The 122,348-nt window shown below is 42.8% G+C and overlaps 2 protein-coding genes across 2 annotated transcripts; both read right to left on the bottom strand.

Annotated features, from left to right (window-relative positions):
- Positions 1–40,670: 40,670 nt before the first annotated feature.
- Positions 40,671–61,872, bottom strand: ptp4a2b (protein tyrosine phosphatase 4A2b). Its single transcript, XM_080484641.1, has 7 exons — positions 61,742–61,872; positions 45,194–45,490; positions 44,728–44,836; positions 44,544–44,636; positions 44,318–44,448; positions 42,520–42,594; positions 40,671–42,015 (listed from the first exon to the last, which is right to left on the bottom strand). Exons 2-7 carry the CDS (start codon positions 45,196–45,198, stop codon positions 41,904–41,906), a joined length of 525 nt encoding a protein of 174 aa, XP_080340767.1. The 5' UTR covers positions 45,199–45,490; positions 61,742–61,872; the 3' UTR covers positions 40,671–41,903.
- A 3,179-nt stretch (positions 61,873–65,051) lies between these two features.
- On the bottom strand, positions 65,052–104,835 carry col8a2 (collagen, type VIII, alpha 2). The gene is made up of 3 exons (XM_080484893.1): positions 104,043–104,835; positions 71,015–71,206; positions 65,052–68,348 (listed from the first exon to the last, which is right to left on the bottom strand). The coding sequence occupies exons 2-3, from the start codon at positions 71,175–71,177 to the stop codon at positions 66,445–66,447; spliced, it is 2,067 nt and encodes a 688-aa protein (XP_080341019.1). The 5' UTR covers positions 71,178–71,206; positions 104,043–104,835; the 3' UTR covers positions 65,052–66,444.
- Positions 104,836–122,348: the final 17,513 nt, after the last annotated feature.

The following is a 122,348-nucleotide window of genomic DNA, read 5'->3' as shown; positions in this document are numbered from 1 at the left end:
AACAGTTTTTAACCAACCTAGGTTAATTGGAATCAAAGAATTTAAGTGTCTTAGTTGATATATATATATATATATATATATATATATAAAAATTGGGGGTTTGTCTTTCAAGAATAGGAATTTCATCCAACTTCAGTCTTCACTCCACACACAAGAAGCCTCAAACAAAAATAAGCATCGGGCTTGACAACTGCTTGTTTATCCTGTCAGCGCGGAGAGATTTTAAGATGACCCTTGGGGCGGCGGCATTATACCAAATGACTCCCTCTGCACACTAAAGGTATGCTGCACACCCATAAACCCACTCTCTATTCCCTCTGTCACCAAGAGATGAGAAATTGGCCCCAAATTCACACTCATTCCAAAAAGCGTGGTAACAATCGCACATTGTCAGTCCTGTCAGGTGGTTTGGCAACATCAGTCCCAACATCTCACAAGCTACAAATGCAAGACATGGACAAACAGTGAGCTTAAAATGGGCTCTTCCATTAACTGATCATCTAAAAACAAACAAACACAACATTGAACTGGATGATGGCATTAAATAATGTAAAATAAAATATTAGATAATGAGCAGTGATAAGAGATGATATATTGTTAAGTTGTGTAAACCATCAACGACAGTTGTACACATGTTTTGCGAGTGATGATAGTCATATCATTGGTGTGCCGTTTCAATATTTGTTTTTTCCATTTCAATCAGCCTTCAGTTTGCGCTCTCTTCTTCAGCTAAGTGATTCCCAACTCACACGGACGGGCGCCGAACATTCATTTGAGGTCGCGAAGCCTCGGGATGGGTCCGATCCGATCCAGTATCGGTATCGAGTTCCGATACCAACGTAAATCACGGATCTGAAATTTCCGATCCATCTTGCGGAGATTTCCGATCCGCGTCTGTGCTTTACTGTTGCTGAAATCCCTCCACAAGTGTTTCCCTGCCGGCTGCTCTGCTCGCTGGCTGCAAACTGTGGACTGGATTTCCTGAACGGAGGCGGGACTCAATGAGACGTGGCCTAATGAGTCAGGAAATCCATTCCACAGTTTGCAGCCAGCGAGCAGGCTCGCATAGTCGCACTGTGGCTATCCAACTTTTCATGACAACATGTCCGCTGTTTGGACGTATTTTCCGCTCAAAACGCCGCAAAGCACCACAGCAAAGTACAACATTTGCAACGCCGTTGTACAGCGAGGCGGCCTCCCCGCAGCCAGGCGTCACCATCTTAAAACGCCAGCTCGACGAGGAGAACGGCACTGACCGCGGCATCAAAACAATGAACAGCAGCTCCTCCACTGTAGCAGGCGATTCACACCTCCGTGAAGCTGCGTCCTACTCCACGCTAAACTCCCTGAAAATAGTCCCAATCATTTCTGCTGCATTGCTAAAGAAGTTCTCCAGGGATTAATAAAGTGATTCTGAGGTTTTAAAGATATAACAAGTTTATTATGAGATGATGACGTCACGCAGACCCCCACATTGCCCAAAGCGAACAAGAATAGTTTGTACTGCTTCCTTTTCTGACCTTATACTAACCTCAAGTTGCCTTTTGAGAGAATACATGCATACATTTGTACATTTCATACTTGCCTGTAGAGAGGAGTTTATTACAGTCTCATTTAAATCAACAATAATGATAATAAACAAACAGAGCTCTGGTTTCGGAATAGTATCGGTATCGGCAGATATCCAAATTCGGCATCAGATCGGAAGTGAAAAAACGCGGATCGGTGCATCGAAGCCCTCTGGACTTTAAGGGGTATATCGTTTTTTTTCCGTGACTGAAAAATTGGAGAGTCTCTCTCTAATTCATTTATGTCACAAAACTACTACATTTAAGTGTTTACATTGACAGTGTAAGCAGCAGGAGAAAAAATGGGGCAGCATCAGGCTCTGAATGCATCTTTTAGGTTGAAAAACTGGTGAATTAAGTTTGACACTGTGCAGCACCAGTCCACCAAATACCCTGAGGAGGTGCGTAAACCTAAAGAATTTATTCTCAAAGAAAATTAACTAATTGTTACTGAATATAACAAAGAAACTATGTTTTGTTGAGTTATTTTGCTCAGATAATCATCATTATCACATTTGAAAGAAAATCAGCCCCGCCACTCCAGCCTCGCCCAGCCAAACCAAATACCTAAATATTTATGCATAGTGGCTGTGTAGTGTGTAGGATGTGAAACCGTCTCATCTCAAACCACACTTGATGGATGGGCTCTATACTTTCATCTACATGACTGAGTTGATGGCGATATCAAAGTAAGAGTCGCGCTTCACCCTGTCCTTGATCTCTCTTGCCTCGTAGATTGAGTCATTTCTTATGACACATAGGGGACTATAAAGTGTTGGGACAAGGCGTCTGTCTCAATAATTAATGGATTGTGTCCATTTAATGCAAGAGTGATAGGATGTTGAAATCTTTTTCATCATTTTTGTTTGCTCTTTCCATCTTCCTCTCATTGAGCTTTTCTTCAAAATCAGAAATCAAATGTTGTTAGCAGACATGAAAGCAGAAAGGAGCTCTGCATTCAACCCAAAGCAACTAATGTCTGAAGGTAGTAGTGAATACTTAGCGTCTTGATAGTTTTTTAAGGGGTGAATCAAATCAAACTGAAGTAAGAGAGAATTTGAGAGGGTAACAGGAAAAAAAAAAAAAAAAAAAGGAAGAAAAATGCCAGGAGAAGCAGTCAGTGGCCTGCTGGGATCAAAAAAAATCAGTGCTGCTAATGAGGAGAGTGGAAACACGGCCAGGACGGGATCGGGAACATGAATCTGGAAGGAGCTGAGGGCTGTAAACCGAGTACGAGTCGGCACTGGTTGCAAAGTTGCCGACCGAGTGTTCATACAACACCACTGCGGTGAAGCTGATGTATGTAAGGGCTGCGATGAAGCCAGCCATAAAATTGATCTGAACGCGGAGGTCTTAGGAGCGTCTTACACACACCCCAACTGCTCCAGCACAAAATGCAGTAGAGGAGAAGGTTGGAGGGTTGTGGGGGGGGGGGGGGGGGGGGGGGGGGGGGGGGGGGGGCAAGAGAATGCCTTGGAAAATGAAAAGAGGACCTGAGGATATTAGTAAAGCAATGAGAGCTGGCCTTCCACGCTCGGGAAAGCAATATCCAACTGACACAGAGCAGAATGTAAATCCACAGCCAGGGTAATAACTAGGCAGCTCCAGCCTGACTGCTGTTTAGCTTACATGCACAGTCCTATTTATTCAAGCGTCTATTGTGTGACTGATCGGTCCGTATTTTACTGCTGTCTGCATTGCTGCTGAATGTCGCCAGACACATCTTAGAGCTAATGAAAGTGCAATAAACCCAATGACTGTCCATGCGTGTATTACTGGTGTAGGTTTCACAAATGGGAACAGGGAATGAGGGGTAGCCTTTCTCTTGACGCGCATATATGGATATATTTCTTTTCTGATGGTGGCTTATAATGCAGATAGACAGTTTTAGTCGATACACATCATTTGCAAGATGTCGGACTAATATGAAGGAAAGCATTTACACATCTCTCTCAATCAATTCCTCTTTGTTTTCTGAAAGCCATCACTCGAAATATCCCTGCCTGCCCTTGAAGGCGGGCTGCATTTAGCCAATCAATATTTCCAATTGACTCTAATTGCACACAAAAACATATTGGCCACTACAGTCAATTTATGGAGTTCAGCGAGGAAGAATATATGCATAGGTCCTGCATATGTACACACATATCTGTTCATGTGTTTCCGGACTTTCATCCCATCAAATTACTCAATAATAGGTGAATTTGTGTGCATATACATGTGGTATTTCATGTGAGTGCCTGCTTCTCCTTCAGCTGATAAGGACTCTCCCTTTCGTCAGAGGCAGGATCCATCCGCGCTTATCATCCAGAATCACATGGCAAATTTCGCAAGAATACATTATTAATTTCTTGTCAAAAATGGCAGCCGCCACCTCTGACAAGTGCTCCTTCTATGCCACTATTTTTTTTTTTTCTGTTTCATTTTCATTTTTCATTTCCTGTAGTGCGCCTGAGATACAAATAACCTGCTCCGTGTTCCCGACCCTCTACCCCTCCTGTCTGCAGGGCCCCCGCTGACAGGACAGACACACGCAGACACACGCACACGCACGCACACCATGGATTCACAGTCACACACACACGTAACGTAAACCGTGTCATAGCCGTCACACGAGAACACAAGCAGAAATAAACCCTGAGCCACTGCAGCCACGATGCTATCTGACAGCACCCTTCAGAAACCGAGATGTGTTGGTCATCCAGGCTGCATATACAGACACATATAGATATAAAAGAAAGAAAAGAACAACACCTCTCTACCTTCTCCTCCCTCTCTCCATTATTCCTTGCTTACAATCCTGAGCGCCCCTTGTTCACCTTCGGCTGTTTATCTGAGATGCTGTTTTCAGGTCTTGATTCCCTTTTCTGTCCGGCTGCACTCGCACGGCTTTGTGTGATTTCTGATGATAAAGAGACGACAAAAGGTGCCCAAAACACAGCCCAGTGCCACAGAAATTCGGCGATCGCAGCACCACTGAGAAAATGCGTTTTTCCTAGATACACTCCAGTCTCATTCTTTCCGAGGGCTTATTGTCTGCAGTTTTAGAAGCATGTTGGTTTTTGATAATATCCATCAGATATGAAACGGCTCACCAATCTTTTGTAGTCACTTTTAGAAAAACACCTTTTTTTCCCCCAGTGCATTCCAACAATACCAACCTCTTCTCAGCTGTTCTGGCAACACCAAGTCACCCGTGCAGTTTTGTTTTCTAGGTTGGATCACATTTTATGTTTTGGGAACCCAGGAAGTTACCAACTATAAGCATTCAGTAGCATTTCATCTGCCGCCTGATCTGTCCATAAGTCAAAGTGTGCCGACACCCAAAGTATCCCCCAGTGGTGTACGAGCACCTTGAACGGCACACACTCACAGCGGTGTGCGAATGCGACAGATCATGTAAAGCTGTTTGAGGCTGCTCAAGCGGTAAAATGCACAGTATAGGTAAAGTCCATTCATATTCTCCAGACATATACCCACCTCAGACTGAACGCGTGACCCACGACGTACACAGGTCAGCTGTTAGTTGTAGCTCCGGTCGCATCGTGTCAGAGGTCACTCGGCTCAACGTCGAGTCTTTCGTTTTGCACTGCATTGTTCCGTGTTGGTATTTCAAACTTTGAACGTTGTAAAATCCGATGACAGACAGAACAAGTGACATCAGCCAAGAACAAGAGTCCCGCCGTGACCGATGTGTCTCCTTCGGCTCAAGTCACAAATCAAAAGATAAATAGGTGCAACTTTGATGTTTAGAGTGTAAAACTAAAGAAAAAAGACATGTTCAGATTGTTGATCGCAAAACCAGGACCTTTAAAAACTTTACTTGAACTCCATGATTTGATTTGAATAGAAATTCACAAGATTCATTCTGTGATTTCATTTGGGGAAAAAAAAGACACCTCTACTTTTCTTTCAATACAACAAATACATTTAAAAGCTCAGGAAAGGGATCAAATATCCTTTACACCTTATATGAGCCACATGGTGGAGCAGTGGTTAGCGCTCTCGCCTCATAGCGAGAAGGTTCTGGGTTAAAATAAGGCCCAGGACCTTTCTGTGTGGAGTTTGCATGTTCTCCCCGTCCGGGTACTCATGATCCTTTGATGTCGGCTCTTCCGATCATTGTGAAGCAGAAGCTTTGGATTGTTCGTCTACTAATAGGGAATGTGAGCTGGGTTAGACCGTCATGACACAGATTGTTTTTAACCGACTGATGATGTGTTGTTGCAATTGTAATCCTGCTATTGCTATAATCCTGAAATAGTAATACAAAGTATTAAATGGCCTAAATTCATTAGGAAACCGCTGATATTCATCCAGATAATACAAGAGCAACATAAAAACAAAAATATAATCAGTGATTGCCTTTAATTGAAACTGAGGAAAGGATCAAATGTAATATTCCATGAAGATGGAATTGCATTATAAAGGTTGTCAAAATGTAAACAAACAATTATAAGACTAATGCAGCTTCAATGGCTGCAGTGAACAATGCAACGCTGCATTAACAGGCACAAGTCAAAAGTAAACCCCAAATAAAACTTTTCCCCATCTATAAATAACATTCTGTTGTCTAGATAACAGCAGATTATGATACCGAGAGCATCCATTTCCAACTTGTGTCACGTGATGAAAACTTGTGTACACACGACTGTTTTAATTAGTTGATAATTAGGCATCACAGCGTCGTCATCATCACTCGTTTAAGCATCTTCACCCATCACTTCACCAACTATTGCATGTTCTTTCCCTCTCAGCTATCCCTAGCCCAACTTCTGAACATGACTGATGTCAACAAATTGCTTAATCCAGCTTGTGGCTCATTAGTATTGTCGATGTGTGACAGGTGAGGTGAGAAACTCGGGGCATCAGCAGTGGAGCACAGAGCTGCAGACCTCTTTTTTTTTTTTTTTTTTTAATGTATCTGGGAAAGTTGTTGGACCACTGATATGAATCAATCAAATTACTACCAATAATCAAGCAGTTAAAGACCCCCCCCCCCCCACAGTGAAATCTCTTTTTAATGCATTTATATTAATTCATTATTTCTTTCTCATTCAATTATTCTGTCACTAGCCCCAGTGGCACTGTTGCGCAAATTAAATGCAGTTTGCAAAAAGGCGCGCGCACACAGACACACAAACACACACACACACACACACACACACACACACACACACACACACACACACACACACACACACACACACACACACACACACACACACACACACACACACACACACACACACACACACACACACACACACACACACACACACACACACACACACACACACACACACCAGCAGCAGCATTGACAACAGAGACGGATCTTCATTAAAATAATAACACACTGTTTATGCGCAAACTCACCAACGTGCACACATGCTCTGTTTGGCAGTGGCTGTATTTGGCAACAATGCGATCATTTGCAAGTGTAATGCAGAACTGAGTAGTGGTTTGGTTCTGGGGGAGTCAGGGAGATGGTGTGTTCTTGGCAGTTGAAGGGAAAAAAAAAAAAAGAATGAACAAATGATGTGTTAAAAACAAAGGGGGGAGAGTAAACGACTGGATGGATAATTCAGCTTTTCTTCTTGGAGCGACGCCATAGGAATAGCTGCTCAAACAGAGCGTAGAGACCACCCTTCCTCGGGGACAGGTCCATGATTGTTTGCGGACAATTAGGCAAATCGAGAGCTAAAAATATGTGTGTTTAGGAACAAACAAAAAGTGCAAGAAGAATAATGGAGTTGTTAGAGCACAAGTTCCCATTAATGATCCTAAGAGTAATAAATGGACCCAAAGACAAATGTTGTAAAGATAAAAGGGTCAGCTCACAACCCTGACGCCCACATCTTTCTCTGCAGCATTTATTTAATGATGAGGTTAGCATTATTTAAAACAAAGTTCAAATGAGGTTCTCTGTTTGGCCTGGAGGCCTCTTCTCTGAATCCCCTCATCCTTCATTGGCTAAAGGACCGCAGAGTGAGCCCCAGACAATTCCCATGACTCAGACATCGCTATAAAAGGTCTTCAACTCTTAAGATGAAGGTGAACACAACATTCAGAGCACTTTAACATTACAATGTGTTGAAAGCTATCCAGGTGCAGACTCACTCAAAGACTCTGATCAAACTTTAACAACTTTGAATATCAGACCCCATCATTATTGAAAAAGCCCCCCCTGAATGCCAAACCATGAAGTCACGATTATATTGAGAAACTATAATGTAAATGCAAAACTATACAGAGAAACTGAATGCAAAAGCCCACAACATGAATGCTAAGACTTGCCACTGAAGTCTACAGCACAAATAAAAGGCTACAATGTCAAGATGAGCATGTCTAAACCTACAACAATAATGCCAGGACGGAAAAAGAAAAAGCCTCAGATGAATAAGCTACCACAGGAATGCAAAAGCCCACAACTCAACAACAAAAGCCACAAGACAAATGCAAAAAAAAACAAAAAAAACAAGCATGCATGCATAAAATAAAAGCAGAACCACAAAACCCCCAACAGAGGCAAAAGTCTCACGCAATTCCAAAAGCCACAACATGAATGCAAGAGCCTACAGCAACAATGGAAAAACCATCAACAGGTCTCTTCAAATGGTGACCTGAAAGTAACGCTTGAGCAAATCTCAAGTGACTGAGACTCAGATCAGGTGAGGAAAACAGTGAAAGCAGTTCTTAGATTATGTGCACTTTCTGTACAAACGTGCATGATGAAAACATATATTAATAACTTGTATACCTACAGGAGCAGCTAACAGTGGCAGTGCAGTACCACAAGTGGAAATAGCACTTCTTTCTTCTCTGAAGTCGACATCAAAACTCTCCATTTGGCTTGTATTGACTGAGAAGTATTTACCATTCTACTGTTGACTTAAAAAAAAACAAAAAAACAATGTGTTTCATCTGCAATGATTCCAATGCCAGAGACCCCAAATATTGTCATACACAGTAAATACGTAATGTGTTGGAATGGCCATATTTGTTTCTTTACATGTGATTTCAAATTTGCAACAATACAATGTTTTTGGTCGGGTTATTTTTGCCTGATGTTGTTATACGTTACTAAATACGGTTGCACCAACACTCGATCTACAAAAACCTCCAAAACTGAGCAGCTAATGAGCCAGGCGGCTCGCGGTTCCCAGCACGGAAGTGCCATGTCAGCTCTGTGGAGACTTTCTCACAACAACGGTGATAAAAGTGTTTATTGTCATGCAAACAGCTGGAAATATTTTTCCCTGTTCAATGAAATTGTTCCTTTGCTGGTTGCCGTGCTTAACAATGTACATATGAAAGGCAAACACATAGTTGGATGGTTCTATTCTGGAGAAGTCTAGTGGTGAGTCTAGTGTCAGTCATGAAAATATATTTAGTAAATCTGCAGTATCTACTAGAAATGTAACTTTTTAAAGTGATGTAAATGTCGTACTCTGGACAGAAAATGTCCATTTCTGCTTGGCCACAGTTAAGATGACTTTTTAATAGAAAGCTATGCACTAAAACACGAACAAAAACCTACACTATAAAGCTTAAAGGATGAAAGCTGAACTCACACTGCCACGCCTTCCCGGTGAACGAACAAGTACATTATATTTATAGCTGTTGTGCAACTATATTTCAGTCACAACAAAAATCGGAAATAAAGTTTCATCTACTCTGAACGAAGCAACCTAATCCCTTGGTACAGAGGCGGAATTTGCAGCAAAGCTTATGACAAGCCTTAAGAGCAGTGAGCATATTAATTATGTAGGGTCACCCGGTTTGCATAGGTGAATTCCTCAATGGGAAATCTCTGATGTCAGGTGCAGCACCCCTGGGAGCCCCACCAGGAATCTGTTAGTGCCACTAATTATGCAACGGGTAGGACGGTCCATTAGCATATATTGCCATGGCTATATTTAAATGTTTCTTTTCTTTCCCAAATGAAATGGATTTAGAGCAGATGTGTATTTTTCAGACGGCACCCTGTAGCTTCAGTGTTTCTCCCTCGTCAGCCTGCAAGTCATGTTGGGCTGTCGAGAAGTTTTATTTTCGACTGGCGTTCGTTTGAAGCACCAGAGACGACGCCTGAATATGGTCCCTGTGATCATGGAAATCAAACAAACGACACGCTCAAGGCTGGAGGACAATCAGTCAGTATTTCTAAAAAGCAATGCTGATGGCCACTCTGCTACCTTTAGCGACACCGGTTGTCGGGTAAAAACTGCTTTAATATCCAGGCTGGAGCTGTGAAGCAGGGAAAGGTAGCTGGGTCAGTCGGAAGTCAACTCAATTACCTCGGCGAGTGAGAAACATTTGCAGGTACTGGTTCACAGCGTCTTGTTGTAATGCAACACACCCAGTTCACCTTTCGTGTTCCCCACTGCCTTGCTCGTGGAGACGATCCACTCTGCAGGAGTTTCATCCACACAGTGCATGAATATTCTCTTTTGTCCAGGTTGGAGGAAACTCAAGGGAAATTGAATCGGGTCAAATGGCCCCTTATCCAAGTGGCTTCATCAGTTCAGGCTGTTCACTTGACTCAGCTGGCTTGTCTAATGAAATGATGGTTATATGAGCTCAGGTATTTAAACTCTGAGTGTGTCGCCAAAGGTTTCATGTTGACGGACTTCACAGTTCAGGGTGTGGTTCGTGAGTTCCCGAATGAATTTAATGTGGTCAATTTCTTATTCATCTCAAACCAACAATTCTTCCTGATTGAGAGGTTGGAGAAAGGAGTCTTAGGCCCTGTTTACATAACGTTTTCGACTGACGGGGCTGGTCAGGTTTGTTTTTTTGCCAAGGCCATGTCATTTCAGTTTGGTAAGCGTAGTTCACTTCACTATAGCAGATGAAGTTTTCTCCTCTGTTGTCTTGTTGGGCAAATAAAATGTCATACATTGCATTGGGATAGCGCAGGGCAGCCATTTCTATAACAGTAATCACCAAACTCAATAAAATACAAGAAATCACTATTCAAGTTTTCCTATGGCATTCTGTTTGAATAGCACAGTGGTCGGTATAGCTTCAGCTTTACAAAGTCTCTAACTGAGAGCAAAGAAATTATCTAAGAACATAACATGAAAACCATTTCGTAAGGAAACGCAGCAGGCGTACCCATTTGCCCCCAATTATTTTTATACAGGTCCATGTTGAGTACAATGATAAAAAATGAAGGTGCAGCTCCATTCAGAGGCCAAAATGTTGTGATCACCAACTCACTCTATCTCTGAAGGTTTGTGTGCATGAGGGCTATTCTCGGGGCTGACCTCGGTATTATCCGGTGCATGAGCCTGGGGTAAGGTGGGGTAATGTTATAAAAATGTCATGTAATATTAATGGACGCAGGCTGCTGGATTTGTTATGACTGAGGTGGCTGCAGATGCTAAGACACAAGACTGCAACAGTGAATGAAGTAAATCTTTTAACCACACGCATGCCCACTAATACACAAATGTGCCCATGCACAGACGCATACACACACTTAAAAACATGCAACAATACATGCCATACGCAAGTACACACAGGCACATATTTACACCCACATAACTAAACACGCAAATACAAACCCCAATACACAAATGAGAACGCATCCATTGACACGTAGACACATACCCACACGCATTAAATGCCTCCACACAAGCATACGCCGACACACAAACACGTGTACCAACACAGACCTATGACATTCACACCTCCCGATGCCTCAGCAGAACACCAAACATTATCAAGGACAACTCGCACCCTCGTTTCCATCCGTGTGACCTGTTGCCCTCCGGCAGGCGCCGCAGGTGCGTCAAAACAAAAACAAGCAGACTCAGAAAGCGTTTCTTTGCCATAACCACCCTAAATTCACACATTCACTGATTCACACGGAATCACAGCATCTCAGCCACATACTGGAAAGCAACTGTGAAGCCTATTGCATATTGCGCTGTTTTTTCTTATATGGCATTATTTTCGCACGTTACTTTTTTTTGTTCTTGTGAGAGGAGCAGCTCTCCAATTTCACTTGATATTATAAAATGATAAAGGCCATTCTATGCATAAATACACGCACCTGTACAAAAGTAAATCCATAAAGACACATATACGGACATATACACACACAAACACAGCAGAGACCAGCTCACAATTTGGACACACTAACTAACCCATGACAAATGTGGTCCTGACGAGGTCCTCAGTTCGGGTGAAGACATTTCTATAGGCGCACTCAATCTGGTGGCATTTTGACAAACAGCCTGCCAGAAGTGGTGCGTCCACCGAGGGAGGAGGGACATGAGCCAGCGGAAAGTGCTCAGAGGCACCGCTCTCCTCCGGGGATGAAATCTGCTCAGCGTCCTGGAAGGCTGCACAACTTCAAGGACAAGCCTTCGTCTGGGCACAATGAGCCGCTCCTGTCAAACCCAAATTTCCACACTTTTGTGGACAAATCCATGACCCAAAATTAGAAAGGGTATGATAAGCAGTTATCAGAAAATAGACTTGAATTAGCGCTTTTCATATTGGAACTGTGATTTCCTTTTTTTCCTATTTTTACACGAGCTGCTAATTGAGAGTGTGGGAAGACAGCTGCAGTGTTTTTCAGGGTCTCGTCCGACTCTGACGAAGTGAAGGATGAAACTGCTGGTTTTAATTTCCCATTCATGTTTAAAAGAAATAAGGGCAGAGACTTGGATAAACACTTTTGTTGTTGGTTTGGAGTTCGTCTGGCTCAGAGGCAGCAGGGTTAATTAAATAGAGATAGCAAAATATGGCAGCCCGCTGAACGCCATCTTTACTATTATGACAAATGACATCATTGAACTTGTGAATGTGTGGTTGTAGACAGGCTCAAGACTCACAGCACAATAACAATGGATTATCATGAGACAGCAAAGTCACTTTCATGCAATGGATTTCAATGTTATTAGGTATTCTGCAAAACTCAAACAGTGGATTGATCTTAATACCAAAATACGTCCTGGTGAAACAGGAAAAAAGTGCTTTTGACTGCTTAAAGGAAAGATTTATACACTTAATCTCCTCCCCTCCAGGCCACTCTGCTCCTCCTCGGTCCTCATTGGTGAAGATCATCCGTGCCGAGTACAGATATTTGGGCTTGTTTGTTGTGGTTGAACTGTATCACTCACTGAGGCTCTGCTGAGCTGCATTGCATGAATTAATGATGACTGGAAGAGGGGATGGATGGAGGAAGAGAGAGGGAGGGCAGCGAGGGCAGAGGGCTGCAGAGCGGCGAACAGAGATGGACGGGAAAAAGAGGAATGGAGAGTCGGAGATTAGTCAGCGACATTAGAAGGAGCTTATTTTGAGGCGAGGAAAAACGACACAAGAGAAAATGAGACAGAGAGAAAGAAATGCAGGAGGGAGGAAAGCGACACCTCTCTGTAGATTAGACGTATGGTCTTATCTGCTCTTGTTTGGTGGCGGAATAATCATCGAGCTCATTTGATTACAAGTGTCTCATTGAAAAACATGGGTTTTCATGAGTTTGCAGCCGAATGCTGCAATCATCGCAAGAACGACGGCGCTGGTAATGAGGGACGGCTCGACGTGTGGATGATTTCACCTTGTCCGACGTCTGTTCAAGGAAACAAAACCCAGCGGTCTGATTTTGCCGTTCAGTCGAAGGACACAGTGGTAGTCATTTCTGTTCGCCAGCTTCCAGGGATGAGCCACCATTTCAGGCTCATCAAAATCAATGTCAATCATCTTCTGTGTGATCTTCGTTGGTGCAATTAAAATACCTTTCTGCAAAATAATTGTGTGTCGTCGTCTCATTTGAAAACATTTTGTGAAGATGGAGACAACGCGTGCATATATATATATATATATATATATATATATATATATATAAATATATTTCAAGACCAAGTGTATTCTGTCTTCCAGTCTTCCTGCTTAAGTCTACTTAGGCTCGTTAAGAGCTGGAGCTCGCATTATGGAGCTTGGTGTATCGTGAAAAGCTTGGTGAACTGGTTGTATTTATCCTGAACAATGGATTTCCTTCTGTACGAGGGCTGATTTAGGATGATTATTAGACATTACACAGATGTTCCAAGGGCGTCTTGTGGTCATGAGGTTCCCGTCTTGTTTCATACCGTGAACATATTGCGATGAGAGCACATTCTTACAAGCAGACAAAGGTTCTCAGATTTTTCATAATAGCACCAAACAACATTATGGAACGTCTTTAAAAAGAATAAATAGATAAAAACTTCAAATCATCTTCTCGCTAGCAAGCTTCGCTAAAAGGTGCTTTGTGATCTAACCTTCTTCATCATTTGTGCAACATCTGGAAGATGTGAAAGTTTCCCTCTTTCATTTTTTTTTTTTAAAGTGAATGATCCACCCACCGTCAGCAAGCTTTTCTTTCAGTTCAATCAATACAGCCTCCTCTTCATAATTTCAAGCGATTTTCCCTCATAATACTTTTACGTTTTTGTTTTTTTCAAACAATACAGTTTTCTCCTCTGAAAATATCTTCTCCTTTGCTTTATGGATCCAAAAGGAATAAATCCTGTGCTGCAAGTTAAACGTCACTGATATTGCATTGTTGCTGACCAGGCGGACAAGAGGGGGGGGGGGGGGGGGGGTACTTTCGCATCTGTGAAAACCATTTATGTGATTTCAATATTCCATTTCAGAGTAAAACTGTTGGAAATCTTGAGTGACATGACATTTCCGGCATAAATGTTTGCAACTGTGGTTATAACTGCGCTAATGAGGAAGCACTTGTGGGAAAGGTCACTGCCTTTACTGCAGAGGTCTGGGTTTGAGGATCACACCTAATACTAATTCAAGTCCATGGATTTTATACCCCGTCATTTTATGTTTCAATCTAATCTGAAGGGGTTTTTTTTTCTTTCTTTCTTCCTGCCACTGATTTCATCTTACTCAGAGAAAATCATATGAAGACTGAAAGGGAGCAGCGGTACTTTCATTCAGGCAGTATCAGTATCTGTATCAGCCATGGATCTTCTCCACTATATAGCAGCACGATTCAAACTGTTTCTGTGTGGACTCTTAAAGGACGTTAAATTGCCTGTCTCTCTATGTTCATCTTGTAAACAAAACTATTGAAAGCTGTTTGCTGGTGGTCGTTGGGATCGGCTCCAGTGACCCCGAATTAGTTGAAGCAATGTCGAAGATGGATGAAAATGAGTTTTAATGCAAAACAAAATAGTTGTAATTCATATGTCACAAAACATTTTAACTACGAGGAGATGGGAATGTCGTTGCTATCTATTCATAATGATGCCAGTTATCAATATTTAATTCAATTGAAACTTCTGATTTATCAACTACTCACTTTTTCAGCTATTTGAAGAACATGAAAAGAGTCGTACAGCCACTATGTTTCATTGAAAGAGAACTTGAGGGTTTCATCTCTCAATGCTGCAGGGATTTCGATCTGGAAACATTACCATTACAAGCTCGCTTCACCGCTGCCCAATTCTTACAGTTTCTCCGCATGTCAGCAAAATTTATGTTTTCATTTGTTCTCTCTTGGAATAGCTCCAGTGGGAAAACACTCACTGTACATCCTCATCTACCTCCGTCCCGTGGACCGTTGCACTGATGCAGCCCCCAAACTAATCAACAAATCATCAGAGTCCGCGGCAGGCTCCGGCTGTCCTCTTCCACAGGTCACACACACGTTTGTGTGCATTACTGCGGAGATTACCAGAAGGCCTGGCCCTTCCCACCAATCATTGCAGCAGGGATCCATTACCGCAAAACCTGCTGGGAGGAACGTTGTGCGAAAGACGCACTACTCATCTGCCAGCGTGTTTCACTCTCCCCCTCAAGAGATGTCTCATAAGATGAAAATGAAATATGGGAGTAATCAATATAAAAGTGTTTTTTGTTTTTTTTTATCCCCTGGTCTCATGAAGAGTAATTACCATAGGCACATCTAGAAAAGAGTGTGATGTTTATTACTGGGTAACCATGCTGTAGTTGTTAATGTCTCTATTCACTGTCAAACTTGCCTATAAAATTGTCGGGGGGGGGGGGGGGGTTATATCTCAGGAGTGAGAAAAATTAAATTGCATGTTTAATCGCTCCCGACACTTTGCAGAGAATAAATGTGTTTAGAAACTTTAAAATGTGCCGTCACCACACATGCTGCATCAACTTATTACATCAAAATATTGAAATTTACATGAAGACTTTGCCATTTCTTTAACACTCTTTTTAAGCGCAGTACGCCATGCGTAGGGGCTTCACGAGATCCAAATCAACATCAGTAATTTTCAGAGGCTGAGAGACAAGAACCACAACTGTTAAATCACAGGCATGAGCCACAAGGTAATGTGATAACTAGTGACTTTATTTAGGCCATTTTTCGGTGCCATCAGTCACAACATTCTCAAGTGTGTTAAATGATGTTTGGTTTTCAAGGAACTCTGAATAAAAGGCCTGAATATATGTTGCTTCAGGTCTGCAGACTCGTCAGAAACAGATCCAAATTTATTAAGAAGTAAAGTTGGTGTTTAACAACCAATAACATCATTTCTCAATAATGTAATAAAATAGTTAAAGATATTTTTCCAACAATGATTGAGAGAGTGTTGCAGACCCTGTAGTCTCAATGAATGAATGTTTTCAAACTGCACAGAAATGCACTATTGGCAAGTTATTATGTTCTGGGCGTTATTACAATGAAAAAGGACACAAGTATTACATTATAGGTTGTTACCAAACATAGAACCTGTGAGATCATCTGTTGATATTGATCTGATTAATTGTAAATATATCATGATTGGACTTCACTTTGACCAAATGATGGGAAATCTGAACCGTTTTTTTTTTTTCCTTCTTCTTTCGTACAAGTTCGGCTGAGGAAGTTGTCAAATACTCTTTAAGGCCACTGCACCATAATCCAATTCCAAAATACCACTCAAGATGTACAGAGAACACAATAATAAAAGTCTGGGTTTGTGAACTTGTGAAATGCCATGACTTTCTTGTGCGGTGCCTCAGCGTTACTCACGGTCAGTGCATTTCTGTCAATGCGCCGCCTGCAGCCTCATCCAGGGGAACATTGTCTTGTGAATCTCTAACAATTTGTGGAGCGTCTTTCATCTGCCCGTCCTGCCGTCTACAGAGGCAATCCTTTTAAGAGCTTGTACCAGAATCACACGCGGCCATCGAAGCCGCGATGATTAAACGCCGTGCAGCCGGTGTTTGGGCAGTAATGTGTGTATCCATGTTCCCCGTGTATCCCTCATCCTGAACATTAAATGCTTCCTCCTTCCATCCATCTTTTTTTTTTTTTTCACCTTTCACGTGAGAAGGGAATACCATGAGCTACGTCAGGTCCACAGAGAAATGAGTACAATTTGCAGAGTAATGAAGAGAAAGACAATAAGCGGGCGAAGGCGGCTGAATAAGTCGGGCAATGGTGAAAAACTCCCCAGGCTTCTGGCAACATTAGGAGCTCTCAACGTAATCAGAAGTGACAGAACAACACTCGACTTATGGATATTTGGTCATGGCCGCAGATGTAGTACGCAAATACTTGCAGGCATGCGCGCGCGCACACACACACGCACACACACACACACACACACACAGACACATCCAAAAGCTGTTGATTTTACCATAAATACTATTTCTAGCACTTTGTATATCCAACAGCAGCCACCTCAGAATCAACTGAATTTGGTTAGGGGGGGGGGGTGTTTTTGAGACATTTTGATACATATTTTTATGTAGTGTCAGCAGTATTCCATCTCCCTCTAATCAGAATATGTCAAAATGGAACTCTCCTCAATGTTCAGCGGTGTCAAGGGAACCTCGAGTTGTATTCTTCCTGCTAGAAAATAGCAACATACACACCCAAGAAATAAATAAATAAATAAATCTTGTGACATTTTCCCCTGCAAGCCATCAAGCCTTTGTGGCCCTAAAAATATCAGCTCGCTACGGAGTATTCACAGGCACATTTCCACCCGTCTCCAGCACCGGGAAAAGAAACCTGAAAACAAATTCCAATATGGTTGCTGGTGCCAGCGTCAAATCAGAACTGGGCCATATGTCTTCATTACGGAATCCCAGGGGGGGGGTAAAAAAGGAAAAGAAGCAAAATATAAGCGTTTGAATAATAAAAATTCTTCTTTTTGCGGTTTGCACTGGAACACCTCATCATAAAAAACACCTAAGTCTTCATGAGATCGCTCATTTCAACTCTAATTCTCTGCTCCTCCCTGGAGTGTCGGGGGCACAGTAATGTAGATATAAAATCCTGGAGATGCCAAGGGTGTTGTTTTGACAGTGTGAGGAAACGGGTGAGAACTGGGGGGGGGGGGGGGGGGGGGGGTGCATCTGACACGGGATGATAAATGCATGGCAGAGGTGGAAATGACTTCCACCTGATTTGATATGGAACACTCTGCCTGTCCCTCTTAATCTCACAGACCTGGTAACATATTCATTGGTACTGTCAGACACACGGTGTTACAGGCTAAAGGTGGGGAGTGTTGCCACATGCTCATCTGGAAAAAAAAAAAAAAAAAAAACAACAGGTGGAACTTTAGGCATGTCATTGCAACAGGAACAAGACTATGTTGAACCATACATGAGCTTTTACAGCATGCAGGTGATGCTCATTTTGTTTTAATTCAAGCAATGATGCCGTTTTTGTATTTCTTGACTCCAGTTAGCAATGTGACTAAACCAGAGTTGAAAATGAACACCCATGACAATAGCAGAGGTGGCAGGCGGGGAAAGGCCAGTACAATTTGATAATAGCACAGATACATATAAAATGCAGCTTTGACCAAGAAAATGTTTCCTCACTGCAGCCATTATACAAAGACAATTCAAATATTTCGGTAGATTTTTGATCATTACTTTAACAGTCCGAAAAGATTTTCCCATCTACATTTGCTTCATGTTTGTATTCAAATGCAGTTTTATCGATTTTCAACACAAATTTTACCGTGCCTTTCTTAAATATTTGATCTACTCATTTTCTGAATACTGGATTCAGCTTTTTGTTATTCAAATTGGTTGTTCATTCTCAACATACCTTTTTAATTCTTGTTTTGTATTCACTGTTCTCTTATCCTTACTTGCTTTGTCTTTTCAAGTCAACAGTTGTCTCTGAGGCGCTTTGAGATTATTTGCATGACCATAAAGAACCGCTAACTGAGATTTATTACATAACCGTCATCATAGAGCACTTCAGAGATGCTAAAATCGGAAAACCCTGGTTTATGTTCTTTAATCTATTATCAGTTTCCTCTTGGAGTGCATGTGTACAGATGTTTCTTTTGTAACATGATGACGCCGACAGTCAGGCTTTCATGTAAAACAACAAAACACAGATGAACAGGTATACATGAAGAATTTATCAAAATACTGGCAACTGATGAAACGCATCACATCAAACTTTTTACACGATCACCTCAGTAATTTAATAACTCAAAAAATTGAATTACGATCAGACGTCTAGTGTTCATTCACTCACTGTTTTACACTTTTTTATATCAACGCGAAGAATATTTTATGGAGTGACAAAAGCCCATTCCACTCACTCCTCATCCTGCCACCTGCATGAATGCAAACACCAACTGCACTAAACTAGAGAGCGACCAGACTCAATGCATCAGTAATGATCCACTTACTTTACATGAGTTTAGGACCATTACTTTTAAGTGGAGTTCAATACGTTCAGTGTGATGATGCGATTGCAAATGTCAGAGTTCACCAAACGTGTAGCGTTGGATTAAGGAGTGCACAAATGGATTTGGAGCGTTTTCTGTAAGAGATACTGTGTGCACTGTTTGGTATGTGGCAAGCAGACTGGGGGTTTGAAAACAAAACTAAAGGCTCAATTTTAACGGTCTAAAAGACACAGCGTTAAGGCCAATGCACGAGCGCATTCAAACAGACCGACTGTTTAAGGTCCAATGATGTGGAAGAGAAGGTTTTCAGGTATTTTCTGGACATAAAACTGCCGGGTGCTGTATAAATACTGTGGGAGTATCAAAACACTCAGCCCTTAGAGAAATGCATACAGCCAATTTTTGGTAACTGTGCGACGTAGAGCGGCTATTTGGACTTCTGTGATGTCGCAGAGATGTACCCGTACGCAACCCACCATGTAACCTTTGATAAAAATGGAAACGGTCGTGAAGCCAGCAAAAGAACAAGAGCAAAAGTAACCTGCTCTTGGTCCAAGCGTGCAGCGCTCACAAAGCAGGCGGCTGCACACAGGAAAAAAGAAAGCCTCTTTGATAGCAATGTGCCTGTAAGCTACAGACACAAAACAGTGTGTTCTTAGCAGAGCTCTAGAGACGAGCTTAAGAAAGGAGATGTAAAACTATATTGGGATCGTTTTCTGCTACTTGAAACCACAGAAATATCGTCTGATGTGTATCAAGACTGAAAACAAAAAAAACAACAGAAAAGTGGGGAATGTGGGAACTTTACAGCCAATCAAACTATCTGGTTATAAAAAGCCGGGCGTAAAGAGAGACTGTCAGCCAGAGAGTCCCTATTTTTTATTTTTTTTTATCTATATCTGCGACTCTGCATAGATTACTTACATGGACACACACAAACACAAATCCTCTGCATCGTGCGGGCTGGGAAAGCTCCTGCTGCCAGTGAGTGAGAGAGAGAGAGAGAGAGAAGCTGCAGAGGCCCCAGCTGACCTGGGCACCGCTGTGCTATGAATATTTTATCACATCAGACCTGCAATTGTTACTATATCCACTCTCCCCTCCCCACAGTCTTTCCCCACCCTTCGCTTGCTCGTCATCGTCACACTGCAAAGAGACCCAGCTATCGGCATTGTTACTGTTGACAATACTTTAGAAGAAACAAGGGCTGGTACGTGTAATTTCCAGAAGTGGATCAAACTCCATAAGCCCTTTTACCGTGTCTAATCCAAAACTCAAATATATTGAGGCCCGAGGTTGGCAATCCGGCTCCTGGAGGGACGCGGTCCTGCAGATTTTCGGAATGTAATAAACGGATCATAATGACGCTCTGCAGAACGCCTGATAACGAACCTCTCATTGCAGGTTGGGGGTGTCGACACAGGAACACGATGGAAGTATTCAAGACCGTCTGTGACCCACCAGGACCCATTACTGCTGCTCTCATGTTACAGTATTTGGTTTAGACAATAATCTGACATGCCGCCATTCAGGCTACACAAATTATTATGAATTAAAAGTGTGGCAGTATTTGCCAACTTGATTCCATTTCAGGAAAACCTTTTCTTGACAGACGAATAAAGCATATCTGTTGGAAATATTTACTCATGAATGGTCCGACGATATTATATATATATATTTAGCACTGTATAATATGAAAGAGATTATGATTTCATATTTATTAATACAGAACCATACTCAGTTAATGAGCAAGTGCAGATGTACATCACACTACAAGGCAAATAGTTTTAATTCAAATGGACTCAAGGTGAATGGACATAACTCCTGTTAAACTCTGAAGGTATATAATGCATGTAAAAGAGAAGGGGACCTTAGTGTATTGTCTATGGTATAAAGTATAAAGTTGTGGAATTTATCCAATCTGAACCCATTAGTATTTGGAGTCCTTCTGAGTCGGATTAGGATGAGCTCTGCCACTTTCACCACCAGTTATCGGTCCTTCCTGTTCTCCTCTGCACAGAGCAGTAGGTTGGACGGCTTCCTACGGCTGACTGTTAAAGAGCAAATCAGGAGGTGATGAATGAGACGAGCTTGTTTCGGCTTCCTCTACGAAACGCCTTCACCTCATGTCAGATTTTTGTAGTTCAGGTGAGGTCAGCTGAGATGTGGACACAAAGGAATACCAAGCTCTCCGCCCTCTCATGATGCATGCAGACGGAAGAGTTAAAGAAAGAAACAAAAGGTGAATGGGAGAAAAAGAAAGGATTGGTCTGAGGAGGAAAAAAAAATCACATGGATTTCCAAAGCCTCCGCTTGTTTCCTGGGTCTCCGGGGCTGGATGGAAAGAGGAGAAAGAGAAACTGAGAACGGTGGGGGGAAAGAGAAAATGACAAGCAGAATAAAGAGCCACCCTGAGCCCACGCATAAACAGCATAAACACTCTGGCAACATCAACACAACCCGGGAGCTGCTTTTCGAATTCAAACGCTTCACTTCTTAACCTGCAGTCGTTCCCCAATCTGCCGTCAGCCGGCGCCGTGGCAGTCCAGAGAGAAGGTGTGTCGTTCAATTATCCCTCCCTTTACAGGACGAGTGCAGCGACCTTGGCCACCCCGGCTTAACTTTAAATGAATAACAGAGGGGACTTTTATGTGAAATGTGAAACAGTACGGCACATGACAGGCAATTACTCTTGGTGATGTCAGTCTGTCGAGAGGTCACTCCTGCCGCCATTGTTGTTATGCGCTGCTCCTCCTGTTCACCGGACTTTTGATGGACATTTCTTTAGACTTTAGGCCAAGTGTCCCTGGCAGTTTGTGGCTCTGGCTGGACAGAAACTCAATATGGGCCAAAGCTGGTATGAATGAACTAGGTTGGAAGAGATTGGGAGGAGGAGGAAGAGGAAGAGGAAGGGAGTGACACACCAAGAGAGAGATTTTATAGAATTAGTCTTGAAGACTGAGAATAATCTTTTTTTTTGGGGGGGGGGGCTTGTAGCAAAAAACAAAACCACGATTTATTCATGCACAGTGTCTTTTAATTTCTATCTGTATGCATAACATATTTTTCTAGCATTGGCCACATCCAAGTTCTCAGAGAACTTGAGTGATAGTGGAAGATGGAAGATAGTGGAAGGATCATTTTATTTGGGAGAGAAAATACAAAAAAAAAAAAATAGAAACAAGCCAAAATATAATAAAATAAGTGCACAGCATCCTTTTTGAAATTTAGTCAACGTAACCTCAACTCACTTCTCTATTGGCCATCAGATTGGTGTTCATCACTTCTATAAAGAGCTGAGAGAATATCTAAAAAAAAAAAAAGAATAGGAAAAGAAAAAAGGGAGGGGCCGTTTTCCCCTGGGCCCCAATTAAAACTTCCTTTGGCAAAGTGCCAGCTTTTTTTATCCTTCGCCGTCCCAATGATTTTTTTTTTTTTGTTGCCCGCCACCACATCGCTTAACAAAGTGCAGGAAAGAAGCTGTGAAAGCAGGCTTTTAGACACCAAGAGCCAACTGAGTGGAGAAGGAGGCGACGAGATAGGCAAGAAGACGGAAAGAGCAAGAAAGCTATTAGTCACGCATTAGTCAGAAATTATGGAATTATTCCAAATGTTAAAACTCCATATCTGGTATTCAGAGACATTATTATACAGTTTCCTTGAACCTTGGGGACTGAGTGGACTGCTTATGTAGAACAAGAATGACAACTTTTGAATTGGGAGGGGGTTTTAATGCCAAGAAATTAAGAGGTCTTTTAAGTTGAACTTCAATTAAGTATTCGGAGTATACGCTTAAAGTGAGATGCAAAATGGTAAATGTGCACACCGTTGCGATGAAGTTCTGTGTGGGCGACAGAGGGACGCAGCAGCAGAAAAAAAGAAAATCAAGGAGTCAGGGGAAAGCCTTTTCACAGCGTGAAATTTCCCTTTTATATTTAAAAATAGAGCAACAATTAAAAGAAAACATTTGTGATATAGTATTCATTGTAAAGAATGGATACCACTTAAAGCTTAAGCACATACTTCACATAACTTCCCAGATATTCAAATGGAAGGCATCTTACCAGGACCAGAAATGTTACATCAACTGTTAACAAATCTTTTAATGTGAATAACATCAGGAAGTCCGGCGTTCAACTTTCACGACAAGGTTTAGGTGGAAATGGATATTTTCTGTTGTGTTTTGGGTTGTCCGCCCAGAGCCAATTAACCACATTTTCAAAACCAAGGTGGAACTTTTCGAAAACGCTTTGACTCTGTAGAAACGGACGGGAGAAAGCAAGTTTTCAAAAATGCTCCGGCTCTGCGGAAAGCACAACTTTTCCCGAAACTCAGCTACTGTGCATGGTTCTCCTGCACGTTCACATGTAGATCAACAATTGAGAACATTTGCTTCCAGAGAATCGTGACTCCCGTTTCAGTGTAATTGAAAAACGCAAATAAAAAAATGATCCGTTTTCACTCAAAACGTCATTGTGTAAACCGGGGCTTTGGACATACTACTTTACTCTGCCACACTTTGATACCCCCCTTTCTCTTGCCGACTGATGTTGTGCAGGTGTCTGCACGCTGGCCTGCATTTGGACGCACACACTGAAGCTGGAACATCTTCCACAGTCACACATTAAGCGCAGTCGCAGGCAAAAAAACAAAAACAAGATGTCTCTGGTGCTTTGATGAAGCGCAGTGCACTGTGCGCTGATTAGTTATGCTTGTGGGGTGTAGATGGAGAGATGTTTCTGCTTTTGGCGACCCCACCACCACCACCACCACCACTATCTCCGTAAGCCAACAGCTCAGCTTGTTGTTTCTCAGAACACAAAGTTTCCATCTGGACTGCGCCATTGGATTCAATTAACTGAGCACAAAGCACAAAACCCTCGGCATTCAGTAACAGAAAATTAAATCTGAATATATAAAAAACAAAAAGGAAGGAGGGTGGAGGGAGGGGGTTGCTCTGATAGTGGAATTGGCCCTTGAGGTATTTTGATTAAAAATATTGATTGATTGCTTCCTATTTCTCTTTTTAGTTTTGTGTGCAGCCGTCTAAAGACCTGAACGAATGCAGAGCCGTCCGCAGTCACGTCTTCATCCAGGTAATGTTTTGTCCCTGTGAACTTGCCGGAATTGGCCATAACTTTAATCAAAGGATTTACAAATGGGGTTGGAAAGGTTAAACATGTTGTTACAAGCCTTGTTTATGGCTATGGTTATTAACTTCGTGCCAATGTGCATCTATTGTGAAATAATTAAATCCTTCCAATTTTTAGGCAGTAGCGTCTCAAGCAGGATTCAATACTGGAGATTTAATGCTGTTTGTTCTTTTTCATTTAAACATTTCCTCCCTCGTGCAAATGTCTGTTTGCGTTGAATACTTTTTTTGCACTTGATGCAAAAAAAAAACTTAACGTCCAGTAATTTATAGTTACAAGATGATCCATCTACCTTGTTTGCTGCTTCATCAAATTGTGTTCAAACCTTGGACAGGCCATCAAATCCATCATGCAGCAAACCCAGAAGGAGACAGACACAAACTGACACGTACAGGCCTTTAGAGAGTCACTAATTGACCAGGGTTGCATGTGGGGGGGGGGGGGGACTGGACGACCAGTACAATGTATCCTCGCTATACTTTGTCTGGGCTCCCAGATTAACATTGCTAATGTCACCAAACTTGACCACTGCACATCTTAGTTTGTCGACGTGTTGTTTTGTCTTGCATTTCCCCTGCATTAATCACAGTAAAACGTAAACATTTCAATAACGTTTGTAAGAAGAATATATGAAATTAAAAGGGCGCCAGCATTGAGAAATGCCACAGAGTGACGCCAAGGCGAAAGCAGTGCTCATATCCAGAGTGATTCAGCCGTCAGGCCGTTGCATCATCCTTTGTGCCACAAACGAGGAGACGTCCCGAACAAACCCATCAATCAACACAGAGAAAAGGTCAAGCACAATGTAGATGAGCTTCCACAAGTAATATTCTACGATTAATGTTCACGTACGTGAAAAATCAATCACCAGTTACATTTCTTTCTTTCTTTTTTTTTCACGCCCTTAATGGACACATGGATTTCAAAATAACCCAGGGTTACTGAACTTTCCTCCAGCCGTATAGCAGCTTCCAAATGCTCCTGAGTAGCGGCGGACGGCGTGTAAACACTATCAGTGAGAGACTGACATCGTAACGACGTCCATCCACAACTATTTCATTGCAGCACAGATAAAGACAGCCACTGCTGCTACACATAAATGAAATCAGGGACCATATCTCACGCTGGGACATGAGGCGTTATGAAATATAGAGGCAACCATGCAAACTGGTTAGTTGCGTTGGCACCGAGGGTTTGTGGAGATGTGTGGGAGGGCGTGTGATGCAGGGGTAGTGACAGCGGGGATCAGATAGCAGTGAAGGCATCCCAGACTGGATTTAGAGTCTGTCTGATATCGGGGTGAAAAGGGTAGATTGTCTCAGATATTTATTGACTGCAGTGCTTGGGCAAGCTGTGGCAGTGCTGCGAGGAGCAAAGGGAACTTTCGTGTTGCGTTTCTTCATCTCCAACACACATCTCACACAATTCGATGAAATGAAGATAGCGGCCGTGTAAAGCCCAGGCTGCAACACGGCGCTCTCCATGTATTGAATTTTCCAGGCAAAAACATGTAATCATATTTGAAGCTTGAATTGACCAGCCTCTTTTAAAGTCTGTCCCTTCCAGCTGCTGATTTGCAACCTGTCAGTACGTAATTACTGTTGTCAGAGCCACACTCGATCATGTCAACAGCAGTGCCACCCATTTGTGAAGGTTGACCAAAGGGCGTTTAAGGACGTAAGGACCCTGAATCCTGCCACTTCAGATTAATCCACGCTACTTCGGTTTGGCTCATGAAGGAACAAGTGCACAGACAGTGTGGCGCGAGGAGATGGCCAGGTAAGTAAAACGGAGAACGTGATCATCAAAGGGTTAGTCAAAGTTTGGAAAACAACGTCCGTTTATATGGAAACTGAAAAAATGATGAAAACAATGTAGTTGTTGTTATTGTTCATCTGATCATGAATGTGCAGAAGAAATATTTACTACGGCCGTTTTCACTGAGACGGAGTGAGTCGAAGTTGCGAAGATTGTGTAAACAGACACCCACAACCCAACTATAGTTTTCCATTTTCGGTAGAAAAGGTTGTTGTTCAAGCAAGGCCTCAATCTGTGCTTGCCAAGGGTTATAGAGCAATTCATCACCATGAATTTATGTCCGTAACAAGCCTTTGTCTGGACTGAGACTGAGGCGAAAGGCCTCGCATGGACAAGCAGCCTAGAGGGAGAGTGATTAGCAACAAGAGGCCAAGCCCTTGGCAGACCTCTCTCAAGACGCTCTTTCCCATCTTGCTCGGTCCTTTTGCTGAAGAGCCTCAGGTGTTCACTTCCAATGTCGAAATCGTCATGAACGCTGAACACCATGGAACGGTGCAGCTTCGTTTAGAAAACACATTGCATCACATTCGCCCATACATATATGTATGCATACAAACAGCCCTGCAGGCATGCATTTCCTGATTTGCCTTCCCTCCTCGGTTTATTTCCACATCCTGCTGTTTGTTAGCAGGGAAAATTGCCTCCAAGTCGAAAGCGTGGCCTGTTCATATTACCATCAAGGTGGTGCTCTGCAAACACATTTGAGGAAGCACACGCAGTGCAGTGCTCCACTGCATTTGCATGAGGACAAGTTCATCCGTTTCGCAACCTCTCGTCACCCCCTGATTTCCTCCCCGGCCGCTCCTATTACCTCCACCAACAGGAAACCCGTTACACGTCTTGACAGTGGTGGGTGTTTTCCGATGTGCCGTGCAGTAAATCGCCAGAATACTAAACAGGTTTATGCAATGCTCCTATATGGGCTCGGCTGCAGAAATAGGGTTGAATTATACATGCATTTGGAGATCACTGCGAGTCTGCGCGGGGAGAGGAAGAGGCGGGAAGGAAAACAAAGCCGCAAAAGGTTGGAGATCCACTGTGTGGAATCAGCTGTCGGTTACGATAGCCTCCTATTCATCTGCTCTTCTCGCCGTCTTGGGTACTTTTTGTCAACTGCACTTGTTGAATTTGGATCTATTATTGTTTGCCTCCCCTCCTCCACCACCACCGCCACCGCCGCCACCACCGCCGCCGCCACCGCCTCCCGCACTCACTCAGTCCCTCTGATTGCAATCGAAACTCCAGCCTTCCAGCAATAACTATGCAAGCCCTGCTCCATGCTGTGCATCCACTATCAGCAATCAGCCAATGCCCGTCTCTTACCTTTTTCTTTTTTTTGTTTTTTTTAAAAAGACAACCACATCCAAAAACCTTGAACTCTCACTCGTGAAGTTACAGGTGGTCTCCACTCATCAACATTTAATTTTGCTCAGCGCTTTTTCCGCAAACAATGTGGATTTCGCATCTTGCCACACCATCTCGCATGATTACAGAAGTGCAGCATCGTGTTCCTTGATGAGATCAGAAGGTTCCTGTCTGAACCTCTTAAAGAAGAGTAATGCACCCGGAGAGATTCTGCTGGTTTGCCGAGATTAAAGCCTCAGACTGACGCATGTCGTCTGTCACTTGATGAAAACATCAGTGCCTGTAGCCTGCTTTTATCTTAAGAACAGGAAGACGTCACTAATGACAGCTACGCACCAGAACAAGCTGTAGAGCTCTCACAAATACTTCAATCCCTTCCTCACTTGCAAACACACACACACACACACACACACACACACACACACACACACACACACACACACACACACACACACACGCAGGTACTCAACATGTGCCTCGAACTGTAGATGCTAAAGTCAAACCTGTATTTCAACTACTATGTTTCAAAGTAGCGCTGACAAGTGCAGCTTGTTTATTTGTAAAAAAATTAAAAAATTAAAAAATAAACTCATCGACTGTATGGCAAGTACACCGCATGAGTGGTTTCAAAGTAAATAGATACTTTTATATTATCAAGGATGAATAATACTGCTGGTGACTGGCTATCTGATGTTAACCAGGAGAGAAAAAACACAATTCAGTGAGATATAAATCAGATATTCATGTGTGGGAGACGTAATTCGCGATTTTCTGAATTGACTACAAAAGAGTAATTCAAGAATATTTTGTCTGATAATATTTGAGTAATTATCCACATCTAACCTTGTATCAAATGGTAAGCATTCCTACTCTCTAAAGCATCATGACGTTTCTTCACAGGGACGTTTTAAGTCATGTGTAAACGACAACATCGAAGTGAAAACAGAAAACTTTTGGTTACATTTTGGTTTACGTGGCAATGGTGGTTGGAGCCACTAAGAACGCAACTTTCTAAAATGCTGCGCCGTGGCATGCCCCCACCGCCTTGGCAAATAGTTATTCTGCGCATGCACGTGTAATGACAAATAATGTTTGCCTCTGGAGTGGCATGACTCTCAATCCGAGAGTCGCCATCGTCCGTGTACTCGCCATTGTTTGCGTTTATAATGTATTTTTCTCTTCATTCCACAAGTAAGCTGTGGCACCGGCGCCTGGCATGGTAACTACATTGTTTTCAGCGTTTCTGCCGTTTCTATGTAAACATTTTCAGAACATTGCCGTGTAAATGTAAAACTTTTCCAAAACAAAATCGCAAAGACAAAGCATTTTCACTTGGGATGCTGTCAACAGAAATCTGTGCCACTGCACCCGGAATAGTTCAATGCACAATCACCTCATCTAACTGTCGGACAAAAAGCAAGTAATAGTATTCGCAAATGCTCAAGAGCACTCCTTTAAAACGAAACAGCTTACACTACAACTCTGTAATGACAGTATTGCATTGGATTGACCCGATAAGTTCTTATGAACTTCTATCTGACAATCTGTGGCGACAACCTTTCATCCGTGGAAAGGTTTCCCTGTTACATCTGAGTAGCCTCCTCTGCAGCATGTGTGAGCAGCATGCAGAGGCCTGGCGTGAATCCCACTTTGATCTGCCCACAATGGTGGAGTAGCTTAGGGATAATGGCGAGTTCACCTCTCCAAACCCCCTCTCATCTACGCCCTGGAACATCACGGGCTGTAGTCAATGAGCAAAGCATTGTGCTCAGAGTCAATAGTGGAAAAGGGCAGCACGGAGAAGAAAGCCTTATTGAGTCAATGACTTGACCATTACTGTGGGATTAGCATTACTTGAATTGCACGGTTCAATGTCGAGTTGAAACGAGGACCGTCGCGGAGAAAACAAGGTTGTAAGTCAGCGGGGGGAGCATTTGTTGTACGATGCAAAAGAATTGCTAATGCCTTTGTTTTGATTAGCAGCTTGACCCCAGAGATGGACTTGGCTCGTGTGTTGTCAGCGAGAGACTAGAGGGGAGTGTTGGCATTCAGTCCAGATTCTTTGGCAGCCGTTTCACTCAGCGGGGATCAGCTGCCTGCCAGAATAGATTACACTGGGGACGCTGACGCCGTCTCTGGAGAGTGTTTTGACAGCTGACCCTAAAAAAAGGTGATCTCTCATGGAAAGCCTGGCGTACCAGGAAGGAGCGTGGTTAAGTCTAAGCATTTTTAACCACGTTAAGCGTGACTCATGAATCAAACCACTATGCATGGAGTTTTAATATTAAACAGGCACGATGGGAGTTAAGATATGGTCAATATATTGAGTTACCTTAATATAATTCAAAGCTTTCTAATGTCAATGTCATATTGGTGGCTTTTCTCTCAGCAGTCACGTCTTTTCAAACTCCAGTAACAACAAACTGAATATTTGAAGCTATCCTTGTTTGCTTCACCTTTTTTAGCACTTGTAAGAGAAGCATCAGGGCCTCTCTACCACCTGAGATTGTTAGAATTTGGCTTTCACATAATGTTTTAGCCAGATGCATGTTCTGTAATCCAACATTCAAAAGCGGGAGATGTCAAATTCAAAGCAGTTTCCCAGATCTGCTTGAGAATTTGTCATCAGAGCAGGCAAGTCCCTGGGCCCCAATGCCCCTCGGAGGAGTCCCAGACCACAGTCTTGGTGCAAATGCTCGAGCAAAAGAGGTTTCACCTTGTCATATATTTTAGGATATCCTACGAGCCGAGCATGCAACCAATGATAAAAATCTACTATTGAGGAGATCAGTTGTAAAAAATACTTTTTGGTTCATTATGTAGGCACAATATATTATTTGGCTTGAATCCTGACTGATCAAAACATAATGCGACGACAAGAGAACTGCACATTGAATTACTGACCTCATTAAAAATTTAATTCTAAATATCCTTCAACGAGTCCATGGACGTTTGAGAGCATTCTTATCCACATTACCGTTGTCTCGGGAGTACCGTTAGCTGCTACTTGGCCGCTCCGTCGCTCGGCATGGGCTACAGAGCAGAGGTGCAACAGCCAAACACAGAGAGAGAGACGTAACAAAGAATGAAAAACAAAGAGCTGGACACACCTGTCTACTTGAAGGCGTGATCCAAACTGCTAATGAATAGACAGCTCAAACGCAGCCAATTAGTTGCAGTGCTTGTTAAAACAGCCACTTAACACATGCTGTGTCAGGATAGATTGGCCTTTCATGGCTGCTGTGGGGCTATTGACATGGTTGCTTGACAAGTGCATTAAAAAAAAGAGAAACTGCCCGGGGCGGAAGAAAGCCCCCGTCTTCCACTGTGGTATTCTCATTTCTGGGGGCAAATAACGAGGGTCAGATGGCAACACAGCAAGAAAAACAAACAAGGACAAAATAATCCATCTGCCGCTCACTCTGCTTTGAATTCTTGTCTGATTCGAGTTTTAAGAGAGAAAGATGGGCCAGAGATGGGGAAGGAGGAGAGAGGACAGAGATCGGTGGAGTTCGAGTGAAGCTGTGAAGCACCGCAGAGCTGCAAATCCGCGGGAAGGTGTGTGTGTGTGTGTGTGTGTGTGTGTGTGTGTGTGTGTGTGGGGGGGGGGGGGGGGGGGGGGGGTTGGATGGTAAAGCAGCAGCTGAAGTGGAAGATAAAAGCTGGGCTGAAAAAGAAACAAAAAAAGGTAGAGAAAAAGAAAAGAGGCGAGCCAGAGGGTGCGATTACTGAAGTCAAACTAAGATGCAAGCAACAGAGTGATGTTGGGCAGATTTGGCACGGTGAAGGCAGTGCTGTGCCGAGGTGCCTTTTGGGAAGATGACACATATCTTATCCCCTCGAGAGTGAAGGAGAAGGGTCAGACGAACCCCGTTGATTGACTGGCGGTGCCACCGCCTGTCATTCACCTGCTCACACTCATCAACACTGGCCAAGCTCCCAGCGACAAAGCCAAGGGCGGGGGCGCTCGCACTGCACAATAAACTTCACCCACATAAAGCCCTTCAATGCCCAACAACTGCGCCGCGTAAAAGGAGCTTTTTAAAATATGCAACTCCCCGTCCCCGGCGCTCCATTCTACCAGTAAACATGGATGTTATTCTGGCAAGGCGTGAGCGCTCCGTCAACCGCTTCTGATATAAACAAGCAAGATTAAAGTCGCTGGCATCGCAGCAAAGGTCTAAGAAAGAAATATGCATCGTGGGATAAAAAAAAAAAAAAAACACCCCAAAAAACTATTCGACACGCCAAGCCAAGTTGCTGTCACTATCACCTTTTCACAAGTTAGGTGGGGTCGAGTCACAATGAAGTTGGACAGGCTCCATTTTCTGTCTTTGTCTCGAATGTGTGGTTATTAATTACAGCGTGGCCTCTGCTGCTGAATCCAAACATCCTGAGTACAGTGGCAGAATGACTCACCAGACTGGCGCTGTCCGAGGTGCTGCCAGAAAGAATACATCACTCTTCTCAACACTGCAGCCCAGCACTGGCATGCGAGGTGGATCAGTGCTGCACTCTGGTGGATGTGGCAGGGACTCCTGAGAGGTTCCTATAGGTCTCCAGCACCATCTGGTGGGGAAAAGAGAGAATGCATGTTCATTTTTTTCTTTTTAAAGGGCTTGTGTTTAGCTCAGTGGTTAACACGGGGCCCCAGAGGCTTTGTGTTCTTTAATCCAATACGGTTCAACTTTATTTATACCGTGCCGAATACAACACAGTCATCTCAAGGCACTTTTACAGAGAAAACCAAACAATTCCACATGAGCAAGCATGAGCGACTGGAAAGGAAAAATTCTTGATTTTAATCGAAAGAAACTTTTGCAAAACCAGGCTCAGAGGTGGCAACTTTCTGTTTTTTCCAGTTGGGGTACAGGGACAGACTGGGAGACAGGCAAATGTTAGTGACATGTCGTCGTGACACACGGTGAGTGACAGAGGTGCAAAACAAAGTGCAAAATCTGCCATGACCCAGAATCAAACCAGGGTTGCTGCGGCCACAATGCAGAGAGGGCTAACCACTATAGCATCACCGCATGCTGCACTGCTGTGTTTGCCTGAGCATTTTGAACATTTCAAACAAAGCCATAGGATGTTTTTAAATCCTTCCTTGCATGTTGGTGAGAAATAATTTGCAGATTGCAGATTTTACTAGAGACAATTTGTGGAGGTCAAGAGGGGGGAAAGTTGAGAACCACTGCTTCAACTCAGCTCTACTTTATTTCTTCTAGCCTAGAGGCTAGAGAAGTGGACTTGTGATCAGGAGTTTGCAGGTTCGATTCCCAGAGTCTCAAAGTGTGATTAGTTTAGTAACAATCACAAGTGTCGTATCATGTTAAAAACTCAAAAGAATACAAAATATAAAATATAAAAACATAAAATCATGAGCAAAATGTCCAACTGGGTCAAAAGTTAAGGAGTAAAAATGGGTTTTCTGAGTAGTTTTATAAAGGAAAAATGTGCAGAAGTAAGTGAATGGACTTCTCTTCTCTTATCTTGTGCTTTAACTGTGTGAGCAGTCCCAAAGCGTACTGCTCACACAGACACTTCGGCACGAAGAGATCGGAGTGGAACCTGCCAACGTCCGATTGGGAGACAACCGCTCTACCAATGAAGCCATGCCGCCAACAACTGAGAGCGGGCTCCGTCCACTCTGAACTTCATGTTGGTTGGCCTTGGTTCCTCCAGGATGACTTCATCAGCATGAGGCACCGAGCAGGAGTGTATGAACAGAGCGGCTTAGAGAGGTCAGACCAAGAAAGAGAGTCTTAAAATCTACTCCAAAGTTCACAGGCAGCCATTGGAGCAAAGCCAGCGTAGGCCTGGTGTACTCCAGTTAAGAGACCAGCAGCTGCAGCCTGACCCAGACGGGAAGATTGTCTGACTTTCAAAACAAAATGCATTACAGTAATCCAGCCGAGACGCGATGAAGGCATGGATTACCGATTCGGAGAGCAAGAAAGGGATTCACCTTTACAAGCTGCCCGAGCTTAAAAAAGCTTGAGTTGAGCACTGATTTGGTGATCCAATTTAATATCACCACCCTTTAAAACCCGGGTTACAATACGTCGACTAGTTCACACACTGTGCCGAGGAGCCGGTGTCAATGGGTGGTTGGAGAAAAAATGTCAAGACTTATTTTTTTCCCCTTTTTGTTATATTTGAACATTTAAAAAGCCATCCAGGCTTTAATGTCACTGAGACAGAACAGAAGACGTGTGACGAAGAGGGCGTCTTTCTTTATCAGCGGTATAAAATAAAATCTCACAGTCAGCAGCAGAGCAGTGAAAAGATGTATCATGCCTTCTAAAAATGGAATAAGGAGGGTGTTAATAATGGCAGGAACAGACGTCACTATACTGAGGGAGACTCTTGGAAAAAGTGACCCCGACCACATTGTCGACGAGCGAAAATGTCATGAGCTCCAACTTGTCAAGTGGAGTCTGGCAAAGGGCAGAGCTGGAGGGTCCGAGGCGGCAGGCGAGATGAGAGCGCCAGTGGAGCAACCCTTCGAAATGAAAAACTGCAGGAAGTCATCGTTCAGTTCAGCTTCCAAACAGTAAGACTGTGGATTATTTAGGACGGCATTACAGGTTAGAACAATAACATACACGAGTTATGACCGTTTGTCTGTTTATCGTCTTTAATGGTTCGTTTTCGTTTGGCTCAGTCAGCAGTTCTTCTGGTTAAACGTCCAGGAATCCTTTAGGATTGGAAGAGACACATGGAGCTAAACAACAAACATGTTTTAACACCCACACAAGATACAAAACATGTCTATTCTACTTATTCTAAATCTAAGCTGACAGTGTTGGAAGTGCGGGAATCTTTCGAAAACAAATAAATCGTTTTGGATGGAGCATCACTTCAAGTAAGAAAAATGTATTTAAATAAAAAATAAGGGATAACAACAAATCTGTTTGATCTTTATGTATTTCATGAAGAAATCAAATGAATCGTCAAGCTGCGGACTGAACTTTTACTAAATGAGCTTGATTTCGCTAGTTTTTGATGTAAAAGTTACACAGTTAATAAAATAAATGTTATGCAAGTGGTTTGAATTTGTTAAGAAAAAATGTCCAATCCAAACAAAATGGCGTCATATAAAGACGCGGGATTACATTTGCACTATGCAAATGCAGAGGTGATCAGAACAGAAAAGTTGTCATGACCCAGTTTATAATCCGATTCGAGCCAGCGTAAACATCGATTGGTTTCTACTGTCGGAGCTCGGTGGATTTCTAATACCAACCATGTTACACTCCGCAGTGTTTCACACACACACATAATATTGGACAATAAAAGCATACCTGCCAGTAATAAAATTGCCCATTCTGGATGAAATGAAGCTGATAATGTACTAAAATAGTAAACAATCTTTTACAACCATGATTGAGAGTGTGGATTAGTATGTATGCTCAATGAATCTGTTAATTCACCATAAACTATGCCTGCAAACTGCAGAAATCCTGCAACAAAAGAAAAAAGACAAAGTTTTTTAAAAGAATATGAGCCCTGGTGATGTATTATAACAGATTTTTGAAAGCTACTTCAATCATGTCAATGTGAAATGTTGTGATAATGGATTATGGACCTTATCACATGAAAAAAGGTGAAAATTAATACGTTCCAGGTTGTTAAAGAAAGACTCCGCTGACACTGGAGTTCAAGGTTTGCAATCGTGACGTGTTCAACCAATTCAATGAGAAGCTGACGGGTTCCATCACATCCATCATTATTACTGGCGGGTTGCCAGGTGAAGCTGGATGCGACAACCTGCCAACTTTTACAGTGCAAAGCATCATGGGATTGATACAGCGGCGTAAATATTATCCATGCACATAAACCTGCACATCAATCTGATCGCTGCATTCAGAGCCCACGTCAACAGGAAAGGGTTCAATCAGGCAGTAGTGAAAGAAAGATTATGTGGAAAAACATTACACCTCAGACTTCAGAGTCAAGTTTAACTTCACCCCCCTTCAGCCACCCCCCCCCCCCGACTGTAGCGCTTCCATCCTCACGCTCACTATTCATCATCTTCACATTCATCATTCCCAGAAGACGACACTCTCAATATGACAAATATCCTTCCTGCAAATCCCTCCTCCTCATTGCCGGGTGAAATTTGATCATTTCTCGGAGCGTGGACGGCCTTAAAAGATGCTAAATTCCACTTTGGAAATGAAATGGTTTTGCTCTGAAGCAGCGCAGAACGATATGCACCAGCGTACCCTGTGGGGAGCCGCGGCGCGGAAACACGCCGTCTGCATTCGGAGACAATTGATCAAAACAGACTAATTAATGTATGTGTTTTACATATATTCATTCCCGTATCAAATATTAATGAAAATAAACGTATTTGTTTTTCAAATGAGTGCGGCGCTATCAAATATTTCAGACACACCTCATTAAAGATACAGAGCCGAGAGCGAACATGCATTTTTAAACGGGCCACGATTCACAATGGGATCCCGCCAGGCTGGCTGCTCAGTGCCGCGGCCTCCATCAACTATTTAAACACCACGTCAAAGACTTCTTGTGTGATCGGCTTTACCTCGTGGCTATTTTTATTAAAGAGAAACTATAAACTGCACATGATCATACTTTGCTATCGGACAAAATGGTGCATGTCTTCTCATGACAAGTGATCATAGTCACTGGAATGGCGAGAGGGAAAGTGAAATACACATGGCCAACGCAGCTACATGTAATATTCCTAAACGATGCATTTGAAAATATAATTAAAAGCTTTCTTTTGAAAATGCTGTGTGAGATCCAAATGACTTTTAATTGGTGGAAGTGGTAAAAAACTATTTCGGTCATTGATGCTGATATAGTAAATCAGAAACAGAAGTCAGTAGTGTTGACATTCGCAGTTTGCTTTGCTTTGAGCACAACCGCCCATCTCTGGAAATTACGTTTTTCAAGGAAAACTCAACGAAAAAACTTCAATTCAAATTGTTGGAAAGCCCTGCAATGCGATTCAGCTTGTCTTTAAATTTCATTGAAAGAAATTGACACCAAGGCAAGGCAAGGCAAGGCGAGGCAAATTTATTTATAGAGCACCATAGTAATTCACAGTGCTGTACAAAGAGGAGGAGCGTGTTCTCTCGGTCTGCAGGGAATGCTGTGTTTTCATATTGTGTTGGTGCTTTTTATTGAGGGGATATTCAACACAGAATGATCCAATACATAGACATACAGCAGTTATCCTCTAGATTGTGTATGTGGACTCTGTGGATTCAGGACGTGGTGAGTGGAACATGCATTACTGTATCGTATTATTTTGTTCGTTTATCGTCTCTCACTTAACACCGCTTCTTCCTCTCCATGTTTTCTCCAGGTTGAAGGAGGTCTGCGTCGCAGAGTGTGTGACGTCATGCGACGTCGCGCAGGGAAATGAACCGTTAAGAAGAATCGAACACATTTAAGGTGTACGATTCAGATGGAATTGAACAATAGAAACCGGTTCTAGGTCAGAACTGGTTTTTGATTCCCATCCATAATTAAAAGTCATGTAAGACAGACATTAAAAAAAAAAAGAGAGAATTTCACTTACATTTCCAAGCACGGGAACGGACTCTTTGTAGGTCCTCATCCACACGTCTCAAGGTGTTTTATTCCTCCCTTGTTGGCTGCTGGAGTCTTGGTACAGCGTTTTTAATTTGTGCCGCTTTCCTTGTTTTGTCCATAAACTCTTTGACAGCAAATTTATGAGCATTATAAGAGAGTAGTGTACGAAAGAAAGAAAGAAAGATTGAAAGAAAGAACGACAGCGCTGCACACAATCAGAGGGACATTTTCCACTACAAGACACACGTGCAAAGTCAAGATAAAACTACGTTTATGGTGCGTTCAAGGTCGTAGGGATTCTGAAACTTTTTTGGGGGGGGGCGCTCTGAAGCTTTCACTAAATTGTACCTAAATCAACATTTTATTTTCTTTGTATTCTATTTACACACCAGAGTCATTTTCCAAATGACTTTCATCTCTTTGATTAAAAAAAGGTTTTTAATTGTAGGTACTGAAATTAAAGGGGGGGGGGGGGTCGCATCCATGATTATAAAATGACTAGAATTTCTAAAAGGAGGAGAAAAAATAAACAATGAGGGGAAAAAAACAAGCAAAACTGCTTAAAATAGAGATAAATTTGTTAAAAAATGTCCTTCCTTCCTGTGAACCATCAGACTCCATAACACCTCCCCAAAAAAGTGTTTGCTGTGTTTTAGTTCAGTTCATCACTTCTGTGCTTATATTAGTCACTGTTAAGTGTTAAACACATGAATACTTCAAATCACCTATTTAACTTTTAATCCTGTCTTATTCGATAGTTAACTTTCTTTCTTTTCCTTCTGTGTGGAGCAATGGTTAAAGGAATTTCCTTTGGGATTAATAAAGTATTTATTTTCTCTTCTAGAATGACATTATTGTTTGAAAAATGATGTGAAGGAAGGATGAAACCACTATAATCAGGAACAAAAACAGCTGAAAATGTAATGAAATGTTTGCCATCCGAAATTGTAATTGGAGTTTCATAAGGGCAACATAAGGTACAGGTTTTGTTTCAAAACTATATGAAACTTTAGAACCTGTGTTAAGCTCATCGTAAAGGTCAAACATGTTAAGCTGTTCCAGGTAAATTTGATTTAGTGGAAAATCTCAAAATTGGCTCTTTTTGGTCATAAAGGTTGCAGACAAAGCTCTCGACACAACTTGATGTGCTTTTAAATACTGAAGTTTTTTGAATGAATCAAACTATATAGGATAAACTTTATTTCTTTATATATATATATATTTTTTTTTTTTACACAATACTGACCCTGTGTTGATGCACACATGACAGAATCTACATTAAATGTCAAACGTCCTACTTTGACAGCAATAACCCACATTTTTCCCCCTCTGAAGTGGGACTTCTACCGCTGTGTTACACGCATCATAACAAATAATCCCTGAGATTGTTGCGTGTATTTTACCTGTAAACATTCCAGTTATCGCAGGATTTGTAATTGAGAATTATGGTATTGTAGAAAAATCAACAATCCTTGAAAGTTGTGGTCAGCGTGGACGCTTAAAGCTTTTTTGGATATAAATAAAACAAATAAAATCATTACACTGCATGTAAATCACAATCCACTGTAAGTTCATGTCCACGAGGGAAACACTGTGGCAGAGATTAATAAAAACTACCAAATGCTATAAAATCATAAATAAAATGCTGATTATGCTTCTAAACTTGAGCCCCTGAAGCGAACTGGGAACTAAAGATGGTCTTTTGTAAAATCCAGTCTGCCAACATGGCTTCCCTATCACAAATACAATTCATATATTTCTTATTTTTACTTGAAATAATGGTTATTATGGCTGTTTGTTTTCTTGCAATCCCATCTTTGTTAAGATGTCTTCAATATTGAGTTTCCTTTTGTCTTACTCAGCTCCATCTAAACTGTATGACACACAGCAGCCTGCAAAAGTTACACTCACGTTTCATGTTAAATTGCCCACAGACATTTAATCTATTATATTTGATGTACCTTACATGAAGCCAGAAAAGGCAATCACCGGCTTTCAAACTGCGATGAAATAAAGTGCCTCCATCCACACGCATTAACAAAAAAAAATGGACTCAACGTGCTTTTGATTTATGCACCATATCAAAATGTCCTTAGAGAACAATGTCATTGCTTCCTATTTGTATTATTAACAGCAATGTTGCATGCAAGTTATAGTTGTGTGTTGATGTCTTTCGGTACAGCTGGTCATAATTATAAAAAAAAAGTGAAAGTCGAGGGATTTTGCAGCTTCCGTGAGGTTAACCGAGATGATCTGTGACTCATCGGATGTTCTGCACAAGCCTCCAACTGGAACTCTGAATATAAAGTTGGATGCAAATCAGAGGTTTTGTTCTGTCGCGGGTCTCCGAGTGAGCGGCCTTCGTATTATTCAAAGCGGGAAGCGTTGAACTGGTAACCTGAGCTAATTTGTTTGCGGTTCTGCTGCATTGTTGCTCTGACGGGCTTGTTTATCAGAAAGAGTCACACCAGGTTGATCAAATTATTTCTTTTTCTTTTGCTTAAATTCAATTTTGTTATCTTTTGAGAGTGAAACATGTACTTCTGTTTCTACAGGAGCAAACTGTTCCTGATGTGTTTCCAGTCGCTGGTGGTTTATTGCGGGATTCAAACAGCAGAGGGAGCCCTTTCAATGGGTTCAAGGTGCTGGCAGGAGTCGTGATCACCAGTTTGAGGCTGTGACTCATTTCTCAGTAGCATGGTGTCCTGTGCCTTCCACGTGGAGCTGAGTCACGCTCCACGGGGGAGAGAGGACATGCAGTGCAAGCCTTTGACTGACATGTCTCACAAGTACAGGCCGTCTGGGAAACACCAAGCTTCTTTTTTTTTTTTTCCCCCAAAATCACCCAGAGCAAGGTGACACCACTTAAGATTAGTAAGAGGTACTGGATGAAAATGACATTTGAAGGATGTTCAAGATGAAGGAAAAGACCTTCATTCATGCACAGGTGCATTTCATCTGGTCATGTTTAATCGTGGAACAATGAGAGCTAAAAGAAATTTTAGTGACACAGAGGAGCTGAGGTGGTCTGGGTAATGGATGAGGAGATGCCCTGGGACCTCTGGAGAGATTACAGCTTTCCATGGGTCTGGGAGCAGTTTGGGAAGATGATGCGGGGTAAACGATATCACCTTTTTTTTTTTTTTTTTTTGCTTTCAATAATGCTTTTCAAATTCAATGATTATTTATGGCATTCATTTCCAATAAAATAGGAAAACATTAAGCACTTTCAAATTATAGCGTTGATTTAAAAGACTTCTTGGCAATTAAATGTATCTGTTTAAAATAATCATTTTAATCTGGGAGAAATTAATCTCGCCATTGTATTAATATAGATACAAGAACCTGTCTCTATCAATCACCATGTAAAGTATCCTAAAGGAACAAATTATACAAACTTCTGTTAAACCGGACGTCCTCACAGTGTTTTCATCTTATCCTTATGCCATATAACCCACATAAGATGAGGGCCATGGTGTTTCAGCCCTGAAGGCTGATTAAGCAGGAGAGGAGGAAAGAAATAAAGAGAAAAGGCACACGGATGCTTTTTATTTCCATTTATTTATCTTTAAAGAACCAATACGAATTGGGGATGTTTTCAAAATGGGTACAATGATAAAAAACTGACCATTTTCATTCTTCTCCACCTTGTCTTTCAGGTTGGATCGCAGGCTCGGTTGCACGAGTTTAAATATAACGGGAGGTCCTACCGTTGTATGCCCGTTACACAGTGAATGAAAGCAGGAGAAGTACCTGTTGTAAGCAGTTTTTTTTCTCTTCCTGTATGACTGCTTCAAAGACTGAAGCGCGTGTGTGTGTGTGTGTGTGTGTGTGTGTGTGTGTGTGTGTGTGTGTGTGTGTGTGTGTGTGTGTGTGTGTGATGCTCTGCAGGATTTGATGGGCTTATCTGAGGTGGATTGATTATTGCACTGCAACAAGATAAAGAGACAAAAAAAAAAAAAAAAGAGAAGACATGGCTCTCAAAAGGATAATGACAAAATATTGGGGAAAAAAAAAAAAAAAAAAGTGTCCTTGCCCCTGCAAAACTCTGCCACACATATCTTGTGAATAAATATTGCAGACATACTCAAAGTCAGTGACCCCCTAAAATTGAAAGTGACTCCAAGCAAATGAAGAGTAAAAAGAGAAAAAAAAAAAGAAAAGAATTACTGCATTTTTCAGGTGAACCTTTGAGTTTTGTGCAAAAAGAAAAAAAAAAAAGTAAAATAAAGTCACAATGTGTTCAAAGTTTAAAAATGTTTTTCTTTCTTTAAAAAAAAAAAAAAGAGGGTACAGAATCTTGGCCTAATCATCATAGTAGAAATTTAAATAGTATAATGCATCTGTTTATCATCATGTTTGTGTAAAAAATAATTCACAATTTTTTAATGAAAATTGTTATCCCATGATTACAACTGAGAAGAAAAAAAAAAAAAGAAAAGAAAAGAAAGAAAAACAAACAGGATGGACTCAAGTTGGTAAATTGTGGCCCGTGGTTGAAGAGTGTAACCGGGAGGCGGGCCCGTCTGTGTGCTTTAGACTTCCATTCATTGGTTCGGCTGGCGGATCCCCACATCTGGATTCATTCATTTGATCACTCGCTTGCTCTCTGATCAATTAACCATGACTCAGTGTTAATAAATCATCACAATAATTACTGATAGCACTCTCTTCCATTTTTTTTTTTTTTTTTCCTTTTTTGGTTGTTGTTTTCCAAAAAAAAACCTCCCCATGCCGGGAGATTCCCCACTTAGATGCGCACGAGAAAGATGCACTGACGAGGGGCCCTACTGCACGCAGCAGTTGTGGCCGTTGGTATCCTTGAACCGCAGACGCATTTTGGATCTGTACTTCTCGAGGTAAAGTAGCTGTTTGGAGTTGAAGGCTCCACGCCTATTCCTGGGGGGCAGAGAGAAGGGGGGGAGGGGGGATGGGGGGGGGGGACCAGGAAAGAAAGTTAAACTAATGCTGAAGAGCAAAGTAGCGGCGTTGTACACGGTTACATTACACCAGATTGTCTTGTTTATATAAGCGCAGTGATCAGGTGTTGAAGTGAATCTTCTAATCTCATCACAAGTGTTTCCATGATTTGTTTTCTAACTTAACACTGTTTTATCTACAATAGATTTTTTTTTTACCTGTTCATACTGAAATATGTTAAAATACAAGCTTGCCTGTGTGTATGACTTTGATTGTCTAAGCCTGTTTACGACTTTATTTTACAAATAGAAGGAAAACGTTCATTTTAAGGCAGTAGAGTTACCTGTGTTTTACCAGCTTTGAGTCGCTTCTGAAGGTTTTAACAGGAATGAACCACATAAACTCCGCTAACGCCTCTGGTAACGACGCGTTTATGACGTCATCATAAATTGGAGCAATAAAGAACTGTAGAAGAGTACTTACTGCCTTATGAACTGAACAGCGTCCTCATACTTCATCCCACACTCAATGAGGGCTAAGGCCACCAAGACTGGAGCGCTGGGAGGAGGAGGAGGAGGAGGAGGAGGAGGAGGAGGAGGAGGAGGAGGAGAGAAAAATAAATGTAAATAAATAAAAAGTTTCACATGGTTCCATAGTGATATGGTGGTGGAGGAGGGAGGAGGGAGAGAAAGAGAAAGAGAAAGAGAAAGAGAAAAAGAGAGAGAGCGAGAGCGACAGAGCGAGAGAGTGAGCGAGAGAGCGAGAGAGCGAGAGAGCGAGAGAGCGAGAGAGCGAGAGAGCGAGAGAGCGAGAGAGCGAGAGAGAGAGGGGTGTCTTTCAACCTTGGAAATCAACGGGGGGGGGGGGGTGTCACAAGTTCACCGTTGCCCTGCTGGGGCACAGCGCTCACACCCGAGGCCTCGACGCATATAAACACACACAACTGCGATGGGTTACGGTCAGGCAGCCTTCTCTTTTCTCAGCCGGGGGGATAAGGTGAGAAAAGATAAACACCAACACTTTGGGGATCACTCGGCAGGACGGGCCTCAGTGCTGACGGAGCACTTCCTTCTGCCGCCGAAACAAGCGTCCGAGATTCCTGTTAAAGACGGGACGAGCAACCAAGGCGAGGCACAGATCTGCTGCCGTCTAATCCCACAGCAATGCAAAATGCCAGAAGCCGTTGGAAAGTGATTGGACAACTGCTCTTGTGGTCAGGGAAGACATTTTCACTCTTTTGCCCACTTCAAGCGCTTTCGCCTTCTTGTTTTTTTTAACACCTGCTATTCAGCATAACTGGTTGGTAATTCTGCGTCACGCCGCTCGCTGGGTATGACTGCGCAAATTTAACCAACAGACACATCGTATGCAAATGACAGGACTCTGTACACCCAAACTTAGCCAGTTGTAATGAGTGACGAGTTATTGAACCAGGCGATTGTCCCTTTACAGAGCTTGAAACCGAGGCAGGGAGAGAGGTCAACCATTTGGGTTATTGAATGAGTCACTAGTGTGTGCTGAAGATGAAAAGCAGAAGCCCTGGGATCAATCAAAGCACCGCTGGCGTGACGTACTTCTGTTGACCAACCGTTTGCATTTCACTTGTTCCCTCTGGGAACTGGATAATAGAGGCATTTAAAGTCACTTCCACTAACCATTCAATCAGATTTTCTGTGTTTACTCCTTCAATGTATTTCCTCTTAATGGCCGATTTATCCAATGACCCAGATCTCCACGGAGAAAAAATGTGATTCTCATAGTTTGTGTGAACATGGCTAAGCTGTGAAGCTTTACTACTAAGGGTTGGGCGTGATTACATGACACCTTTTAGTGCATTTCTATTTAACCGGACATCGGACCCGATGCGCCACCGATTCCAGCAGTACTCCAAACTAATCAAGCGAGTGCACAGCAGCGAGGTTCGGCGATGGATAAATACATCTAAACTAATGCAGCTTGCAATTGATCAATGCTGGTGTGGGGCCTGCACGCCTGCCGTCTCAGACTGTCTGGACCCGCAGCGATCCGGGGGGAGATCAAATGAACCCTGATCCGAGCAGCAAAACATCACACTAACCAGATAATGCCGACAGGAAGGGGAAACAGGAAGAAAGACCTGATTAAATGGGCTGCGTTACACAAGAGAGAAGCTGGACCAAAACGTGAATGAGCAATCTGTGAATGAAGGATACGCCGATTATGTTTGGCTATCAGGAGCTTATAGAGAGATCAGGAAGAAGAGGTTTAGATCAAAGAGAGTCCAATAGTGGCTCCTGCGTACCGGCCGAGACCTGCCACACAGTGCACAGCGATGCAGCAGCCGGGTTCCTCTCTGAACTTGTTGCTGACCAGCTTGAGCCAGTTGTCCACGATCTGGGTGGGGGGAGGGGCTCCGTCATCGAAGGGCCAGTCCTTCAGCGGAGAACAGTGGAGTTAGAACGTTAACAGGTGAACCGAGGAGCACACCGTTTAAATTCCTGCAACAAATGTGCATCGTCACTTCTCACCAGGACTTGTATCCCCTCTTTTTCTACCGGAGCCTTATCATAGGTGGCATCGCACACTCTCACCAGAGTGTTCACCTTGAACTTTTTCAGCTCCTGGAAGACATGAGGCAGATAAGAGTTCAGGATTCAAGCATGATCGCCAGTGAAACAAAAAATATGAAGAAAAAGGTCAACAAGAGCGTACCTCGGTGAACTTGTTTAGCGTGGCATTGGTGGGGTTGTGGGTGATGAGGAACCTCATGCACTCGTAGGTGATCTCGACTGCAGCAGGGCGGTTCATGTTGGCGAGACGGCTTTAAAAAACAAACAATTACAATACAAAACGCTTACAAAACAAAAAGCGACTTTTGGCTCAGAAGTCAGCAAAGACTGCGAGGAGACTATTCAGGTGAGGGGAGAATAAATAAGAGTGACGACATGTGAAGACGGATGGGTCGGTATGACGACAGACGGTCACTATGGGATGATATGCACAGAGACGGGGAACAAAAAGGATTGACTAGTCCTTCGAGATGTAAAAAAAAAATAAAAAATCAAAAGAAAAAATCAATGAATACAAAAAAAAAAGAAAAAATTAAAGGGATTAAAAAAGAAAAAAAAAAAAAAAAAAAAGATGAGGAGACTATCCAGGAGTCATCCAATCAGTTTACCCCATTCAGGAGAGCTGTTTGTGATTGGCTGCTTGAGGAGAAAGCGGATAGCGACGATTATTCGTATCGTTTGGGGCGGGGCGGGGCGGGCGGGCTAAGGACTACGCAATATCCCAGCAGGCCTTCTCGAAAAGTCAGCAGTTCCTCAAAGTGTGCTGGCTGTCAGGGGGGCTTCTGGGTAGCGTAGTCCCTCAGGGGGCGGCCGATTCACTTCTCCACGGAGGTGAGGTGCTGTGCCTGGCAGAACTCCACGTTCACACACGCCATATAGGTACGGCTCAAGTCAACACAGAAACCCTGCAGAGAGAAAAGAAGCAAGCGGTTCGTATGAGGCAACAGAGAGACGGATCAAAACCTACAGGCAATTAATATCACTAACAAAATTATGAACGAGCGTGTAAAATATTACAACATAGAGACGCTTCTCGTGGATTTTACCAGCACGCTCTGAGCAGACCTGTCATAAATTTGCACAGCTGCCCCTCTTCACAGCCATATTTCATCTGTTTACTACGAGTCATGACGTACATTCGAGGTTGATTTGTCTGGTTTGCTTCCTGGACGGACATAAATTATCACAGAATAAATGCTGCAAAGCTGTAAGTACGCAGTTTATCGAGACATGTGAACAGAACAATATAACATGAGGTGTCACAGATTGCAGAAATCAATGCTGACCTTTAGAACAAAAAACAAAACATTTCTATAACCATTCAGGCAAAGAAACCAATATTAATTGTTTCCACATTACCAGTTTTGGATTACATCATGGACAATCCACAACCTGTCACCACAGTGGAAAATAATAACACACACACGTTTCATAAGTGTGTCTCCCAGAACAGGTAATGTCTGGTTTGTAACTGGCCAGGGAGCAGCCTGTCCGAATGGTGCCAAGTCCTTGACAGTCTAAACCCAGCCGCCACAAACTGGCTGGAACCGTCTCAGAGCAACAACACGGGAGGGATGTGGGAGGGAGGGAAGGGGGGGTGGAGGAAAAAGGGTAGATGAGAGCTGACTATCACTAGGCTGACTACGTACACAAGGCAGTGGGCGGTGAATGGAGGGAAAAGGGCTCGGACTTTAGCACCGTGTCACAGGCAGCAGTCACAAGGTGAGGATTACAGAGTGGGCCAGGCTTCAAACAGCTCGAGCATTTCAGTCCCACGCTCCCTCTTTTCACCTACTTGAGAACGACACTCTCTGTACTTGCCATTTTTCATTCCAGGTTATTCAACTTAAATTTACGGGCCGTCCTCAAATTGTCTCAACGAGACTAGAAACGCATCTAATGTCAGAAACCCGAAGCCAGATCTTTCCTTTTTTTTTTGCACTCTCACTCTCTAGCGGCAACTTAAACCAAGACGATGCATCAACACATTATACATTGTTAACTTCTCTCCTATTTTTTTTTAAAGCTGGCAACAGCTACAAGGGCACTCAAAATGGCATTGACTTTATTTTTGGCCTCGTGTGAAGGCAGAAATTGTCTGTAATGTCATGAAAAGCAGCGGGATGGTGAAGTGACTTCATAAAGTCTGTGTTCATGTGCAGCCAGTGGAAGAGCAATAGCAAGACAACAAAAGGCAGGATTGATAAAGGGACCATCTGAGCAAGGTGGGAGATCCTGAGCAAAACGTCCCGTTTCTATGAAGTTGAGCGCAATCGGAATTATACTACTGTGCACTGTGAGAAGCTCTGTCAGATAACAAACCAAAATTGTTACTTGATAGAATTGCACAAAGAAACAAAGAATGAAATCAAATCTTTTCAGTCACATGATGGTAAACCAAGCATTTTGTGATTCCCACAGATTGAGAGTTAAATTGTGGTTCAGCATGAGACTGGTGTACAGAAAGAGACGGAAGCAGTTCAGGGAAGAAGAGCCTGACCCTGGCTGCTTTTTTTTTTTTTTTTAAATCGACATATTCCCGTCAATGCAGGCTAGAAGTGATACTATAAATCCATCAATGTCACTTTGTTACAGTTTGAAAGATCATAGTTGGACAGCCGTTCTAGTATTATACACATTATTACAAAAAGACATTCAGAGTATTAAAACAAGATCCATTCAAAGACTAATCACAATATTCAAAATATATTGGATTTTAAATGCTTTAGTAAGAAGCTCTGTGCACCACACACACACTCACATAGTACTCTGGAGGTTATCGTTTGGCGTCTCGGCTAATCTTATTCCAGCTGACTTCCTGGAGCTTTTACCTTCAACAAAAGTTAAGTAGGAGCATGTCTTGTGGACTGATTGTCATGATTAGCCTCTTATCCTGCCCTGATCTGGTCTGAAAAGATAACACAGCTCATCAACATCAAACACGGCCGAGCGTAACTAGCTAGCATTGGTAGCAGCCGTCATTCATTGCAGGTTAACGTCCAAATGCTTTGGTTCAATGAGACGGTATATTTCTTCAGTGGGGTGGTTACCCACTGTGGAAAGAGACACTAGCTTGTACATAAATGAAAGAGGCGGACGTTGAACCGTTATGCCAATGGGATGAAAACCCCCATACGGACAAGTTTAACCAGCATCAATCAAGATCACCCCTAGAGTATCACATCCAACTCTAATTGACTGTATGATATTGATCCGGCTCCATCCAGTCATCCTAAATGTAATATAATGCTCACGCTATCATTGCCAGTGGTAACACAGCGGAAACATAGCCCCTGCTGATCCGTGGGGAGGGGATTCTTTTGGTATTTCTTGCTATTCAACCAGAAATCAAAAGAATAAACAGACTAATAGTAGATGCTCTGCCCAACAACACCACTTGCTTACATATGCGCCAATAAATAAGCACATAAATCTGTGGACGAGTGAAATGTTGTTCTTCACAAAGAAGCCGTGGTAACATCAGGCCAGCGCAGCTTTCTACCAGCCTGTCTTCACAACACTGAATGGGAATGCATGCAAATCTTTCTTGAAATTTGCAAACTAGTTCTGCAGCTACACACAGCACAGATGCAGGAAGAAGGGCACAAACACACATGGAGACACAAACCAAATCTGTTTGTAGAAGCAGAAATATGCTTAACCACACAGGAAACACACGGAAGTGCCTTTAGAAGCTTTGAAAACAACCGACTCAAACATAATACTTCACACTAACCTAACTGTACACGGGCCAAATCAAACATGCTAAGCTGCAATGGACTACTACTTTTAATATAAATAAAGCTGCCGATTAATCACCCCAGTGGCATTTTAAAATAACCTCAAACTCACTTCAACACAAGTCTTTGAACCAACATTTAAAGAGCCAGTTCCAAACATCTGGTGTGTTTTTCCCCCTCCAAAATTGACAGTCAAAGCTGTTTTCATGCTAATTCTTTCCACCAAGCAGTCATCATATTTAATCTACTTGACTCTGGAGCACCACAGCTTCTTAGCTGTCTTTACCAAGTCTCATTTGAAAGTTTTAGTTGCCCGTTTACATAAATTTACATTAGGGAATTAAAGTTTTTTTCACATTCACTTTCATTTTATTAGGGCCCAACAGAGCTAATATAGATGAAAATTCAATGGGGGAAAAAAAGTAAGTAAATTCCTGTATCTTCTTGAATTTAGTGTAAGCAATGATGCAAGTTAAGTTCATGAGATCATGCACACCAGCTTAGGGGTGACAAAAAGACCTGCATTGCAGGCAGCATTAATTGCATGTATGTCTATGTAAAAACATATATTCTAAATTGGGACAAAGGTCAGCGAGTAATAGCAGAGGCCCACGCAGTGGCCCAGAGAAAACTCCCTTGGTGCTCTGTTCTACATCACGTGCTGGGCCGTTGGAGTGGAGCTGCAATGGGATAAAGAGAGGCACAGAGAGAAAGTGATAGAAACTGATATTAAGACTGTCCCAAATCAGCTGACCCCACCGAGAAAGCTCTCACTGCGAGTATGTGGCATGAAGGAACAGGGAGTAGCGCCTTGTGCTGATAAGGGTTGCGATATCAGAACAGAAGAGTGCATACAGACCTAAACAGGTGGCAAAAGAATGGGAACTGGAGCAAGGGTATCGGGAAAGTGACGACATATCATTTTAGGATGAACTCTCTGACTGGCAAAGTATAATGTGTTGTCTAATAGACTGAACGAAAAGTGATTTAAAGAAAGAGATAAGCTTTCACAAAGCTCAGAGCATCCACGAAAGACAGAACACTGTGGGTGGAAGTTGTAAAGTCATCACAGCGTAAATGCTCGAAGGGAGAGTAAACTGCTACAGTGAGGGAGCTAATTGAAAGCCTTTCATTGTGTTAAGGCTTTTTAGTGCTGTGGGACTACATAAGATCAAAGTTGAAGCAGTGGGCAGCTCCAGTTGACACCTGAGAGCAGTCAGGTGGGCCATCGGCATGACTTTCTCGCCACTACTACTATATACAGTATGCACACTATGTACACCATTTACATTGCATAGATAGCCACAGGCTGACCGGCAAAACATTTGCCACAAGAGCGAGGGGTGGGGGTTCTAAAATTAGAAAGGAAAAAAAAAAAAAAACATACACAACAGTGAGCTGAAGTGTGCAGACCCAAAATTCACTGAGTGGAAAGGCTCGGTGGACATCAGACTTTCACACTAAACGTGGAATGTCTGAGTGCGACGTCGCCTCCCTTTGCAAAAGATGTTAGTTTTGCATTCATCGTCGTCTGGTGGTTTGAGGTTGCATGTCCTGCGCTGATGTTTTGTCTGGAGTCAGACTGGGCATGACCAGACTGTACTGCCTTGAAGCAGCTGGAGTGCTAATTCGCTGTGTGGCTTCCAATTGGAGTGGCAGGGGGAGAGCCTGCCATCCATGGTAACACAGACACTAGGCAGAGGGAGAAAGGAGGGCAGACCAGAGGAAGCCCTGTTCTGTTTGAAAGCAGACAGTGCAACGGTGGCTCAGGAAAGACAACGCTCTTTCACACCTTTTACTTGAGGTGAAAGCTTTCATAAACGTATAAATACAAGGTGACAGCAAAGTACTGCAGTCTCCTTAGATTATGTATGACGTGAAACTCATTGATGACAATCCATGGGAAATGAATGACGGCTGCGAACAAACCTACAGACATGGTGAATCAGTGGGAATAGTGCCGGAACCAAGTGTTGCAGAGGCGTGTCTTCATGACTCTGGCCTCTGTGGGTGCCAAATAAAAGATAACTGACAAAATGTCAAGGAGGATAGGGACAAAAGAATAGATTAGAAAGAAGAAAGCTGGTCAGATGTCACGAGGATCAAAAATGCCAAGGAGGACGAAACAATGGATTAGCTAAAATAAACAAGGGAGAACAACAAGAGGAAAAACTGGGAAAAAGTCGAGAACTCAGACTAATGCTGAGACAAAAACAAGATCACACCTGCACAATGAACCAGCTGGTTGCTTTCTTGTGACGTCAAACAATCGTCCGATAAACCCGGTGGAAGGATCTCAGCTCTACCTAACTGCGCTCACACCAACACTAAGAACAAGGGAAGTAGCCACTAACCATTAATGTCAACGTGGTGCTGGTAAAAGAAAAGGCGGTTGTCAGGGAGACCTCAAAGACTGCAAGGTGTCTTCACACTTCAATGAACATTTAGATTGGGTCAGAGTGAACGTTTAGAGACTTTGGTGTAAGTGTGAAAACTGATGTCAAACTGGGCTATGAGAGCCACGTTATATGGTTTCGATCAGCATATTGCAAGTCTGCCAGGATCATGCCGATATCCCACGAGGTTACCCTTTACCCCCACCAAGGAAAAACTCTCTCGACAACACAACTATGGTGGCATCAAGAGTCTTTAACAAAAGCTGCATGTACTCCAACTGTGGCCTCACCACCATGGGATCCAACTGCAAGTGCTCAAAAAACCACCGATTGCAACAATAACATCTGAAGAGCATCAAACAGCTGTTGTGCTTCTTAAAAAAAAAAAAAAAGTCCTCAGATCAGAATGTCTATATAGGACATAGCTCAAATAAAGCTCCCAACAATAATCACAGGAAGTGAGAAATTAGGGAGGCGAGTTGGCAGCCATCACAATGCTAAAATTTAACACACAGAAGCAACACAAGATGAAAATATACATGTATATACTGATATATACACAATATGGCTGAAATTCATATCTCTGTATTTTCTCAAAACGGCGGCATATGATATAAAATCAATATTTTTTGCTCAACAGTTTCCCCAAAAAGAATTCTAGTTTGAAGTCACTGAAGAACAACACAGGCACATTTACGAAGCACCAACTGCAAAAAATAAACGTGAATTCTCCAGAAAAATGGTGGGAAAAAAGTGTCATTCGTTAAAAAAAAAAAAAAAAAAAAAAAGCCAGCGGTGTCAAACTCATTTTAGTTCAGGGAGAAGCTAGATGGTGTCACACTAGTGACAGCACAATGATAAACAAACATCCACAAATCCAAATGTTGGAGTGCAGATAAAAAGAATGCATGCATGAAAATGTAATATCTTTGAAATAATTTCAATATCATGCCAATTTTAAAGTGTGTATCCTGGTGCAAAATATAGTGAAATGTCTCATTTAATGTGGTTACAACTAAAAATGCAACAATGACTTATCTATCTGGATTTGCACAGTCATCTCACAGGCTGGACTAGAGCCTCTGGCAGGCTGGCTTTGGCCCATGAACCATAGGTTTGGCACAGCTCTAAGCTCATTTGGCATGAAACATTCACCTTATTTTAAGGTCTGGGGACTTCACAAAGTTAGATTAATCTTTATGGCAGTGTGTCATAAAAAAAAAAAATCAATGAGATTACACATTATTGCGTGCGAATTGACTCCTATTATTAATACATATATAATTAAAGCACGCCCTGTGTTTAATATTCACCTGGGTTTTTCTGAGGCAGAGTTGTGCACAATGACAGAAAACATGAATGGCATGCTCCTGCCTATAGGAGGCGCACAGCTCCTAAGGAGGGCAGAATTTGTTTATAGTGCTCAAACTTTTGGTCATAACGCATGTTTTGCGTTCTCTGGTCAAAGTCATGAGTGAAATCACCAATTCTTCCTCTTGAACTTTTGCATCATCCTTATCCGTCGATATGCCGTGTGTCTGTAAACTCAAGACATTAGCGGCTGCGAGTGCAGGTAGGGGCGGGGCTGCAAGGAGGAGTGTGAGGCATGCAGACAAGAGTCGCTACATTTCCCCATTTCTTAAATTATATTGTAGTTTTCAATGTCAAATTTGGGGAATTTGAAAATATCGCCATGCTCTAGCATATACTTATGTCTCTGGACCGAAGAATAATGGGTAGATTAGTGTTTAAATGGCAAAATCTTCATGAATATTTGTTGACCCATCAATTCACAAGTCAAACTACATGCGTTTGTTAAAAATAGTCATGTTCCTGGCAGCTTAATGAAAAATTAGATTAGTCTAAAAATAGAGAAATGCTCGGAAATCTGTACACATTTAACATTGTGTATTAACGCTTAACAAACTCAAACTTTAGAAATACTTTTCTCTGTGTTTACAAGCAAAGGGGTGAACATTTAAATTGTTCAGCTCGATTAACTGCATAGATCTCAAGTAAAAACCACCCCTCATGTATTTGTTCCTAATTTCGCAACGTTTAAGAGAGAAGCTTTCATAAAGGAGAGGTCACATTATATTGAGTAAAGGGCACCCTGGACTCTGAGGACACAGTCCAACACTGAAGGGAGCGTCAATGAGGGGGGTGTCATGACAGGTCACCACACCATTTCAACAAACATAAAAGAAAGGACTGTGTGTGACTCTCCCTTTTCATCAATCATACTTGCAGGGAGAGGAAAACGGGGGAAAGCAAGCACCCTCACACACTGACAAACCAATCAAGTTCAACTCCTTTTTTGTTTTGAGTCTCACCAGTTGATCAAGTGTAACAGGCAAGACACAAATCCCCAGGCATGCCCGGACAAGACGGCTTTGAGCGATTGAAGCTTGTAGGCAAAACTCAACTCCAGCAGAGTTGCCAAACTTTTGTGGTGCCCCTCATGAGCTGTTGGGAATTAGAAAGCAGGAGGCTCAGCTGAGTGACATTTCCCGTCAGTAAACCTTGCGTGGCTTCCATGTTTTGTTGACTGGATACTGTCAGTGCTCATGCGACTGGTTTTTCAAGAATTCAAAACTTTTCCAAGAACACGATCTTCACTTCACCTGCGATTGGGGGTTGGGACCGTGGAGTGGCACAGCTCAATTGTGAGTGTGATACACCTGACAATCAACCATTAGGACCATCTTCACATAGTCTCAATCATATACAGTATTTCTGCCATATCTATCTTTTATTGCACGAAACCTCACCAAACAAGCAAAGTGCAGACGTTATAAAAAAAAAAAAAAAAAAAGGCTGAGCGAACGGTAATCTGATTGAGTGTTTTTTTTACGAGAAGACAGATTTAATACACGTTTTGTGTGCACGAGACTACCTGCACTTTGGACCTCATCAGATAATCGGAGCCTTGCAATTGTGACATGAGTCAGAGCTGGTCATGTCTGGGTTTACCTGTGTCATTGTTGAACCATGCACAGACTGTGTGACTGACGGTTGTGGTTGTCTTGATTTGACACATAATGAAGGTGACTTTTGAGAAGGATTATTTCCAGTTCTACAGCCCGACCCCCTCAAAAAAAGAAAAGAAAAAAGGTGACAACTAAGAAAACCATGGGGCAGATCATATCCTTCACCTGTGCCCCTTCAAAATGTAACAAACTACAGTTGAGCGAGAGTACCACAAGTACATGGCATTATCTTAACACAGAGATCTTGCATTGTAAATGTTTATTGGCTTTGAAAAGCCCGTTTCTTTAAGACTTGCTTGACTGCAAAGACCCAACGCATCTCTGTTATAGGCTGTATGTGGGTGGACAGTGTGTGATCAGGCCTAGAAATAGGTAGGGGGTAAATATAACACTGTTCCCTCAAAAAATACCTTCTGCACTGCCCACAAGTTGGATTCCTCCACTCACACCGACATCTCAACTAACTATGCTCACAATGATTAATCCACTTCTTAGCATTCTGATTCTTAGTCAAAAGACAAACGTAAAATGACTGCCAATAGCTTCAATGTTTATGTAAGGCTTGTGAAAAGACACCATGTATGACATATTGTAAGGTTAAGACAAGAATAACTTGACTCCCTTGTAACGTTGGAGTTTTCAGGCAGACAAGCTTAAAATATTAATATGCTTTGAAGTTTAGTGGTGGTTTAACTGGCGGACGCTTTCCACCAGAATGACTCATGTCTGAACCATAAAAAGTAACTTTCATTCAGAAGTTTGGTACGGTAGACTGCAGTGTTTTCTTTAGAAACCATTCAGTATAAATACAGTAGTGCAAATGCTGCTTGGCTTTTTCCAGATCAGCGAGGAGCATTGCGACCAAAACATGCTTAACAAACAGTAGAACGCTGCTCAATGTTTCCAAAACGTTTTTGTCCCAGTTTCTACATTAAAGTAAGTTATCTACATAATATACAAACAGTGACAGCAGACGCACGATGAAAGAGGATACTGCACACTCCTGAAACTGATAAGCAGCACTTCTCATTTTAGAGTACCTCGGAATGGGTGTGACTTCAAACAGGGCCACATTATATGTCTTGTGCATTTAGCTGCTTATTCCAAACCGTTATGAGCTACTGACTGAATCTAAGACTAAACAAAAACATAATCACTTTGCAGGAAAAAAGCCCAGGTGTTTAGACCAACTGCAAAAACAAAAAGGCACGTTTGTTTCTGACTGCCCAGCTGGATGTTGTTGACATCATGATAAACGGACATCCTCTTTCTATCTCCTGTCGAGCGCAACAGGTTGCATCTTTGTCTGCTCCCACAGGGCAGGGGTTGAGCTTTCTGTGGAGGACTTGTTGTTCTGGCTCTACGTGTCAGTATAAACTGGACAAGAGAAGGGAGGTGAGAGAACATGAAACCCCCCCCTCCCTTCTTTTTCCATGAACAGAAAATCCCCCCCTCCCTTCAAGCATACACGCACGCACAGTGAAGCCCACTTATCACACTGTTTCGTAGCCTCTGAGTGAGCACAGATAAACAGTGTGACGATCAAAGGCTTGTGATAATGCTTAGGGGGAGTAGGCGAGGGGATGGACAAGTACTGATCCTTCTCTGGAAAGGACTACAAGAGACCAGTACCTTAGAAACAGAAGTAAAAAGGGGAAAAACACACAAACAAAGGCCTTTTCTTTCTTTGGTGTCGCTGCCATAGCTGCACTTTCAATCACACATTGCGGAAAATTAAACAGGAGCTTCTGAACATCAGAAAAAAGGAAAGTCTTACTTTGAGTTACAATGATGCAGGGAAATACAAATTTGTTGTCGACATTGGACCAACAACAAGTAATTCTGCCAAAAAGTACTTCAACAAAAGGTTTGATAACATGGACAAGTGTTTTGCGAGGCCAAGTAGCCTGCTGAGCCAAAGCTTATGGGAATTTTCTAATGACTTTTTTTTTTTTTTTTTTTTAAGGCATTTCAATCATTACAGTCAACCAGCTCAGTTAGACATAGATATCGTTGGCATTTACAGATCTGAGTTAATTAAATCTCTGATGAAAGCACCTCAAACATGAAACCGACGAAAACACGAGTCACCGGACGAATAGGTGATCAACAGATTGCTCCATAGGAAGTTTAACCTGTGTAGGAAAACTCATTAAAGCCCTGGGACGTCAGTCCGAACCGCTTTCATGACGTGAACCTTTAGTAATTATAGATTTGGGTTTGTTTTGAACAGTGTACAAAACACAGCCGTTCTGCTCAGCGATCCATCTCTCTTCTTCCAGGCGTGACTGGAGCTACCTAATTGTGGCTACAGCTGAAAAACTAGTACAACAAGTTGGAGAGAAATGAAGTGAGCAAACATTTTATTTTCAAATTCACACGGTTAGCTCTTAAACATTAACAGTCTCTCCCTTGTGATGAGGGATGTTTCATGTGACTGAGGTGCAGGCTTGATATAAGTATAGACTGCTCTTCCAGCTATAAATGTACTCTATAAACGGCTTACGTGCTGGATATTAGTCGATGATAGCTGGACAGGAGGATAAAGTGATGCTTTAAGCGTACTCCACCAGATTAATGTGTGTCCAAATGAAGAAGAAAAAAAACAAAAACAGTTTGAAAAGAGTAAAAACATTTCTCAGAGTAAGAAAGAGTGATTTTAGCTCTCTGTGCAGGTCAGTCAAGCACAGCTCTTGTAAAAGAAACACTGCACTCCTAAAGGAGCCCTGCTAATCCTTAAAAAACTCAACTATGACAACATTGCAGTGGACAGCCTTTGTTTGGGAACCTGTTTGAACTTTTCAATGGTTCACTAAATGATTACTGAAGGCTCATCGACTGAGAACAACTCAGTCTTAGATAAGACACATGACGTGCGGCGCGAAACAGTGTTAAAAGGTTCTTAGTTAAATTGAATAAGCAGGGGCTTGTTTCTGCATTGAGGATTGAAACAAAGCAGGAATTATTCTTTTAGGAAGAAACAAGTTTGTTGAGGGAATGCCTTAGTCGTGGTTGATCACATCGGAGATGAGCACAGGAACTAAACATTTGTTTGGTTGAAAAATATTCACACTCCACCTTCAATACTTCAATATATTTGTGTACTGCAAATTGTCAAATGTACTCCCACTTTTCACTCAAATACAGACTTTGGTGAGACACCGACAGGTTACTGAAATAAGTGAAAAATTATTGTTTTCATAATAATGGGTGGGATTGTTAAAGGCACATCCTTGAGTGTAAAGTCATATACATAACTGTTAGTACTGGCATACAATCGCCATTGATACACCTACTTAATCTTTAGTCATAATAGTGATGTATAGTAGTTTTGAAACGGGAAACTGCAATATTTTTTAGCATAAGAAATTCAAGATAATGGACAAAGCCCCGCCCCACTTAGTTACTGTTGTTACTTAGACAAGCCGTTGCAGGCTTCAGCTGACTGCATGCTACGATTGGTTTTTCTGAATGTCAACACTGTTAGCCAGTTCTACTGGTATCAGCACAGCTAACTAATCGAGTAAGCCACCGAGATTACTTGTAACTGGGTAGCAGGTAACATAGCCACCGCGGGCTAGCATCTGCCACTCGCTGGAGGTTGCAGAGCCGGGTCTCAGTGAGCTTTGCCTCCAAAGCTAACAAAGTGCTGCACTTAATACAGATACCATTATCACTAATGGACGCCGAGGAGTAAGAAACATTAAGCACAATGAGCAAGAGAACGGGGCAGGCGGAGCAGAGGGCAGAGAAGCCATCACCGAGGGCAATGCTAAGCTAGCAAACCAATTCAAACAGTGAAAAAGAGGCTTTATCCTTTCAGGATTCCTGGAATTGCTGTTGCATGTGCCCCAGGTACATCGTTTAACCATTTTTGCATATTAAATTACTTGAATAGCTCACAAAACAACAGTGTCGACAACTGTAATGGTTCTCTATGGAGAGAACGTCTGAGTAGGCATTTCCGGGCAGTTGGTAGTTGAATGCCATTTGCTTGTTTGCGTTCAGGGGCAGAACTTAGCCGATGGTCCTTTTAGAAAACAACTAAGAGAACCTGGCTTATTTCTATATGAAACTTAAAATTTTAGATTCAGATAACATAAATAGGAAGTCTTGATGTAGCTATATGTATTTATGTAACTTGATCGCCCTTGAATTTGGCAACTTTATGGATGGAGAATGAAAATCATGAACTGCTTTGATCATTTCACTCTGAGATTCTCAATTACCTAAAATGTTAAGTACAGTAACAGTATGAGTGCTGGTGTACAGGGTCTCCCCAGACAAGACAGTAAAGTTTCCAGCTTTGATGGGGAATATGGGTCACAGGACTATATCCAGCTATCTGAGCTCCTTTGATAAGTCATAATCTCATGTCACAATCCTAAATCGGCTCCAGGACAACATCTCCCAGGACACCCGAGATGAGCCGCACCTTGACAAAGTTTGCCAAACCATCAGTTCCACATGAATAGCCAAGCAAAAATGGGCTGAAAAATGACTAAACAAACTGCTTCATAATGTTAAACGGATGAACCGAGGTGTTCCTTTCACATTCCAGCTTATAATTCGATTCAACTTTGGCAAATAACTGACAGCTGCTGCACGCAGAAGTTAACTAGATTGTTGTTTAAAGGGACAGCGGGTTATTGTTTAAAAGTTTGTACTGTCCACTCTTATATTATGCTTCATGAAAAACTCGTGCAAAGTTTAAGAATTGTGCAAAATGAGTCGCGTTGCAGTTCAACCGGCCGATTTTTTGAGCCAGAGAAGAGTTCAGCTCCACATTTTTGCTCCGAGGTGCAGAGTCCCACTGCAACATCAATTCTTCTGACATTTGAAAACCAACTTCGCCTTCAGACGGCAGCATCAGGGGATGCCTGTTGCCATACCAACGATTATCTGTGTGGTGGCAACAAGTGCTCCTGCAGGGAATATTGGTTGTCCCTCGTGAAGCGTTGAGAGAAGAGCAATTGTGTTCTTTTTTCTTTTTCTTAAACATTCACAAAGCCAAACTTAAGTGGTAGAACATTAAGTGGGCAAAAGTTCAGTATAGGTGGTTGCACATTCACCTCAACTGAGAAACTTTAACTTATGAACCAACACAAATGGTGTCATCTGATCTTAGATTAGCTCCAGGTTGCAAATCCATCTTCTTAAGGATTACAACTGCAATGAGTACATTAGTTGAAGGAGGTGTTGTGAGTGGTAGTCACACTTTTCAAGAGTTCAATAAGCTCCTTAATGAAATGGAAGGTTTATTAAAAAAAAAAAAAAAAAAAATGTAATCAAAGTTCCAGGGCAAACAGGAGGAGTGTTTGCGAGCCGTAACCAGGTCTTTTCTGCACCACAACAGCATTAAATCTTTCCTGAATCAGAAAAGATGGGCAGTCATAATCTACAAACAGCAGATTCTGCAAACAATAAAGCGTATTTTTTCCCCCAGTTTCCCCACTGATTGGTGGCTTAAGCTAGACAGAGTAAAAACACCAATGATAGAAGATGCTAATCCTACCTGTTGCTATAGTTTCACTCGGCAGCCTTGCAGCGGCATCAACAAGTGTCAATCTGTCAGACACTGCCAGCGCAACAGAGCCTGTGTCGTTCCTTTATCCCAACACTGTGGTAACAGTAAACGAACACTGCGCCGAGCGGGGCGTGATTCATTAACCAACACACTGCATAACAAACACACACACAAAAGGTGGTCATGGCTACTAATGCATAATTACATATGGTTTTCTCACTTTAATGTGTTTGAAGGTGTACAAGAAAAGCTGTTGTCAATCTAATCCCAATTTCTATTTCAGCCTGATTTCTACTCAGCACAATTTCTAAAGTAAAAAAAAGAAAAAAAAAAGAAAAACAGAGCTTGTGATCCATTCTCACCACAGCCAGACTACCCAGGGGGAAGAAGTAGATTTTAAATTGACCAAATCCGTTAAGCCAGTCAGTGTGGAATGAGCCTCTTCAACCCAACCTTTCAACACTCGCAGCTACCCCGTGGCTAGGTGGGCTGGATGCCAGCAGGCTACAACATAGGTGTTCTTCTCCCCCAGTAACCCTCCTCGGCAGGCTGGCGTTGGGTTACCGTACACTGGGCTCACCTTTCACAGTTACGGTAACCAAGGCTGAGAACTTCCCCGCTTGTCACGGAATGTATTTTTCAATGTGGCCTGCTCACAGGGGAACCACTCAACTATTGGTGTAAAATATAATACAAGTCAAAATCAACCAGCAGAACATGCTCACAACATCACCCGACTTTATTTAAGCAGAACTTGTCATGCATGTTGTGATTCAGGTCGGGGAAAAGAGAGCAACATTGTAAACTATGCAGTTTACAAATGAACACTTCTCATTGGGAGTGGAGCGACAGGTAGTCCTTGAATGGCATGTAACCACAGGATGTGCTGTTCTGAGGGGGGAATACTATTTGTAGACCAACCAGTGCATCATGTGTTCATTAAAAAAAAAAAGCAGGCCAGGAATAGGAGACATCGCCTTTCTCCACAAAATATGAACAGAGCATAAAGATTTCAAAGAAATTAACGGGACACACCAGTATTATTTGTTAATAAAGACTCTGAATGGCCAAGGCCTTTGGTGTGTTTTGATAACTACAATAGCAAAACTCATCCTCTGCACTCTCGGGTGGGAATTTAGGTCACCTTGCAAGTGACTCATGAGCAGGAATGTATAATTAGCTTACCTGTTACACCAGTTTACCCATTGACTCATCCACCCCGTGCTGATGAGAGCTTAAACCTGGCCATTTGTATCAGCCGCCCACAGTGAGAGGAGCGTGGAATCACTGGAAGGTCATAAATTGAAAACTGAGAGGCATGGGAATGGGCCTCGGCCTTTTAGTGTCACAGCTGCTCCAGTCAACTTCCTCCCCGAGTGCATTTCCTCATTTCACTTCAGCACACATGGCTAAATGCTCGGGTGCTTTCCGTTTTAGGAAACCAGAGGAGGCTAAATTACAGAGCCGTCTAACCCCAGTGTTAGTTACATCTCGGCAAAGGGAGATCTGAGGCAAGTCAACTCGTGTAGGCAACCGTAGAGACAGCACATTGAGATTACTTAAATTTGAGCAGATTACAAAAAAAACAAACAAAAATTTAAAAAAAAGACACCGATCAGACCGGAAACGTACAGAAAATAAAGTGTAAACTGAGCATATGGCTTCACAGAAACTGGTCAGCCATGCTGTTTGCTCAAGATTTTAACCACAAAGGGCGGAAGGAGCTGAAGCTAGCATCCAGTCACCACCAGCCAAGCTTTTCACAACTACTGACGTCTGGCAAGACCAAAAGAAACAACAACACCCGAAATCACAACAACATGTTGTTCAGTTTGGAGATCCGGGGACACAACAAGACTCAAACCGAACCGGACCAGCGGTTCGGATGTGAACCACATTATTGGTAAAACCTTACAAACCGAGAGCTAACGTTACCTGCACCGACACATCAGTGGGTTTATAGTAAAACGCCAAGTTTGGAACGCAAACGCCACAGCAATCAAATCGAGATCCATTTATTATAAGGATGGATAAACTGAATAAATCCACTCGCATTACCCACGTCAGTCAGAGATTTATTGATTTTCTGTGATGAAATAATGAAAGCGGCGACAGCCAGCTAGCGCTGCTATGCTACCTAGCAGGCTAGCTTAGCTCCGCACTTCGCTTCTCGCGGAGATACGTCAACACTGAACTAACTTCGAGGTGACTCCCTCCGACTGGCGAAATTACAAAAAAAAAACCAAAACAACAACACACCCACAAATAATTAAAAACTGCCGATAAAGGACAGCACTGCTTCCGGCAGTATCGAAGCTCGTTTTCACCCGAAGGTTTGGAAGCTAACGTGAACGTGGCTCCGTCTACTCTTGGTGCAACTTCGCCTTCCAGCTTCGTCTACTTCGGCCGCTCGAACCCAACTTTACACGGGGCTCAATCACACCGCAGACGTGTTTTCAGAACAGGCCTCTTCAGCTCGGTTTCGGTCGAGTAAAGTACTCACGAAGAGCAGGCTGAACATTGAAATCCCGTGACTACGCCGGAGAAAGTGGAGGGAGAGCAGGAGCCGCTGTCGGTCGTCTTTTTGTTCCTCTTCAATGTGGCAGCCTGGATTCTGGTCTGAGGCTGAGAACCGGAGGGGAGGAGCCACGCGTTCAGGGACCCTCGGAAATTTGACTTTTCAAAATCGGTGGAAGACAATATAGTTACTTTTCTGCTGTTTATGAATGTTATTTACACATTTTAATGTTTGACATATATCTAAACTATTTTAAAAAAGTATCAAACAAGAGCTGCGGAGTATCTTTTTTTGTGTAAAATCTGTTTAGCTGATAAAACCCTATCAAAATTTCAAGTTAACCTATTCAGTTAGTTTGACTTCGATTGTTTTTTCCAATACTTCAACGTGTTTAATATGAAATTATAAAATGAACCTTCGAAAGCACACGTATGCGCAATATCATGTGGATACCTTGAGTTTGAGATTTCCGGGGTGCGTGGAATGCTGCACGGTGTGTGGCGTCAGTCGGACGTAAGAAGAATCCTGGAGCACGACGGCCGCGCGCCATCGTGACGTCAGTTCCAGAAAACAATATCCATGTGCCTAATATAAAATCGTATGGCAAGTTATCAATTCAGTGAACTCCCAAGACTCAATATTAACCAATCCAGGCACATCTATATTGACGTGGCCACACAGTAATACTACAGGCCAATCTTCATGCATGTTTACATTGAGTTTATGCCCCTTTTTTTATTCCACTTCTGTGGTGTTTACTGTGATATAGTCATGTTTTTTAATGTCTTGTAGTGTCGCATCAGAATATGGATATAAATCTTGTTTACATCCCCATCAGTGGTCAGATTTCAGAAGCAACAGCCTGTTTAAACAGATCAGGCGATTGTCTTCAAGGGTCAGAAGCCTGGAATACAGTTTTGTTTAAACTGTATAGCTCCCCCTAGTGTTCAATGATTTTGCCTGCACCAGAGCTTTACACCAAAAGTGTATCCATACTTCCTTGTCCAATTTAGGATTGCAGGGTGGTGGAGCAGATCCACCGGTTGCCATTTCATCCCAGGGCACGCGCAGAGAGACAGATTTAGCCTCAAATGCATGTTTGTTTTTTTACTTTGATATGAATCTGGAAAATTGACTTGGTACAATGCAAAAGTACAAACCAAAACACTGAGTGGCCGACAGCAATTGTGCCTTGCATAAATAAAAACTCCTACCAGAGCTACTCAGGGTCTGGTCGGACAGGTGCATGCATTCCTAATGAGGCAATTTATTTAATAAGGAGCACGGCAGACAGAGAGCAGAAACTAGCCTGACGCCGAAATACAAGAACGTTTTTTATTGATGTGGTATCAATACAATCAAGTACTGTAGATTTTGTATAAGCAGACAAACATTTTCAATCAAAAGGAGTGCATTTTATACCCACATTCTATTGCATAGAGTGCAGGAAATAGCCATTTATGACAACAAAAAAAAAAAATCTATATGTTGATACGTTGTACAATACACAAATACAAAATACAAGTCCACAAAAAAAAATAAAAAATCCTTCAAAAACAACTCTAGAATGCTAACTACATGTTGTAAATGCTCTTAACTCATCAATGCTGTTAAATACAATTTATATGTTCTAGGCTTCGGTGGTCAGTTTTGGCATCCCTATTAAATTAGCATAAATGTATAAATACATCTTCATTAATTTCATGTGCAAATGGGAAAGGCCGTTTGTATTTATTGAATCTAAAACAAACAAATATCCCTTAATGACCGAAGCAAGGATTTTGTGAATCTGTCTTTTTTTTCTTTTCTTTTTTCTCCTTTTTTTTTTTTTGGTTGTTTATCTAGTTTTTATAAAGAAAAACAGAACACGTTTTATAGCCATTTGTGATGGAGGAGGTACGTGGATCTTATTGGCACCTGATTCATGATTTGCACATGGGGGGGGGGGGGGGGGGGGGGGGCAAACGCAGCAAGCAAGTGACATTGTCTAAGAAAACAAAAAGAGTGTAATAGGCACGTGTAACTCTCATCACCACTTCATATGTTCAAAAAATAGAAGGTGACAGAAAAACAATAAAGTAACATACAGTACATAACGAGCCTTGGACTGCCTTTTACACTCACATAAATTTTTTTTTTTTTTTTAAAAAACAGCGACGCAGTTGCGGTTGTGTTCATGTTATGAGACAGGAAGGTTGAGAGTAAGTGCATTACATGGGTGTGAAATACAGATTAGGCCTCATCCTCGCGCTAATCTTCCAGAGTAACCTGGTGAATTACTGTTCATGGGTCGTGATATAGCGTTGTAGATGGTCCGTGAAAGTACTAGTAAATCAATGAAACAGTATACATTCATTCTAATCGCAAAGCTCAATATTTGGCACAATCTTTCAGTATAGTGTCGTGTTGTGATTCAGTGTAATATAGATTTGCGTGGCAGAAGTAGGGAAGTCTGAGCTGAGAGACAAAAAGGCACAGAGACAGTAAAATAAGCACCAAGTGTTCATTGCTAACACTTTTACCCAGACCTCAATTCGCTTTGTGAAGATTTTCCACACTCTGTTGTCAATCTTACGATTCTGCACATCTCTGAATTATTGCACGCTAATCTCATTTTATTTGACCAATACGCCGACTGTTCAGTGTCAACCAGTAATGCTGTCATTCAGTGCCCCCGTTTGATTTCAGCTGTCGTTACTTCCATGTCACATTCATCCTCTATTATTGCATTGCTTTTTCCCTTACTTCAAAGGCATCATTGGAGTGCTGTAAAGTGACCTCTGTCAAGGTTGATTTGTATTCAAACACGTGAATTCTAGAAATTTCTCATCGATCAATAACCCTTCCTACATTTTTTAACTCTATTCGAGTTTATTATTATCTTTCCTGAAGTGCTTGTGACCGGAATGCCAATGGGGCCAATGTGACAGGGCAACACACTCATACCCACACACTCACACACACACACACGTACATGTTGACACAGTGGTACGCCTTCGAGAACATACAAGCGGAGGAGTGTATCTTTAATGTTTCACCCAGCAGAAATGAGTAAATACACAGCGCTCACTTCTGACCTGCCACCTCTCCCAGAAATCTGGCAGGGGCTTGTTAAATGTTACACAACCTGTGTTTCACAACCGGCGGGCCTAAAAGTCAGTCCCTTTACATAGAGGAAATGCAAATCAATTCTCATTTCCAGCAGTATACTTAGAAAACATTCATTTCTGAAACACCCTGTTGTTGAAGCTAAACAGTAACTCAGCGTTTTTCTTTTTTTTTTTCTTTTTGTTTTCCACACACACGGTGGTTGGGAAATGAATAGGAAGTCATTTCACTCAAAACTAAAGCGGATTCAAAATTGCTTATGTTTACCTAGCAACAATCAGAAGTCACACACAAACTAGCACTGAAGGAAGACGTGGGTGTGTTTGATTTGTCCCACTTTGAGATAGAATTAGACTTTGTGATCATGGCCTGTGCATATTACTTTCCTCTGATGTGATCATTGATTCTTAACAGGTAGTATGCCATTAGAAATAATGTGATAAGACATTGGGGGAAAGGATGCCTGTGATCGATACAAGGAAACGGGCCATTGATCCAACTATACATGTGTCCTATCTGTCCATTTGCAGCTGCTTTCTGTATATTTTCAATGGCATGTAAACATTGACTGCATGCATACACATTTTTTTAATTCATATTGTCCTGAATCGTTTAAAAAATTGTCTTGTACATGCATGATACTGTAGATTTTATTGAAAAGGGTAAGTTCATTGTGAAACCTCTAATACTGTAAGGTCATACATATTTTTGGTCAATATATTTCGGAAAAAAAGACTCCACATTTTAAATGGTTGGCTACTAAACACAGAAAAAAAAAGAAAAAAGCACCCAAAGGAGGCTTAGGCCAACTATAAGTCAAAATATATATCTTATTCTAAGAACAACTATTTAATCCTGTTAATAGTTTTTAACATAACAACTGTCTGAAGTACCAAAAGGGTCAAGCAAAGAGAAAAATGAAAAGTGATAATATAACGGCTTTGTTTTGCCATTGTATGTCAGAATACTGTAAATGCTCATTGACGCGTTGGTTTCTTGGTTTTCATGTCAGCATGACGGTTCAAGGTATTAAACAATGAGTGTGTGACTGCAGCTGGGTAACCAATCCCCCCGCGGTTGGGGTTTTGGTGATGGCGTTCTTACATCAGAGCGTGTGGACAGGATGTGCAGTCACATGGGAGGGTCTGTTCCGAGCACATCACAAGGAAAAAGGCACTTTGTAGTCTGACTCCAATAAGCAACAGCAACAATGATGACACGGACCAAATAATAACAATAAAATTATGACAAAATAATAATTAAAATAATATACGCTTTAAAAAAAAAGAAAAAAAAAGACACCAACATAAAATACAACCCAAAACACACATTTGAAGGACATTGAAATAAAGAACACAGTATCAAAATCCTTCCCCTGCCTTTTAAATCTTTTCCTATATTTCATTCACAAAGTTAGTTTTTTTCACTGATGTTGTTGAGGGGGAGACGAATAAAGATGGAGGAAAAAGTGTTGACATCTTTATGGACTTGGTGTTTTGATCATGGCTACAGGTAATTTAGCGTTCGGGCTACTCTGAGGTGCTGAGACAGGAAGGTGTTTCTTTTGAGAAAGGACAGGGTTATGTGGGACAGAGCAGGAACCCTGAAAATGAGGAGTGGATGTACTCGGTGGAGTAGAGGCCGTTTGCCTGATCCGAGGGCATCTGGACGTATACCTGGTCACCCTCCTTCAGCTCCAGGACAGCACTGCCCGACGCCTGGTCCATGTAGCCTTTCTTGTATTCATCATAGGTGTAAGTAGCCGGTACATTGTTCTTGTACAATGCCACCCACAAGCTTGTTCCCTTTACGTGCATGTGGTACGCAAAGTAGTAGACACCAGATATTGGAGCAGTAAACAAGCCAGTGGAAGAGCTGTAGGCGTTTTGCCCGTTGTACAGGGTCCTGTCGAATTTAATTGGCATGCCAGAGGGAGGAAAAGGTTTGGTGAGAATGGCGGTGAAGGCTGGTGCAACAGAGGCGGAGAGCGGAACCTGACTGTATGCAGGCCCCTTTCTGTCGCCCGGTACTTCATCCCCTTCCAACTCTGAATCTGTCGGCCCTGCAACAACGGTCTGGCCATTTCCTGAGGGACCAGGAAGTCCTGGAGGCCCGGGAGGCCCAGGGACACCATTGAGCCCAGCAGGACCTGGCTTCCCTGGAGGACCCTGAGGACCTATAAGTCCCTTCTCGCCAAACTTACCTAGCCCTGGAGTCCCTGGAAGTCCAGCTTCACCCTTTTGGCCGGGAGCACCTTGTGGGCCCATCGGTCCCATAGGCCCCTGAAGACCAGGAATGCCTGACTGGCCCCTGGGGCCTGGTGTCCCCATAAAGCCAGACTCTCCTTTAGGCCCTGGGGCACCTGTCATCCCTAGATTTCCTGGTAAACCAATATACCCTGCCTCACCTTTGGGTCCAGGTTTTCCAATAGCACCAGCAGGCCCAGGGAGGCCTTTGTCTCCTGGAATACCCACTTTCCCAGGTGGTCCATGAAAGCCTTGGTCCCCTCTGAGACCAGGCAGTCCTGGAGGGCCTTGAGGCCCCAAGTCACCTTTTACTCCTGGAACTCCATATTTTCCTGGGAGTCCCATTGGGCCTTGAAGCCCCGGTGGTCCTGGCTGTCCATCAAGACCTTGCTCTCCAATTTGGCCCATCATTCCTTGATCTCCTTTATCCCCTGGGAGACCAGGAAATCCACCATGACCCTTTTCTCCTTTTGGGCCACTTAGACCTGGTTTTCCATAGCCAGGAGTTCCTGGTATTCCAGGGATACCTCTCAGTCCTTGCTCCCCTTTTGGACCCAGTGGTCCCGGTGCTCCTGGAACTCCATCTAACCCAGGTTTTCCTAATCCAACTGGCCCTGGTAGACCTTGTAGACCTGGAGCACCACCTTCTCCCGACTGTCCTCTATCCCCTGGCAGTCCTTTGTCACCTTTTGTGCCAGGAAGTCCAGGCAAACCTTTCAATCCTGGTTTACCAATACCTGGAAGACCAGGTGGTCCAGGACTACCTTTCAGTCCAGGAGAACCTCTTAAGCCTGTAGGCCCTGGCTTTCCATTTCCATTTTCCCCCTGTAACCCACGCTCGCCCGGTGGACCCAAGCTACCCTTTATTCCTGGTTCACCACGAGAACCTGGTGGACCTCGGACACCTGGAAGTCCAGGTTTACCATTCAGAGATAAACCAGCTGGACCGGGGAGGCCGGGTTGCCCAGGAGGGCCACGTGGACCAGGTTCACCACGGGGGCCAACTTCGCCATTGAGTCCTGACATACCTTTTGGCCCTGGCTTCCCTGGAAGGCCTGGAAGTCCAGGTTTACCAATTCCTGGAAAGCCTGAGGGCCCTTGAGGGCCTGGCTGGCCATTGAGACCTGGTTTCCCCAGTCCAGGTTTTCCTTGAAGACCTGGTGGCCCAGGGGAGCCTCTCGGTCCAGGTTTTCCTTGGGGACCTGGAATCCCCTTCACTTCCATCATCGGCGGCATATCTACAAAAGAAAACCATGGTTACACTGTTAATATAAAAACATCGAAAACAAACTATGGAGTTTGAATCTGCGTTGCAGTCATTTGCTCCATGACCAGTTCAGATATGTTTGTGTTCTTGTGTAGACCTGACGGCTTCAGAGAAATTGTCCGCCACCGATTGTGACTCGAAGTTAAGTCGACAAAATATCTGACAAAATTATTTCTGGTTGAATGAACCTGAAATCTCTCAGAATTGAGAAGAAAATGCACAAATTGAGGAGTGATTTTCCAGCAATAACTGATCACCTCACTGACACATCACTTCACAATAAGAGGATTTAAGGGATCCGATTCTGAAGTTAAAGTCTAAATAAACTTTCAAAATTCAGACTGTGTTTCAGAAACATGATTTCAGAAAATCACCAGTTATAAATCTAAATGAAGCAATAAGAGCCATTAGAACGCTGGTGAGATGCTTTTGATACAAGTACAACGATAGAGACACCTTCGGTTCGGCTCCACTCCTTTTCTCTGTGTGATGAGAGACGGGAGATTATTTAAACGCAGTATAGCCACTCTTATATTCTTATTTCAAGCGAGCTGGACTGAATTAAACTTTCTGTTCCCTACCCGACTGACCTGGAAGTGTCATTAGACTTGATGTTTGTTTGTGTAACACGAAGGAAACTTGCCTGAAAAAATTTGCCACGTCTCAATGTTCTTTCCAAGAACAGTATAATGTCACACACACGAGGCCAGAAGAGTGGAAAGACAAATCCGGCCTGAAAGAATTTGTTTCCAGTTTGAGATGGCTTGTTGTTCCTCTGTCTCATCGTAACCACATACTACTTGGATATCACTTTCAGGAGAACATCTGGTTTTCTTTTTATTGCATCGCAAACATGACAAATGTCACTATATGAAAGTGTGCTGCGTCCCCAACAAATTGAAATGTCCCGGCCATTCAGTTGGCGAGACTTTAGAATGTTTCACCTTCAGTTTTGAGGAAATCTATTGACTCATTTGGTTTTGTCAGTAATTTCATCTGGACAGAGTGTAAGGCGAGGTCACGGATGCGCTGCTTCTCAAAAGTGACATTACACACACACACAACCGCACAGTGTTAATCTCAATATGGGTTCACACTGCCCCCTAATGGCAGCGAGTGAGACATGCAGCCTTTAAAGCCTCTGATTTTATGAGAAAAGTAACTGAGACTTAATGTAATTGCATCTAGATTTAAATGTGAGTGTGTCTCTCTGGGTCTATGCCATTTTAAATATTTTGGTGGTTTTGTTTGTTGTTTTGGTAATTAAAGGAATTATCTCAACATTTAGCAATGTACGGGTGAACGTCAGTAAACAGCAGCCGAAGAGCGCAACGAGCAGGACACAAGTCGTGAGTTTGCAAAAAACTAAAACAAGAACCCCCCAAATAGGTTATGAATACAATAAGCTATATATAAACTTTACATTTGAATAGCGCCAGACAAAGTAAAAGTCTTTCAAGAATAAAAATATTTGAAGACGTTTATGTTCCAAATAAACACAATGAAATAAAATAACAAGATATATAACAAAGAAAAGAATAAAGGCAGATTAAAAGATATTATGTAGTAAGTATTATAGATACAATTTACACAGTGTTGTTGTCAGGGTGTAATACTAAAGAGTCCTCTAACCTGGTGTGTTGTTGGAATAAAGTATTGTAGATTGAATGATTTTAATGCATTGTGGGCATAAAAGACATAATTGAAAATAGATATGCAAAGTATAATGTGCACAGTGTCCAACATCAAAGATTTTGTCAGAGGATAGACTAAAAAGATTTTACATTACTATCAGTGCGCCTTACATTTTAACAACCCTCCCAAATTTTAGAAATCCTGCACAAGCTGTACCTATTTCAATTAAATAATTAATGAGAGAAAATAAAGAAATTAAGACAGTGATGCAGTGTGTACATGTAGAAATTAAGAAATTAAGACAGTGATGCAGTGTGTACATGTGATCACTAGGTGGCAGTAAAATCATTGCAAGCAATGTAAATCTCATGATCACCCGCTTCCAAATGTGAAAGAACTTGTGTCATATGTTTTGTGATCCCATTCACCCGAAAGCACAACCTCAGATTAGTTTTTCTCCGGAAGATCTTTGATGTTTCTGTACTAGGCGTAAAAATGGGTGAAAACCTCAACACTATATTAACACTCCGTCTTCCTGAGGGCTTCAGTGGAAATTGTAGAAATTCACTGTGAATAAAGCACCTCTTACATAATCCAGAAATTGCAGCTCGTCACATTTACGAGAATGATTGTGCTCCTTGTTTGCCAAGTCCGCCTTTAATTTGATCTATTTCTATTTCCTTCACACACTCTCCCAAGGACTATGTGGGGTAAAGGCATCCAGATGGCGAGAGGAGTAACTACCTCTGCAGAGTTTAGCAAACAGTGAGAGCAATCATGCTTTCACTATGCCCCTACCGACAACCTGCAAAAGGCTGCCGCGAAGCCCTCGGACGAATAAAGTCCTGTAGAATCTGTTTAAAGTGAGTATTTATGCTTCAAGCCATCTGAAACCCAGTGTGAATAAACCTCTTCACCTGTAGAGTGGCTGAGCGTCTCACACAGGGCAGGAATAAAACATTAAAGTGACACACTTGCGTTCCGCCTTCGGGGAATACTCACCGACATAATGTCCCTTGCCCTCTCGAAAGGGGGGCCCAATGGGGCCTTTCATCATGGGCTGCATGTACTTCATTTGTGGCATGGGGGGATAGCCACCAGCCAGCGCACGCCCCCCGAGCATCAGTAGCACACAGACAGGAGTCAACAGCATGGTCACCAGCATCCCAGGATTCAGAAGTCAAACGCAAACAACTGAAGGGAGCAAAAAAAAAAAAAGAGAGACGAAAACAGCATAAAATTCACTGATCGTTACTCCTGTAACCAGACTGGTGTAAGGTTAAAAGTTCACCAATATCTTACACTGTGTAATATCACATACAAAAATACAGAAAAGTCAGTCATGCACTGGTGTTAAATTCCTTCTGTTTTGCTGATCTGACCCCACATTCTGCCAACATCGTCTAGTTTATAAAACAGGAGGTCAAACTCATTTTAGTTCAGGGGCCACAAAAAGCCACGTTGGGTCTCAAGTGGGCTGCAATGATAATACACAAAACCTGTGGTGAACAACCTGAAAATCTCTAAATAACAACAGATCTTGATGTTCTATCAAAACTAATGTTGGCGGCACCCGTCGCTTCCCACATGGCACCAGCCTTCAAAATAAAGACATGTTTTCACAAACTCTCACAGTACGGATTGGGTGCTGACACAATGTCGCTTGCAAAGACAGATGGCTTTTACTTCAGCATCTCAGAGCAGATATCGGATTAGTTCAGGAACTCAGTGCCAGGTTATGTCTGCTACTCTTACTGAATGACCTAATTAAACTGAAACTGAACTATCCTTAACATTTTCAGCAGGATTAGCTTGATTTATGTGTACAACCTTGTGCAAACAACATTTCAAAGCACAATATAATAAGTTGGAGTGTTCAAAAAACCTGATGCATGCTTTTAAAGTTGGTCTATTTTTTTACTCCTTTCATCGAGTGAAACCTTATTTCCCTCTGACACTCATGTATGCTCTGAGCTGCTGCCCAGGTAAAGTCTGTGGTCAGCTCCTGGCTGGGGCCGAGTATGGCCCAGATGTTCCCCCGAGGAAGTGTGACAGGCACTCCTGTTGACTTTAATTTACTCTGGGGTAGAAACGACAGAATCTGTGTGAAGAGGAACCCACCGGAGGACAGTTTGTGTGTTTGTGTATCCTGCAGGCGCGCGGCCGGAGGTGTGCATGACTGACTTCAGCTCGTGAGGCAATGTGTGAAAATAGCACATATTTCCACTCCAAGAGAGTGGTTTTCATCAGCTTGGTGTTTTTGGACGTGATGACTGATGGCTTTTGGGAGTTTTTCTTTTTGGTGTTGATGTGGGATGCAAAACAAATGTAATTTCAGGCACTGACCGCTCACTGTTAAATGCCAGCCACGTCATGCGTTTATTAAATGTGGAAAATCTGTGTGGACGAGAGATAACGTTACACGGCCATGAAAAAGTATATCCCCCAAGTTTCTTCCCATTAAGTGCATGACATCCAGTGGTGCTAAAGCAATGCACGACAGAGTAGTTAATGATAACTAGAATGGCCGACAAACCGGCTGCGAAACAAGCAAACCAGTTGAGAAATACAGTATTCCACTATTCTAGAAGGTTTAATCTCTGACAATTACCACATTAAAGCTGCATTGAACCAACTGTGCGTAACATTTAGTCATATCAAGCACTCAGTCTGGGTACAGGGAAAAGCAATTTATGTCCAATCTAATAAAATCATCATTTTCATTTCACTCTGATTGGTCTCACTGTCTGGAAGGCTCAGTGTTGTTATTCCAGAAGATTATTCTGAGGTGCAGCAGCTACGCCAACACGAGCTGACATTGTCTAATTTGAAAATTGCATTACATTACACAATGCAGTTAATTGGCAGCAGGGTCGGGAGTAATCTGGGAGTTTACAGCAGACTTTAAATCACTAGTATTTAAGAAAAAAAAAAAAAAGAAAAGAAAAGAGGTGTGCTCATTGCCTCCATATGTGTGGAGTTTTGGCCTGTTTTTACTGCTCCACTGTTGCCATTGTCTGTGAATGTTGAGTAACCACATGGCTAGATAGTCAAATTCTTGTCTTAAAGTCGTTTACCAAAGTGTTTGCGAGTTAGATTATGTGATTAGCAGCGTCTGTGGCTTTTGCTTGTTAATGTTGCTGCTTGCTGTTGAAGTCTTTGCAAGAAGGCATGAAAGGTCTCATCTGAGATTAGAGCATCAACGCGCCACGTCTGAAAAAAGAAGAAGTAAAAAAGCAAGGAGGGAGACGTTAAGGGACGTAAACGGGGGGAAGGGAGGACAATGTAGTTTGGCCGACTTTCTGGCTGGCTGGCAGGGAATTTTGTCTGGTGTGTGTGTGTGTGTGTGTGTGTGTGTGTGGTAATGGTGGTGGTGGTGGTGGTGGTGGTGGTGGGGTGTTACTGTGGTTTTGGTGGAATTTAACAGTTCTGGGTGCCCACCACTCAGAGCAACACGGACAGGGATCAGTCACGGACGGCTGGTTTGCAGACCTCCGCCGACTGTTTATTGAATGTTTTCGTTGAAAAGTTCTCCAGACAAGGTAGAATTAAAAAAAAAAGAACAGAAAAGAAAAGAAAAGAAAAGAAAAGAAAAAAACAACTTCACAATCCCCTCTGGAAGGCCACCACGAGCCACTGCTGGCCCGGGAGCCATGCATGCTCTCGCACAGGAGAACACCCACGTAACAAAACACTCACTCCTGGTATGCACGAGAACACAGTATACCTCTTGGTAAGTGGCTGGCCGGGGTGTTTTGAAAATAGTCACACTCGTTAACTCTCGCCCACTTTCACATAAAATCAGTCATAACAGAAGCCCGAGTTTGTAAAGAGGAGACGGGGTAATGGTGAATATAAGTCTCTCAAAGTCATTAAACACAAGCAGCATGCAAGTAAAGACAACCTTCATCTGTCAAGACGAATGATTCTTTGTATAAAACAGATTTAACTGAAAGAAAATCACTTCACGCACCAGATCCATAACCAAGACGGAACAAAAAAGCGGCATTAATGAAGAAAAGACGAGCGGTCTGACCATTGTGTGAAGAGGTACTGACAACCCAGTTATACTGTGCATCTGATAGTCATCTTTGGTGTTCTCTCATCCAGACGGCTGCTTCATCATTAAGCTCTATCGATCACACCAACAGCCACAAACCTGAAAAATATGCTGCTTGGAGCTGTTTTTGCATTCTTTTTTTCCTTTCTTTACGGCAGTGTTGTATCTACTTACACAAGTTTTTACGTGGTCTTTTTGCATAGTGAAAAGATGTCCCAGTTGGCAGATCAGATTATTATTTCCCTTTTAATAATCCATCCATCCATCCTCTATGTTACTTTGCCTGATGTAGGGCCACATGGTGCCAGGAAGGCCATACGTAACCCATGCCCTGTTCCAGCCCCCACTGACCCTTGTCTGGCTGAAGTAGGCGTAGATGCATCATTTAGAATCATGTTGAGGGGTTTCCAACATAATATCCATTCATCCTGTTTACCACTGTATCCATATCAGTATGGCAGAGCACTGGAGCTGATAAAAGCTGACAGGTCATCAGTCCATCACTGGATAAACCACTCACACTGCTACTCCTCCTACCACTTCACCAGATACACACGTTTTGAAATCTGGGAGAAAACCTTTGCGCCCACAGTGAAAACATGGAAACTCACCACACAAAGCCTCAAATTGATCCTGTGAAGCGAGAATCTTTAGTAACTCGAGTTCTAGTCGAAGCCGACTCCCCTTCTAGACACGGTCTTCCTCATGCTCCCGAAGCAAACAATAAATTCAATAATAATAGTATGTTCATTAAATATGAACATGGTGTTATATGACTAAGTTTGTTGATTGGCTCAGCAAGTTTGTTGTTCGGGTGAGGGTTGTAGTCTAAAAGCCCAAATGTGCCTTTCGCCTGTCCTCTGTGATCATTACATAAATAATTTGATACATTTCTAGAGAGCTAATGGATGCATGGCATACGGAATAATACAACTGATGACCTGTGGGGGCAGTGTCGTGCAGGATCGCGCATGTGCAACCAGTGAAACAAACTAAGAAGACAATAGACCTGGGAGGACAAGAGAAATGAGAATCCCTTGCCCGTAGATGCAAGCATATTTTTGACATTACCTCACAGTTTATAAGGATGAACATATAAGGAAAGAAGTATCCCCCACGCCAAATATCAATTTAAATGCAAAATTTGTACTCTGCTGGATGTATTGCTCAACAACCACGCAAGGTATGCCTGCAAGTATGAAGGTCGCCTCCCCAAACAATGTTTGAAATGCACATACCAATCTATGTGTGTAAAGGAAGCATATTTGGGCCTGAACCTGGGTCTACTCTCTAACACTAGCTTCCTTGTGTTCCTTGCTTTCTTAGCACACGATATCTTAGGTGGTTATAGTGGGTGAAGTAGCATTATCACAGGCTTACATAAATAGAACCTCAATTTGTCGAAATGGGCAGTTTTACAATTGAACTTTTTCACACTTTGTCACATTGTAAACCACATTTGTGTTTTATCGGGATTTTATGTGATAGACCAACACAAAGTATAAGTAAATGATACGTGGTTTGCAAGTGTTTTTACAAATAAAAAACTGAAGAGTGGCGTGGAGCTGCAGAGCAGCTTCATAAAATATCTGTATTTGCCCTGTGATGGACTGGTGACCTATCCTCTGCTTTCACTCCTAACTCGCTGGTGTTGGCTCGAGGGCGCTGCTACCCTGAGCTGGACAAAGTGGCACCCAAGTTGGACGGATGGTGTTGTGCTGGCGCAAAAGTTGGCAAGTCAGCCCACATCCTTACTTACACTTAATCTCACACGTCTGTCTCTGAACCACCTGGCTATGGGAAACTTGCAATCCTTGCCTTTCTTGAACATGTCTTGGAACTGAAAAGCTAACCCGTGAACGCTGCGGGTCGCCAAAGCAGACTTAGCGGCCTCCAAAACCCAAATTCAGCTGCATCTCAAGTAGCCTCTCTGAGACAAGCAAAAGAGACATAGACAACCCTGCCGAGCTCCAGCCAAGCGCATACTTCCCTGCTTTTCTACCCTTGAATGAAATCAGCAGCGCTGGGGAGGTGAGGTTGGAGGTGCTCTCCCTTCTTTTTTCCCAAAAGCTGCACACGTGCGAATCCAGACTGCCAGACGTTTCCTAAACCACGTGCCACAGAGAGATTATAGGTAGACCGAGTGTGAGGATTCGGTGTCATGGAGGGAAGAGGAGGCGATTGTTTTTGTGGTGAACATTCGAGCCGCTCCCTGAGTGGAGGAATCATCACCTTAACATTGTGTACTCTGTTATGCCAGCTTTTTACAAAAACATCCAATAGTTCAGCAACAACTGAGGTGCACGCGGGTTGAATAGCTGGGTTTAGACCGCAGGCCTCACAGACTACTGCTCTTAAAACCCGACCAAATGTTTCAGCTGATTCAACCAGTTTTGACAAACCTTTGCCACAACCAAGACCATAACCACTCCTCGCTCCACCTACGCACCACCATGGCTGCTCAGCTGTTCCAACCACAATCACTTCTCTCTTTACCAAATTCTTCATTTTTTTCTAATTTAATGAGCAAATGTGGGAAACTGAACCACTGCAGAGGAACCGAAATACTCGTTTACTCTTCACTGTATAGATTTGTGGTTGATTATTCAACATGTAGTCTAGACATACGAATATTAACAAATTATACAGATTTCTAGTAAGAACACATGCACCTGTAAATATCATAAGAGCTTTTTTTTAGAAGACATAAACAGACACAAAGGGCTTGTATGGCAGTGCCATTAACCACTGATCTGTAAATACACTTTGTTATATACATATACAAAGAGAAAGTGAGCTAAGCAGTAACACAATCCTGCTCTTCATGAGTCTGAGGGTGGTTGTGTCTGCGTGTGAGGAAATTGAGCTTGCAGAATGAGGTAATCCCTTCATCGTCCCAGGCAGCCCTTCTAGGTGTCAGCTCACAGTGTAAGATTTGACTGGTCACAGGTTGTGGTATCTTTGAACACGGACTTTTACTCAACAGTATGCAAATAAGACCTGGGGAAAGTAAGGATTTTCACAAAACACATAGATGTGTGTATGTGTGGAAGTAGTACTGCTATTTCAGTTCGCAATGGCTGGAAAGTGTGTTGAGGGTTGTGCTCTGTTTGTGATCTCAGATTTGTGTTTCCAGTGAATCACAAATGAATTATAGAAGAGTGCACTTTAAAGGTCTTTTGGAAGAGGCAAACCCAAAAATCAGTTATTTCAGGTGAACTGGAGACAGGATTGAAGAAAAACCTGACGTCAGTTCAGGCGAAAGAAAAATCATAATGTATGTGGAAGACGGAGGAATGGAGGAGAACCTCTTCAATTCAAGGAAACGGTACCTGTGGAGCAGCACTGTTTTCCTAACATCCCTGAATGTTATGGAGGGTGAGAAAAGTGCCAAGAGGCATTCAGGGAGGACGGAGTTTATGTTGATGGAGTGTTTAAAGAGGGAACAAGCAAAAGGAAATGGAGGGTGTAGGTCGTGTAAAGTGCTGGGTTGGGGCGGGGTGGGGGGGACAGGTCGCGGGGAAGGGAAAAAGGAGGGAGGAGGTCAGATAGAGGCTTTACATTTCTTTGCTGACTTCATTCAGAGGAACACGTTTAATACCCTTGAGGATGTGTGTGTGTGTGTGTGTGTGTGTGTGTGTGTGTGTGTGTGTGTGTGTGTGTGTGTGTGTGTGTGTGTGTGTGTGTGTGTGTGTGTGTGTTACGCCGAGTTAGTCTCATATACAGTACATGGGATCTTTTCATATGTAGGGTTTCATGTGTGATTTACAAGGAACCCTTATTTGCCCTCCCAACTCCTAACACTGTTCTTGTCAGTGACAACAGATCCATTCCAATACATTGGCCAGCCCGTCTTCCTACAGCTTTGATGGTGCTTACTTTGATCGCCTCATCTTCTCTGTGCGAGCATCTTTGAAAATGAATCCCGGTGAGAAAGGGGACGGGGGTATGTAGGCAGACACAGACCGCTATAACTTTCTCTATGGCCTGTAAATGCACCCAAACTCAATATGAGTACCTGATTAGGTCATCCAGAGAAAAAAGTGGCGGGGGAAAAAAGAAATCTCATAACGTGCAGTCTGGTTTAACCTTTCCGGAGTTATACTCTACATGTCCTGCTTTTTAATGCAGCAGGACAGCTCACTGAAAAGCACACTTCCAACCTCTCAAAAACAGACATTACTAGAATTTCTCATCCTGTAAAAAAGAAGAGAAATAAACACAATGATGTCGATTTATGGATTGGGTTATATAACCATAAAGGGAATTGTGTGTTAGAGGGCACTGGTGAGATGACCTCATTTCAGTAGGGAAACTTCTAGGACACCCAGTAATACAATCTCCTGTAAATCAGAATGATTGTTCTGTCTCTCACTGCCTCGCAGGTCTCCACTGGCAAACTCGGCACTTTTCTTTCCCTTTCTTTCCCTTCCCGAAGCCTCCTGCTCTCTGTGTCGCTCTTTGCTCGTGTGAATGCCTTTATTGTTTGCTGCCAAACCGAGACCAAGCAGGGCGAATCTTCCCCTGCTGCTAATACAGCAGTGTGCTGCAGTGTTCGGGAGAGAAAATTGAGATTGAGTACTTCACAAGAGGTCAATGCAAGATTATCTACCTACTAAACTATATACGCCACTAAAGGAGGGTATTTTCTAAAATATTGGGTCTGCAAATGAACACGCTTCTCTTTTTTGCTGATGACTCTGGGTTTTATTGGCAAGAGACTGGATTTCCTCGAAAAGAAAAAGGTCTATAAAAAAGACTAACATGATAATAGTAATGGACTGCTGCATGTTAGAAGAATGGAGAGGAAACAATCGGATTTGTAAAAGAGGAAGTTCTGGCCTGAGGCAGCAGTGGTGCAGTGGATGGGCCTGCCTTCCTGCACCAACAACGTTCTAGAAAACTAGAAAACTAAATGGTTCTAAATTCAGCTCACTGAATCAAAACCCATGCATTTGAATATTGTCCTACTTTGAAATGCATTTCAATGCATAGTATTTATAGAATAACTGCAGTTTATATTGGATTGAAAAATCATAAATTAACCTTCTTCCTTGCGCATTGATGCTTCACGTCATCCAAAGAGGTTTGCTTGGTTGTCTGTCTGTTATCCCAGAGTGTACCTGAGTTAGCCATCCTATGCTCCAGTCCTTAGTGACCCTAGTCTGGACAAAATTGTAATAGAATGTGGATGGATGGATGCTCTAGCACCATGCCGGGGTTTTCGCAACATAAAGTATAACCCTGAGATGATCAAATGAAATGCAATTAGTAAGTAGGCCTGTGAACAATGCTGCAAGTCTCTCTGAGTTTCCAGTAGTTAGCCTCAGACCGAATAGTCGCTGCAAAGGGGATAGGCAGTTGTTCAGACAGCATGGTGTTTTGCAGGATCTGGATTGGATGCAGGACTCAGTAAAGCTCTAATGTACTGGGCAGAGCTCTCTGTCTGTGTTATGTCTTCCCTTTCTGCGCCATGCTTCAAAATAGCCGTTACCTTGCTCCTTCTCGCAGGGTGGGTGGCTTCTGCTTGTGCCAAAGCGGCGCCTACACCGAAGCACACTTCAGGGAAGGCACCTGAAAACTCACAGACCTGAGACAAAGACAGGAGCTCCGAACATGCCACCACACAAAATGACTCATAATATTGCCCCTGATGAGTTTTGCAGTGAGGTTTTTGCAACAGAGCTTCGTTATTTCCTGACCGTGTGTCAAAATATTCATGCCGGCAGTTCATCCAAAGTCAAAGACAGCGATGGCGAATAATCAAGGCCCATGTGGAGCGAGAGCACATGGGTCTATTTAGGATACAGCGCATGAAGGTGAGAAATGTTCTGGGGCTCTGAAATAAGGGGCCTAAACCCGGAACAATCACACACCATCAATTGTTCCATTCTTTATTGCCAGGACTGGAAAAAATCCCAAGCTGCACGTAGCTCGGGCTAACTTCCAGGAAGGAAAAGCCCAGAAAAACCCTCTTGTAGTCTGTTTTCGTCAAATAATTCAACAGTTTGATACTCCATGAAAACGCTGATCTATTACAGATCCCACGGTCTATCAGCTGATGATTCGGAGAGAATGAAACTTGTGACAAAGGATGAGCAAACGCGGGCAAAAACTAAAGCAACTCACGACCATGAACAAGATTAGGATTGAGAGAGGGGGGCCACGGTGGAGACATTAGGTCATAACTGGAGGCGGAAAGAAAAACAGAAGGAAAGGAGAGGAGAAATGAAAAAGAAGGGGAGAAGTAAAAGCCTCAGCTCTTGATCTCCCTGCTGACCTACTTCAGATGTGTGCCCCGCCAATCATTTCACACACTCCTTCCGCTGGCCGCGGGGAAAAGCCTCACACGTACACGCACTTGTCGCGCACCCACAAACACACACATCAGTTGGCAGCCAAACAGAGAGGGAGGCCATAGTTTTTTTCTGTCCAAAACAGAGGGAAGAACACAAAAGAAGGAGAGGTAGAAGGGAGATTAGAATTTAATAAGGAGCAGGAAATCTTGGTCAAATCCCCCTGAAGGAGCTGAAATGCCTCCGTGCTGGAGGCTACCGCGCTCTAAAGCGACTGAGCTCCTTCTGAATGGGCTCCTCTGGCTCAAGCAGCCGGACAGACAACCGAGAAGTGGAGAGAAAGGAAGGGGGAGATGACAGTTGTACACCGATATGCAATACAATTTGTAAATCCTGCATGAGTTTTGCCGTCTTCACACATATATCTGGTTCACATAGCTATAGCAATAGTGTAAGTTAAGACCCCGTGCTCAAACGTTGAAGAAGTTTTTACTTTACAGCCAATTCAACATATACGTATGTACAGCAAATTTTGAATTGCTCTTTAACACCATAAGGATGATCTCACTGGAAATTATCATTTAAGTAGAAGAAAGTTGTCCTTCTCACATATAAATATAATACATATAAATACATATAGATAACTCTGGGTAACAGCGGGATCAGTGGACACAAATAGATTCCAAACTATTCCTGGGAATAATAATTTATATGATATTTAGGGGAGAATAAATTCTACTTTTCATAGAAAAGGGTTGATCAGGGGTCCAGACCCTCATTCCTGACTGTGATTACGTCTGATAATATATATGTTGATATGGACCTCTGTAAACAGCTATCCATACCAGACCAATTAAAGCTGTTAAAGCAAAAAAAAAATATATCAAGTGCATCTTATTATACATGAAATCTGCACTCTGATGACTGTGTTATTCATGTTTTGGACGTTGCGTAGTTCAACCATAAAGCAAGAGTAAAACTAAATACACATGGGGAGAATGACTCAATAAATGACACAAGAAAACCACTACATTTGAGTAACTGCAGGTTCTTGGATCTCGCTCAGGCTAATATGAGGCCTGAGGCGTGGGTCAAAAAGCCGCTCCAGACGCTCAACAATAAAAATCCAAGAAATGCTGCAAAAAAACAAAACAAAACAAGAACTACCAGAAAATAAACTAGCAGGTGAGGGGCTGTTATTGCTCCGGCACTATGATAGTATGAAGAAGGGATTTTGTTTAATTCAAATGAGCACATAACTGCTTGTGAGCCTTTGCATAGCACCCACTGAACTGTTAAGGACATCTGGCGAGGGAGGCATTTGGTTCAGCTCACAGCAAAGATAAGGGTGACATCGAGGTGCTGGAGCCAGACTGTAATGTCTTCCACCTGCCTCTACATTTTCTTGCTGACAAATCAGGGAAATTCCTCTCAGTTCAGGAATAATTTGTTCACCAACCCTCGCATTAAACTGCTTTGAATCTTAATGCGAAATCATTGATTGACCGCTGACCTACTGACCCCAACTGGCTGTTTCAGGCTCCAGCTGTAAAGCACCCGACAAAAAACGCACGCATGCATATTAACCAGCCCACCAGCATGCAGAGCAGAGCCCCCTCTGACTGTGGTCCTCGCTTTAGGCCCACCCCACCCATCAGGATCAATGCAAGTCTTTATTAGCTGCTGCCTAAAACTGCTGGCTGTGTAAGAAGACCCTGCCCGTTCTGGCCTCACACCTCTGAAAATCTACTGCTGGGCTGTGTAAACATGGCGCTCTCTCTGTATGCGTGTGAGCATGTGTGTGTGCATATACTAAGTGTGTGGACATGTTTTGTCTGTATCGTTATAAAGATGGTGTCAAACTAAGATTTAAGCAAACAAAGAAAATGATTTAATAAGCTGAGTTGCTGGGAGCAATGGACCGTCATCCAAGACTGTCATCCCCTCTGTTTTATGCTATAATTTTTCAAGACACTCCAAGGAGTTCCTCGCCGCTCTTTGTTGAAACAACAGCCCAGCGTCGGTGGAGCGAACATGTGATAAGTGGGATTTTTATTGTGGCCACATCTGTGCAGTCATAATCAGTCTGCTTTTCTAGTATGAAAGGCATAAAAGAAGCTATTTGGCTGCTGAAATGCACACGCAGGGCCTTTTGAAAACTGTGAGAAAACCAAGTGATATGCGTCCCATTGGAGAAGTGTTCAGCTGGCCCACACCAAGGCCCTATGATGGCTATAAGAGCCACCAGAGAGCAGTGCAGGTCAGACCAGGCAGCATTGGGAGATCTGCAAAGCGTCAGACGCTCTGGAGAGGAGGATGACAAGTGGAGGGCTGGGATTATGCCCAGTCCCTTTTTACACTACTGTGTGTAACGACACACCGGGGTAAGTTTGGGATTTTCACACTGACATGCAGCTTCAAGCAGCAGTACAGTAGTGCATTGGAGGATATCCAGGTTCAAAGCCCAGCTTCAGCCCTTGGTTTTCGCCGTGTACTCCAGGATATGGATACATTTGTGCTTATTTTCTGGCATCAATACTGATTTTAGCCAGACGAACCTGGACAAATCACATAACATACAACCCCTTTGTGTATTTATTAGAACAATTTCTGCAAAAAAAGACAAACACATGTGATCATAGTGTGAGCACCTCACAGCAACAGACTAGAGTATGGAGGAAAGTTTGAATGTCGCATGGCAAATAAGTTGCCACATTGCCTGAAAACATCACTCAAAGCACATTCTCATATTTCAAATAAGATAGAATTTTCTTTACATTGACTTAAGTGAATAAGGAACATGTATCCCTTTTTATGAAAGTATCTACACTGAGCTTTAAAGTAATTAAACATACAGTATGTATTGGTTTAAAGATACAGCCACGTCACAGATTTATGCAAATTGCTCTAAAACAGGTTTTACTTCGACATTCAGTTTGGGATATTATTAGAGCAGACTGATAAGTTTAACACTCACTGCCTACTTAGTCACTGCATTGCTGTAGATATGGAAACAGTGTAAGAGTTCTTTCTAGTTAACTATGTACAGAGCTTTAGAGCTCGGGCGTATAGCAAACATAAGCCAAATTCCCAAATACAGTGTGTACATAGTGTGTTTGCACATTTTGTTGAGGAAATGAAAGAACACCCCTGCTGAATAGTTAGAAAGCAAAGATACAAACTCACACGCATTTATGCAACTCGTGAAAAATCCAATTACACATAAGATAAATTCATTGAATGACACCATAAAATGCTAAAAAATAAAGACAATAGAGATTGTTTGGCTTGTACCGAGCAGACATTTCCTTGCAAGCGTATACTGCTTTCAAGCTCTGTCAATTAGAAACACACCAACATAGACACTAAACAAAAATAAATAAATGTTACATAACAAGCAAACATATGCATTTGAATATCTAAAATTCCCATTCCCATTCATAGTTAACGGCTTGACTATAAAAGGTCCTATACCAGAGACCCATTGCACGTGCTGTTTGCTCATTTCTTTGTGATATGGTGCAGCTCCACAAGCATGTTTGTTAAACATCAAGGAAGGACGCCAGTTTGCCAGAAGCACTGCGTCTTGTTTCAATAATCACACTTTAAGTCTGAAGGGGGAGGAAAGTAGAAGGTGCCAAAAAAGATCCCGATCTGCAGACGGGCCAAGACAAATGTAAGATGGAGGCCAAAATAACAGCAGGAGGGTTTCAGCTGACAAACACTAGAGATAACAAACTTTTTCTGAGCAGGCCAATTTGCTCCTTGTTTTTGACCAATCATTTCTAAATAGTTACAGGTCTGCACAACAGCGGTCCAAAAGGTCACTGCGTAATGATCCTCATCTGTCAAGCAGCGTGCTTTATCGTGTCTGTTAGGCTGAATTCAAGTGAATTAGGGACTTAAGAAGAACGTGCAGCGAATTGGATGATGGAGTGTGGGAGGTAAGAAGAAAGTAGATGAAGAGGAAGGATAAATCAGCCCAATCATGGGGGAGGACAGGAGAAACGTGCCCCTTGGCTGCAGGGGTTAACTCAATGTTTCCTCCTAAAAAAAAACACCAAAAAAACCAACTTAACAAGCAGATGGAAAAAAGAATGAGTTTTTTTTTTTCGACTTTCTCTCTCTGTCTGACTCCATCTATCCCTCTCCGATACTGTTTGTCCCTGTGACCTTCCCCTCCTGAGCTGTCAACACCCCCTCCACTCTCTTGACACTAATCGCTATCTGGGTGACTCCCTGTTCAGTTCCCCTTTGGGTGATTGATTACATCGGGGCTCCTTTTTATATTAAAACCAGATCTGCTCATTCCTGCACTCTTATCTCCTAGGCCCAGTCATCAGGAGGTGATCAGAGACGCACACAGGAATGTTCCAGTCGCTGCGGGACGAGACATAATGACGAAGATCAAAGGCGGCGTCAGTCCACATTGTCAGTCCGGGACGGTCAGGGAGGATGGAAAGCTTGCCATGTGGACAATTCAGCACACTTATGCAATTTAGATGTAACTTCTATTGTTTGTATATGATCTGATGGCTCTGTTAGTGTCAGGGTACACAAAGGCTGATTGACTTCAGCACAAATGTACTTTTTGCACATCTGTTAGTGGATAGAAAAGAAAAATCAGAATTGAGTTGATAGTTAATGGTCTGTTAAAGTGTCTGGTCTGTTTCCCTGAATGTCAAGCATGTGCACTGTTCGTTGGAAAGAGAGGGGTGGGGGGGGGGGGGGGGGGGGGGGGGGGCAAATTAAAGACAACAAAAATTCGGATAATTGTGTAGTGGTGAATGAGCGCCATTTCCTCGTTCACCTGCCTCATGAAATTCCTGCAGTTCTGCCAAGAACCAATAAAATGCCACATCCAACTTTTGCGAGGCCAGACACAATAATAACCCTCTCATTTTGCATTATGTAGCAAATGGTTGAAATTAAGTGGCAATAAAGAAATGCTCAAGACATATTTTCTTTGTTTTTGAATGGTGGGATCTGTGCTCGGGGTTTTAATCAGATTATATCGGTGTTTGGAGCCCAGTTTGGGAGATTATGATAAGGCTGACGGAGGCTACATCAGTCCACATGCATCTAATGGTTCATTAAAGGGTGATTCTCAAGATCAGATATGTGTTTATCTCAGATCTGGCAGCCAGAAGGACTGGACATTCTTGAGAGTCTGGAGTTGGTTTAGATTGATGGGCCCTCGCTTAGATAATCACAAGACCAAAGGAGGGCTGAAGCAGCTTCTTTGTCTCCACTTGGCCGCTGGATGGGACAGGAGGATTGTTGGGAGGAATATGAGAGTTAGAAAGGAATAAAACTTACACCACAGACAAGAGAATGAGACACATCCTTGGATGTGGGAGTAGCAGCAGGGGAGAGGGACAAAATGCTGGGAGGCAGTGCAGGGCAGACTCCTGAAACGGAGCCCATCCAAAACAAATAAATCAAAACAGAAACGGGCAATGTTGTCTTTACAGGCGGCACAAAGTGCACATGTTCTGCAGAAAACAACCGAGGCCTTTAAAACATCTGGATTGTGGAGATGCTGATCTAAGTAAAGTTTACAAGTGTTCTCAAGTGTTGACTTTACCCTCAGTCCTGTGTACTAATGCTGTGATCACTCTGCCTGAAGCAGGTTCGTAATTTACACAATTTTTAAAATTTTTTATTATCCATGTGACCTTAGTCCTCGGCAGCAAAAAAAAAAAAAAAGAAGCGCACACGAAGTTAATTACTGGCTACAAAGTAAAAATATGCATTTACAGTGTCTAAAAGTACTTTAGGAATAAATTAGCAGAGAAGAATTACTCAGAAGAAATGTGATTGTTTTTGCTGCCCCCTCATGGCCATTACGCTTCAACTATATTTCAAAAAAGTAAAAATACAAATTAAGAAAAAAACAAAGCTCAGGTATAATGTGTTCATTTAACCACAATACCTCTTCTGTGCAGTATGAGATGAAAACAGCCCAATATGTGAGAGGTACACCTTCATGAAGTCACATTCAGACCTCCAAATGAATGCAACCTTCCCACGACGTGTTATTTCTCCAAACAAACCAAAATGGCCCACTTGCCGGACGGATGTGAAGGGGATTTGAGCGAGAAGTGGGTGTTGAGTGGCTTCTTCCACCAAGTTTGTTTGCACGCTGTCAACCGGCAAACAAGCGCAAAACCGGTAGCGCGCCAACTGCGGTCAGCCTCCCTGACATCAGGGAGAGTGAGTCAGGTGAGGTGGACTGTGCCTCCATGCCTCCATGCAAGTGTGAGAGTGAGATCATGGATGAGAAAATGTGGCATTTCCTTTGGGATACACCCTCGTTAATGATCTGTCAAACTTAACACACAGCAGACTTCATGTTCTGTTAAACACCTGACACTTTAACGGAGGAGCAAAACAGCTGAATCAGGCTTTCGGTGGTTTTTCTGACGTTTTCACGATTTCATGCCGAATTAGGACTGAAGTAGGGCTACAGGGATAGACAGCAGACACGTTTAGTCGAGGCCTTTTTTTTTTTTGACTGTCACAGCAGAAAATATAATCACAGACCCATTTGGAGTCTTGGGACCGCTTCCATCGAGCGCAACAAAGTCCAGACGGACTTTCAGCCTTTGACACAGCAGCAGCTTCACAGGAAGGACACTGAAGAAAAGAGGAAAGTGAGGCAGACGAAGAGGAAAAGCTGTTCAAGTTATGACAGAGAGCAGGTTGCTGCGGGAAACCTCAGCTGCTTCATCCACTGTGGTCTGTGGAAATAAAAAGCTCCACATCGTTTGATCTCCCGACTTGAATATGTCTCTTAGCTTCATGAAAAAAAAAAACCCAAAAGAAAACACAACCTTGGAAGCCATATTCCTCAATTATTTCCCCTATTACTTTCCTTACTTTCTACCTCTCCCCTCTTTTCTTCCTGCCAGTCCTCCCACATTAGCAATCCTGTCTTTGATATCAAAGTGGAGTGGAGATTAAAGTCTGGGTGAGAGGGAAAAGTTGTGGCGGTCCGGCACTTTTCGGGGGCTTGATCCAGCGAGCTATTCGCCCTCTGTCTTCCCACTGTGTGCTTGATTGAAGTGAGTGAGGAAACAAAGAGGAGGCTTGTGGTACCTCCAAGATGACGTGCCGGCTTTACATCTGCAATATATCCATTAATCCAGAATCCTACGTTTCACTCTAATTTTTCGACCCCACAAATCTATGAAGGAAACCGTAAACTTTGCAGGGGCGGAATGTGACTCAGCAGCCCTGAAAAAAGTAACAGTTCATTTCTTTTTCAAGCCTTCAGCCTGCTCTCATTCTTCACTTTTATCAACCCAACATCTGACCACCAGCTAAGCACCTGTCAGTCAAAAGCCACCAGACCATCACCGCCGTGTGGCTTCCAGCTGTGCATGCACTGTGGCCCGCGATGACCTCGGAAATGTAGCCAATTACGAGGTACTTGGCGTGTTCAGAGGGTCAAATCTCATGTCAGCCACTTCCCAGGATCATGTTTGTCTCCCTTGTCACTCAGAGGACTTGTGTCATATCTTACATCCTTACATTCTAGGGATATTTCACCAGGATATGCCTAAAGACAGAAGGTAAACATGTGCTTCTGATCATTTAATTTATAATTCTTTGATTTACTTGTTTCACTGAGAGCAAAAATAGATGCATTAATCAAAGGAAGCCCTTTTGGATTTGTGTTTAGAGAATCTGTCACTGACTAACTACTGTCAATCATGCCCTCATTTTCATGCACGTTAATGCTTTTCAGTGGTCTTACCCTAATTGGAGACAGGATTTGGGGGAGCTGAGTCACAAGCATGCCACTGAACGAGACGGCATGTGCTGATGGTTGTCTGTCACGGTAGCACATCTGTAAATGTCCCATCTCTGACCACACTGAACAAGTTGTCTGCACAGATTGACAGCAGTTTCTGCTCATTAAAAAAGGCTGGGAGAAGCAAAAGGGATCTACAACCCAGATAGAAGAAGAATAAAATCCCATGCCTACAAAATATAATTTATTAACGTTGGTAGTTAGACATCTTTCACAGTGACAGAAATAGACAGTCAAAGAATATTACTCAAAACATAGTAAGACAAATTGAGAAGGTTTTACGTACTAAAACCACCAGCAGTATACAAACTATTAGCTACTTTCCCCATGATGCATCAGGGTACAATTGTGGTCATTTCTTTGGAAAATTATACATTTTAACTCAACAATCAACCTGAAGCAAGTTGTTCATGCAAAGTGGCATTACGATTTGATGCTTCCATTTAAAACACCAAACTGACCACTGAAGCAAGTAATTCACTACAAGGCCATTTGTGCGGGATGAATTAAAAAAAACGAAACAAATAAAAAGCATAAACTGGGATCTGGAAATAACCAGAAGAGAATCTCAGTTGAGATGGTGTGTTTGTGCAAACCTTATGATCGGTGAAAGCCAAGAGATAACCACAGTACTCTGAAGTTTATCCCCTGGGCACCTTGGATGAATGTTTCAAATGCTCAGTGTAATCCACCCAGAAGTCTCTCCAGCAAGGCGCAGCATTTGGACAACTTGAAGCATGCGCTCAAAATAAAATAACGTAATCAAAGGACTATCTGCAGAATAAGTAGTACTTCACTTGAATATTTCATTACACATTGGCAGATATTTAGAAACAAAAAAAGTAAGTAATCTAGAAACACATGCGTTTTGCTTAACCGTGACAACTCAGTTCACAAAAGGTGAAGGCAGCATCATTATTCGTGATCACTATTGCCATCGCTCACTTCGAACAAAGGGGGCGACAGGGGGAGTGTTTACATCAGTGGAAAGCTACACTTAATCCGCTAATGCGACCAGGCCCATTTCCATACCGCATTCTGACCTCATAAAACCTTTAGGCTTAACGCACTTGTGAAAAAAAGAGAGAAGGAAGAAAAAAACTGTTTTCGGGAGAAAACCACACATTTTTAATGACATTCAATTGGCTATAACATGTTTCATGCACGCTAACAACACATGCTGCAAAATCCCAAATTTAGTTTTTCCTTTAGGATGTTGCTGCTTTTGTATAACAGTGACAACATGCTGACATTAGACTACCGATATATACGTGGTTCCCACATGGACGTTAATTTAAAGCACTCTAAAACTGTCTCCGTAACAGCAACAGAATATCTGTAAACTGTGTTTTCCTCTGTCAGATCAGCAACTGCGTATATTCGCCACATTTCTTCTTAGAGAAACAGGAACCGAGGAGATCAGCTTCTGGGAGACTCTGCTGAAGATATTATCTTGTTCCTCAAACCTGCCGTTTAATGGAAATCCTAGGCCTTGGCCAAACTACACGCCTGTCTTTAGGTATGAACCTCCAAATGCGCCACGCTCCCTTCTCTCCCTCTCTCATTCCACTAAATATTTTCATAGGACATCTGACTTCTGTGGCTTGCTATTAGTTCCACAGGTGTGGAGAGACAAACTCCATTAAAACACCCTGGGACATTCCACCACCGCACTTGCCATGGGCTCAATACATGTCATACCTTCTCCCTCTTCTGCCATGTCATGCACTAATCCTCATGCTTTTTCAATAACTGCTCATTCTGTGACTCCCCGAATACAGTCGGTCACCAGATGTCCAAATAATATCGGTTTTATGGTTGAACTCCTTGATTTCTGCTGTATGAACACGTGTCTCCTGTGTATGTGCAAGTGAGTATGTTTATTGCCACAGTAGCTGGAAATATGCACCCAGTCTTCTTGACTGTGATCTGTTGTTGTTTTAAGCCCCTTGGAGGTCTCTGTATCACTCCCACTCACGTGGGCATGAGATCCAAACTGCAACCAGATGGAAGGCTTCTGCCATTGTCTTTTAGTTTCGTACTACACCCCAGTGGGCAACACGTAAGGGAGGGAAATGTGGATGTACGTCGTCAACCAAACCTTGAAATCAACTGAGAGGGAGTGTGGCGCACAGTGAAAACACATCATATTTCTCTGCTGGCTATATGTTTCCTGCTATCTGTTTATTTGTCTCTCATCCTTATTTCTCTCCTTGAAAACATCTTCTTCTTATTTTTCCACTTAAAGACGGTGATCAGAATGTCAAAGTAGGGAACAAGCTCGTCAGAATAGAGGCCAACACACAGAGATGTGCTGGTCCGTCCAGAGCTGGAGGAGTGGCTGCCTGCAGCCTGCACTTGACCCTGTATTGACTCTTAAGTCCCGCGTATGTAAATTGCCCATAAAACCTCTCCTTCCTTTCAAATCACTCATCCGCCACTGGAAAAGCATAACGCCGGGCCCTGTCTGACGCGTCTCCTTAGCACCACTGTGTATGGTTTGGAAGCCAACATGTTTACTTTGGTTTGGAGAGGTAGGACTGAAAAACCCCAACACTGTCCATGTGCATGTGTGTGAATTAGATGGGAACAGGAGACGTCGACTCGTGTTCAAACCGTGACAAGAAGAAAACTAAAGTGCATTAGAGGTGCAGGTGATGCCTGTCTAAGAGGATTGTTCTCTTTCAAACCAGTCTGCCATACAGGCGTGACAGCTTTTGAAAAGCCTGTCAAATAATTCTGAAGTCCGAGCTTTAAGATATATGGGAAACTGGACTGTATGTTGGCGTAGAGATGCATATACTTATACATGCCAACGTATCATATAATGACCACTTGTGAGACTTATTTATTAGGCAAAACTGCTTACTGAGCCAGTTTTTAACCTATGAAAAGCTTCTTAAATAGCGTTAGGATAAATCAAGAGCGCTGATGTTGCCCTCAAGCATTATCACTCAACAGGATCCATCAATTCCTATAGTGGTAATCCACTACTTTATATTGGTATGTTGTTGCCCTCTATTAATTCAAACTAATTTCCAAGAGGCATACACTTCTTACATTCACTCTCTCTGTTGGCATTTGGACTGTCACATCAGTATACGGTTATATATAAAAGAATACTACATCCAGTTCAGCATATGTAACTAAAAAGCTTAACTCTCCTCATTACACACCTGATGCAATGGAGGTACAGTGGTGTGCAGAGCTGAAAATGATCTATCATCATTGCTACTCATAAGACTCAAGATCTCGGTCTATAGATGGTTTGAGGTAAAGGCCAGGAGAGGATAAAAAGTGGATGTTTCACCAGGCCCTCGTGTGTCCCAGGCCCAATAAGTGGATTTATTTTCAAGCAATATGAGTCGTTATTTTGCTGACCACTTTCCTGAGAATCATTTTTAATAACTTGCGGTTCAGGAGACTGTAAAATCTCCCCATGTCAACAAGCTGAATCCCCAGCGAGGACATAAGTCGACAGTGTTGTAATAAAAGTCAAAGTAAGAGGGTAATTTGGTCAGGTTTATTTTTCTTTGTTTGTTTTTTGTTTTTTGAGTTTTGTCTCGTAAGGAAAAAAAAAAATCTGCAGATTTTCCAGTTGAGCCCATAGAGTCTAAACTGAGTGAACCCTAAATGTTTGGTAACTGCACTGATTTTTAGGCAAAGCTATCCAAATCTCTGCAAATGAGACGAAAATTATTGACATGGTGGGATTAATGCTTAAGCTAAGTGAGGAGATATGGTCTGGCAACTCACGCGAATTTGACTGAGAGTATTAACATGAAAAATGAGAAACAAGGATGAAGACAAAACAAAGATTAAGGCACTAAAATAAAGAGGGATGCAAGACATAGAGCCAAAGAGCAGGGGTTATCCAACATCCCCATCGCCCTGCTCCATATTTGCACTCTTTTGGCTTTGCTAACACTGGCCAGGATCGCATGGTATGAGAGAGCTGTGTTTAGACGGCTTTTCACAGCTCCACAGTTGAGAACAGTGCAAATAGATGTAATGCCAAAATAACAGTCGTCGGAATGCAACGATGCATATGTGGTTGTTGGCCTTGGATGGATCCTTCAGGTCATGAGACAGACAGAAACCCCCGCCCTCGACTCCCCTTCTACATGTTGATCGGTCACATTTTTGGAGGACAGTTGTCTGGAATGGGAGTCGCGGCGGCGGCAGCAGCAGCAGGCTCTGGCCTATCAGTTATACATATCGACTTATGGAAATAAGTATCGGCTCGAGCAAAAGGTAGCCGAGTGCAACCGGGTGGAACATCCTGTGAAACCTCTCCTGGCAAAAGCCTACCTACAAGTGGTTGGTATTTGGAGACGGTGAGCAAAGTTGCATCATGGCCCGAAGCCCACAGAAGGACAGTGGTGAGAAAAATCACACATTTTTGGTTTGAGAAGAGCTAAATTTAATACTGATAAACTTGGCGGACGTACGAAGCCTTCGCACCTTCCTGCAATCACTAAATCTTTTTCCCAGACTGGTGAACTTGCCTCCCGCTCGCAGGGAAAAGCTGAGAGTGACGTGAAAAAGATTCAAAGAGCAGACTTAAAAACAAACATTGTCTGACTCACTTTTCCTGCTTTTTCTCCTCTTCTCCACCACCGCTTCACCCCGAGCCTGCCCATGCCATAACTTTCTCTCCCTCCGTCTCTCCTGGACAAGGTATTATAGCGGCTGCGGTTTTTTATTGGAATGACTTAAATGGCTCTTAAAATGCTGCTTGAATGATGGGTGCTGGTATCTGGTCTGTCTTTTCTGTGTGTATGCGTGTGTGTGTGTGTGTGTGTGTGTTTATGTGTGAGTGTATCCCTGCTCCAGACCCGGTTTCCATCAGAGATGCCAAATTTCTTTCACCCACCCACCCATCTCCTTTCAGTCCTCGGCCCCCGCTTCTTGATGCTCACCACATCTCCCACAGTGGTCACACTCATTTTTTGCTTGTGTCCACCCCCCCCCCCCCCCCCCCCCCCCTTCTGCCTTGGCTTATTTATCCACACTGTGGGGAACAAACACAATTGCACTCTCACACTCGTAAGGTAATGGCTATAATTTTCTTATCGACCGAGCGCAGATGTGTAAATAAATAACGTCTAGACTGATAGTGGAGACAAAAATCTTACCATCTGTGTTTAAGACTGGTTTCCCAACGAAATCACGAGTCAACAGAACAAAGATGTTTTCTGTTTTAAAGCACTTTTTCAGTCAAAAGGTCCGGGCCAATATGGTCTTACTTCCAATAACTGCTGATCAGATGATATTGTCAGCTCACAAACACAGTCCATTACTTTGCCTGTCTGTATCTTCGTCATCTATGCTTCCACCCACCGGACAGGCTTTGCGTTACTGCTTAAGCACTCCTCTTGTTGCAGAGACATTCACGGAAAGTGATTACAGACACATTCCAGACGCCCTCCAAGGAGTGATTGATGCTCCACTGGAGAATCATAGACCAACAAGTGTAGTACATAGGATGAAGTGCATCTGGGGTTACAGATGAGGCGTGACAACTCTGACTCTCTCCTCTCTGTGATTTAGACTATGTAGAGGAGCAGAGTCTGTGCTGCCACCATGGGATAAGTTGTTAAAAGTATTTCTTTTGCAAATGATGGGCAAAGACAAGCGTGTCGTCAAGCCGTCTCTTGACAATACACAGACAGGGCAAGTCTTCAAAACTACTAAAAGAAAATCCCCATGGTCTAAAGTGAACTGAATCCTCCAACAGGCAGAGACTGTGGATATGTTGTTGTGTCTGGTGAGCCTGACAACTGTTTGGACAATTTTGGGAACTGGCAGTATTGCAACTACTGCTCTCCCGCGCCTCCCCTGCCCCCTCCGTCGCCACCTCCTCTCTGAATAATCGCATTGCAAGCGGCGCAGGGACAAAAGCAGGACAAGTGTCACATGGAGAAGATTAGCAGATTAATGGATGCGGACTCAGTGGAGTGCGCTCCCTAATGTTGGTCTCCGGTTTGTTTCATAGACAAATTCCAGTGGCGATCAAGTTCCCCCCTCGGTCAGCTGTGGTGACATTTATTAACGTTATAACTATATTAAGAAGGTTTATGGATGTGGGAATATGATGAAAAAAAGATTTTCCTTGTGTCTTGTATCCTGCTTTATCCAGCTTAGAGTTATGGAGGGCTGGCATGAAGACGGAGAGACAAGCACAGACAGCCACACATACTGACAGCTTCGAGCAATTTAGAGCCACCAATTACAGCCAGCTGAGACCGTCTCCAGTGTCCCCAACAGCCCTGAGCTGGATAAATCCAGAGAGAAGATAGTTGGTGGCTATATTCCTTTCCTGTGTTACAGCAATATTTCTGGAATGGTTTGTGAAAATAGAATGGCTGTTTGATATTGATACAAATTAGAGAGAAGAAACCGTCTCTGTTACTATTAGTCATTGCACAGTAGCGTCGTCTGGTACAACCGAAGCGGTATTTGTACTCATACAGAGCTCTGGAATAATATTATCGGACTCTCATCACTTTCTTCTCACTGGGAGATACCTGTCGACAAGCGAAACTCCAGAGAAAACAGCAAGACATTTGTGATCAACAGAATTATGCACAGGAACAGAAAGAGACCACGAGACAGAGGAAAATGTTCAGAAAACCTGTTTTTTGGATCTCACACACACACACACACACACATATGTAGTATATAGCCCCCACAGGCAAAAACCTTCAATTCATTAGGGCACTGTTACTGTATACTGTGCTGACTTGGAGGAGATCTATGCACATTCCACCTCAAGTGTTGAAGGGATCTGGGTTTGTCATTGTCTCCACATGAGTGTAGTGTCTGCTTCGTTACACCTGGCTTCTCTGGGCTGGAGCTCCTCAGCATCCCCGAAGACGACATGTCCTGACTGATTCACACAGAGACAACTGCACCGATCTATGCTTTTCCTTATGGTGTTATCATCTAATTGCTATTTCCCTCTTAGATATGCGTGCACCTTGTGTAGAAGGGAGTAATTGTTGTTTTTTTGCTCTAAGTACATGTGTACATACATTGTTGAGATTAACAAGCAGCCCTGGATTTGACTTAACTGTATTATCTTTTTGAATTGGTGATATTCACCAAGCAGCACGGAAACAGACTGTATTGGAGACAAGGGCTATGTACAATAACTGTTGCTCCTAAAAAAAAACAGTACAAAGGAGCAGATTGAAAATGCTGGAGATCCCCAGTGTGCAGTGGAACTGTAATTCCAATTAAAATATCTCTGTGGTTTTGTCACTATGAGTGGTCCCTTTCATACAACACATCATCATATCAATTGTGAGGAAAAACAAGATCTCCGTGCAGCTCTGCTGGATTAAACAGACACTTTCTTCCAAAAATCTAACCCTAAACAAGTGTCCCTGCTGACTATCTACTTCCAACATTTGGTTTGAATCAGCATGTAGTCATACGGCAGGGACGGAGCATTCAGGAGACATCCTCTCAGTCTAACAATCTGCTCTGGCAGGCCATGCCTGCGTCCTCCTCCTACTCTTCCTCCTCCTCCACCTCCTTGTTATCCCGCCTTCTTCCTTCCAGACAATGAAGGATACAGAACATGCCTCATCTCAATGATGGAAGACAGTGACTGGAGTGGAATGAATGGATTCTGTATCTCAGAACTAAATGAAAAATGACTTTGTTGCTGAACATTCTCCAGACTATAACGGCAGCAGTGATTCACATGCATGCATATTCTAAATCATCCGAAACTAGCGAGATTCGAGCTTCCATGGCAGATTAATAGCAGGGACAGTTTAGCTGATTGCAGGAGTTCCGGGGTATTACTGCTCTCATTACTAAACATGAGGAATGGGCAGAGAGGGTAAACAAATATTGGAGTAGTAAAGAGGTTGCAGCAAGATGAAGCAGAGTAATACATAGAGGATTGATCTGTGTCTCGGGGCAAACACACTGGCCCTGCATGTTTCTGTTGACGCTGATTCCAAGATCAAAGACACCACATGCGGCAAAACGGAGCTTATTTTTCCCATTTATGTTTCTTTCACCTTCACAATGCATGCGTCGTCATCCCCTCTTCCCCAACTCTTGCTGGTGTTTTCCATATCCCTATCACACTTTCACCACATGTCAGGAAGACTACGGTCTGTGCGGTTTCTGCCCAGCATTGGGAGCGAGCCAGCTCAGGCTCCACTGGGCTGGTGGTCGGTTCGGCTTGCGGAGCAGGCCGGGGCCCACTATTAGGAAATGACCACTTCTCTGGTTCGAATTAGTAATGAAGCAACTCTGCTGGCTTGCAGAGAAAAGAACCGAAAAAGAAGTGGAGAGAGAGGGAGAGAGAAAGAGAGAGAGAGGGTGTATAGCCATCTGCAAACCACATGAAAGGGAGCAGTAATTGAGTCAAAGCCCTACCTAATTAAGTCTTATGTTGGTTGGCCAAAGACCATCCTCCCAGAAGTGTTTTTTCTTCCGTAGTGTTCATAGTCCAAACAATCACAGACATGCATGGTAAGCATCAGGTAGATGATGTTTTATTTCCACCAACTTATTGTGCATGCTATCATCCGTTGAACATCCAGGTTTTAGCTGAGGTCATGTCCACTGTCGAACTCTCCAAGACTTAAATAAGATTGTTAAACTCTGTGTAACTTTATGCAACAGCAGCTGTGCTTTTATTTCAGCATTATACCACTATAGATGAGTCTGCTTGAACTGGGTATTGTAATTGAGCTGCAGGAGTACATGTAAATGTCATGAGTCTCATGACAATGCACTGAAAAGCCATTTTCTGAGGAGGGTTTTCTTTTTTCCACACCCGCTTGCATGCTTACTTGCTTTACCTACTTAAGTTCACATTGACAGACAAAACTAAGCAAATGGGGAGGAAAACGGACAAGGCTGTCATGCAATTAGTCTTTTGTTTATTTATCTTAGTCTTCACTCTACAGCATCTCAAATATTCCCCATGAAACTCGAAACCACATGTATCCTTCCTAAATGGCCGGCTGTGCAATAACCCTTCCTGTAAGCATGAAACAGTAATTCTTCTTCAACGGCTTCTTTGAGCGCCGAGGAAAGCTGCCAAACTGCATCGCCTCTGCTGTCTAGCTCAAAGAAGCCGTGCATATACTGCAAGGGTAAACACAAACAGGGGAACTGTAGCTAGGAGCGTGTAACCACACACAACGTGGAGTGTGCTCGTGTGGAGGAACACTCGCACTGTATTCACCCCAAACAAGTTGGAATGAGCACAAAGTCGCTTTTTTCATTTTATCGTTTTTCACTACTTTGCTGCTGATTACAGGAAATGATTAAGACAAAAGCCTCGAAGGGCTGGTTGTGCTGTATGCTGCGTAAAGCTTCTGAGCGATCCATTATGAAACACATGTTGCTCAATGGGCTCAAACCCTGTACAGAAAGGATTAGGTCTCTAAGCCAGGGTCGTTTAAACATAAAGTCTGGGTGAAAAGTACCCTGCGCTGAACAATCATGGGATACTGCAACAGCTCCAGCTAAATTTGTGTGTTTTGTCTTATTTGGATTTTTAAATTGCTGTCCACACATGAGATTGGAGCCATGGTAAATATATAGCAGAGTAGGCAAACACTGCGTGAACCACTGGGGGTGTCACTTGTGCTCTTGAGATGCATAATACAGTATGACATTACCACATTTCCAGCAGAAACAACTAAAAGCTCATGGTGGTCCTTTGCAGGGGATAAAGCGCCTTAAATCCATCGTTTTGGGGAACCCTGCGAGCCAAGCCAAATTTGAGGTGTTTATCTAGGCAGAAGCTGGCAGCAGCTGCCAGTTTGTTTAAGGGTGGAAGAAAGAGGGCGAGCAGATGTTTGTGGCTATGTAATGGGCAATTATGGTCACCTGCTTGTTAAAAGACAGCAGAAACACTGACAGCCTAATGTGTTATCATATCATGGTTAAAAAAACAAAAAACGCATTTGCTTTTCTGAAAATTTGGAAAATTCAGAAAGAGTATTTTCCAATCTATTTTTGCAAATTACAGACCAATAACTCTTGAAGCGCTTTCTGGATTAAAGCAACAATTGACTGAACAACTGGACAGTGTTACACGTCAACGTATTCTTGCCAGGATCACAAGAGAGCTGTGACCATGTTGCAACGTTTAAGATTTGGTTTGGTTAGTCTGAGTGAAATGAGTGATCATGGTTATGTCACAACAAGGAGATACTGTTGGTGAGATACAATGGAAAAACAATAGATTCTAAATATATATTTTTATTTATTTTTTATGTCTAAGCTGGTTCCACATCCTAAAAGCAGTAACAACTGCAACACTTCCCCCTTTGCTCCTAAAGGCCTCTTCAGGCTACCAATGCCTGCGGGTGTCCGCATGTGCACAGGGTACGTGTGACGTCAAAATCGTCTTTCGCCCCATTACGCGGGTGTCTGCTCCGACCTCTCTGCGGTCGACCGCCCGCAGCCCAGATTTTGTGACCACGCGACCTGCGCGTGACTGTGCGCGGCTGGCTACCTATTCACAATGGTGTCTTCGTTTGTTCTCCTCATTGACCAAATATAACAAACACAGGAGCTCTATTTCTTATTCACGCAAGGTCGTCATTTTCAATGCTCAGCGTCCTTGACGACGGGGATGCGTGGACCAATGCGCATGTGTGGAACGCATCCAGAAGTGGAGCATGGCCACAATCGTGTGCACCCCGCGGACACTCGCGTACCTTGCGCACTCGCGGACACTGGTAGCATGTAGAGGCCTTAACCCTTCATAAATAAGACCATAGATTGGTTTGTCAAAGGGTATTTGCTTAAATCGCTGGTGATTCTGTCTCACTTGGAGGACCAGTCACTTTCAATGGACTTCTGTGGTGAAAAGAAACAAGATATTACAAGCTGAACTATGAGGTAACTGTGGGAACATTGTTGATGAATGGCAGATATGAACTTGTTGTCTACTACTGAATACCGGGAAGAAAAGATACATGTGCCATTTAGTACGCATCCATTTCCTTCTCCAGAAAATCTGGCTCCATGAAATAAAATGCTTTTTATTATCCCGCTCCAAGGGGATCATAACACCACAATAACCCCAGTCTCTTTTCTCTTTTTTTCTTTTACGAACACCTACGCACACGTCTAAATCAAGCTCAGACTGAACAAAAACAAAGTCTGGAGCTTTTCAAATAGTCTCAGAAGAGCTGTTTCCAACCCCTTTCTCACTACTGACCCATCAGAGAGAGATATATCCATCCTGCATCTGAAGTGAAATAATAAAAATAAACAGTTGGCTCGGCAGAGTATGTCGGTAACAAGATGAAAAGGAGGATAATGTAAGTTTTATACTAAGGAGTTGACCCCTGTTAAGAGTTGGCCCAACGTCCCTCTTTTGGAAGCCCCAAACAAAACTGCTGCCAGACGGTGAACTGAGGGGCAATGAATGAGAGGTAGCTGACTCAAAAAGAAAAAGAAATCCAAAGGCAAATAAACCTATCCACATGCACTGTGCACACATGCTCATTTGTACTAACTATCTGAACATACAAACACATGCGCTACACAGCTAGCCAAACATCAAGCAATCACCAGTTGGCTTCGCACAGTGATATGGATCCCCCACCCCCTCTTCTCTTTATAAAACCGAGAAAGTTGTGTGGGTAAGTCATTCTCCTCGGGACGAGCGGGGAAACTCTAGTTTTCTTGCACCCAGAGTAGATCCAGGGAAAACTCAGCTACAGCAGAAATCCCGTCCCACGACCAGGAACAGTTGTTTTGTTGGATGAGCACAGAGGCATTCATTCCTGTTTGTTCCTGCTGGATTGTCGTTGAAAACATAAGCTTCCCTCACAGAGAAAAAAAACTAAAAAAACTCAAACAGACCTTTGGAAAAATATAGATCTGACTCCAGGAAGTATTGCTCAATACACGTTTTGTCCATGGCTTACTTACTGCGTTTGGTTCAGGCCTCGGTGACTAAAAGCAATGTTTGGCGTTGGAGAACAAGGCTGCTTCACCACAGGGGCTTTTAGTTTGCGTCCAGTAAAGAACTGGGCCTTGATTCAAAAGAATTTGTAGCCTACACCAGAGAAGAAAAAAAAATGAAATGAAAGAGAGGGGGAAGCAGGGGCAACTGGAAGAGAGTCAAGAAGCAAGATGTTTGAAGGAAAATGTGACATCGAACTGATGACCCCTTGCTGCTCCCGCCACCAGTTGACTCCTGCTTCTGTTTAGCTGAGCCTGTGATAAGTTCCCTCTGATAGCCGAGGACGACATGTTGTCACTCGGAGCCCTTCGGAGAGAGAACCGTCGCTGACAGAGTCAACGGGAGGCGGAGGAAAAATAACAAGAGGCGTCTGCCAAGCCTCCCCACTGCTCGCTCTCCCTGTCTCTCTTTCCCCGTCCCCTTGTTGTTGCCAGGCCTGTGGAAAAACTTCCTCTGGTCCAGACACGGTTATGAGAGAATGAGAGCGCAAGTGGGAGAGCGATACGCAGAGATGAAGGGGAAAAAGCAAAGGGATCAGTGACTGATGGTGAAAAATAAATATGTCAAGCTGCCAAAACTGTAATCACAAAACAAAACCTGAGTTAAGAAAAAGATTTACTGTTCTGTTTCTCTCTCTCTCTCTCTCATTGTTCCTGCCTCATCGGGACTTAAGAGCTAAAATAATGTCCCTAAATACAAGGCTTGATTTATATCTTACTGCTCCATCTACTCTGGAGGTGCCGCGTGTGTTTGTGCAGATTCACTATCTGCTATATAGCTGACTGACTTCCCCATATATCAGCTGGGTGTCCAGGCCAAGACGGCGACCTGCGATGTGCAAACAAGCTCAGACAGTGTGAACACACAGGGCAAAAGGAGGTAAAAGGGAGACAAGACGCCTTTTTTACATGCATCTGTGCAAGAAAATATGTTTGCCTTTGACTGTCTGTCTCTTTCTCATTCCTCTTTTAGCTGAAAAAACAAATCCATCCCATTAATCTTGAATATTTTGGTCCAAGCCCTGATTGAGACCAGGGCCTGTGTTCTGTTTCCACAACCATTCGGCGCAATTCTTCATTCAGTATATCAGCAGCACCAGTTAGCATTCCTGAAGATGCATGCTGAAGAGCTTCTACATTGTGCGCGTGTGAGCGTGTGCATGTGCATATAGGTGTCCTTGCTTTCAAGGAGAGTAAAGGGTGTTCCCCTCAGCCTGAGAATGAGTGGCATTCTCCTTCATTTCCTGCTCGTACTGAATGTAATAGAGACAGATGTGTTCACACACTCTCAAACACAAATACACATGAAAGCATGTGCAAAACCATGCACTTATGGGAGAGCATACCTTGCAAGTCGGCAGAGAAGAATGGGAGCAATGGGAGTTTGATAAACCACGAAAATATGTGACAATGCTAGATAATATAAACATTAAAAAGAGTCCCAGTTAAAATATTTCGGTCAGATGTAATAACACTTAACATTGGCCGGTCAAAAATGAGCCAAAACAACAGGCATCTATCATCCAAACTGCACAGTACCATGTCTTTGACCCTGTGTTTCCCTCAGTGAACTGTCCGCTATTCCGCCCCCTGGTGGTGGCAAAAAAGAGCATGGATCACTGTGGTGGTTCTGTGAAATCAAATCACAGAGCCCCCCCCCTCATAAGTTTTCTGCATAAAGGTGGACACCTTTGTCAGTCAAGATGACTAAGATGGGGCTCATTTACAAAAAGGGTTACAATTTTTCATGTCCTTGTTGTGCTCCATTTACAAGGATTACAACAGAAAGCCAAAAAATTTGCTAAAACATTTTGACGTTAGAGTAATAACGGGGGTTGGATTCTCAAAAGTCTGAACGTCAACATGTTCTGGCCGATAAAGTAAATGCAACGGGGCATGAGAAGTGCTGCAACAAATGAGCAGTGAGTTTGGCAGCCCAAGCAGCATGGATATGTTCATCTGTTTGAAATGTGTATCTGTGCCTGTGTCTGTGAGGAGTGTTAAATCCATGTAGGTGTTTTTGTTGCACAGAGCATAAAGTATGCCGTCCGTGTGTGTGTGTGTGTGTGTGTGTGTGTGTGTGTGTGTGTGTGTGTGTGCCCTTGGGTTTCCAGCGTGACTGCTATTTGCGTGTGTTTGGTCACGCTTTGGCACTTTGCATCAAAGGCTTGAATAGGCAGCTGGTGGAACCTGGTAACTGTGGTCGAATAATGTACTCCGCACACAAACACACACTCGACTTCCTCGTAACCACAAACCAACCTGGCTTCTGACCAGTTACCATCCACTGCAGGACACAGTTCTGTGCAGGTCAGTGTTGGCTGGATATGCCATCCCCAGTGTTCCAGGAAAGAAAAGGTGTAAATCTTCTCACCTCGAGCTTCTTTAATCATATTTGGGACATTGACTGGAAACTACGCAGTCTATATAAAGGGACCCGAACTTTATGAGCCACTTTAAACTGTAAAAGCATAAGCAGTGGCGAAGTAGTGCTGCACGCTGGCAGCGCTGAGGACCTGCGAACTGTCTACGAGGAAAGTTCACGCTTTGGTGCGTATCCCTTCACTCCAGTAGCCATGACGATTGTGTAACACACTTTGAAACTCGCATTCAGTCATCTCAGGACATGCATGTGGGAATGCATTTGCACAAACAGACAGGCAGAGACACACACGCACACACATACACAGGTAAACAGTTTTATTGGCATAAGCCAGTGAAATAATGCTTTGGATGCTGCCAAAAGTTTTGGGATTATAGATCTCCAAACCGCTGTCTTTTCCAGACCCCTCCCCTCCTCCTCCTTTCACTCTACACCTCTCATGCCTCCCTCCTCCTTCCTTTGCAAGGAAAGCCTGCTACTGGTGTAGTGAAACACATGTGATCAAAAAACAGTCCTGCATTTTGAAACATTTCGGAGGTTTTGGAAGACTTCTTCTATTTTCCCTGTTATTTATTCATTTGGTTTAACTGATTCCTGTCCGTCTTTTTTCAGGCCAGCCAGTTGTCAGTTAGTTATGCTGGATAATCAAAGAATAAGACTCACAACTGTGTGTTTTTCTTTCTGTTTGCGATGGAGAGATGTCGTTACAAAGGAATGCAGTGTCGCTTGCCAGAGGCGTCACAGTGGATGGACAGAGTGAGGCGACGGGGGAATGAAGGGAAGGGAAGAAAAGAGAAGAGAAGAGAAGAGAAGAGAAGAGAAGAGAAGAGAAGAGAAGAGAAGAGAAGAGAAGAGAAGAGAAGAGAAGAGAAGAGTATACACACACCGCTCACAATCAGATGTGTCACATAAGCTGACAGTCTCTGTCATATGAGTAGCAGTTACATTAAACACACATGATGCATCCACATGGTGGACACTCCTGTTATGTTAATAACCTGGCACCAGTCTGCCCCACCCCAATGTACACTCACAGTGCACACCACTCCCATTTCAACATCAGCAACAAAATTCCCACATGTATGGTTATGAATGCCTTAAAAAAAGAAAAAAAAAGAAGAAAAAAGTAGAATCCAGTCACTATCGTATTTCGTGGTATTGAGGTCTGGATAAATCATATGACCACTGATGAAACGATGAGAGGACACAGATCTACAGGTTTAATATAAGTCTTGATACTGTGTCTCTGGAGGAGCTGATTGAACAAACTGTGCCATTTCTTTCTAATCTGGAAGTCGTTATTCTGTGCTCTAGCTTAGGACTGAGAATTATGCAGGTCTCATGACTGAGATATTAAACCCTTTTTTTTCTCTCTCTTTTTCTTCTTTTCCTGCTCTCTGCTTCTATTTCTTTCGGCAAAGTTTGTCACACACATGTGATTAAAAAATAAAGACAGTCAAGACGACGCGAGGATGCTGACAGAGGCTGTGAGGGCAGGTAGGACTCACCTTTCTCTCCGCGGAGCGTCGAGGGGCAGGAGGGGGGTGCACTGGGCGAGGGTGGGTGGAAGGTGTGCGCTTCAGGTGGGTCTCTCTTCTACCTCCCTCCTTGTTTCAGCCACGCGTGTCTCCCATGGGATTCAAGGGCATCAGATATTCAGCAAACATGCAGCCAAAACTGAGGATTGGTGTCCTCCTGGGCAAAGAGCGGGCACTTTGAATGGGTCCAGTGCTGCTCACAAATGTAGGAGGGGGAAGGAAAAAAAACAAAAAAAACAAAAAAAAAACAAAAACAAAGTTAAAGAAAAAGAGAATCGTTTCAACTGCAGGCTGAGAAATCTGTCAGTTCAACTTTTATTTTTCTGCCTCCGGCAAAAAATAAAAAAGTCCATCCGTGTGCTTTTTGGCAGAGAGGGTAAAAGTGAGTGATGGGATGAAAGCGCAAGTGAGCGAGGAGGGAAAAATCCTCTCTGTGCCTTCTTCGAGCTGTCCAGACGCAGGTCTGAGGAGCACCTTCCCAATCTGTGTGCTCTCACTCTCCAGGGTGGAAAGTAGGAGGGAAGGAGCAAGGGAGCAGGACAGAGAGGGAGAGAGAGTGAGTAAAAGTGGAGTGAAACTCAGTCAGTCAGGTCAGTCAGACAGGCAGGCAGGCAGGCAGGCAGGCAGCAGAGGCAGTGTGATTCGGAACTAAAGGCTGTGGGTCCAGGCAGGTTGCGCTCCCACTCCCAGGACTTATAACCAAAGGGGCTGCGCACCTCGCTGCTCCAATCTCGCTGGCTTACTCGGCGATCCCTCTCACACTGGCTTATTTTGGGTAAAGACAGACGGGATTGTTGATGGGGTTAACCCCCTTCATACAAAAAAGCAAGTGTCTGTGGCTGGCTGCAGTGAGGAAGGAGGGGAGTGGGTGGGGTAGCAGCCGCGTAGAGAGGGGTGGAGTAGGATGAAGAGAAGGAAACTCACATACACGAGAAGAGGTGTCTTTTCAAACTCCAACTGAAGAAATCACGCTTCCCTTTATTCTCTACCTTTTAGCGGCATAAAACAATCTCAATCAAAGCTTCTCCTTTCTGTTTACTTTGAGGCTTCAAGAAGAAATTAATAATGTTAATATCTGACATAACCCTGAATATGTGTAATACATAAGGGGGCAGTTTACTGTCATTTAAAAACCTGCTAAGGTTTCAGAAAAACCATTACACAATACCACTCTTGGGGGTAATTACTAGCACTCAGCAATAAATTGTATCCATTCAAATGTTGTTGCCACAGCACAGCTATTCATTTCTACAAGTATCAAATAGACCTTGCGTTCATAATGTGCCAGCACTTGTCGGGAAAAGGCGTAAATTTGAATCAATTGGAAATTGGACGTGACCCGAGAAACTTGGAAGGACCGCAGTCATTCCTTATCATTTACCTGGTAACGTCCAACAGAGCCGAGGGTTACTAAGTCCAGCGTACACACAGCTTTCAGTGTTTCATTGGCAGTTTGCTAACTGGCCCTGTGCGAAGGTAGTGGACCTTGAAGAGCATGCTGTACTTTGCTTCTGATTGGACGTGCCGGAGGAAAGCTGGCCTAGCCTTTTCCTGAAAGACCTACTGGGACCGAGCCACTGGCTGTGTTAGAGATTAGATAGAGGCCGTGATTCCAAGAAGATCTCGAAACACCGAGGTGAGAAGGGAAAGAAAGGTAGACTGACTCAAGAACATGTTTTATCTGGTGTTCCTAGTCATTATCATTCAGTCCCTGCAGGGGTCATATTAAAGACCATCATCCCAGCAGCATTTATGGTTTCATTTCGTCAATCACGTTCTAATCTCTAGATAGTTCTAAAAAGCTGCCAGTCCTTTTTCTTTTTTTTACTTCTTTTTGTTACTTATTTCTTACTCATTCAGGTTTATTTATGAAAAGTAAAACATGTCCCTAGACTGTATAATCTCACAGCCATTAGAATCAAAGTTGGGCAGAAATCCGCTTTTCCTTGCATGAGAACATTATGGGTCTTAGCAAGGGCATATTTAAATTATATCTATTACATATAATGGAACCTGCTGTTTGAAGTTGTCGTTTGGAGCACAGATGGAGTTTTATGTGTTTTATTTGCATTCTTTTGGCAAATTCCAACAATATCAAGACAGCAAAGTGGTTAAACATGCTTTAGAGAAATAAACAATGTGATTAGTTTGATTTCTTTCTTTTTACACACAATTATTCTGGACTGATGAAAGGTCATAAACCCAGTTTTGGCAATTGCGCCATCCAACTCGCCTGAAAAAGTAGGTTGTTCACAACTGGAGCCGACCTTAAATTGAATAATCTTCGAAAAATAAGCAAGAGGCGTCACGTCTGTGAAAGAGCCTTGGTGTAGTTGAGGTTAACTTAATGGGTCTCTGAACATGAAAAGGGTGGAGTGACCAGATGCCCAGCAATGATGTCATCAATGGTAGCCCTGTGTGGTAGTAAGGCCTGCCATTCATCCCCCCACCCCCACCCCCAGGTGTGTGTTTCTGCATGAACATGTGTGTGTGTGTGTGTGTGTGACGTTGTTGAGCACACGCCTATGTCTCGATGAGGCAAAAAGCGGTTACTGGAGGCTCACGTACAAACAAAAGGCGGCCTCCGCCTCTTCCAGTCATGGCTATGCTACAGCTGCAATGAAGAATTCGGCTTGCGGCTCCTCAAAAAAAAAAGTCTCAACTCACCCGCTAATGCTTTCACACAACACACATTTGAGCTCACTCATACCCTTTGGTCAGCACACACCCATTGAACCCCCCCCCCCCCAAAAAAAAACCATTCACCTCAACATGGTACAAAAGTCCCCTCCCACCCACTCGCTTGCTTTTACAAGGTGAAACATTCCCAAGAAGAGGGAAAAAACACCTGGTCGTCATAAGTTTCTCTTTTTTCACTCCACTTTTCCCCTTCGCTCCATTCCATTAGTAAGAGTGAAAACAAACATTGGCCGTTTACGGACTGGAAAACCGTTGCGATGCATCACGCAGAGCCACTTTTCTCTTGATGTTCGTCAAAAGCCCCAAATAAGCTGTGAGAGGCGAGCTGGCGTCACAGATACACTGCACTCCGCACCACACCCAGTGTCACCAAACATAGAGCCACTATGTGTTAACGTATGGAGGTCTGTTCCACCCAAAGGTGGTGTGTTTGGGGTGGGGTGGGTTTGCATGGGGGTGCATTGACCATGGGTGTTCCTTGAGTGGCTTGTGTGAATGGCAGGAGTGTGTTTGTAGGGTGGAGTTGTTTGTGAGGTTGATTGGGAATATATTTGGAGACGTGATACGACCTTGTTTGTTGGAGTAAGTGGTCTCGGTCTCTCAGTACAGAGCTGTATGCTGGTGATTGATGCCTTGCTGGTATAAATGTGGTTCTTACCATGTTTAATCTTGTTAACGCTGATAGCATTCTCCGTGCTCGTTTATGTATAATTTACTGTTTCGGGGGTAAGCCTCTTTTATTCAAAGAAGCTATTGATGTCTGGTAGAGTTTAGAGGGGAAGGTTCATGCAAGGACAGCAGAGGACAGGTGTTCCTCCCTTCCGCCTGGGTCCTTTCTTCATTGCCTTTTTTTAAATTCCCTATCAGTCTCTTTCCCTTGGCCATGACTCAAAAGGGTCGTTTTCTCTCAGGTGATGTTGCTCACCTTTGTCTGGCCAAACCTTACAAAAGAATGCCAGGCATTCACCAGGCTGTGTCTGCACAGGGAGGGCAGGGAAAGTTGGTGAGGGTAGGAAGTAAAAGACGGAGGAATGATACAGAATAATCATTGCAAAATGAAGAAATGGACGGGGAGAGTCCCAGGATGGAGAGAAGAGTTTCAGTCTTTTCATACACTGGATGATACTTCTGAAATCGATATACATTTTCAACAAGGAAATTCCTCTGCGACGGTCTTGGGACTCTGCCATGCATTTAGCTGGCACACAGATTGATAGTGATTGTGGGTGTGGCGAGGGGAGGGTGCAAGAGTTGGAGGACCACTGGGAAAAATGGACATATGCGTGGATGGAGCGTCAAGAGGAGGAGAGCGTTTTTGGCTGGACTCTCCTTGACTTACCTGACGCGTATTGTTACAGAGCTCCCCCCCCCCCCCCCCCCCCCCCCCCGCCCCCCAGGTGATGATTTGACGCTTGATAAAAGAGGGGAGGGAGGGGCTGCTGCAGAGAAAAAGGATGACAGTGTTTCCACCCTGGGAAAAAGCGCTCTGCGGAGATTAGAGGACGGCTGGAGTAAATCTTTCGACTGTTCAGCAGAGTAAGGCACAACATGAGAAGGTGCTGCGGGAGACAATGAGAGAGAGAAAGAAAAAAAAGAGGTTTTGAAAGGTGTTTGTAGAGTTTGCACACTTAGCACATGATTGGAGACAGGAGAAGGGCGCGCGCTCAATTTTGAGTGTTTCCACAGTCGGTTGCACATACCTATGTGCGCAAGATAGTGCTGCATGTGTAAATAAAAGAGTGGCGACTGAATGGTAATTTACCGCTTCTGTATTTATGACAGGTTATTTTGACCCTGGGTGGTCTCCGCTGAAAGACTCCTCGGCTCATTAATCATCGGTCGGGAATCAGATGTCAGGTGTGTGCATGAGAAGGGAGTTGGTCAGTAACCAAAGAGGAGCCAAAGCACCGACTGTATGTACATTATTGGACCAGTGAAATGCAGAGGAGTGCATATGTGTTTAAGGTTAGCCTTGCGTACCAGTGGATATCCTAATCAGCTGAGCTGGTGCTGAGATGAAAGAATGTGAAGATTATTGCTGGGTAATTGTTTCCAGAGCGCAACAGTGCTGCCACATCTCAGAGAAAACATCCACTGCCATGTGCACATCGAACACACATCTGACGCAGCAGGAGTCAAGGTCGTGGGATATATTGGAGAGCAGAATGCCCAGTGGTGGGATTTCAAAACGGGTGGTTCTGTGATACATCAGTTTAATGGCTGCATGATATGTTGCTGTGCTTTTCTGTGTCTACTTAAAAGTAATAATCTCCCATTAATTTATTCCTTTTTTAGTAGTTCTGAAAATATTTACAGAATATATATGAATTAAATCCTCGCAATGGTTTGTATGTGTCAAGAGGTTTAAAAGGTTTGAAAATTATTAGCTTTGCTGATGAATTCACACTTATTGTTGTCTCCTTTTGTTCGTCTGATAATTTCACACCCTGCAATTGGTTAACATTTAAGCCCCTCCAAAGGCCACGCTTGCACGTCAGCGTCTCATGAGAATGTTTGAAACGTTTTGAAAACAATGTCCATTTGCACGGAAAGGTTGTCTTTGAATTCCGAGGCTTGGTGCTTTGCGGTGTTCGTGTTTCAAAATGTCCTTGGACGAGACATTCAATTCCAATTTTCTCGCATGTCAGCACTTTGTTAGGCGGCTGTCCCCATTGGTGCATGTGTGAATGACTGTGTGCACAAATTGATGAATGGGACTGATCATGTAATGTGGGTTAAATATAAACATTTTGTATGTTGCTGTCAATAAAATTCATATGCATGCTTATTTTCAAAATTGTATGAGGTTCCTTGTCCATCCCTTTTGTAATTTTTAACAAATGCAATCTATATCCTGTTAATCCGCTGGAAACTCGCTCACATTTGCACGCAAACAGTCCAAACAACCAATTCATCGCTTGACCGATAAACTCATCACTCTGCCCAACAATCCGATGACTCCTCTTCTGTTTTCCCTCCCCTTCTCGGTGACAGGCTCGTCTCAGCCAGCTCGCCCCGATGGGGCAATGAGAGAGACGATATTTCGCAAAACAAAGAGAGAGAGCGGGAGACAGAGAAATGTTTTGGTTTGTTTTGTTATCATTTTTAAAACCATTTTCCGTTTCAGGACCAGCAGGCAAAAGAGCAATTTCCCTCACAGCAGGAGCAACAAAATCCTCAAACCCAAACAATCAGGTTAGAATAAATAAAGTCAACTGCCAGAGTTTAGAGATCTCTGCAGCACATTCAGAAACTCCACTCCGGGTTATATATGAGGGGCTGGCACTGCGGTCCAACAATGAGCAAAGTTCATTCATCGATGTCCTAACCCACCAGGGTCACTGTGCACTCCTCGGTATAAAGGCTTCTGGATTGAGACTATCTCTACCACAGTCCAAGAAAATGAGATTACCTCAAAATCTGTACCCCTCTTGACATTACTTGTCACTTTCCTGAACTATGATCAATCATTATCTCATTATACTATAACTGCTATAAAAGTTGAACAACTTGTTATAGTTTAAAGTAATTAATTAGAAGATAGTGTTTCTATCATGATGACACTAAGACAGGATGAAAAGAGATGCTATTGTAATCACTTGATTAATGTCTTATGACCTAAAATGTCAAGAAACAAGCATGCTCATTATTCAGTGACAGGCTGTGGTTGCTTCCTCTGACACTGCCAGCTCTGTTAGTTGGTGTTTCTTCCCTACAAAACACTTTAATAGTGTATTAAGGATTTTCTTTTTGAGGTAATGAGACATGTAGGCCATAAAAAAATGATTTAAATGGTTTTCTCAGGATAATTGGCCTCACAAAAGGCCTATTTGTTATCTCAAAGTAATTAGATAATGAAGTCCTGTTAGCCAGAAACCAGCCCGATATCAGAATGACAAGGTAATTAAGCCGTGCTCTTGAGATAACAGACTAAACAAACACGATAAGTGACCGTGGCAGACTTCCGGCTTTGAAAACAAAAGCAGGATAAGTACGGTGAGAAGACATGGCTGTAAACTGTCAAAAAGTTGAAGCCGGGTGAGGGTCTTTCCGCATTTAACGTCATACAAACTGCTCTGACAGGAACCTACTCTGCAGCTCGGTCGAGCTTTATGTTGGATACAGTGTAGTCTGAGTGTAGAAAGATCCTCAATCAAGTAATACTGTACGATTAAAAATACGTCCAATCTAAGCTTGTTTTGTCTGCGTGGTGTAATCCATATCTGAAATCTGTCATTATGAAACTATGCAGAAAAGCAAAGGCTGCACATTTTTTAACTGGCAAACCACTGCAAAAATGTCACGCAGGCACAGGGTTCGTTACAGAAAAGTTGTGCATTTACACCAGCAATCTTTTGAAAACAATGTTCCTTTACGAGGCAGCAATGCTGACGTTTTCATGTCGGGCCACAAGTAGGTGCTGTTGTTTGTTTTTGAAATGAACCCACAGGCATGCGCGCAGAGAACAATATAATGGAAACATTAACAATGGGAATACACCAACATTCGTATGGATGGTGGACCAAGTTGGGTTGTTATTACGAATGACGAAACTATAAAACTAACAAGTCCCAGGAGAATATGGACTGGGAGTCATGACACTCTGGAGGCCGCCATTGTTGATATTGAGTTACTACTCAGGCACGGACAGAAGAACTACTTACTATGGCCATGGTGCACTTGCACAGTAGTGGTGTTTTAGAAAAGTTCTGTTCTCCTCCACATCCACGGAGACAGGCTTAGAGCATTTTCGAAAAGTTGCACTTTGAGAAAGAAGCTCCTTGTCTCTATCATAAAAACTTCTCTGATATTCTAGAGACCAGTAAAGAGATTATGTGTAGGTGGGCTTTCAGAAAGGGTTTTACATTTTAAGATACTAATTGAGTTAGAAAAGAAAGTTTTGAAAGCCTTACTAGTCAATGCCTTCAGATAAAAAAAAATTTCTGTTACATCTATTGCAATGGAAATGTATTGAAAATTGAATCATATATTTAAAAAAACACACACACATTTGAAAGAGAATCAGACACAGTTTACCAGAAACAAATGAGGAAAAGTATTAATTTGACTACAAGGTAATACAATCTCCTGTCAAATAATTTGTTTGTTTTTATTTCTAAGTTTTATAGGTTTTAGTATATACTACAAGTAGGCCGAGACAAATCAAGGTTATATTCATTATTTGGGAAAGTGTAAACATAATTTCAACATAAAAACAGTTTTTCCACCACAGGCCAACCTGAAACACACTCACCATCCACATAAGGTGCAGTTCTACAGTCTGAGGTCATCAAGTGCAACAGCTCCGCCATAAACTCAGGTTTTTTTTTTTTTTTAAAGTAATAATGTTTAGTTTAGTCTGAGATCACTGGAGATATTATATTATCACTGTATGATTGTTTGGACTAAATGATATCCGGAGGTGTATAACGGTCTGTAATTACGATGTGGTAAACGTTAGATGTGTTTCCAGAGAATTAGATTTGATAGGCAGACCGAATGAATTCAGCTTTACAAAAATGCTTTCAGAAATTGGGAAGGAGCTTCGAAGTAGCGCTCCCATGAGACAACAACCTTTCCAGCAATACTGTGATTGCAGATCTTGCTCTTCCAAGCAATACAACAAACTGGGTTGTGAACTGTTGAGTGGCAGCAATCCTTTTCCCGACCTTTACCCTCTGTGTTCACACTAAGTAGATTCTGTGTTCCCGCTGCAAATGCCTCAGAAGGTCACCGGAGCTCTCTCAAACCTCCTGTTGTGAGTTTAGTCCTATTATAAAAAACTCATTTACTCACTTGACCACTTCCTGACCCTGTAGGAGCTTCAGGTATTGTTTGTTTTATGTTACAGTCGTTAAAGACAAATAAGCTGTTTGCCTGTGAAATTAAATGAAAAAAAAAAATGAAAAAAGGCCCATGCTCACGTTTAAGGGTCTCGTACTGCTGACCCTGTCTCACCTGACTTCCTGTCCGACTTTGTCAATGTGTCCTGACCCCGGTGCTCACAGGAACCTCCTCCCTAAACAGCTGTTTCCACGTGTCCCACCACCCAGCGTCCGTCATACACCAGGAAACAGAGAAAATTGCGGCGTAGACAGACTCGGAGTTCAGTTCACACACAATCTGTGGATATCACATCATGAATTTAACATTCTGAGAGGGTAATGTGTCCTGATAAATACATCTGGGAAAGTGGTTTGAATAACACAAAATTGGATCTCAGTGAGACATTCAGAAATATTAACTGTCGGAAGGGATCATTTTTCCACTTTGATCATTCCTGGAGTATAAATAGTGAACAATATGACCTTGTTCGGAGTGGGGGGAATTAGCCATAACGCACTGGTGACTGAGTGACTGTTTGATCCATAATGCACCCTTTGGGGAAGCACTGTTTTTTCATGCAAAATTCATTACGCTGGCTTATTCCTGTGAAACTGAGAAGACAGGGCGGAGCGAGGATGGAAATATGTGTGTGTACATTACACAGAACAAGCTGTCAGAATGGAGTATAAATAATGAGGCTGTCAACATGTGTGCCAGGGCTGTGCCAACAAACCACAGTTTATGTCAGAGGAACGGGGGCGAACACCAACTCTCACATACACCTACAGGAGAAAGTGGCGAGTTTGTTTTGGAGGAGGGCGCATTTGTGTTTTTCTGCCTTTCGCCTTCTCCACCCTCGGTTCTGTTTTCCTGCTTTTTGCCCAGTTTCTCCACGAAAGCCTGCAGATGTGTTGATACGCAAAAAGAAAACAGGCGGCCGGCCTCCGGCTTTGGTTAGCATGGAGAGGCACGCCAGAAAAACAAAGACCCCTGAACTGTACAAGCACCACAGCACAAAAACTGCTGCAAGGACCACCCATGAAGGTGGCAAGTGAGCGACCAAAAACCTAAAGCCATTACTGGGCTGAGGGTGCTGGGAGATAAAGAGCATGATATGCATGGATGGGTAAAGAGTCGGGCACAGAAACAAGCTGTGTGGGAGAAAAAGAAGAGGGGACACGTGATATAATTGACACATGCGAATGTGACTTAGTCCTTAATGCCGACCAAGAGTTATTTCCATTGAACTCGGGTGATTGTGCATCTTAAAGTTTATGTTCTGCTGTAAGTTCAGCCCTCGAAGTGGTGTCGCCCAATGAACAACAAAGTAAGAGGTGAGAGAAGTCGGCTGCTTTGTTATTGTGACTAAAATGTGTTTTACAAAGCTGAATGGAATTTGACAGCATTTTACTGCTGCAGCCGTCTCAACGCACATGATCAGTCACATCCGCTCATTTGTGCACACAATCATTCTCACACTCACCACTAGTGAGCAAGCAAACAACTTGGGATTCAATGTTTTGTCCAAAAAACGGGGTGAAATCGAACTGCCAACCTCTGACTGGAAGACAAGCCCCTCTTGTCAACAGGGCTTCATGTGTACAGGGCATCAAGCGACTTAACCAGAAAGACAGTTCAGTGATGAAGGGAAGAGGAAACTAATGCAAATAAATCTTAAACAATATATACGTGGCAGATTATTTACCGCAGTGGCAAATTGTCCAGGGTTCATCTGCCCAGGGGCAGTCGTGTAACTGGGTCTGAAGAGGGTGTTGCCAATGAACTGAAACTGATGGATTGCATCTATAAAATATTTGATGTCAACCTTTACATTTGTAGGGATTTCAATATAGTACATGGTGCAGGGATGGTACACTGAATTAATAAAATCAATGGGGAAAAATATTGATCTCATTATGAGAAGCGTAGTTATTGTGCAATCGTCCAACTCAATCCGAACAGCTTCCTTCATGCACAAAAACAGCAATCAAACTTCAGCTTTAGTGATTTTTCTTTTTAATGAAATAACCTAAAACTCTCAATGTGGAGTGATGTGCTGGAATCCCCAAAACTCCAAAACCTGTATATCCTCCCATATACGTCTTGTCTGTTTGTACACTAAAGTGTTTATGCGCAGGAGATGGAGGCTTGGATATGTGCAGGATATCTCCATTTTCTCCCTTAGATTTCCTGCTTTGACTAGCAGCTACCGGCAGGCGTGTCTTTTCTTTCCTGAGACAGACGCATAAACATTATTGTTGGAGCTAAGGCCAGTAGTGTGTATAGGGCAAGGTTGTGACTTTTGCCAGTTGTGTGTGGATGGTCAGGAGAGATACAATGAATGCGGCTTGTGTTTAGTGCTAAAAAAAGAAAGCAGGCGATGGGGGGATTCCTATTAGATGTGACATTGCAATCAAAAGCTGGGGTTTTTTCACGGGTTTTTTTTTTCAATCAAGCTTCAATACATATGCTGCTCTTTCCAGTATTTGCACTCTATGCATCTTTTGTCTATGGCTGACTACTGAAATTGTTCGGCAAGCGTAGGCTGCAGCCGGTCCCAACAAAAGCACGGTTATTGCTTTGTCCATGTGGATAAAATCCAAAGTAATCCAGTCCAGAAGAAATTCCAGGACAAACAAACCTTCAGACGTCACATCCAACATTGGGCTACTCTTTAACTGTAAGATGCAAATAGCTGGTGGAGGCACCGAGCTTGGCTTGTGCTCCTTCCAGGCCAATTTCTCGTGGGAAGAGAAACAAACTCGAGCTGGAACATTTTGGAAAGCCCAAATAATTTGTTAGCGGAGCAATTACAGTCAAATTGCGTGAAATTGTCACTAACGCAATCACTGTAATTTATGAAGTCTCAAAGAAAAAAAAGGAAAAAATAAAAAAAATAAAAGGGCAACGTGCTGGAGTTTTAGGATGTCGTATTGGGTCTCGGTGTTTCAGAGTCTGCGCTGGATTTTGGAGTGGTTGAAGGTCATGCAATAAAAAAAAAGAAAAGAAAAAAAAAAAGAAGGAATCAAAGAAAATCTTTCCATGTACACTTCATGACCCCTGAATCTGATTTATATAGATGTTCCCATAAATCATGGACGTGCCAAAAACCATTTTAAAACATATAATGCAATATATCTGATGATCTCATTGTAAAAAAATAAATCAAAAAAGAGCCTACAAGTTTTCTAAAAAATATGATTTCTTTCCTTGCTTGGGGCTAATCTCTTTTTCTTCTCTTCTTATAAAGCTTAAGTCACGCTGCTCTGGAAAAGATATTAGGCTGTGTTTTGTAGGAAACCTAAAGCCACATCACTAACTTTATTTGAATCACCACTACCATTTATGGTGTAATTTTTGATAGTGTGTAATTCTCCTTTCAATTTATGTCCATAGCGGCTGGAATGGATAGCAGTTTGGAAAGAATGAACAAGGAATAAAAGTCAATAGAGCGACGTTGTACATGTGTGAATGTGGTGAACAAAATGTGAGCGCCCGCACTTATTTCTGAACTTTTGTTCCGTCATCTTTCTACCTCTTTGCCCTTGTTTTCCTCTCGACTCCAGCCCCTTTGCCCTCCATCTTCTGCATATTTCTTCCTCGGTGTGCGTTTTAAAGGCTGAGCCTTCAACCCAACCAGTGGGCTGTGGTTCCCTCCAAAACCATTCACATGGAACTGGTTAGGAAGACATTCCTTCCATGGAGGGAATGTCTGGCACCAAGCGCCTGTAATACAGAAATCATAAACGGGAGGTCCAGCCTAATCACATCCCGTGGCACTCTCACCCTCTCTGAGCTCTCTCTCTTCCTTCTTCATCTTCCTTTCCGTCCTCTCTGGGGAGTTATTTCGGAAGGGGAACGGGGGGAGACAAAGAACATTAGCTGATCCTATCTTTTCCTTTCTTTTTTAATGTGAGGATGTAAAACAATCGCCGATATGAAGTGGGTCGCATTTTTGTGGCTGGCCAACGCGCTTGCTTATCTGATCGTCTGTCTTAACCATTGGAAAAAAAAAAAAAGGGGGAGTTTAACGTTCACAGAATTGATTAGTTTTCAGTTTTTCTTTTGGCTGAATCTGAAACAAAAAAGGACATTGCTCACAAGTTGCCGAGCGAAATATCTGGTCCACGAAAAACTCGCCAGCCAGCGTTACTATCAATGGATCTCATGGTCTGTAGAGAGTATAGACCAGTGTTTTCTCTTGATATTTGGAAACTGCTGCACAGCTCACTCTACTCATTAACATTTTCTTGAAGATGAAGATGTGGGTCCATTTATCTTCGGTCTGAGAATTACCAGCCTCTGCAGTAATCACCTCACATTGAGAAGATTAAAGTGTATTGGATCAGAGACGACAGGGTTTCATGGACTATTGGCTGTTACGAACCAACGACCATTGAGGTCATCAATTACTGTGCTTTTCAATGTGAGTAGTTCGCCACCACAATTGGGACGTTGCATTCATATCCCATCTGCCTTTGTGTTTATGTGGCTAACGTTTTTGAAGGAAAGGGCAGAAAAATTCTGAATTTTGAAACCTAAATTCAAAAACTTGGCTGCAGAAGAATAGAACCATTTGCTGCACAACAAACACAGGATACAATTCATCGCTGCTTTTCTACTGGAGAGAAAACAAAGGGAGTTTTCAGCTTTCATGTGTTAATAAACCAACATGGACAAAGCGAGATGCTGGCAGCTAAATAAGATAAAACATACTAATATCATCATGTTTTGCAACAAAGTAGGCAAAAACAAAATGTTAAAATGAAGTAAATGCACTGAACATTGATAGATGACATCATCACAATTCCAGATTAGATGCCAAGTGCCACTTGTACACCATTGTAAATGATGTATTGCATCCCACAAGTTCATCTAGATTGTTGGGTCTTCACTGTTCATATTAGAGTTTCACAGGAATTACAGGAATGGTTATTTTGCAGATGTGTGAGTCGACGGGCAATAACAACAACAACAGCCTCCAGAGTCATGCCTCCCAGCCCAGATTCTCCTGGACTTGGTAGTTTTATAGTTGAGTGTCTCCGTAATAGCAATCCAACTTGGTTGCCTCTCTATACAAATCTCCATGTACTCGCAATTGTTCATGTTTATAGCGGATTGTTCTCTGCGCACTTGTGTATGTTGTTTCACTACAAAAACCACAGAGGCTGTTAGACTGTTGTACTCTGGTGGTGCCCTGTAGCTGTGCAGCCCTCACTAACCTGTCACACGCTATACTTTACTATGTAAACACTGTATATATTGTTTTTACTGTTTGTGTTGACCGGGCCTCTGGAACAGACTTTCTTTTACCAGAATATGTAAGAACATGTAATGGTATGACATTAAACCTCCTTTTCTTTATTTGTCCTCTAACTGTACATTTGCCCAGTATGAGCTCCAACAAGTCTCTTGTCAGTCGGTCTGGCTCAGATTGGGGAACCTACAGAAGTCACTGCCTCTGTTTCCTCCTTCTGTTTCTCCAATGCTGCACTTGGCTCTAAATCATCTTCTTGGATGGAGACAATGAGAAACGGGGCAGCAGAGTATTGCCTCCGTCCCAGCGCTTCATCCACGAGCCAAGAACAAGCAGTGGGTTTTCCATTTGACATATCCTCTCATGACCTTTGCCAACTGAAATCTTAAAATAGAGAACTTAATTTTAGCTGACAACTCATAGTTTTGTGGAATGACATAACACATTTTCTTTTTTAGATCTTTTTTTGAAAAGTGATTGATAACCATTACATGAGCTGGTAAAATTATCAGCTATTATGAGTGTATCACTGTCATCTTTAATTATCTTTGTGGAGAAAGATACACGAATAGAGCTGTTCAACATGTAGTGGTTTACATCCTCCTCTCATAGGAAGAAAGTTCTGGGTTCCAGTGCACGTTGGGTATTGGGGCCTTTCTGTGTTTGCGTTATCGCCCTGGGTGTGGATCGCTTTGGGTTTTTCCTCTCCAGGCATTCCAGAATCCTCCAACAGTCCTAAAACATGCATTCGCCACGGCACCCGGCAATACTGCAACATTCGATCTGTATCCATCTGCTTCCAGGAAATTCAGATTCAATGAATGCAGAGTATCGAAAGATGGAATTAACCTTAAAGTGGTATAAAAGAAGGATGGATGATGGATGAATAATAATGTCATTGTTAAGAAAGCATTAAGTCCAACATTGGCTTTGTGAAATTGGACATAAATGCTGTCTTGTGCCAAAACGCCGGGCATAAGATCACTTATATTGCCAAAGAACATAAACACACAACACTACTTTTAAAACTCTGAAAATGATACCTCGAAGAAAATCAGCAATTGCTCAGATTTTCAGACTCATCTATTTTGTCCGTCTTTTCTCTTATTTCACTGTTAACAAGGTGGCACCTCCACGTCTCTCTTGGTTTGGGTTTCTAAAGGAAACACCGCATCATCGGACCCTTGAAAACCTGGCCGAGGGAAACAATGGTGCCCTTGAATCTCTCCTGCTCATTTTGCATGTAATGGTATCTAGATTAAACACAATATTATTGTTGGCCCTTGCGAGCCAATCATGCTTGTCTCTCTCACCCATGCATCAGAGTATGGTGAATGTGGAAATAGGCCTCCTGATGGCAGTTTTGGGTAGAGGGGGTAAGGGAAAGGGTAATTACAGTGAAGGGAGAAAAAGAATATTGAGGCAGCAAGGGAACAAAAATGCATCTCCAAGATCAACTATTGCACTGGAGAGAAAAACAGAAGCCAAGTATTTATGCGGGGTCACTCAGCACCAGCAGATACCTTCTACATTTTAGCATAACCCATCACATCAGTGGTGCAGTTAGTGGTTTCAGTAACAACTCTTACGCTTACTTTTTGCCAAGAAAAGAGCAAGCACATGCATGCCTTTAGTAAAATTTGCGGAGTTTAAAATGCTAAACTTTACAATTGGTAGGAAAGAGCTTACTGCACAACTTACTGCTGTGTTTGAGTGGTTTCTCTTTGTGTATTTCTCTGATCATCCTTCATCCCTATTCAAACGCTAACATCTTACAAAACCCAAATCAAACCATTAGGAGCAATGTGCTCCTGAAATGAAATGTACCCCATAGAGGAGAAACTCAACAGATCGTGTGCCATGCCCAGATGATTGTCGATTGGAACCCACCACTGGGGTCAGGCACGAGGGTTGTGTTTGCCGGCGAATGCATCTTGTTTGTCAATGGAACAAACTCTTTTCTCCTTCACATCAACTGTGTCATCTCGACCACCACCAAGCTAGAGGCATTTTTCCCTTAATTTCTCCGCTCTCATCCGTCTCTTCACCTGGATCCCCCAGGATAACAGAAGAAACACAGAGTAATCTGTCTGGGTCAGTGTGCTGGGCAAAGCATGGGCTCATGTTGGGGCCAACCTAATCACCTTTCGGATCAGCCTTGGAGAACAGAGGAGGCTGCACCTTTTATCCCAACCCAAAGTCAACAAAGCAGGATTCTTGAGAAGCATTGCTCACATTCTTAAAAGCAAAAAGGAGGGGGTAAAAAAAAAAAAAAAAAAAAAAAAAAAAGGAGCCATTGACCTCTCTTTTCCAAATATAAGTGAAGGAGAAAATGAGGACAAGACAAGACCATATGGCTTTTTGTGAAAGATCAATCTGTTCTTCCTGCAATGCATCTTATAAAGTGATGATTTTGCAACTTCCAGCATGTTTTAGGAGTATACTTAGGAATATGGCCCATAACATGGACTGCCATCACTCAAGCTTTCATTGCTTGTCATCACATGTCACCGTCTGTGCCACACACGCTCCCAAGCAGGACCAGAAGTTTGTCCACCGAGCCGGGGTAATTAATAACTCTCCTTACTAGGTGCTGTTTGCACAGATGGACCTCCTCCTTCAGAGTTGGCCACCCGTTTTGCAGATGCTATTTCCTCTCTCCTGTTCGCCTGAGCTATCACATGCTGTGTAAACACTGACACTCGCTGAACATGCCAAGCACAGCAGCCCTCCTGTACGAGTTTGAGTGTGTGAGCTCGTTCACCGAGGCACCGTTCATGTCAGATTTCTGCCCTGAATATATATATATATATATATATATATGTATTATTATTTATTTGTGCCCCCATGTTATTGGTAAAAGAGAGTATTTGTTCTGTGAGTCATTGCAGCCACATTCAAAAAGGAGAAAGATGACAAATTTCGAAGAAATGAACAGGGTGAGACATGAGTGGTAAGTGCTATTGAGAAAGTCGACAGCAGTGGCAGCAGTGAGGGGATGGGATTGAAGACATTTTGGCCGGCGATGTCAGAAAGGAATCACTGAATACCTTGGCTTGTTTCTTTGTGGTGAGAACAGCATGGGCTGGAAGCTGGAGCCAGAGCCCACAATGTCTAGCCTGGAAGGTTCTCTCATTAGAGAGATTGGAGCATGCAACCTCCTGGGAACTGCAGCTGCAGAGCGCAGCAGTTGTGCGAGTCCTGGGAAATGTTCACTCTCAAAACCAGTTCAGGTACGAAATAATGGAGATGAAGATTTATTTTCCAGTTTTTTGTTGGTTTTTTTTGTTTCTTGAACAGCCAGCCACTCTCATCTTTTCTCTCCACACACCATGTGTCTGTGTGTTTGTGGCGGTGCTTGGAAATGCGAAAGTGAATATCCCCTCCCCTGTGAGTTTGTCGACTGAATATGTGCCCGAGAATATCCAACAAGACATGAGTTGAGTCTCCGTGCGCCGTCACCATCGGAAGAAAAGTCCCCTTTGAAGGAGTGCAAAAGCATGTCCCTGTTTTTTCTTTAAACATGGATTTTATGGCTTTCGGGGGAAGCGAGGGGAGCTGGTCGGCCGGAGAAATGACAAAGCACAGAACAGGAGAAGGGGAGAAGAAAGGCAAAATGGTACAAATATTCCACTGCAGAGTTCTTGGCGCGGCAGATCATCAGACCATCTGTGGCACGGCCTCAAAGGCGGCCCTTTAATGTTACCCCATAAATGATTACAAAAAAATATTTGAACCTGTGTAGTCAGCCGGAAACTATAAACCATCAGGAGGCTTAACAAGAGCCCGGCACATGTAATTGTAACAATCAAAAAGTCACAGGGATACGCGTGGAGGGGTGCGCTCTCTCCTAAATAAACCATGGCATGTGGACCCAATCTCACGCCATAAACTACTTGAATATTTGCATTTGCAGAAATCCACGTAGAATTTCGCCCCGAGCATGCTGCCCATTCGTTTGGGATGAGGATAATGAGAAGACTCTCGTGAGTTCAATATTGAGTTAGCGAGTGAGGAATGACGTGTGCATGTGTTTGCGAAATGACTGAGTGTCTGATAGTCTGAGACGCTCTGTCTGAGCTGCTCCCCAACCTCTGCTGAAGCGTGCGTGTGGCTCGTCAGTGGTTAGGTTCAGAAACGTGTTGAGAAATACTTTTACAAGACGAGTGCGCGACCATGACCTCATCTCAAGAGCTGTTTCATGGGGGATGTATAGAAGTCCATGCAGCTATTGAAAAAGTTGATGGAGGACATTTACAGTGAAGAGATTTTAAATGGATTAGAAGAACACAAGGTGTGACTGAGCCAGATCAGTTTGGATTATGTATTACTAGTTAGATTGGAGCTTTTGCTATCAACATGCCTGTGACAAACCCATTCCTCCAAAACACTAACTGATTCTTACCCTCTGATAATGCATTGTTTTATCAGTTGTTATCACATTTGTCGCCTTACAATCATACATAAAGTAAAAAAAAAAAAAAACACTCAGA

Source organism: Lipophrys pholis (genome assembly GCF_963383615.2).
Source record: "Lipophrys pholis genome assembly, chromosome: 17".
Lineage (NCBI taxonomy): Eukaryota > Metazoa > Chordata > Actinopteri > Blenniiformes > Blenniidae > Lipophrys > Lipophrys pholis.
This window is presented reverse-complemented; position numbering and strand designations above follow the sequence as displayed.

Coding starts and splice junctions, on each gene's coding strand:
- ptp4a2b (XM_080484641.1), bottom strand. Junction 44,449..44,543: donor AAGAGGGGATACAAGTCCTG/GTGAGAAGTGAC, acceptor TCTCCGCTGAAG/GACTGGCCCTTCGATGACGG. Junction 42,595..44,317: donor TGTGTGGCAGGTCTCGGCCG/GTACGCAGGAGC, acceptor TCCTCCTCCCAG/CGCTCCAGTCTTGGTGGCCT.
- col8a2 (XM_080484893.1), bottom strand. CDS start 71,177: ATGCTGGTGACCATGCTGTTGACTCCTGTCTGTGTGCTACTGATGCTC. Junction 68,349..71,014: donor GGGCAAGGGACATTATGTCG/GTGAGTATTCCC, acceptor TTTCTTTTGTAG/ATATGCCGCCGATGATGGAA.